This window comes from Mustela putorius, unplaced genomic scaffold (genome assembly GCF_011764305.1).
Source record: "Mustela putorius furo isolate JIRA1106 unplaced genomic scaffold, ASM1176430v1.1 tig00000695_pilon_pilon_pilon, whole genome shotgun sequence".
Lineage (NCBI taxonomy): Eukaryota > Metazoa > Chordata > Mammalia > Carnivora > Mustelidae > Mustela > Mustela putorius.
The window spans coordinates 6129111-6258852 of NW_025421447.1; the positions used below are offsets into that span (position 1 = coordinate 6129111).

Here is a 129742-nt window from a genome sequence, read left to right on the forward strand (position 1 = left end):
GCCTCCCCAGCCTCTGGTACCCCCAGGCCCGGCTCCGGGATCCACACCTCCCTCAATGACCCTAATCTGAATGAGCAGCTTCCCATCTGGACCCTCACAGCAGAGAGTGAGAGGACAAAGGGAAGCCTGCCAACAAGAGAAGGGATGGTGAGTGACCAAGTCACCAGGCCAGGATGGACAGAATACACAGGGCCGCCTGGAAAGTGCCTATGGGGACAGTCTGGCGGTCACAGGGGCCTGTGGGAGCAGACGCACTGGAGAAGTCGAGCCCAGTAGCAGCAGACGGATGGACCGGTCTTTTGCTTCTTCCAAGACTCTGGATGAAAGGACCAAGGACCTCCCGACGGGAGCGCCTTGCACATGCCCCACACATGCCCCACACATGTTGGTACAGAAGGCATGGCGCCACCCAGCCCGGGACACCCGGAAGGAACCGGACCTCTTCGTGGGGTCACCGAGTCCTGGAATCTCTGGGCTCCCCCAAGAGGACCCTCAATCTTCAGCTCTGCCCGCATCACGGGCTCTGCCCTTCCCACGGAGCAAGGGCAGCCCCCAAAAGCTGGACTTCTCCTTTTTGTTGAAATTTTTGCAAACTGTGGTTGAGTAAGGGTCCACGGCGCTGGGACTCAACTGCGCGCTCGTTCGTGACGCACGTGGGCTGGGAAGCACAGCCTTAGAGAGACGTCTGACACGCAGCTGTGGTCCAGTCCTACAAGCTGCTACTTTTTGGTCCCCGTCGACGCCCCACCCCTCCCCTGTCCCCTTCCCACCCATGTCTCTCCTACAGTCCACCGTCCGGCGCCTCGCAAGGTCGGAATTCTCAGAACCGCACAGAAAAGCACTTGTCCACGGTACAACCAACAGTACAAGCGCTCTATCTGCCCCCAATTGCAAGATCTGGTTCAAAAGTCAAATCCAGAACATCTCCCCCAACGGAACGTGACCCCCTGACCTTTCCTCCCCTCCGCCTTCTGCCAGCGACACGGTACTAGCGTCCCTGGCAGGTCGCACTGCTGTATGCCTTTCTGGCAGCTCCTCACGTGTGCGTCAGAGCCGAGAGGGCATGCGGCAGGCCTCACGCTCACGCAGAAACACTCCCCTCCTCACAGCCTAGATTCAAACTTCTAGCTGGAATTTCCTAACTTTGTCTCTCACGTCCTCACTCTCCTAACCCTGAAACTGGCTGCTTCTGGAGAGAGAGGATGGCGGTGTCGCCTGAGCAGGAGGGGGACGGCTCCTGGTCCTCGGTCTGGGGGGACATGCAGACCTCTCCTAGCTCACCACAGCTCAGAACAGGGTCTACAGCTCTGCAAACCCAGATTTGTTGTTTTTCACTGCACCCCAGAAAAGCACCCGCAGAAAGCCTCACCCACAGAGTCCCGATACACCCATCAGATACCCATGTAGCCACTAACGAGACCTTTGACTCTGAAAGGACCATGCTGCCACCGAAACCCTGAGAACTGCATCACAGCTTGCAATTAGAGCAGGAAGACTGTTTGTTTGATTCTTAAACGACAATCCTCAGCCTGGAAAGAGGCAGGATGCGCTACAGTCCTCTGGGAAATGTGCAGAAACTAGGAAATTCGAAACGACGAATTCCAGGTCCCACCTCAGGCCTCCGAGAATCCCCGGGGCGGGCCCAGGGCGCTGGGGGTCTAACAACTGCCCTGGGGGATCCTGATGCCCCAGCAGGGGTGGGAGCTGCTCCAAACTCAAGTCTGGGACGCTGGGCTCTACCCAAGGCCTGGCCCACGGCGCCCACCACAGGCGCCCACCACGTGCGTGAAGCCGCAGGATTACATTACGTGGACACTTCTTTTCTCCTTTCTGACCCTCCCGCTGGGCTGGGCTGGGCTACCCTCCCCTCCCCTCCCCTCCCCTCCCCTCCACTTTGCAGACCAGACAGGGCAGATCCAGTCCCGCACACTGGAGGCTCTTCATGGAGGGAAACCCACACTTGTGCACCCATCAGACTTTAGCTGCTGGGACAGGAGTGGAGTTTGCCCCTGGCTGCCTAAATCCAAGTTCACACCAATCTCCAGGGATAGCAACATCACTCAATCCTTTGAACTCATCTGCCCAAAATCATGATGTGATTTGTCATAAACACTGACTAATCTGGCCACTGACACTGTGCTTAGGTCTTTTTAAAACATCCGTTGAAAGCAAAGATTTCTGAAAGAGCTACAAAAAGCCCAAGAATCACTCCCATTGCCAACAGACTCCGCAGGGTTGCACGCAGAAGCTGTTCCAGCCCAGAGGGACACACAGCGGGAACTGTAGGGAAGGCATGGTGGGAGACAGGTCTCCCTTTGGTAACAGGACGAGAGCAAGCTCAAAGAGCAGGAAGGGAAAGCTGCAGGCCAGGGGTCCAAGGCGTCCGCTGCCGGGCAGACACAGACGGGGCAGGGCAGGCATGCAAACGGGCTTCCAGACAGCGTTCCCCGGGCTCAGAGAGGTCACAGATGGTGTCTGCGCACCCCCATCCCCACAGAACTACAACAGCACCCAGGCAGAGCGTGAGGCGAGCACCAGAGTAAAGAGAAAAGGAACAGAGGGAGCATTGTGGCCTCGGCGTAGCATGTGGACTGACAAGGAGGCCGAGAGTCAGTGAGAGCGCTGGCATTCTGATGCAGAGAGGGACCGGGAGCGCTTACTATGTGCTGGGCACAAAGTGACGCACAGACGTTACCCTGGGAAACCCTCACAGCCTCCCCAGGAGACAAGCATGCCCGTGTGAGGAGGAAGAGCCGATTGACATCATTTTCCCACCCTCTCCAGCCCTAAAGCAGCTGGGAATCTGGGGACATGGCGGTGGAAGAATGAGGGACTTGAGGATGTCAGCCAGGACACAGTGGAGACAGGAGAGCAGGGGATGGAGAGGGGGAAGGAGGGAGGTGTGGCGCGTCCCCAGATGGAAGTTTCAGAGAGGCGGGGAATGTGATAAGCACACAGCACACGGAATCACAGGGCAAGGATCCTGGCACGTGGCCCAAGGTTTAATTTTGAAATGCCAAAATTCATGATACACTCAGAATATCCTTTGCAACTATTCAAATTTATGATGAAATGTTTTAGAAGTTGACTTCTGCGTAGGTATGGGGACTCAACGCTTCTCCAATCCTTTTACGGAGCATTTGAGCAAAGAAGTGCACAGTGGTCTTGCAGGCTCTGCAGGAGATCTGAGCTCTGGGAGTGAGCCCCCACCGAGCAAACCCAGACAGCAAGACCACCTCCCTTGCAAGGGACTGTTCAGAACATCAGGGACGGATCCGGGGACGGACATATGCCTTCATCTGAGTCAATGATGTTTTGAGCAGGCTCGATGGGAGCCTCTGGGAATAGTTCCTACCATCCTGCTCAGCTTGTGGATGACGTCGGGGAGAGCTCATAAAAATTGAGGGACCGTGGAACCACTAGGCTCAGTCCATCCCGGAAGCACTTTCCTGCATGGCTCCAACTGTGTGAGCTTATACACCTGCACAGGCCGAAGCCAGCGTGAGCTGCATTATGTTACTTACAGACAAAAAGCATCTTAAGGGATATCCTTTCCCCTAACTTCTGAAACGCCCAATCCTACCAAGTGTCCAGCATCCCGTACAAGGATCTCCTTCCTGGGGTGTTCGCTCAGGCGCAGGACCGGAAAGCTGCTGGCAGGGTCCTGTGGGCCAAACACCGGCTCCTCTTTCCAGTGTCGTGGCCTTTGGGAACAGGTGTTCCCACTTCCTGGAATACCACCGCCCACTGTGCGCTTCACCAACACGCACCGGCCCGGGCTGGGCCACACGCAGTCCCACTCTCCTCCCTGACCCGGACGCCCCTCCGTCTGCTGGCAGACACGCCGCTGTACCGTCTGGCACCCCCCACCCGGCGCCTGGAGCGTCCCGAGCAGCGGACGGAGCCGGCTCGCGAGCATCTAAGCGCGCTACCTACACCCTGGGGATGCGGCGCTCTCGAGGACTAAGCGGATATTTCATTCCCTCTCGGACCCCAGGGGCCCAGACCGGTGCCAGGCAGGCCGCGGAGGCGCGTCGCCCAGGTGGGCGGCGGACCGGTCTATGGAACGCCGTCTCTCGGCTCTCCCGCGTCCCCCCGCGGTGCCCCCCGCCAGGACGGCTTCCGGACCCCCGCGCTCAGAGCCGCTCCCGTCCGGCCCCCGCCCCGCCCCGCCCCGGCAGCCAGTGTCTGGCGGTGTGGCCGTCCCGGCCGCGCTCGGGGCCGCGGGGTCGGGAGGCCGGGGACAGGGCGCGCGCGGGGACGACCCTCGCGGAGCAGGTGGGGAAATGGAGGCGGGTTGAGGGGGGGCGCGCGGCCGGCCCAAGGTCACAGGCCGGCTCGGCGCGTCCACCCGGCCCGCGGGCCAAAGCAGCCTCGGGGCCCAGCCCCCGCCCAGCCGCGCCACGCCACGCCGGGGGGAGGTCTCACCGCGGCCACTCGCTCCGCGTTCGCCCCGCGCCGCGCTCCCCGCCGCGGAGCTCTCCGCGTCCCGGGCGGCTGCGGCCGGCGCTTCCACTTCCGGCGCGCTCAGCCAATCAGCGCGCGCCGCCGGCAGCCGAGGAGCAGGTGGGCGGCCCGACCCGCCTCCGCGCCCTCCCCGGGGCCCCCCCGCCGGACCGCCCCGGAACCCCCAGCGCCGCCTCGCCGCCCCTCGCATGGTCTGCTCACCGGAGAGGCAACCCCCGGCGCCCGCGTACCCCGCACCCCGCGGGACCACCGACGAGCAGGGTCCTCCGGCCGTCCTAGAACGGCCCCGGGGACGCACTTCCGCCGCGGGGCCAGCCGCTCTGCGCGCCCCAGTCGCTGCCCCCGTGTCCACCTGCGCCCGAGCGGGCGGCGGCCGCTTCGCCCTGGGCGCCCCATCCCCGCGGCCCTCAGCCCGTCAGGCCCCTTCCGGGAGCGCCGAGGGCCTGGCGGGCGCGGACCCCTGCATCCCTGAGCGCGGCGAGCCGGGAGCCCGCTCGGAGGTCGGAGGGCCTGCTCGCGGGAGCGCCCTGGGGGCAGCGTGCGGGGCACCGCCGGCCGCGCTTATCCTCCGCCGGGCACCGTGCGCTCCGCATCCTCCGCCGGCCCGGCTTGTCCCCGCCCCGGGCCTCGGCCTCTGAGCTCGCGTGCGGTCCTCGGGCCTTCTGTGCGCGGGCCTCGGCTCCCAGGGCGCGGCGCGTAGGGCCCGGCCGGCGGCGCTGCTCGCGAACGCCGCTCCTCGGGGGAGCGCCGTGACGGGCCCCTTTCGCGTCCGGGGCTCCGCATCCGTGCATCGGCGGCGCTGGGAAGGTCAGCCCGGCCGCGGCGGCTTCCGCGCTGGCCTCAACGCTGTCCTGCGGGGTCGGAGGAGCGGCTGCCCTCGGGGGAGGCCGCGGTGTTTGCAGCCGGTGCGCGGCAGACGGGGGAGCTTTCCCTTGAGCCGCTCGTTGGAATTCGGCCCGAAACCCCGGGGTCCGCGCTCCTGCCCCGACCCCAGCACCGTCAGCCCCTCTGCCCTCCCACAGGCGGCGGCCGAGAAGCGTGGACCGTGGGCCGGCCGAGATGCCCGTCTTCCTCGCCTAGACTGCGCGCAGCCCGTGGGAAAGACATTTCCAGAAGAGCCCCAAGACCCTGTGTCGTTTTTCCCTCCCGCAGGCCTTTCCCTGCTCCCAGACGTCGCGTCCGCTTCCCCAGCGGCTCGCCCGCATTTCGCACGACCCCCGCTGCAACCTGCGCGCTGCCCAGGCCTGCACCCAGCCCGTGGGCCGCGGCGGTAGCCACTGCGCGCACCAGGCATCCCAAGGAAGGATGCCCGCCCGGCCACGCAGGTACCCTGCCCCAGGACCAAAGGCTGGGCGACGTTTGGCCCCGCTGACTGACTTTATCCAGGTCACCTGCATTAGCGGGCATCCGTCTCAAGAACCCAGATGAGGGGCACCTGGGTGGCTCCGTTGGTGAAGAGTCTGCTTTCGGCTGCAGTCACAATCCCAGAGTACCCGGATCGAGCCCGTATCCGGCTCCCTGCTCTGCCGGGGCCCTGCTTCTCCGTCTCCCTCTCCCCTGGCTCATGCTCGCTCTCTGTCAAATAAATAAGTAAAGTCTTGAAAGAAAGGAAGGGAGAGAGAGGAAGGAAAGAAAGAAAATAACCCAGAGGAGGGACTCAGCCATGGCTGCCCGCGGATGGATTTTACAACTACTGATGTCTGGTGCTAACCCCACAGGTTCCGAGCGGTGTGTGTGTGTGTGCACGTGTGTGTGTGCACGCACACATGCATACACACACTCACGTGCTTTGTGATTTTCAGCTTTCTGAGTGATTTGAACGTGCAGCTAACAAAGTTGAAAACCAGCAGCCCCAGTCAGTGACTCTGAGTGTCCAAATTGACGGCGTTTGCATCTCCTGGAAACTTGATGGAAATGCATATCTTTGGGCCCCATTCGCACATCTTCTGCATCAGAAACTCTGGTGTTAGGGTTTGGCCGTCTGTTTTCGGGCCCTTCAGGGGGTCTGATGCCCACTAACGTGGGCCCAGACATCAGCTGCACTGACTTTAATCAGCCCTTGCACGTGGGTCAGAGAGAAAAAAAAAGATAAGCTGCATCTTCCCAGCTCCTCCCCGGCCCACCCTCTGCTTTATTAAACTAGCAAATTCAGGGGCATCTGGAGACCCTGAATTTGGAAATTTGGAAATTCATAAGGGAAGGAGACCGAGGCAAATGGTCCGCAAATACCATCCCCATTTCTGGTGGGCATGAGGATGTATACAGCTGGTGTTTCATGGTCTCCCTACAGGCTTAGGACTTGCACAGTATCTTTTTTACAGATGAGGGGAAGCAGTTTCTCTACTGGGTAGGAATCTCGGTCACCCTCTTGAATTCATGCAGGGACAGACATGTGGAAAATGAAAGACACCCCAGTCATGTTCTCCAATGTCCCCTTCTCTCCCGTCCATGGAGCGAGGAGAGCTCCCAGCACCGCCCACATCCCTTTGTTAGACTTTAAGATCGATCACATGATCTCAGATGAATCTTAGACTCTGTTTCAGACCTAGGGCTCATCATGATTATGTTTTAATTGTCTGCAGACCACATCCCAAACTATCACCACACCATTAGGAACAGCACTGGATGTCCGCCCACACTTCGGCAGCACCGTGAGCCATAGAGAGGCTCCTAGAGATACAGGACTGCGGGCACCACCTTGTGTACCTTCGGGTCCCTCCAAACCGCCCCCCCCCCACATGTAAGCCAGCCAGGACATGCTCCAACACAAGACGCTGGCTTGCATGGCCTTCTCTCCCTGGGAACCTCCCCATTTCTCACCTCCCTACATCCAGGTCCTGTGTGACCTGTCCCCTCCCTCCTCAAACCTGCCTTTCTGCCCTTCTTTCAACCAGGCCAACCTCACAGTATATCGGGGATGCAGAGTCTCACGCAGCACGGCACAGATGTAACTGGGCACAAATGATTCCACTGTTTCCCAGGAACGTGCCTTTCCCCGGTATAGATGGTGTTCCTTGAGAGCCTGGACTGCATTACACGTCCCCAGAAGACACTGGCCGTGCCCAGCCCATGTTCGGTAGAAACCGGCCGAGCTAAAACACTCATGTCTCACCTCCACATACTGAAGCGACAGCAAAAGTTGAGTCAAGACTCAATTAAGTCTTCCGTGTTGCCCTCCGTCCTCCAGCCTCCTGCCGCAGACCTCGCTGTTATCCCCGAGGAGCCCGGAAGTCATCTAATTCTATTCCTGTGCTCAGGCGGCAGCCCATCAAGGAGTCTTGGTTGGGGTGCGCAGCTGGCTCAGTGGGTGCAGCGTGCGACTCTTGATCTTGGGGTCATGAGTTTGAGCCCCATGTGGGGTGTACGGGTTACTTCAAATGTTTAAAAAAAAAATCTTGGACAAACTATTCCTTCCTTCAAAAAACATCCCTTCTCTGTGATATCAACTTTCTCCTCAGGCTGACACGATCCATTTACCAACTCCCACACCATTAACTCGCTCTCCAAAACGTGTTCTCCCAGATGCCACACGCCTGCCCACAACACCGTCCTCGTCCCCACCACCGCCGAAATCCTCACGGCCCCTCTCGAGGAAAAGAGTCCCTTTGTTTCCGAGGCTTCGTTTTGCTGCCAACACCCACGACTCTCTCCAGACTCATCCTGGGCTCCTGGCTGTCCCCTCCCTGCAGTGAGTCACTGGCTACAGTGTTAATGCCGCAGAAGAAATCACAACGCATACATCTTACCCAGTCGGCAAACTATGGGTCTGGAGGTGACAGAACAACAAATCCGATCCGTACAAGTATCTCACACAGTTTGCAAAGCCCCCTCGCCTAGACTGGCCACGGGAAGAGTGTCCCAAAGCTTAGACTGTCTGCCGCAGGTGTAGGGGAGGCTCTCCTGGATGAGGGGGCCCAGAGGAGTCAGGAATTCGTCCAAGGGTCATCAGGTCAGACACCACGAGGCCGGGATGAGCACCCACACCTTCAGACCCCTCCGCAGACTCTTGTCACTCCAATCTGACCGCCTGCCCAGAGTCCTGCGCAACCTGCCTCCACCCCTTACAGGGGCCCCAAAGCGTGCCCTGTTTTGTCCCTCTTTTCCACGAGTCAGCTCCAGGGAGGACATATCAAATCCGGCTTTCACAAGATCTCACTTCCCTGACATGTGCAGAGCTTCTCCCATGGACCAAAATAAAGCCGTGCACAACGCTGGCGTCTGGGTCACCTCTCTGGCTCCCCTCCTCCTGGCATCTGACTCAGAGAACGTCATACATTCCCCCAGCCACCTCTGATTCCTCCCCTCCGGTTGCGACACGCAGCGCTGCCCCCCCTCACCATGGGCGTCGGAGCTTGTGCTCTCCCGTAAGAACATTTTCCATCTCCCCACCCGGTGACAAGAGCCCCGCCTGCCCCCTGTGAGGGTACCTGTCACTCAGCACTGACCACAGCGTGTGCGTGGCTGACTGGCTGACGGAGACGGGCTCCCGCGGAAGTCAGCCACGATTGACTGGGAAGTTCACAGTGGCTTCGAGAACTAGAACTTAAAAACCAAAAGATGGCACGAATTGTGCTGGGTATCGGGGAGTGTAGAGATTTGCCAAATCAGAGCTCTGCACCTAAAGCTAATGTAACATCGAATGTTAATTATATTTCAGTTTAAAAAAAGAATAAGGGGGACACCTGGGTGGCTCAGTCAGTGAAGCGTCTGCCTTCGGCTCAGGTCATGTTCCCAGGGTCCTGGTATGGAGCCCCACATCAGGAATCCCTGCTCGGCAGGGAGTCTGCTTCTCCCTCTCTCTCTGTTGCTCCCCCTGCTGTGCTCTCCCTCTCTCCCTCTCTCAAATAAATAAATAAAATCTTTTTCAAAAAAAAAAAAAAGGGGCGCCTGGGTGGCTCAGTGGGTTAAGCCGCTGCCTTCGGCTCAGGTCATGATCTCAGAGTCCTGGGATCGAGTCCCGCATCGGGCTCTCTGCTCAGCGGAGAGCCTGCTTCCCTCTCTCTCTCTGCCTGCTCTCCATCTACTTGTGATTTCTCTCTGTCAAATAAATAAATAAAATCTTTAAAAAAAAAAAAAAAAAAAAGAACACATTATAAGAACATTTGAAATGATAATAGTACATTTTTGCAATCTTTGTAATTATTTAAGATTTTATTTCATTTCATTTCAAGTAATCTCTACACCCAACATGGGGTTCAAATTTACGACCCCAAAATCAAGAGCCCCATGCTCTTCTGACCGAACCAGCTGGGCACTCCCAAGTAAGCTTTTAATTTTAGAACGGTTTTGAATTTATAGAAAAGTTACAAAGGCAATACAGAGAGTGCCACATCCCGGCCCCTGATTTCCCCCATCAGCATCCAACATAAGTCTGATACCTGCGCTACGATTAGTGGCTCATACACTGTTATTATAACACACTCTGACCAGCTGAAGCCCACAACTCACTCAGCTCTCGCTGGTCTTCACGGACGTCCTCTTCTGACCCAGGATCCCATTCGGGCATCACATTTCATTTGGTAGGCATGTCCCTTTGGCTCTCTTTGGCTGTGACATAACCGTACATTTAAAAATAACAGCACGACCCAGCACGTCACCGCAGGACATGCAGAAGCAAATCAAAACAACAAAACAACTCCCGAGTTCCCACGACACTCACACGAGATGCCAGCTAACCAGGCATTAGCATGAACAACACAGCGTCCTTCTCCAGCTTTCAAACGGCGAACCCCCAGATCATTCTGATGCATCACGGCACCATTAAATGCACACGTCACCTCCACCCTGGGGAAAAGCCTGTCAGTTCAAAGTCAGTACCCACAGAGCACACGGGAGAGGATACCAAAATTCACACGCAAGAGAAGTAATGATGACTGTTTCAGTGAACGTGTGCCATGACACAGTAGAGGGGCATCCCTAAACCTCCATGCACAGGTTTTTAAATTAATTACTGAGGGGTGCCTGGGTGGCTCAGTCGGGGAAGCCTCTGCTTTCGACTCAGGTCATGATCCTGGGGTTCTGGGATTAAGCCCTGCATCAGGCTCCCTGCTCCTTGGGAAGCCTGCTTCTCCCTCTCCCACCACCCCCCCACCTTGTGTTCCCTCTCTCACTGGGTCTCTCTCTCTCCGTCAAATACACACACAAAATCTTTTTTAAAACATTTTTTAAAGATTTTATGTATTTATTTGACAGAGAGAGATCAAAAGTAGGCAGAGAGGGAGGCAGAGGGAGAGGGGGAAGCAGACTCCCTGCTGAGCAAAGAGCCCAATGTGGGCTCCATCCCAGGACCCTGAGATCATGACCTGAGCCAAAGGCAGAGGCTTAACCCACTGAGCCACTCAGGTGCCCTGTAAAATCTTTTTTTTTTAAAGGAAATTTTAAAAAATATTAAAAAAAAATAAGTGAGTTACTGAAACCTAAAGTACACTTATTTATCCTTGGAATATTGTTGTGAATATTTTTTTTAAGATTTTATTTATTTATTTGACAGACAGAGATCACAAGTAGGCAGAGAGGCAGGCAGAGGTGGGGGGGAAGCAGGCTCCCCACTGAGCAGAGAGCCCGATGCGGGGCTCGATCCCAGGACCCTGGGACCATGACCTGAGTCGAAGGCAGAGGCTTTAACCCACTGAGCCACCCAGGCGCCCCTATTGTTGTGAATATTGATATGTTCTAATAACACACAAAAATGTACTTATCCAGTAACACAAGTTAAGATAACTTCCCCTTGAGACAAGGAATATAAAATGATGCTGTGGCCAAGCAGTCATAAAACAAAACAAAGGAACGGGAGAAGATATTTGCAAATGACAGACTCAATAAGGGGTTACTATAGAAAATATACAAAGAACTGATAAAACCCAATGCCAAAAGTAAACAATACAGTTAAAAAGAGCAGAAGACAGGAAGAGAGATCTGCAAACACATAAGTTGGCAAGCAGCACTTCACCATCGGAGAAACGCCAATCAAAACCACCACGAGATACGGCCTCCCATCTGTCAGAATGGCTAAAATCAAAACCAGAAGAAACACCAGGTGCTGGCAAGGATGTGGAGAAAAAAGGAACCCTCCTGTACACTTGTAGGAGTGCAAACTGGCGCAGCCGCTCTGGAAAACAGTACACGTTTCCCCCTCCAAAAAAATTAACAATAGAATTACCCTATGATCCAATAATCCCACTAATGGGTATTTATCCAAAGAATACAAAACAGTAATTTGGAAAAGGATATGCACCCATGTTTATAGCTGCAGTAATTAAAACAGCCCAACTATGCAAGCAGAATTGTCCGTCCAGCGATGAATGGATAACAGGGAAACGGTAAAACTACAACAGAATATTACTCGGCCATGAAAAAGAATGACCACTTGCCGTTTTCAACAACATTCACGGAGCTAGAGAGTTTAACGCTAAGTGAAATAAGTCAGTCAGAGACAGACAAACAGCCATGTGATTTCACTCACATGTGGAATTTAAGAAACAAAACAGGCAAAGAAAAAAGATTTTTTAAAAAGGGGGGGGCTCTTAAATACAGAGAACACACTGATCGCATCCAGAAAGGAGCCGGGTTGGCAACGGAGTCCACATTCCCCGGCGAATCACTCCACTGTACACCTGAAACTCAGACAACGCTGTATGTTAATTATACCGGAATTCATAAATAAATAAGGAAATGAGTAAACTGAGCAAAGAGGAAATAAGAAATATTTACTTGGAGTGCTGACGTTGTGTGAGTAAAATGAAAAGAAGACAGAATGAGGGGCAGGCAGAATTACTGACAGGACCACCGGAAGTCTATTACGTGTCCGTCCTAAGGCTTGGCTAGCCTGCTCTCACCCCAGCATCCAAGGTGTCCTTATCTCTCCGGATTGGGTCCCAGACTTACCACCAGAGGTGGTGGCACCATTTTACTGTGCCCGGATGCTCCCCCAGGCACTTCTTAGAATTACCTGCGGAGCTAACAACAACCTGATGTCTGTGTACGGGAGTCGGCCAGGGCTTCCAGAAGACGACCCGGTGGCTTACACATCAGACATGTGTCTTCTCATGGTTCTGGAGGCTAGAAATCCTCAACAGGTTAGACTGAAAGGGAGGCTGGAAGAGCACAGCAAGGCCTCTGAGCCCTGAGGACAGAGTGGATTAAGGGCCACGCCTGAGCCGAAGGCAGAGGCTTAACCCACTGAGCCAGGCGCCCCACAAGATTTATTTTCTCGAAATATTTTTATTTTAAATTATTTCAAAATATTTGTGGTCTTTTGGGGCACCTGGTGGCTCAGTGGGTTAAGCCTCTGCCTTCGGCTCAGGTCATGATCTCAGGGTCCTGGGATCGAGCCGCACATCGGGCTCTCTGCTCAGCAGGAAGCCTTCTTTTCCCTCTCCCACTCCCCCTGCTTGTGTTCCCTCTCTCGCTGTGTCTTCTGTCAAATACATAAATAAAGTCCTTTTTTAAAAATTGTGATCTTTTAATTTTGTCAGATAAAGACTTTGGGGTGGGAACCTGTCAACATTTTACAGGAAAGAAGGAAGGAGCGGGGGCGGGGGAGGGAGGGAATCATGGCAGCATATGAAGGAAAATCCTTCCCAACAAAGGCGACCTCGCATGTGCGCACACTCCTCTCGTGGGCCGTGCAGGCAACAGTTTCCCTCGGCACAGGGACAAAGTGTGTGAGCAGTGTTCGACGGCTCCTGCAAGGAGACAGAGAAGAAACAGGGCCTACACGTTCAGAAATGGTGTACTTTTCCCAGGAGCTGGAGCACACATGTGTGGGGAGGGCCGCAATCTTCTGGGTGGTTAGGTCTGATTGGGGACTGACTTTTCCCTTCCGGGGGCAAGGAGACAGCCTCCTCGCCCCACTACAAGCTGTTATTTTCACTAAGGCTGAGGCTTCCCTTTGGTCACTGAAAACCACCCTCTGATTGGTCCAGGCAGGGGTGGGGTGTTTTTGTGATATTTAAAAACAGACCTTGATATTCCCTTTAAGGGGCAACCGTCTGGCTCAGTCAGTAGAGCGAGACTCTTGATCTCGGGGTCATGGATTCGAGTCCCATGTGGGGTGTGGAGATCATTTAAAAGTAAAATCTTTAAAACAAAAAAGAGGGGTGTCTGGGGGCTCAGTTAAGCAATCAGTCTCAATTGTGGCTCAGGTCATGATCTCAGGGTCATGAGATCCAGCCCTGCATGGGGCCCCATGCTAGGTGTGGAATCTGCTTAAGATTCTCTCTCTCTCCCTCTGCCCTCCCCACCCCCACCCCACTGCTTACACACTCTTTCTCTCTCTCTCTTTTTTTGCTCTTTCTCTTTCTAAATAAATAAATTCCCTTTAAAATAAAATAATTGGGGGGAAAAGCAAAGCAAGAGTGTTTCATATATATGTGTGCATACACATGTGTGTATATAAAAAATATATTTTGTATGTAAATGGGTATATGTGTGTGTGTGCGTACATATGGGTATATGGGGTGTGTGTGTGTGTACAGGCATGTGTGCAAAGAAACCAGATGAGTGTGTATATGAGCACACACAGGTACACACGCATAGATTCTGCCTGTATGAAAGCTGTTGGTCTTGACGGTGACGGTCTCCGGGGGACAAGACTTGGGCGCCACCGCAGCAGGGAGCCCCATTTTCACCACGTGCGCACGCCCCTCACACAGGGCGATGTTTTACCGTGCGGTTCTCAGAACACTTGTTTTGGTCTCTTTATTTCCCTTCATTTAATCTCTTCACTGACTGGACAGAGTTCATTCTCACCTCGCCACACTCACACCCATCTGAACAATCCAACAACAAAATAAGACCTGAACAAAGAATGGGAAAGTCGGCGTGGAAACCGAGGGCCCGCTGTGGCCAGTCCAGACTCCTCTGGGGGGCGGGCCAGGTTCCAGTCCCTTGTCACCCTCTGCAACACGTGCGATAACCCAGCTTCTCCCACCACGCCTTTCTGTTTTTTCACGTCCCACAGCGTTTTCAGGTGGTTTGGGTGTTTTCAAAATTCATTTAACATACTATTATTTGAATTTTCAAACACACACTGAAGTCGAGAGGCCAATACAAGGGACCCCCCCATATTCATCACCCCCATCCAGAGACCATCAGCTCATGCCTGACCTTGTTTCACTGATAACCCAAACCCACTGGGGAGCGTTTCCCCCCAGAAGACCACAGCACTGATACCTGCTTTTCTTGGGGGCATGGGGGAACTTTTCTTTAATAACTTTATTGAGCTATAATCCACATACCATAAATTTCACCCCTTAAAATGTACAATTCAGGGGCGCCTGAGTCAAGCGTCTGGCTTCGGCTCAGGTCATGCGTGATCTTGGGGTCCTGGGACCAAGCCCTGTGTCAGGCTCCCTGCTGAGCAGGGAGCCTGCTTCTCCCTCTCCCTCTGCCTGCCCCTCCCCCTGCTCATGCACTCTCTCTCCCTCCCTCTCTCAAACAAATAAAATCTTTAGGAAAAAAAAGTACAATTCAATGGTTTTACCACGGTGACCTAATTTCAGAACATCTGTACCCATTAGCAGTCACTCGCCCTCCATCACCAGCTGCTGCAGCCCCAGGCCATCCCTTATCTGCTCCATGTCTAGGAATTTGCGGTTGCAAACATTCCATATAAATGGGACCACACCTGATGCTGAGAACGCTTCCTTGGGACTTTCCTAAACCCAACACCTCCGTGATTTAGTCAAAGGTCAGACGCTCAAAGGAAGTCAGCCGTCTGCCCCTCTTCCCGCTGTGTTCACACAAGGACGAGGGGTACCCCTCCCTGAGCCCCGAGGGTCCCTGTTCTGCACTCCTCAAGCTGTAGGTGGCCCTCCTGCCCACGTAGGTAACCGGCCACCTTCATGAAAGGGAAATACGGGCCCGGCTCGGGGATGCACCAACCAGTGTCCCCAGTCACCCTTTTCCTTCTCCTCCCCGTCCCCCTTACAAGGCTGCACAGAAACCGGGAGCAGGTCTCCTGCCTCCCAGCTCCCGGGACGCTCAGGCCTCTGCACGGAAAACCTTAGTTGTTTTTCAGAACAGAAACAAAAGCAATGCCCTTAAAAGGAGAGGAACCACTGCACGGGGAGGGTCGGGAGGACGGCACTGCAGGGCCAGCCTCCTCCCACCCCGCTCTGGTCTCCGATCTCCCGCTTGCAAGATAGGAGGGAAACTCGGGTCCTCGCCTGGGAAGACTCCTAGGACCGGGGTCTGGGGTCTGTCCCCTCCTTGAAAGAAAGCAGGGCTGGGGGAGCTTCCCCGTGCCTGCACACTCCCTCCAGCGCCCATGCAACTCCGACCCAGGACCCACAGTAAGGAAAGCTTCTAGGAGAGCCATTCTCCGCGCGCGGGGTGGGACCAGGCGTGCGAGACCGGCCACTCGGCTCGGCCACAGTTCAGGGCAGGACTCAGAATCCAGCCAGCGTGTCTGTCCTCTGCCACTGGCCTCCTCTGTTTGGCACCTTAATACGGTTCTCGAAAATCCACGTCGGCCTGTGGGAGGGGCTCCTCTAGACAGAGTCCCTGGGACACAGGAGGCGATGCTTGCAGAGCGAGAGCTCTCCCCAGTAGCCTGGGCTTTGGCGAAGGATCAGAAATAAAGCAAAGAAACACTCACATACTCATGGCCATAAAACGTAAGGGAAATCTGTATGATGGATCTCGTGCTGTGAAAATGGGGTTTCTACTTGTTTCTGCTTTGTAGAAGTACTGAAGACCTTCTCATTAACATTGGAAGGGCTGTTTTCCTAATTATAAGACCTGGGATTTTTAAAAGATTTTTGTTTCTATTTTGGGGGCACCTGGGTGGCTCAGTGGGTTAAAGCCTCTGCCTTCAGCTCAGGTCATGATCCCGGGGTGCTGGGATCGTGTCCTGCATCGGGCTCTCTGTTCAGCAGGAAGCCTGCTTCTCCCTCTCCCAGTCCCCCTGCTTGTGTTCCCTCTCTCACTGTGTCTTCTATCAAGTAAATAAATAAAATCCTTTAGACAAAAAAGAAAATTCACATTTGTGACCTGGGCTCCTCCCGATCATTGTATAACCTTCTGGACACTCGAGGGCTTTGGCACTGAGAATGAAGGCTGGATGGCTCTCAGTCTCCTGGCCAGCTACCTCCGTTAGCTGGAGATGCCTCTCGCTCTGGCCTGCTGCCTGAAAGAGTGATCTGCTTGAGGAACAGCCTCAGTGTCCCATTTGTACTACCCTCACCGTTTTGATCACACCCGCCTTGTTGGAGGCCTCAGGATGGCTTCTCTCTCCTGCTGCCCACAGGAGAATCTGGGTCTGATTCTTAGGATGAAGTAAGTTCAACCTGGAATTTTAAAGAGCCCAGAGTCGGCGGCCGCAGTGGGGATTGGGGGAGGATGACCAGCCCCGAAATTCATAATTACATGGTCACATGGTAACCGTAGTCACAGACGTGTATCCTGGGAAACCTCTGGGAGAGGAGTGCTCCTGACCCAGAGTTGGGGGGCCAAGGTTTCCCAACACACAGCAGCTGGGCTGAGATTCACAGGGGCAAGCCGGAGGCAGCCCGTCAAAGGCGCAGTGAGGCTGGAGGAGGAAAGGCACGGGGCGGGAAACAGGGTGATGTCTGCAAAGAACCGTGAGCGATTTGGTGGTAGGCCCAGGAGGCCAGAAGGAACACGGGAGACCAAGGACAGGGAGAGGCGCTGGAGGATTTTACGTGGATATTTAAGGTCTTGGTATTGTCTGAAGCGCACAGCAGAACGCCTCCCATACAGGAGGGCCCCCCTAAGTATATTTCTAAAGAAATACAGTGGGCGGATGGGTTAGGAGCTCTCTGAAGTTCCTCTGTCCTTGCAAACCAGTGGCTCTCAAGGCCTCTATTTGGCCCGAGTTCTAAATACCGTGAGTTTCTCTTATTATTATTATTTTGTTTTAGAGAGAGAGAGAGAGAGCATGCAGGGGGAGGGGCAGAGGGAGAACAAGCAGACTCCGTGCTGAGCGGGGAGACCCCCCTCAGGGCTCGATCCCATGATTCCAAGTTCACGACCTGAGCCGAAACCAAGAGTCGGATGCTCAACAACCGAGTGGCCCAGGTGCCCTTACACAGTGTGAGTTTCTAATGGAGTAGCAAGGGTCAAACCTCATCCGTGGGCTATCTTCTAGAAAGTATTCTAGAAGTATCCCTCTGGGGGAGAGGGCGTGATCTCGCCCTCACCTTGAAGGTACGATGTCCGGTTTGGCTGGCCTTTCCTGCTCCTCGGTGAGCTGTCAGTGGCCGGGATCCCAGACCGGGGGCGGAGAGGATGCGGCCCCTACAAACGCCTGTGGGGTGGGACTCCGGACCCGACCTGACGGGCCGGGCTGGAGTAGAGGCTTAAGACGAGCGAGGAAAAGATTCAGGCTGACTGGGCTCGCCCGCCTCTTCCATAGGAGGCCGGAGCTCCGCAGGCGCAGGGCAGGCGGGGCTGCTGAGGGCGAAGAAGGCCGGTGGGGAAGAGAGAAGGCGGATCCGTGGTGACCGCGGGCTGCAGCAGCTCCGAACCAGGGCGGGCCTCCCCTGGGCGCGGCGGGAGGAGCCGAGGGCGTTCGCAGGCCGGCCGGGTCCCCGCGGCCAGCCCCTGCTCACAGCCTAGGGACACTCGGGCGGCCTCGCGGGACCTCCAGGCAGGGCTGCTGGCAGCCGTCGAGGCTCCGGGCACCGACCAGGTGAAGGACGTGAGAAGTCCGGGCCTGCACACGCGGACACCGCCCACCGCCCGCAGCCCGCCCCCGGGACCCGCAGGAGGAGGGGCGCGGGCGTCCCTCCGGCCTCGCCGGCCGCAGCGGGAGAGCAGCCGCGGGCCCCCCGCTCCCGCCCCGCCCGGAGGCCGCTCCCCAGGACGCGGGCTCCCGGGGGGGCGCTCGCTGCTGGGGGGCCGGGGCGCCGAGCAGCAGCGCAGGTTCCGACGGGAAGGAAACTCGGACCCGGGTCTGCCCGCGCCTTCCGCAAGCCCCCGCGCAGGGTTGGCCCCGGATGAAGCGATCCCTGCACGTTCGGCTTCGGAGCCGCAGGGCCCCGGCCTCACGCCGACTGGGTCCGGCCACGCGGGAGGCGCAGCCTTCTGCGCGTGCGCGCCCCGCCCCCGGCCTGTCTCGCGGGCGCGCACGGCCGCGGGGTCCCGCACGGCCGGGCGCGCTCGAGGCTCTGTGAACGCGCAAGCGAAAGCCGCCCCCGGGGGAGGGGGAGCCTGCGCCGTGTCTCCCCCTGGCGGACAGCGGGGGAACAATAGGAGGGCTGCAGGGAGCGGTTCCGGCGGGCGCAGGTGCCAGCGGTGCGGACCGCGGAGCTGAAGAAACGCTTTGCGGTCGGGCCCCCCGGAGCCGACCTCGCTGTGCGGCGCCCCCTCCTCTCCCTGCTCAGAACAAGGGAACGGGAAGGCGCCCGCCTCGGGCCCCCCGCAGGTGCTCGCCCTCCGTGCTTTATCTCATGGATCTTCCCGGCGGCGTCACGGGGGTCGGGCCCAGGCCCGGCAGGGAAGCAGCAGCTGATGCGCGCCCCAGGGCTGTGCGCCCTCCCTGCTGCGGACCCAGAGCCTGGCCTAAGGCGAGCTGCTTCTCCTCCAGCGGCGAGAGCGCAAGGTCCCACGAGAACCTGGTTACGAGGAGAACCTTCCAGGCTCGGGACGCCCCGAGGACACCGTCGGCCCTCCGCTCGGGCGTGACCCCAGTGTCGTGGGATGACCCCCAGATTCCCTGCTCAGCCTCTCCCTCCGCCTGTCACTCCCCCTGCTTGTGCTGTCTCTCTGACACATACATAAAACCGTAAGAAAGAAAGAAAAGGAGGGAAGGAAGGGAGGGAGGGAGAACATTTTTTAGGCTAGTCCATGGGCGTGGGGCACCAGCTTGGAGCCGCAGGAGCTCAGGGCAAGACCTTCCCAGGTATCTGGAAACATGTTTCTTCTCCGGGGATTCTGGGTGTGCTGGGGGGCGCCGAGGGGACGTGCCCACTGATGAGCCCACCAGGGACACTGCAGGTTAACCGCAGCTCCTAAGCTGTGGGCTTGTTTCAGGATGAGAGAAGCAGCTGTTACAACCCCCGTTTGGTGACGAGACCTTTAGAGGAGACATCCTACCCAGATGCCAGTCCCCTCTTGCCTTCCAAGAGAGACAGACGTGGGAACATGTGCGGTGAGGCAGACGCTGCTGACCTTGGGCCTGGAGGGAGGCAAACACTGAGTCACCTTTAAGGGGTGGCTGGATATGTTGACGAAGGGCCACGGAGTATCCGGGCCATAGGGAGAACCTGCAAGCCAAGTTAGGTTAGGTGGAAAGCTTAAAGCCAGCCTCCCTTGGGTAGCATCCCCTAAAACACTATTGGTACAGGAAGCAGGACCCCGGGGCACCCCCAGGGTCTCAGACGCCACACGAAGGGCACAATGGTGCAAACCCAGATGGTGATTCGGCGGGGGGGTCTCTCAGGAGATAGCGAGTAGGAGCTGCCCAACGTCCACCCGAACCCACACGCCATCAGGCAGCTGCTCACATTAAATCTTTAAAAGGGAAAAGAATGATTTCAAGCGAAATCAAAGTAGAAGCCAGAAAGTACAGAAAAGCTGTGGAAAAGACTGTTTTTCAAAGAAAGTTTTGGGATCCCCAAGTGTATTCAAGATCCCCAGACTCCAGGTGGGAAAAAAAAAAGTCCTGACGAACAACTAAGGGAAGGAAGGAGGCCCCTCCAAGGAGGAACACAGAGACAAGTAAATGGCATTTCCAAGGAAACCAAGGGTGAAAGTGAAGAAATGTCCACACTGAGCAGGCAAGAAAACTGGCAGACTGGGCGGCCTCTGCCCATGATCCCCGGGCAGGCCCACAGATAGCAGCTCTTTGGCGGAGGCCAGAAGCGGGAGGCAGACTCAGGAAATACGTGAGACCCCTGAAGTGGGAGGTCATGGTGGCTTCTGGAAGGAAAGGTGACATGTGACGTCCAGGAGGCGTGGAGTCAAGTCATCAGGGCTGAAGCGCTAACTTTGTTCCTTAAGAACTGTAGGGCCTCAGGAAACCCATTTATCTATTTAGACCTCAGTCTTCCCATCTGAAAAATGGACACGAAATGGATCAAGTTTATAGGGTCTTAAGGACGGCATGCACATGGAGTGCAGGCACGTGCAGCAGGGAGGACCATGGGCACTTCTCTAAGCCTAAAGCTCATCACATTTTAAAACACTGATCTGGAAGGACGAAGCGGATAAAACACATTTACATAGGGCAGTCTTCCCGGGAAAACAACCCAACTGTATTTTTAAAATAGTGAGCTCAGGGTGCCTGGGTGGCTCATTGGGTTAAGCACCTGCCTTTGGCTCAGGTCCTGGGTTTGAGACCCCAGTCAGCGGCCTCCGCTCAGCGGGGAGCCTGCTTGTCCCTCCTCCCCTCCCCAGCTCATACTTGCACTGTCTATGGGGAAACGTGAATAACATATGTTAAGAGCATGGGTATGCCCTTGCTCTTTTTAAACAATAATAAATAATAAATAAAATAAAATAATGAGCTGTCAGGGTGCTTGGGTGGTTCTGTCGGTTTTGTGGCCGACTCTTGATTCCGGCTCAGGTCATGATCTCGGGCCACAAGACTGAGCCCCACCCTCATCTCTGTGCTCAGCGTGGAGTCAGCTTAAGATTCTCTCTCTCCCTCTGCCTGTGCTCTCCCTCCCCCTAAAACAAATAAGTAAATTTTAAAAAGAGTAGTGAGCCCTCCCATGCCAGGCATGGCTGTATGTGTCCGTAACACCCGGCGGCACGCCCCAACCTGCCCGCAGCCTGTATTCCATCATTTTCCTGCTCACATTCTGTCTCCTGGACCGGATGATAAACTGCTCAAGTAAACAGTGTCGCCAACCTATCCATTACATTCCAGGTCGTGGGTCACTGCCAATGGGTCCCTGAAGACCTGGCAGTCACAGCTGCCAGAAGAAAGGTAGCCAGCGTCGGGGTGTGGAAACCAAGAGTATGCCCTCGCCCAGAGCGGTGGTTCGTCTGCAGTTGGGATAATTCTGTGGTTTTGGCTGCTGTGGGCAAACAGCTCTTTTTCACAGGGTGGAAGTGTTTCCCAGAGAACAGGAAGGATGCATGAGGATTCCAGAGTTCGCAGGCCAGGGATACAATGTAACCTCCAAAGCCTTTCCCATGCTGTGTGCTCCTTTCCCCCCAAGTCAGATCCTTAAAGCAATCCCTAAGCATCCCTCCTGGACAGTATTAAGACAATATACTATCTGGAAGGCTGAACACACCCAGCCGAAAAGCAGGGACACAAAAAAGATGCAAATAATCAGGTGCAGGAAACCTGACTAACTCGTTCACATTCAAGAGCCATCAGAATCTGAGCTGCTGGGAGACGGTCCCAGCAGTGAGCTGACTGTGTGGACTTGGACCCCGCGTGGCCCTCAGATCCTCCACGCACAGCTGGAACAGCTGGTGGGGCATGGATGCATGGATCTCCCACCGCCTCCCCTCATCCCTCCCTCTCTCCTCTGTCCAGGACCGAGGGCGGTGCTCGGGGTAGAGGTGGAGCATTGGGTAAGCTGAAACCAAGGGAAATAACGGGCAACATTCAAGACCAAGACACAGCAGTCCTGAATCTTGATCTGGGTGGTGACGGTGAGGGTGCACGCCTCTGTAAAAACTCACTGGACCACACGCTTAGGACCTGTGCATTTCACTTAGACCCTCTACACCTCCATGAAAACCCAACCCGAACCACCACCAGCAACGAGCTCCCTGCGTTTGCTACCTTTATTGAATGCCCCACATCCTCCCAGGACCCCAGCCAAACCAGAACCCAGACAGGTCCCCCAAATATAGCAGGAGGCCTGGAAGGGGAGGGTAATGACTTGCCATCCATGCCCCACCTCCCTGGAAACAGAAGCCCACCACAGACAAGACAGACAGACAGACAGGGGCCCGGAAGAAGACATGCCTCACCCTAGGTCCTCTTCCCTTTGCCCCACTTGAAAAGAAAGTCAAAACCCTGGCTACGCAGCACCCAGGCCCCCACCCCACCCCTAGCAGCATTTGTGGGACCACCCCCCCACTCACACACACGCGAGGGGCGCCCCGAGGCAGCGCCCATCCTCTTCCTTCACTTTGGTTTGCTCCTGGCAACTCCGTGCAAGCTTCCTCTCTCCAGCCTCCCGCCCAGCCTCTGCCACACCGTCCAGCACCTACTCGGACCTTCTCGCCCACCTGTCGCCTCCCTGCGCTGGGCTCCTGGGGCGGCCGCGGCTCCTCCCCGCCCCCCCCCTCGGCTCCCCCCTACTCCCTCAGCCCTGCCGGGCGGGGCTCACACGGCTGCGCTGCTCTCTTTGAGGTCAGGGGCTGAGCGCTGGCGCCTCATGCGCGGGGGGGTGGTGTAGGGAGGGTAGCGGGGCCCCGGGGGCCGCTGCGCCGGGTACGGTTGGGGCTGCTGGGGGTAATAGTTGTGCTTTTTGGGCTGGAAGTGCTGCGGTTCGGGCTGCGCAGACCCGCCTCCCCGGGACCGGCCGCCTCCGTCCAGGGAGTTCCTGCGGGGCCGGTGGGACCTCCGGGGACTCGGAGGCCGGCGCGCAGGGGCAGCCAGAGGGGCTGCAACCTCCTCAGGGGGTTGGGGCGGCGCGGGGGCCTCCCCAGCCGCCGCCCCCGGCCACGACTCCCGGTGCTGGGGGTTGCTCTTGAAGGGGAAGCGCAGCTTGCAGTCGTGAGGGGGCACAAAGCGGGCGGGGGGCCGGCGCAGCCCCCCGCCCCGGCCCCCCGCGCCCTGCAGTCCCTGCAGCCGCAACTGCTCCTGCTTGAGCCAGCGCAGGCGACCCCGGCGGAACGCTGGGTCCTCCTCCATGAGCCGTGACACCCTCTCCCAGCTGGACAGGGGCGGCGACGGGGGCCGCGCTGGGGCCAGGGGTGCGTGCTCGCCGGGGGCTTCCTCCTCTGCTGCCTCTGTCCTCGGGTGCGCGGCCCAGGCAGCTTCCTGGGCCTCTTCGTTCTCATCGTCGTTATCCTGCGGTGGGGAGAGGGCAACAGAGAAGGGCCGTGAAGAGAGCTGAGCGCTGAGCCGCGAAGGGCAGGGGGTCCCAGAGGGGCTTGGAGACAAGGGCGCTGGGACAGTGGTCTCAGCTGATCCTGGCAGCCACTTCCTGTCGCTGTGGTCTGCGCTCTGGCCAGTAACCTTCCGTGCCCCCCTCCTCAATCCTCGTGTGCCAGGGCACAAGACCTGCTGCACAGGGCTGGTGGAAGGATTAACTGCTAACCCCATAAAGCACGTAGCTCGGGGTCCCCTGCAGACCTAAGGGGAGAGACGCAATGGACCAGTGAATGAGAAAGCTCCATAGTGTGATCATATTCCCCACTTCCGAGAAAAGATCAACAGAAGGGCATACCCATGCTCTTAACATATGTTATTCACGTTTCCGAAGAGCATCTGTAACATAGGACCCCACGTGCTTTGTAGAAACGTGTACATTTGGGGGCACCTGGGTTAAGCATCTGCGTTCAGCTCAGATCATCTCAAGATCCTGGGATTGAGCCAGCATCAGGCTCCCTGATCAGTGAGGGTGTAGAGAGGGGATTCTGCTTCTCCCTCTCCCTCTGCTCCTCTTGGCACTCATGCTCTCTCTCAAATAAATAATCTCAGGGGCGCCTGGGTGGCCCAGTCCTTAAGTGTCTGCCTTCGGCTCTGGTCATGATCCTGGGGTCCTGAAACCGAGCCCCCATCAAGCTCCCTCTTTAGCGAGAAGCCTGCTTCTCCCTCTCCCACTCCTCCTGCTTGTGTTCCCTCTCTCGTTCTGTCAAATAAATAAATAACATCTTTAAATAATCTTAAAGAGAAAAAAAGAGTACAAGTGTACATTCAGGTGAAGGGCAGAGCAGGGAAGGGGACAGGAGCCAGGGTGAAGGGGACTGCCACCGGGGGCCAGTGGGAGGCTGTCATGGCAGCAAACACCTGGGGGGTGTGGGGGGAAGGCACTCTAGACTTTCGAAGGCCTGCGGGCGGCAGGTGCCCAGAGAGATCCGGGTCCAGCAAGGAAGAAATGGCAGGAGCAAGTAAGCCTCAGTGACCCGGGGCCGGCTAGTGGCTGCTGGTCATGCGTCCCGTAGGGCACGCGGGAACACTGCACCAAGCAACCCCCCGCGGCTGGCCCCGCACTCCCCCAACACTTGTTCAGTGACTCTGCGCACGCCAGGGCTGGGTGACCAGGCGCCCCTCGAGGGCTGTTGTCCAGGGTTAGAGGAGGAGTGCGGGAGGACTGCCCAGCCAGACAGCTATCGCAGCCACCTGCCACAGGGCCCCGCGAGACAGGGGCGGGTCCCTGGGGCGCATGCGCGTGCCCAGTGGCAACTTAAGGACTGTGCGCTTCCTACGGGGCTTCTCAAGCTCGGGTACCTCCGAGCCCCCGGGAAACCCGTTACAGATGCAGAGTTGTCCCCCAAGGCACGGAGGGTGGGTGCAGCTCGGAGATCCGCATCTCGGATGCGCGCCCCGGGGCCGGATGCAAAGCCCTCCCGGGAAGCAGGGGAGGCGCGGAAGGAGGAAGGGGAGGCGCGCGCGGCCAGGCCTCGCACCTGGGTCAGCGGGATGACGCGCTCCATGCGCAGCATGCGGTCCCGCAGCGCCTGCAGCTCGCGGTCCTTGCTGCTGTTCTGCAGCTTCACCTCCTGGAGGATGCCCGTGAGCTTGTCGATGTGCGCGCGCAGGTCCTCCACCTCCGCCCCGCGTGCGCCCTCCTCGCCGCCACCGCCGCCACCGGCCTCCTCCTCGCCCACCGTGTCCCAGACGTCGCGGGCCACGGCCCTCCAGGCCTCCCCGGGGCCCTCGGGCTTGCCGTAGGTGCGGCACAGCTCCCGCATCTTGAGCGCGGCCAGGGCCTCGATCTCAGCGCGCCCATGGCGGAAGTCGGCCAGGGCCACCTCGTAGCAGATCTCCTTCACCGCCTGCATCTTCAGGTCGGCCATGGTGGCCCAGCGCGGGTCCTTGCCCTGCAGCCGCCGGCGCTGCGGGATCTGGTAGACCCGGCGCGGGGCCCGGCGCTTGCCGCTGCTGGGCAGGCCGCAGCGCTTGACGATGGTCTGCACGGTGGTCGGGGGCAGCTGCTCCCGCAGTGAGGAGATGAGCCGCCAGCTCTCCTCGCACGAGCGCTTGTCTGAGTCGTCGCCACTGTCGGAGTCAGCATACTGCGCGGGAGGGACGGGACAGTGAGGGCAGGCAGGGAGGGCGGCCCGGGGCGCCAGAGCCATGCCGACTGCACCCCACGCTTCTCCCCTGCTCCGCCGCACCGCATGCTTCACCCCTGCTCAGCTTCGCCCCCCCCTTCACTGCTTGTCCGCTGCACCGCCTGCTTCAGCCCCCACCTGACCCCAGCTCCACTGCACCGCGCTTCTCCCCTGCTCCGCTGCACCTCCTGCTTCACCCCCCGCTTCACCCCTGTTCCGCTGCACTGCCTGCTTTAGCCCCCACGTCACCCCTGCTCCACTGCACCCCGCTTCTCCCCTGCTCCACTGCACCTCCTGCTTCACCCCCTCCCCTGCTTCACCCCTGCCCGGCTGTACCCTACGGTTCACCCCTGCTTGGCTGATGCTCAGGTGCACCACGCTTGGCCCCTGCTCTGCTGCACCACGTGCTTCCTCCCTGCTTGGCTACATGAGGGAAGGAACAAGCCTCCCTCGAAGACACTCGCTGAGGCTTTAAGGATGCCAGACGCATGGACAGCAGCTGGCACAGCGCCATTCGCAAGCGGGAGCGGGGATTACACCGAGTCTACGAGGCCGGCGGCAATCAGCGCTCAGGACCAGATCACACACTCAAGGGTGAGCCTGCTGAAACCACTATCTTGTCAATGACAGCACAGGCGGTACTTGGATTCAGTAAAGATCAGACAGATCTAGTCCAAGAAGCTCTACTCCAGTTGGGGGACTCCCTGCACCCAGTCACCGCCCTGTCCTGTCTTCTCCTAAATACCTCGGCCACCCCTCCACGCCATGCCCGCTCCCTACTCCGGCTCAGCATGAATGAGAAGCAGAGTCGGGCTGAAGCACCGCTGGCCCATCTCCCGCCTCTACAGGCCCTGCGCTCTGTGTGCGCCCCCTGTGCCCCACTGTCGGCACCACACCACTGCATGCCCCCCACCCTCGGTGTCTTCCCATGCCCCGCCCCCCAAGCCCGTCCCTCTGCGCGTGTGCCCCGCCCCTTTTGCCCCCCACTCCTGTCCCTCTGCACACGCACCCCCTGCGCCCCCTTACGGTCCCGCTGCGCATGTGCCCCCTGCCCCTCCTCCTCTGTGCATGCACCCCTACCCGCACCCACATGCCCTGCCCAGCCCTCACCAGTCGCTGCTGCTCCAGCAGAAGATCCGCCTCCTCCTTCTCCTTCCGGTACTGGTTCTCCAGGTCCTGCAGCCTGCAGTTGGGCAGAGGAGGAGGAGGAACTGCTTGGGGCTCTGGCGCCACCACAGTGGGGAGGCCGGTGACGCAGGCTCAGGGGACAGACGGCTCAGAGTGCACGCTCTCCCCATACCTCTTCTCCATCTCCAGCTTGATGTCAATGCCCTGCTGCTCCAACAGTTCTTTCTGGGCGAAGTTCCAGTCCACGGGCTCGGAGGGCGGCCCGGGGGGCGGGGGCACCCCTCGCTCCCGCTCCAACCGTGCCTGCTCCGGGTGATTGAAGCGGAAAACGTGGTTCTTGCCCATCACAATCCTATTCCCTGCACAGGGGAGCACAGAAAGATGGTGTTGCTCCCCTACAGCAGCAAACCCATCCCGATGCCCACAGGGCCCAGGGCCCTGCCCACAAGCCCAGGATCCCTGACGCCATCTCTCCCACCACCCCAAGTCAGAGGGCAGTCAGTCCCCTGCTGATTCTCGTCCCTGATGGCCAAAGGGAATCAAGGGACCCTTGTCCTGCTTCTCCAGAGCCACAAGAGATAACGAGAGCGGGGTCCCTCCCCGCTACTTCTTGGCACTTTCCTCCTTCCCATCCCCCTGCTGTCTTCTGCTTGTTTCTGGGTCCGGCACCCCTTCCTCTACCTGACTTCAACACCAGGGGCTCGGTCACCAGTCTCCCATTGACATAGGTCTCGGCTCCTTCACAAGGCTCCAGGGTGACCACCACTGCCAGAGGGAGAGAGGAAAGGGGGCCATTAGACCCTGGAGAAGAGGGGTGATGGTTACAGATGCCCATCTTGCAGGACCCTCAAAACACAGGCATGCACCCCCAGGCCCACCCCCAGTACCTGGCAGGGGTGCCACGGCCCCTCTGGTGGCAGGCAGCACAGGAAAGGAAGAGCAGAAGGAGGGTTAGAGCCCCAGCTACAATTCAGAAGCCTGTGCAGGGGATCCCTGGTGCCCCCCACCCTTCCTCCCCAGCAGGGGCTCCGCAAAGCAGTCACTCTCCGAGGGCTGGGTCTCCGGTGTCCAGCAGCTAGAAGTCTGTGACTTCTGTCCCCCAAGATGCACACTCCTTCCTTTCCCACAAACGCTCTCCCTGGCCCAGCCTGGGCTCCTGCCGCAGCCCCCAGCACACTGCTGTCTGCCGCACCTTCCGGACAGCCCCCTGCCTGCCCTCCCCAAGCGGCAGCCAGCAGAGCACTGTGTCCGCAGACGAGACAGAACCAAGCCAGCTCAGATGTCTATGGAGGTGTGCCTCGGGCTGCACCCGCCCTGGAGGCTGCCACTCGCTGGGACGCGGAGACCAGGCGCTCGCCATCCTCCAGGCGCAGCGCCCTACCTCAGAGCCTCTGCAGCCTGAGCAGAGGCCTGCAGGCAAGGTGACCGACCTGTGAGGTGTCTATCAGCCTGGACGAGCAAGTCCTTCCTTACAGGGTCCTTGAAAGGCGCAAAGCAAGCGCCACGTGAGTCTGAGTTCCTAGGTGGACCGTGGGCAGTAGAGCAAGCGGGATAACTGGGCCTCGAGGCCAGGGGAGAAGAAGCCAAGCAGAGCGGGCAGCTCCGGGCAGAGGAGGGCTCCTGTCGGAACGGGGCAACCTCGGGGCACAAGCTTGGAGCCAGACCCACATCTGTCACCTCGTCACCTCGAGGAGGAAGGTGGTGGCAGAGGACAGGGCAGGAGGGGCCGTGGGGGTACCGTTCTGTCCCCTCACGCCCCCAATTCATTCACTCACTCTACAAGCGCTTTGCCCCCCATGTGCCAAGTGCTAGTTTAGGTCCTAGAAATACCCTGGAGGTACCCAGCGCTCACAGGGTTCCCACGGCTGGTCAGACAGACAACAAGTCCACCAGCAGACAGTCTGGCGGCACAGGGAGGCAGCAGGAGACAGCTTTGCTCCTGCTGGGCCAGGGAGGCCCCATCTGCATCCATGAGCCCACAGCTGCCTGTGCACCCGAGCTGGCTTCGGCGCATGTGATCCGGTTCTGGTAGCACTCTGGCAAGTGCCCCACCCCCCACAAGCCTGAGTTCCCCCAGCCAGGGGCAGCAGCACGAGCTGGATGGTCACTATTCTTCCCTGGCCACCGTCCCACTGGGCCGCCCAGTCCACTCTGTCTGGCTCCCGTCTCTCGTCCACTGCATGCAACCAAACCTTGATACCCCCCTGCACCCCCTGGGTCCCAAAATCAGCAGCTGTTCTCGCAGCTGAGCCTCCAGGCCAGGCCCGCCTCCCATCTCCCCAGACACACTCTGCACTCCCTCTGCATACCCTGTGTGGTCTGGGCTATCACCTAGCACGTGGCTTGAGGTGACCCCAGAACAGGAACTCGGCAGAAGCCCTCAGGGCCATCCTGATGTGAGCTTGCAGCCCACTGCGTTCAGGTGCCGCCCCCGAGCCCTGCCGAGGCCTGATGGGCATGGGTCCCCCTCAGCTACCAGCCCTATACGGAGCCCTTCCTGATCTCACGAGTGCGCCGACCACAGGCGCCCCATCTCCCTGTCCCTTCCTTCAGCCTCAGGGGCCCCCACCAAGGCTCAGTCAAGGGAGTGCTCCCCTGTTGGGTGTCCTGCCTCCCTGCCCTGCGTACTTCCCGGGGCTTGAGTCCATGGGGTCCAGAGTAAACCCAAATCATTCCGTTTCTTAAAACAGTCACTGAACCAGGACAAGACGGTGACCTCAGCACACAGCCTGGGCTGCCAGGTAGAGCAGCTGGCTGAGCGCAGGACTCTCTATTTCTGCTCAGGTCAGGATCTCAGGGTCACGGGCTCGAGCTGCACGTCGGCCCCCACGCTCGGCGTGGAGCCTGCTTGAGGCCCTCGCCCTCTGCCGCCCCCACTCGTGCACATGTGCAGATGCGCGCTCTCTCAAAACTAAACCGTTAAACAGAAAAACCAAAAACCACTCCAAACTGCATGAGTATCGTTACTGCCTTCACCCGTAGGTCTCGTGATTCCTAAACGCCTTCGCTGCTATGACCAGGTTAGGGCTAGAAATCTCTGCATCTTAGGGCCAGAGGCTCTGTGGCCGGGACAGAAGTGGCTTTTGCACAGATCAACTCAGACTCCCACTGAAACAAATACAACTTTCCCTGGGAGGTAACCAGGGCACTATTTGAGGCTAAAAAAACTAGAAGAGGCCAGGAGGTCCTCCTCACCAAAGCTCACCCCCACACATGGCACAGAGCTCTGGGTCGGCCTCGGCGACGCCGCCACCGCACAAACCGCCTTCCTGGGGCCGGTGCCCACAACCAGAGCTTCACCTGAGCTCGAAGCCCTGCTGAGAACAGGCACACGGCCCCTGTCACACGGCCACACTCCCAGGCTGCAGACCCTCCCTGGAGTCTGTATCCAGTGTGGGACAGGACCGCGTGCAGCAGCTGCGCCACTCTCCCCGCACCAACATTACCTTCTCCGTCCGGCTGAGGGCCGCTCTGGAACACACAGTGCTGCTCCCGGATGAACTGTCCGGTCAGCTTGATGTCCACGTCCACCTGGCCGACCCTGGGGAAGCAACGGCTGACGTTTTCTGACCGCGGGCCAGACGTTCGCCATGCCCCTTTGGAACGCGAGTTCACCCAACTCCGTCGGCCACTCTGGCATTCCCGCTTCACAGGTCGGGAAGCAGAGGCCCAAGGTCACATAGCCCTGCAGCAGTGACGCTGGGGTCTGATCCCCAACCTGCCCGACTCAGGAGTCTGTGTCCGACTCACCATCTTACATGAGGGGAGAGGGAGCCCGGAGTGCACGGAGTCCCTCCCATCCCAAGGGCTGACCATCCTGAGGGCTCACTCCCTGTCCAGGGTCATCACTCAGGACAGCTGTCATGCTTCTGGTGGGAGAAGGGGTACCCCACCCCTTTGGCTCTGGGACATGACCTACCTCGGAGGCCCCAGGCCCCAGGGGATCGTTGGCCTTTGCCACCAAAGCCCCCTGCCCTGCCGGCACTGGCTCCCCAACTATGAAGCTGGAGCTTCATAGCACCAAGAGAGGCTAAGGGCCAAGAATGTGGTGGTCTGAGTTTCCCCATAAATCAGGGAGCGCGCCCTCCAAGCCAGGCCCTGGGAGTGGCTCGGCCATCCCAAAGTGACAACGGAGGGGATGGCCACTGTGCAGCCGGGCTCACAACTTCTCAGAAAGCCTGGAAGGCGAGCTCAGCCTGGTGGACGGCCGTCCTGGAGCTCTGGAGTAACTCCGGCAAGGTCACCGGAAAAGAGAGTCACTGACGTGGGCGTGACAAGGGGACGCGCTACCTGGTGATGCCGTCTTTGATGTGGTAGAGCAGACACTCGGACATGAGAGGGTCCTCATTCAGGTTCACCAGGTGGGGGGTCTGAAGGTGGAGGAAAAGGATCAGGCCCTGCTTACCTGCTGTGCCCCACCCCGGGGGCTCTCCCACCCTGACCCCCACCAAACACCACCCTCCACACACACACACACACACACACACACACACACACACAGATGGTCCACAGACCTGCCCCACCCCTCCGGCCCCCCAACAGCCCCCAGTCCTCTGCACAGGCCGACCCACCTGTGCCCCCATCAGAGACCTCAAGACCCCCCCAGCCCTTGCCTCTGCTCTTCCCATCCCCTCCCGCCCCACCTTGGACCCCTTCAGCCTCTCGCCTCTCATGAAGATTGCAAGTGGGCTCTGGGTGAGGGAACCACACTTCCCCAGTCAAGTTTCTTATGAACACAGACAACTCTTACGACCAAAGAGCACTAAGCATCAGTTTGATGCAAGAATGAGTGAGACCAACAGGCCGGCAGCCCACAGCAGAGTCCCCGCTCCCCCGGCCACTGCCAGCCCAGGCTGCCTCACCCGGGGCCTCCCCGCCTGACCCATCCCACACTCCCGGCTGCCCAAGCAGGACGCTGTTCCGCACCAACACCCAGCCCGTGCCCCCTCCCCAGAAGCACCTTTCCCAACCACGGTCTCTCTGCCGACACCCCCATCCTCCCCAGGCACGCACTCCGGGCAGCCCGGACAACCAGCCTCGCCCCTCCATAACCCCCACGGCCCTGACCACCCAGCCCCAGGAAGTCTCCCTCCCTCCCCTCCCGCCCACAGCCTCCTTCAGCCCTCCCCGCCCGGGGCCAGCCCCTTGCCTGCACACTCCACAACCGAGTGGGGCCCTTGTCCACCCCTCCGCCGGCTCCAGGGGCACCCCTGGCCACCTGACTCGAGCCTGCTTTAGATGCGGTACCCCTGGCTTCCAGGCCAGAGCCCCCAGGTCAGGGCCCCAGCCCATGCATTGCAGCCCCGTCCCAGGGCGCCCCTAGCCTTCTGTGTTCCTGCCTTGTGGATTGTGGCATATCCGCTCCAGAAGCAGGCTCCCGCATCCCTGAGCACCCCCGGAATTGCTCCCGGGTTCCCTGACAGGGAGCAGCCTCTGTCCCGGCCCCACCCAACCCCACCTGTCAGAATCATCACTTCCTGTCTCTCCAGGTCTGTCTCAAGCTGACACGTCACTTTCTCCACGGAGCTTCCAGAGCCTTCCACCGCCAACACAAGACACCCTGCCCGTGCTCTGTGAGGACTTGCTGCGGCCTCTCTACCTGCCTGACCCCAGGAGGTGCCAGGGACCCACACATGAGCCCCAGCCCGATGCTGCTGACCCCTCGGCCGGGGAAACAGTCAGTGTGGGGTGGGACCCACACACGTGAGAAATGGACGCCCCGTGGAAGTTTCTGACATTTTCAGGCCCTCCCTCAGCTCCCTCACTCATTGTCCCTGTCCCCAGGGCACTAAGGCAGTGCTCATGGCAGAGAGCAGTAAAGATCAGAGTTCAGGGCATCAGAGGACAGTGTGGCAGCTCGTCCTTGAGGACCAGGGGGACGAGGACAGTGGAAGACAGGCTCAGGACGACAGCCCCAAGGCAGGAGAGCACAGCGTGCTGGGATGGCAGGGAAACAGCCAGGCTCCAGGCCCACGGCTCTCCAGGAGCGCCGCAAACAGCAAGCCCCTGGCGTCGTCCACGGTGGTCCACGGCGGATACGATGCGTGTCAATGCGTCTGCTCTAACCGGGCACCCCGCCGTTACCACCACCCTCCCCCCGGCTCGAGGACGCTCAGGCCCTTGCGGCAGCCTCTGGCCTGCTCTGGAACAGCAGATATGGATGGGCCCTGGAAGCAGAAAGTGATCTATCCCTTGGGAGAGGAGACACGATTTAGGGCAGAGCTTTTCCATCTTTGCTCGGCCCTGGAACCCTTTGTTCAGATGAAACCGTACCTGGGAGCCTAATACGTCAAGCAGATAAGCAGGGAGATGCCAGGGCCGTGGCTGGGGACAGGGGACCCAGAGTCTGGCCCTGTCCATCCCCCACGGCCCCCGGGAAGGAGGCCCTGAGCCAGGTTGGAAAATCAGATCCTCAGGGCCAGCGTGGGAGTCCCGGGAAGACCTTCTGCTCTCTCGGAGACAAACTAGCTTTTCCCGCAAGACCCGATCCCCGGCAGAGCCTTCCAGGCTGGAGCTGGCCCCCCAAGGCAGAGCCTAGCAGCTCCCCTCCTGCTGTATGCACGCCGCTTCACGGGCAAACGCGTGCCGCCTCGCCACTTGAGCGGCGCGACAGTGAGCTGCCCTGACGCACCTCCTGCACCAGCGCGGCCTGCAAACCCCAGAACCCCAAACGCGGTGAGGGAGCATGGGCTCCCCTGTGGTGCTCCAGGCATCGGAAAGGAATACGGTTGTGATCTCTGGAGGGCACTTTAACAAAATACACCAAAATTTACACGGCGACTGCTTGACCCCAAACCCCCACTTCGGAGACTTTGCTCTCAATTATGAACCTACCCATGAGGCCACGCAGTGGCACGTGGTTTTCAGAGTTCAAGACCGTGAGACAACGCAACCGCCTGTGGGGAGGAGGCTGGGTGAACGTGGCCCCCGTCTACTCGAGTGTTCAGATGCAGAGAGAAAGTACAGACAGGACGCCGACATCCTGTCCTTGGAGAAGCGTGGGGCGGGGACCCAGTGCCGGTCCAGAGAGAGGCGGCATGCGTGGACGTGGGGACAAGTGTGCGTGGCTCACGCCTGTCTGCGCGCAGACCACCCCTGGATGAACACGTCAGGAATGGGTAATGGCCTGATCCCAAGAGCCTTGGGCTGTGGACCAGACGGGCGAGGCCGGCTCCCTGGAAGGACTGGGCATCCCTGCTCTGCTCCAGCGGGCCTCCACGCCGGGCTCCGTGGCACCCTCTGCTGCGCCAAGGGGTCTACAGACCGTCCCTGTGCCAAGCTGGCCAGTGAAGACCAAGGGCCCCTCCTGCCTCCAGCGAGGCTGACTGCGCCCACCCTGCCTCCTTCCTTTCCCTCGGCACCTACCCCACGGCAGGCCAGAGACAGAGGTGCCCTGCTTGGCTGACACGGCCGTGATGTTCACCCCGGCAGTTGCCTATCACCCATGTCCTGTGCGGCCCGCAGGGCCCACGTGCCAAACTGTGTCCCCAGGATGCCAGTTTCCACACGTCTCCAGCGGCACGGACCCTCGCATCCTGGAGCTCAGCGCCTGCGTCCCTGCCTGTCCCCTTACAGCATCGTCTTCCCATCACCCTCTCACGAGCACACGTCTGACTGCACGTCTGAGCACATGACATACGCACAGAGCACAAAATGTGACACAGTAGAGCGGCAGCACACACACGGCCATCCCAGCCCACACCCCAGCCTCCCACATCCTCCCCTTGCCCCTGGGGTAACCCCTACAGCCTGTTTCTTATGAATCAGAGATGAATTCCACGGGAGCTCACATCAATCCGTGAACACAAATTCTGGATCCCCTGCCTCCTATAAGGCAGGGACGGGCAGGGATCCCAGCATCCATCCACGATCCCTAGAGCTCCGGCCACAGGTGCCTGACGAGACCAGCAGCAGGCTGCTGGCAGGGAGGCCAGACCATGCGCAGGAGGTAGCAGGTGTGGGACAAACACCGAGATCAGCGCTAGGGCTCGCCCCGTGCCCCCCGAGCCTCTGTACCAACCCTTCCAGAGTCTCCTGGGCCTCAGCAGACCCTCACTCACCTTCTTTGGAGAGAAGACGCCCACAGTTCCCCCGTCCTCCCGGACAGCCACCCCCATCTCGGCCAGTAACGCTTCTCTGGAGGCAGAGAGACAAATGGTCTTACGAGGGCCCATGAACTCCTTCCCCGCAGGGCCCAGCCTCCCCTCCCCGGTGCCCCCCTCCAGAGCCCCAGTTGCCCGCCCCCTGCACCTCTCCATCCTCAGGGCCTCAGTCTTGCGTAGCTTCTCCTCCCAGGTCTCATTGAGCTCCGCGATGATCTTTTCCGTCTCCTGGGGGCACACAACGTGTGGGGCTTGAGGCAGTTGGGGACAGGGACCCGCCACAGGGGCCATCCTGCCACCGGGATTCCTCCTTCCTCCTCGACTCTAGCCTCGGGGAACTAGACCCCCAGCAGACCCCGGCTCCCCACCTCTCGGCTCCGCCCGCCTACCTGCAGCCTCTCCATGGCCTCCTCGGGCCCAATCTGGGGCTCAGCACTGGGGGAGAACGATGGCTCCAGCTCGCCGTTGTGTGCAGGGGGATGTGAGGGGGAAGCCGGGGCAGGAGGGGACGATACAGCTGGCAGGGCACCTCCGGAACCCCCCTCGTCCGCCTTCAGGCCTGAGGGGAGAAAGAAGTCAGAGGAGGCAGAAAAGATAGGGAGCTCATCGGAGATGCACAGAAGCTGTGCGTGGGGCCCCATGCCTACGGACTCCGAAAGACATCTGGTCAACCTTAGCCCAGAGGGGCCCTCCACTACTGTGGCCTTGACACATGAGCACCCGGTGTCTGCTTTTTCTCCTCCAGGCACGAAGAGCTCATTACTTAACATGGCTGCGAGGTGACTCCCACCATCAGAATGTTCTCAGCTGCAGGGAGCCACGATCTGCCCGCATCACGGGTGCCTTCTGGGTAAGAAAGACTCTACTGCCCTCCCTTCTGCAAGCATCCCCTCCAAATGCAGGAGGGGAACGTCACGTCTACCCTACCCTGCTCCTCCCAAGAGCAGACCGCCCCCTGCCCCACCGTGCCCCTCAGGTGTTGACTGTCCACGGTGGGAAGGCCCCCGGGACTGGATGCAGAGTCCACGCGGGACGTGGCTAGCATGGGTCAGGCACCCTCTCACCAGAGCACCACCCGGCATCAGTGACATGGACTGTCATCGCGCTTACAGCCAGTTGGAACCTCTAACGATCCACGATCCACGAGACCCTCTGTACAGGCAGGGCCCCCGAAACCTCCCTCACCTGATTTACTGCTTAAGCCACAGATGCAAGACTTGCCATCTATCCCCACTCGTCACTGCGGCAGTCCTCGAGGCCCCCGGAGAGTCTGGCCCCCCGGCTCTGGAATGGCTGAAGGCCTGTGACGGCCCCTCTGCGTATCTGCACCCACACCGCTGGGTGTACGAAGAGTCCCGTGCTCGGCGGACCCTCTCCGGTCTAAGCCCCCCACGAGGGCGTCCCTGAGCGGCCCTCCCCGGACCCCTACCTCCCAGAGCCGAGGCCGACAGCCCCTGGGCCAGCAGCAGCTCCCGCAGTCGGGCCACCTCCTCCTGCAGCTCTCGGATCAGCCGTGCATTGGGGTCCTCGTTGATGACCGCGTTACAGCGGATCTGCTTGGTGCGGTCGGCGTACCTGGGGAAAGAGGCGGGCGGGCTGGGTGAGGCCCAGACGCCCCTGGGTCAGCGGCCCATCTTCCTCCCTCTCCCAAACTGGTAAACACTGGGTCCGGCGGAGGCCTGGCCTATCTCCTGGCCCAGGCTCTGAGCTGCCGCCTCCGAGCTCCGGGCCAGGTCCCGGCCGCCCCGCTCCCGCCCAAGCCCCACCTGAGGGTGCTGAGTGTCTCCTCATAGTTGATGTCTGCGGGACTGAGCGCCGCGATCATGGCCGTGCGTGAGTTCCCACCTGCAAGACGGACACGCAAAACTCAGGCTGGTCCGGCCTAAGGACAGGCGGGCTGGGTCTCGGGGTCAGGGGTCTGATGGGGTCACCATCCGAGATGGGGTGAAGCTAGGAGTCATGGAACTTTCCCACGGAAGCAGGCAGTCAAATGGGGGGAGGGGTGAGATCAAGGACACCTCTGACATCTTCGGGACACATCAGCGGGAGGAGGATGAAGCCAGCGGTGGGCACGGGGTCAGAGAGGGCTGTGGCTTTCCTCAGCATTGGGACATCTGTCAATGATGTCCCCCGCAGGGGACGACTGTGGGATTTGAGACTCTAGGGGTGGCGTAGGGTCTGTCAGACATATTGAAGCTGGGATAGGGGCGGGGGCGTAAAGAGCGAGAAGAGGGGCTCCTCACCCAGATTCTCCTTGAGCAGCCAGGTGAGCACAGAGTCCCTGTAGGGAATAAAATCCGACTTCCGCTTCTTCGATTGCTTGGGAGGGGAGGGAAGTGCATCAGCATGAGCCGCCCACCTGCAACCCCTGCCCCCCGGCCTGTCCCAGAGCCGCTCCCTGCCCAGCCGCCTTCTCACCAGATCCGCCAGGGCCGAGATCACCTTCCCAAGGGTCGTCAAGGACTTATTGATGTTTGCACCTTCCTAGAGAGGGATGAGGAATGTGTGCAACGGAGGCCCCTCCCCAGTTCCGCTCTGCCTCCCCCCAGCCAGAAGCACCACCCGCAGCGCCCAGCACCGACATCAGCCCCCTCCTAAGCCCCCTCACCTTCAGGCGCATGCCCCGGGCCCCGGAGGAATCGGCCCGCTCGCTGCCAGCGAGGTCCACCAAGCTGATCTTGCTGACCTGGGGGTGGAGGGTAGGGCAGGAGATGACAGGGTGTGGGCGGTGGGCAGGGCGGGCAGATCAGGGGGATGCCCGGCAAGGGAAGGGGGCAGGCAGCCCATGCTGGAGGAACCCCACCTTCTCCGAGTCCAGCCCAGTGAGCTGGTCGTGGCAGCGCTGCGTGAAGACGATAGTGAAGACAGCGTGAGAGCGGCTGCTGGTCTCGTTCATGTTGGTGGCGGCCACCGTCCTTGGGGAAAGGGAGTGGTCACTGCACCCGGCCTCTCACCTGCCTGGCCTGACTCCCTCTCCCCATGCTCCAGCCGCTGGCCTCACCGAGCCTTGTTTCCACAGTCCATGAGGTCAGCAATGTCCGCGTAGGAGGTCACGGCCAGCTTGGACAGGTCCTGCACGTAGGGGCCCAGGATGGGGTGCTCCCGGACCCGCAGAGAGCCCCGACTCTTGGGGTTCAGGAGGTCTCGCACCCGCTCACAATAGATCTCCATGTAGCTCACCTGAGCAGAGTGAGGCGAGTGAGTGGCAGGGCTGGTAAGCGAACCAGGAAGGACACCCGCGCCGGGCTCCCGGGACCGGACACGGCTCAGTGTCTAGCAGACACCAGCACTCCAGACACCCGGGCGCGGTACTGAGCACTCAGCACACACAGGCTCGCCGACCCAACAGCCTGAGGTTGGGGGGGGTTGTCACTGTCATTGCGGAGGGGGGTCACTGTCATTGCAGGGGTGAACACACTCAAGAGAAGGGAGACGAAATCACCTGCCCAAGCCTCTGTGAGTGACAGGAAGGGCCGGGGGAGCCCCAAGGCTGCCTGAGTCCTCAGACTGTGGGGAGCCTTGTCCCTGCTGTCCCTCCCCTGCCCGGGGCCCCTCCGAGACCGCAGCTCACCTCCACAGAATAGGAGAGTTGAGGGCTCTCGTTCTTATTAACGCGAGAGAAGAGGTCCTCGCAGAGCTGGAAGGGGACACAGAGAAACTGCTGTTAAACCCCACCACGGCCCTGAGGGGGCAGGTGTTCCCACCATACAGATGGGAAAGCCATCTCAGAGGAGTTCACGCCTGCCCAGAGTCACCAACTACTACGCAGTGAGGCAGGAAGCACACCCCAACATCAGACGCACAAGGCTGCTGTGCTGCAGGGGTGGGGGGCATGACAGTCAGCCCCCAGTTATCCACATCTGCCTTTTCTACACCGTACACCTGTCTGCGGGGGAACTGTACTTGTAGAGAAGTCTGACGCGAGATAAAATGACTGCAAGGGGCAGAACCGGGCTCCAAACCCAGGATTCTCCGGCAACAAGGCCTGGGCTCTTCTCAGGAAGCTTTGCTGCTTCCAATGGGGGTAAAGACCCCTCCCCATGGGGCCAGGAAGTCCATATAGCTGCCCACCCCTCACCCCCAGCACATCCCCTATCGGAACAGCCTCCGAGGCCCAGGTCTCGGCTCCATGGTCCAGAGAGGGCAGGGGAAGCTGTCCGACCCCCGCCGCCCCGCCAGGCCGCAGGCGTGTACCTGGGGCACAATCCCTTGCTGCCCCGGCTCCTGCCGCCCCATCATGGTGTACGACTTCCCGGCGCCAGTCTGCCCATATGCAAAAATGCACACGTTGTAGCCTTCGAAGGCGTGAAGCAACATCTCTTCTCCAATGTCTCGGTACACCTGCTGCTGAGATGCAAACTGGGGGTCCTCGGCCTAGGGAGGTGGGGGCAGAGACTCAGCAGGAGCCCTACACGACTCGGTCCTCGGGGTCTGGCTCCCGAGAGTCTCGGCCCCACTGCCGCTGACCACCCAAAGGTTCTACATGCCCGAGCAAACCCCACGCATGGTTCCAATCACCCACAACGGGAGCCTGTGCAGCCTCCTGCCAGACCTGATCATCCCGAGGAATCCTCCTGCCCCATCCTGGTCCCAGTCACATCCTAAGGGTCCTTCTCACCGCCACCCTAGGGTTCCAGTCCTCCCATCCCACCGCCAACGCACCCCACGTAAGGCCCCCTCCCCAGGACCTAACCCCCCATTCCTCGCCACAGAGCTCTCCTCTCACCCCAGCAACCTCACCGAGGTGTGTGACCAGTATGAGTAGTCGAAGGTGAAGCTTTTCGGGGCATCCTTACTCTGTTTGGGATTGGTGATGGCTGACAGGGCAGCAGAAGGAAAAGCAGGAAGGCCAAGGTCAGGTACTCCGAACCTCTCCGCCCATTCCCCCCGCGACCCGGTGTGGGAGTCCAGGCATCCCGCCCCTCACCTCTGTGCTAGTTCATCTCTCCCCTTTAGCCCCCCCCCCCCCCCCCCCCCCCCCCCCCCCCCCCCCCCCCCCCCCCCCCCCGCCACTCTAGCCACCAGGGCTAATTTTGGCTCCCAGGACCCGCCCCTCACCGCGGCTGCCTCCCCGATTGGGCAATGGAAGGCTCCAGGCCAACACCCCCCCCAACCGGGACTGGCAGCGTGGAAAGGCCAGCCTGCCCCGGCCCTGCCCCCGCCCTCTCCATTGGCACCTGCTCCACACCCAGTGCAGTCCTCCTCCCGGTCCGGCCCAGCCGACCAGCGAGGTGGGCCCGCCCGCCCCACCCGTGCCCAGCCGACCCCGGGGACTCACTCACAGGTGGTGCTGCCCTGCATGCTGACCACACACTTGGCATCCTGGCTGGTCTCCCTGGCGTTGAAGGGCCGAACCCTCACTGCCACTTTTACTGAGGCCCCAGCCATGCTTCCCAAGACTCTCACCCTCCTCAGCTGAAGGACAGAGACAGGAGAAGTGGTCAGAGCCTGCCGGGGGCACCCAGACATCGCCTCTTGTCTTCTCCCAGGATCCGGCATCTCCACCCCCTTCCCCGGCTCCCCGGCCCCACCAGGACCTAGCTCCTGGCCCTCTGGCCTTCCTCCCAAACGTCACTCTCCTCAGGGACTCCCAACAGTGTTCCTGCCTCTCTCCCCAGCCATACCCCAGCTCTCCGGGACCTGGGCCATCATGCCCCAGTTACCTGGAGTCCTGGCCCCAGACCAGGGGGGCTGTATCAGCTCTGGCTGCCACCGGCCCTCGTAGGGGAAGCCCCATCCTACCTTTGGGGCCTGGCCACACCAGCTGGGGCTGTGGGGGAAACCCTGGTTGTGGGGGAAAAGTGGTTAGGAGGCACCTGTGGCTCCAGAGATGGGTCGGAGTTCCAGGGCTGGAGGGCAAGGTCAGGGGCAGGGGCAGGGGGCAAGGTTAGGAAAGGGGAGGACGGCGGTCCCTCCCGAGTGGCTGAAGGCAATGTGAACCCAAGGGCAGGGACGGCGATATTTTTATTCCTCGTCACTCACAAGTGCACTGGACACCCAGAGAGAGGGGAGAGAGAGAGGCTGGACAGAGGGCAGTCCAGAGAGAAGGAAGCCGAGGCAGAAATACTGGCAGTGGCTGGAGGAGGGGCAGAGGGGGCAGAGTGACAGAAAGTCACAGAGAGCAAGAAAGGGAGACAAACAAGACAAGAAGAAACAAGATCCAGGTCATGCTATCGACGAAATGAGGAAAGGACAAAAGAAAGAAGCCACAGAAGATGGCAAAGACAGAAATCTTAGACAGGGAGAGCAGCTCTAGGGCGACACCACAAAGTGGGAACCCAGGAGAGACATAAAAGAAAACTCCAGACATAAAATCTGCCCTGAAATTCCCCCACAGTGCCAGCCAAGAAGTAGAAACCAGCTCCCACCTGGAGCCCACAGCCTCCACACTGGGAGGAACTGCCAGTGGGCAAAGTTCAAGGGCTGCAGGTACAGCCCAGCCCACCCTGGCTGTGGGCCCCAAGCCCCTCACCCAGCCCCAAGCACTTCCTCCTCAGGATCCTGGACAATGGGTAGGGGAGGGTGGGGACATCCTGCATCCTCACCAACCCCCAGGGTTCCTCTGTTGGGGGATCCCTGCAAAACACCTGTGCCTTTACTGGGGCACAAGGAAGCACTGTGGTGTCCTCAAAAGCAGGCAGGCAGGTCCCAGCCCCAGCCTGGGGCCAGCCCTATGGCTTCCACTGCCCTGGGGAAGGTGCCAGGCAGGAGCCCAGGAATGTGGGTGCTCCAGTGCTCACACCCTGGGAGGAGAGGCTGAGCAGCCCACGCCCACGGGCAGGAGGGTGGAGGCCAGCAAGACAGACGGGGATGCTGGGGCCCCTTCTGTGGCCCCAAGAACTAAACGCCCGACCGCTGGGCCTCACCTCCATAGCCTTCCCGGGCAGGGCACGGGAAAAGGGACAGGGCTGGTGTGTCCCAGGACAGGAAGGGAGGAGCTCAGATCCCAGAGGCCGTGCCGGGAAGCGCAGCCCTGACCCCCGAGACCCTGCCCAGGGCAGGGACGACGACGGGGACGCGGCGTGGTCAGGCCGTCGCGGCTCATGGGGCAGGGAAGAGGGTGGCGCCGCCGAGGGTCGGCCGGGGGTACCTGCCCCCAGCCCGCCGGTGATCCCCGCGCCGACCCCGGTCTCGGCCTGCGCGGGCGGCCATGCCGACGCGGTGCTCCCTCCCGGCCGGCCGCCCGACGGCCGCCCCGGGCCTGGCACCTCTCTGCGCCTCCGCGGGACAAACAGCACATGACCCGGCTCCAGCGGCCGGCCGGGACCCCGGCTCCCCGCCCCCCAGCCCGGCACATTCCTCGGCGGGCGTCCCCTCCCTCCCCCGCCCAGCGCTCACCTCGTCGCGGCGGGGCTCCCCGGGCAGCTCCGCGGAGGGCACGGGGGCGACCTTCCCGGGGGGGGGGGTCGTGAGACGGCGGCCGGCGATCGGGAGCGGGCTCGGGGCTGCCCCCGCCCCTCGCCGGGTCCCGGGCGGCGGGCGGCAGACTTGCGCCCCGGGGGCGGCAGCAGCAGCGGCGCCAGCGGCCGGCGCCCGCCCGGGCAGCGCGAGCTGGGGCGGGAGCGAGGGGGGGTAGGGGCGGGCGCGCGCACGCGGGGGGCGGGCGCGCGCCGTCCCGACTGGGGCCCGGGAGCGCCCCGGGAACGGCTGTTAAAGGGGCAATGCCCTCACACTGTGGGGCCCCTCGGGTGCGGGCGCAGAAAGGCGCGCTGGACGCTGGCTGGCGGGAGGGTTACGCCGCGCGAGGAACCGGGCCGGGGTGGGGGGAGGTTGGGGGCATGGGGGGGGCAGGGGGCGGGCCCTGGAGGGGACCCAGGCCCCGGACCCGCGCACGTCGCCGCCGTCGGAGGCGCGCCCAGGGGCGGAGCCGCCCGTCGCGCCCCGCCCAGGGGAGCCCCCATCCAGGCCCCGCCCCCGCGTGCGCTGCGCGCCGGCTCCGCCCCCGGGCTCCAGGCCGCGGGTCTCTCCTCAGCGCCCGCCGGCGTTCTAGAACTCGACGCGCCGCCGCCTCAGGTGCCGGGACCGAGAGCGGGCGGCGGCGCCGGCCGGTCCGCTGCCCGGTCCCCTGCCCGGTAGGCCGGCCGCCGCCTCAGCCTGGGTGCCGTCTCGGGCCCGGGACCCCTCACCACAGGCCGGGCCTCCGCTCACCGCTGCGCATCCCTTCCCCACCCCGCCTCCCGGCCCGCCCTGGTCGCTCAGGCCCTCAGCGGGTGTTGTCCCCCTCCCTGCGGCTGCACGCGCCCCGGAGAGGGGCGGCGCCCACTGAGACCCCTAAGCTCAGCTTCCCGCTGAGGCGCGGACGCCCACTCGGAGCCCTCCGCGGCGCAGTGCTTTGCTCTTCCTGCGCGCCGCCCCCCTGCCCGCCCTTCCGGGTGCGCGGGGCCCCTGCCCCGCTCGCGCCCGCTGTGCCGGGTCCCCGGCGGCGCGAGCCTCGCACCTGACGGGCCGGCCGCCCTTGGTCTCCTGGCGGCCGCACGGCCGGTTCCACGCCGACTCCCGGCTCCTTCCGTCCGTCCGTCCGCCGTCCCCGGACCTCGCTCGCTCCGGAGCACCCGTGTCCCGGCCATCTCTGGGCGTCTGACCCCTTCCGCGCTCTCCGCGCCACGTGCACGCTCTGCCCCCGATCGCGCGGCGCCCCAGACGCCGCGAGGACCCTCCCCCTCTCCTCCTGCCGCAGACCCTCCTCCCGCCCTCGAAGGCTTCACGGCCTCCTCCAGCCCGCCGGGCCGTGCGCGACGACTCGTTTCCCGCGATGCTGCCCGCACCGGCAAGGAGACCCGACCCGGCCACGCGTCCGGCCGTGCGGGACGATGGACACAAGCTCATCCCCTTTGCCAAGTGAGTCGTCCCCACCGCGTGGAGAGGGGACGAAGGGAAGGTAGGCGCCCAGTGTCCCCCCGACGGCAGTGCCCGACGAGGGACTCGGGGCTCAAAGCCTGGTCTCCGCAGGCGCACGACGCGCTCGGCTGTCCCGCCGACGGGTCCCCTCCAGAACGGCGGTGTCCCGGCCGCGACGTCAAGCGCGGCCCCAGGGTTAGAAGGACGAGGGACGGACGGACGGAGCTGGCCTTCGAGGGGAGAAGACGGCACGTCTCAACACGAGTGTGACCTCCCTTAGAGTGTCAGGAGAGACGAAGTAGTGATCTGTGCTGGCAGCCGGGGCGCTCTGCAGACACTTGTACCAGGCGGCTGTGGAAGGCGGCTCTGGGGACCTGAGTCTGAGCTTGGATCTGAAGAGGAGAATCAGCCGGTCCGACAAGAGCCCAGGCGGGGGGTGAGGGGAGAAGAAGGAAGAGTGGGGGGACCCCCAGGAAAGAGAGAGGCGCGGGATCTTGTAGGACCAGGAAGCCCGCCAGCGAGACTGAAACTGGGTGACCCAGGGAAGAGTAGAGAGCAGCGTCGGCATTGGGGGCCAGCGTCTGCAGGACCTCCCAGGCCACCGGGAAAGGTTCGGGTTTCATCCTAAGGACAGTGGAAGTCAGTGGAAGGTTCTCAGCACGGAGATGACACGAGCAGAGCTTTCTCCTTCCTCCCCGATTTCTTTGTTGTGAAAAATGTCAAAAAGCAAAGTAGAGAAACACTCGTCCTGGAGCTAGCGTCTGCGTTCTGGGAGCTATCTACCTCAAGGTTCCAGGCACGATCCACTTATCTGTGCCACCATCTAGCCGCCTCCCGCTCAGCTTCTTTTGAAGTAAATCTCCACCAGTCCGTCATTTCAAACGACCATGGTTAAAGGGTTACTCACACTGCTCGGGCAGCAGACATGATTGGGGTGAGGACAGCAGCAGGGGGAGCCCCTTGCCTTAATAGTCCGGGCTGGGGCAGATGAGCCGGAACAGCGGTGGAGGAAGCAGAATGGGCGAGGAGCGCTCAAATCGGATGTATTTTATTTTACTTTATTGTATATTTCATCTTTTTTTAAACTTAAGTGAAACTTTTTAAAAATTTTATTTATTCATTTATTTTTTACTTTGAGTAAGCTCCACGCCCAAAACGGGGCTTGAACTCACAACCCTGCAATCACACATCACATGCTGTACCTACTGAGCCAGCCGACCTCCCCCTCCTTTTTTCTATTTAAATGAAACTTTACTTTTTAATTATTTTATTATTTTTTAATTTATTTGTTTGACAGATAGAGATCACAAGCAGGCAGAGGGGGGGTGGGAAGCAGTCTCTCCACTGAGCAGAGAGCCTGACGGGCTCGATCCCAAGACCCTGGGATCAGGACCTGAGCCAAAGGCAGAGGCTTTAACCCGCTGAGCCACCCAGGCGCCCCTTAATTATTTTATTTTATTGAAGATTTTATTTATTTATTTGACAGCAGGGGGAGTGGCAGGTGGAGGGAGAAGGAGAAAAGCAGGCTGCCCGCTGAACAAGGAGCCCAGTGTGGGACTTGATCCTGGGACCCTGAGATCATGACCCAGGCTGAAGGCAGAGGCTTCACTTACCAAGCCACCTAGGCGCCCTAATTTTTTTTTTATTTTTAATTAAAATCTGGGTGTATTTTAGATGTAACTGACACAACTTGCTGATGAACTGAATATGGGAGCTGAGGGAAAGTGAGACAAACCTGGTTTGTGGGCTCCAGCATCTGGCCATCTGGGGTGCCTTCCCAGGAGGTGGGGCAGGCTGGGGGGAGATGTGCGTGCAAGCCTGGAGTCCAGGGGAGGACACGGATTTGGGGTTTTGTTAGCACATTGGTAGTACGTAAAGTCATGGGCCTGGGTGAGGTCCCATAAGGAGAGCTGCAGATGAGAAGACAGAGGGTCCAGGCCAAGCCCTAGGACACTCCCCTGGGGAGCAGGAGACCAGCTGGCATCCAGTCTGGGGACTTTGGAAGTGCTGAGCCCTGTTCTCACACCCCTTGCTACCCAGAAGGATAGCAGTTTCTGTGAGTTAGGGGACACAAAGCAAAGTGAACAAGGGTTCTACTGGAAGGAATCTGCCCCGTCACGTCAGCTGAGTGGATGGGGCCTTCCTCTTAAGCGAAACGTGGGGTTCTCTGGTTGGGGTGCTTAGATGTTTGAGATCGGGCGAGATCCAGGCTCCAAGACTGCTAGTCTCGTCTCGCAAATCAGATCTTACCACCTCCTCTGCTGCAGTGGCTAGGAGAGCATGTGGCCAGCGGGGCCCATGGAAAGGCGGGACCCCTGAATGCCCGGAGTGAGTGGACGCTGTGAGGGGTGAGCTGAGCCAGCCCCGAGCCTCCCTTGTCCTCCTTTCAGGTGTTCCAGGGTTGTCTGCCGATCGGCACCCCCCGGCTTGCCTGCCCAGAGCCCCGGACTGATGCCCCAGCGATACGGAGACCTCTTCTGGGAGAACCTTAGCCAAAAGCCCAGGTGGGCAGACACAGAAAAGGAGGAAGTAAGGCTGTAGAGTTTTGCATTAAGCCTTACAACGATAAGCCCTTGTCTGGGGAAGGTGGCCGATGGCCACCGTAGCTCCTACTGCCGGGTGGACACGTGGTTGGGAGAGTGGTCAGAGAAACAATACAGATGGGGGTGTCCTCTGCACATAGCTCCCCTTTTGTGGTTTTCAGCCCCACCTGGATGGAAGAACAGTACACCCCACCCCTGCAGGTATGACAAACGTTGTGCCCTTAAACAATCCTTGATTAAAATTGTACCCACTGCCATTCTATCCTCAGCTGACCTTACCACCTCTTCTCTCTGCTGTCCCCCAACCAGTGCACGGACCACGCCCTCCTTTCTTTGCATAGTCCCCGTTTCCACAGTCTGGGCTTCAAGACCCCGACTCCCTGTTTCAGTCCAAGCCCTCCCTTGAGAGGCCCAGTTCTGCCCTCTAGCCCCTTTCTCCCCATTCTTGGGCACAGAGAGCCACTGGATGCTCCCAGCCTAGCCTGTACCCCCCTGAGGGGCTCCCACCACCGGAGCTGCTTTGCAGAAGAAAGAGAAGGAGGCCCCCTTTGGCAGGAATGCAGCAGGGACCTGGGGGCATCCCAGCCCGGGTGAGGGCAGTCGCTTATCACCTGGAGGATCTAAGGAGGCGACAGAGACTCATCAATGAGTAAGGAGAGAGACATCTGGGGCTCTGGGAGCCCAGTAGGGCTTGGGGGCAGGAGGGTTTGAATTAAGGAAGGAGCTGAGAGCCTTAAGGAATTGGAAGCTGTATGGAGACAGGGAGGGACCTGGGGGAGGAGGATAAGCCACAGGAGCCCCAAGGAGTGGAAATGGGTCACCAAAGACAGGAAAGCCATCCACGTAACTGGAGGGTACTGGGTAGCCGCAGGTCACCTGTGAGTCCCTGGACGCAGGATGCTCCCATCTGAGGGGAGCAGGAAGCTGGGGGTGGAGGGGGGGGAAGTCCAGTGGTAACATCCCTGGGTCCCAGCAGGAATTATTCTAGGGCAGAGGGCTGAAGAGTAGAGATACAAGAAGCCTGGCCTCCAGGCACCTCATTCCTAAGCCTCACGTCCCCACAGACGGAAAAATGCCCAGTGGGGCACCTCTGGGGCTGCATCTGAGCCCCTGGCTCTTGCCCATGACCTCGGTGGAGTCCCCAGTGCCACCCAATACCGGGGTCTGGAAGAGGAGAGGGCTGCCTATCCACAGGAAGACGGCCACCTTCTCACCAGTGGCGGGACCCAGGTCTGGCGAAGGGACCTGGTGGGGTGGAGGAGGGTGTGGGGGGCTGTCTGGTCTTGCGTGGAGGGACAGCGGGAGCCAGGATCCCCAGGCTAGGTGGCTGGCCTGGAGAGGAACAAAGCGCAGAGGGGCGGGGGTGCCTGGGCTTGGGGGCTAGGAAGCCCAGAGAGACAGCCTTTCTCGTTCTCAACCCTACAGCTGCTCTGGTCTCCCTGGAGCCCCCTGGACCAAGGCGGGTCTTGCCTCCCCAGGCGGCTGGGCTCCCTGGCCTCCTACAGCGCTGTCGGGGCTAGCAGGACGCTCCTCTGCAAGCCCTGGGGGATGGAGGTGCGGTCTGAGGAGTGAGGATGGACGCCGTGCCCCCGCTGCCCCCCGCTGCCGCCGCCCCGCGGGCCCCAGGCTGGCTGGCGGCCCTGGACCTCCCGACTTGTGACAGCCAGGCTCTTCCCCTTCCTTAACGTCTCCCAGCTGCCCCCACCCCTAGCCCCTTCGTCCTCCCTGGTCAACCCGCTCCTCGCGGGGCTTCCCCGGGCCGGCTGCCCGCCCCTAGTCCCCAGGCTGGATCCCGGGCCCTGTGCCCCCTCCTCTGTTCTGGCATTAAAAAGCAAGCGAGTCGAGCCCGGAGTGTCTCTCTGCCGGGGGAGCAGTGATGGAGAGGCTCGCGGGGAGGGAGGCCGCCGTCCGCTCCTCCAGGACGCAGCTAAAGTGAAGTCGGACTGGATCCCGCCGAGCCCCGGGGTCCCCGACACCCCGGAAGCCTGCCCCCGGCGCGCCGCCCCGCCCCCCAACGCGGCCACCGCCCCGGGCTGCCTGGCTGCACCCGCCCCCCCGCAATCCCCTTAACGGGGAGGCCCCGCCCCGTGCGCAGTGACGTGGGACGCTGCTGTCAGCAGGCGCGGGGGGGGGTCGGTGTGGGGTAGAATGGCCGCTGCCGCCGTCACCCGCGGGACCCCGGGAGGTAAGAGCCGGGGCCTCTCCCCGCCTCTCCGCCCCCGCGCCAGGGGGCGCCGCTCCGGGCCCGGCTGCGGGCGCGCGGCGCGGCGACCCCCGCCCCTCCTCCGGACTCGCCCCCACGCCGGCTCCCGTCCTCCTCCCCCGCGGCAGGGGGCGCCGCAACGCGCAGGGCCCCGCGGCGGACCTGCGGCGCCCGCACCGCCCGGGGACCCCGCGCCCCGGGCCCCGGCCCGGCCCTCGCCGCCGCGCGCCCGCGGGCTCTGTCCCGCGGCGTCTCTGGAGCGCCGCTGCGTGCGGGCGGGCGGCGGACCCTCGCACGTCGGGGCTTCTCCGAGGACCCCCGCCCGGGCCGCTCCGCAGCCTGGCAGCCTGCCGGGCCGGGACTGCGCACCTGCGCCCTGGGGCGGAGTCCTGACCCCGACCCGGCTGCCCTGCACGCAGCTCGCGCGGACGGGCCGCCTCCCCCCCACCCCGGACACCTGGCGGAGCCGGGCTCCCGGAGCCCGCGCGGAGAGCATCCTTCAGCTCCCATCTGCTCCCGCGGGAGGGTGGGGGCTTGGGCTGGAGCCGGAGTGTGGATGGGGTACGCTGGGCCCGGAGGCCGGTGAAGCGGAGGCGTTTGGGCAGAGCGCTGGTGGGGGAGGGGTGCGGAGGGCCGTGAGCCTCCAGTGGAGCATGGGTTGTCCTGTGGGTGGGAAGCCGGGACCTGGGTACCCGGCCCGGCTTCGGCCAGGCCGTAACCAACCTGGACGACAGGGAGGAGGTTGCGCCCAGTCGTCAGATCTGCCCGCCCTTCGGCAAATATCAAATTGGGGAGGAACCCAGGGTGTGTCTTGTAAGGCCCGGCCCTCCAGCAGACTTAGATCTCCTGCCCTTCCCTCAGCATCCAGGCTCTCCTTTGCTGATCCAATCTCCAAGGATCAGGTGCCCGAGTGCCAGCCCCCCCCCCCCGGCCCGAACCCCACCGTAGCCCCAGGGTCTCCGAGAGTCCCTGGTGTAGGGCCTGGGAAGCGCCAGCTCTGCCAGCCTCCCCCCTCCCCCACCCCACCGGTCTCTTCCTGATGACTGTGGGTGGTGTCCCTGGTGTCTCCCCACTCCTGCTGGCTCCTGGCACCCGGGTCTCCATTCTCCCTCTCGTCCATGCCCAGCTCTACTCACATCTCAGACTGACCCCTTCCCCCTGCCTCCTCATCTTTCTCGGACATCACAACCCAGTTTTTCCCCACTTTTCCAGTTCAATCTTCTTATCCTGGGTTGGGGGGGGGGCTTCTGCCATGATCTTGTTCTCTCCCTTCCCAGCACAGACTCCCCCTCCCCCCGGCCCCTCAGGCCGGGGGTGACCTTGCCCCCTGGAACCCTCACCATGAATACCAAGGACACCACCGAGGTTGCCGGTGAGTTCACAGCCCAGGTTCTCAGCCCTTCTTTCTTCTGGCTATGGTGACCGTCAAATTCTTGGGTCCCTGCTCTCCTTGTCCTGGTTCCAGGTCCTTCCCCCCCCCACCCCCGCCCCACCCTGTGCTTTGGATTCAGCCCTTTGCCCTGGGCTGCCAAGGGTGTCAGAGGCAACACAATGCGCCCTCCCTTCTGGTTGTTTCTAGAGAACAGCCACCGCCTGAAGATCTTTCTCCCCAAGAAGCTGCTGGAGTGTCTTCCTCGCTGTCCACTGCTGCCTCCAGAGCGGCTTCGCTGGAATACAAATGAGGTTTTCCAGGGAGCCTTGGGGCATAGGGCCTGGCAACATGGGCTGGAGGAGGGTGAATGGGGGTCTTCCTAAATGCAGAGCGCTGCCCTAAGCTCCTTGGGAGTCATGGAAGGGGTGTAGGGACCTCATCTTGGAGGCACTCACCAGCACATTTGCCTGGGTCAAAGTGATAGCAAGCAGCAACAGAATACTTCTCCCAAGCTGAGTGCTGTGCTAAGTCCCCGACCTAAGTCCTTCAGCAACCCTGTGGAGCAGACGTTGTTGCTCCCCCTGTGCTGGCAGGAGGAAACGTTCTCCCTCGTGGGGTTCAGTGAAGTCTGCAGCCTCTGCTTTTGACCACCGCTGATGCTGGCTCCTTCTGGAGGCACGGTCTTTGTGCTACACACCTTCTGTGCGCTCCCGACACACACACACACACACACACACACACACACGATGCTTCGTGTGTCCTAGGCGCTCATCATCGGCTGGAGTATTTTGTTAGATGAAAACCGTCAGCAAGAGGGCACATGTGGGTGTGATTGTTGCAGATGCAGGAAGGGCCAGGGCAGGGAGCAGGGCTTGGTGGAGATCCGGGAAGGGATGTGGTCCGTGGGATCACTAGGGTGTCCAGGCTCAGAGAAATGAGTGCAGTGCAATCAGGTCTGGGGGACACGAACACTCAGGAGCTCGCGGCTCAGGGCATGATCAGAGAAGAATCTGCAGAATAAGGGTAAATAGTGGGAGCGGGTGCTGGCTTTGTCCCTGGTCTGGGAGAAGCTTGGACTCAGGCTGAGGAATTCAGAATTCCTAGCAGTGTCAAGCCACTGAGGTTTTCTGAACCAAGAAGTGGGACAAAATGGGATTTGGAAAGCAAAATCAAATGCGTGGAGGATGGAGGGTTTGGACGGCTGTGGTTGAGAGGGAGGGAAGGAGAGATTAGACTCGTGTTTGAAATGGAGCCTGGGACCCAGGAGGGCGGCAGTCCTCGCTGGGAGCCTCCACAGGCCCCTGGAGCTCAGAGGAGTTGGGGGGGGGGGCCTGCCCCAGCCTCTACACGGGGACCCCCAGCTGAGCGCCCCTCGTCCTACAGGAGATCGCATCCTACTTGATCACCTTTGAGAAGCATGACGAGTGGCTGTCCTGTGCCCCAAAGACAAGGTGAGCGGGTCTGTGAAGGCAGGCAGTGGCCGGCCCGGGATTCCCACCACGGAACTCAGGCCAGCCCTCCCCTCGCCAGGCCTCGGAACGGCTCCATCATCCTGTACAATCGCAAGAAGGTGAAGTACCGGAAGGATGGCTACCTGTGGAAGAAGCGGAGGGACGGGAAGACCACGCGCGAGGACCACATGAAGCTGAAGGTCCAGGGCATGGAGGTGAGGCGGGCGTGCAGCGGTGGCTGGGCTGCTCTCCTCCGTCCTCAGCCGGGCTCTGGCCCACCTCCTCCCACCCTCCGGGCCACTCCTCCCTTCTCACTCCCATGGTTCAGCCCCGGGGGTGCCTCAGCCATGTGCCACCTCCTCGGACCAGCCAGCTTTCCGGGACTTGGGCACCCCCGGGGGCCGTCCAGGCCTGTTTCCCTCAGGGGTTCAAGTGCTGAACCTCGGAGCACAGGGGTTTCCCCCACCAGATCACTGCTCCAGTGTGTCCTCGCCCTGCTCTCTGACCTCGCAACAGTCCCTCCCACCTGTCCTGTCGGCCCGCCTTGTAAGGCCCTGGCCCCACTCTTCCTTCCTCTCAACCCCAGCTGAGTGCTGGGATGGGGAGGGTGTGTGTGGCGTGCAGGTGGGGGTGGCAAGGGTGGAAAAGGCGCTGGTGGAAAGATGGGGCTTCCTGCAAAGGGACGGAACAGAGGAAGAGTCGGGGAGCAGACGGGCCCTCCCCCCACCCCAGCCTGTCTCCTGGCAGTGTCTCTATGGCTGCTACGTTCACTCTTCCATCGTCCCCACATTCCATCGGCGCTGCTACTGGCTGCTGCAGGTGAGGGGGGCTGGGGGCTGGGAGATGGACTGAGGGCCACTGGGTTCTGAGTGGGAGGAGGAGCTTGGGAAATGGAGGGGAGTACTGGAGGATGGAGGGCCTGAGGGTGGGGGGAACTGCCTGGGAAGAGAGCGGGGACCCCACCGTGCCCTGTGTGTGCCCCTGTTCTCCAGAACCCTGACATCGTGCTTGTGCACTACCTGAACGTCCCGGCCCTGGAGGACTGTGGGAAGGGCTGCAGCCCCATCTTCTGTTCCATCAGCAGCGACCGGCGCGAGTGGCTGAAGTGGTCCCGGGAAGAGCTGCTGGGGCAGCTGAAGCCCATGTGTAAGGGGCTCCCAGGGGGGCGTGGGCTGGCCCTTGGGAGCAGAAGGGCTCTGTACCCAGCAGCGTGGGGTGAGCGGCTCCCTCGAGCTGGGGGTGCTACCCGGAGGGAGTGAGGATTTCTGGCGTGTCCTGAGGTCTTGCAGTCACGGAGAAGGGCTGGAGGATGTTGGTGAGCTGTGAGGCTGCTGGCCGGAAGTCCCTGGTGCTCAGGTCCCCCAGCACGCCCCCCGCCCCCCACAATGGTCTTCCAGTTCATGGCATCAAGTGGAGCTGTGGGAACGGGACAGAGGAGTTCTCTGTGGAGCAGCTGGTGCAGCAGATCCTGGACACGCACCCCACCAAGCCTGCGCCGCGAACCCACGCCTGCCTGTGCAGCGGGGGCCTCGGTGAGTGAGCCCTGACCCTGGGACTGTGCTCCTGCCTGGCTGCATGGCACTTCCGGCACCTCAGTCCTGCCAGGATTTGCATGCCGGTTTGCGTGTCTTTTACATATCGGAGACGGAGGGGCGGGTGCACAGAGGCCTTCCAGTCTGGGCACACAGGCCTAACCCGGACGCCATCTGCCTGCTGTCCTTCGCAGCTCCTCGCTACAACAGTTTGAGTGTTGACGCCCAGATTTAGCTTAATCTCTCGCTGGTACTTCTTTTGCCGTGTGCTTGTGTCCCTCAGGCCTTTACCTGCTTCTCTAACTTCTCCCCCCAGAGCCCCTGCCTCCTGTTTAACTGGGTGGGGGCAGGGGGCACACGACACAACCGCTCCTGCCTCCCAGTGGCCACAGGAGGTAGTACACCTCCCATGCAGGACCCAGTGCCTGGAGGCTGAATGGAGGTTGCTGGGAAGGGGTGGTCCAGGCGGTGGAGAACCATGGTCCTCCTGCCCCTTTCACTGCAGGTTCCGGAAGCCTGACCCACAAATGCAGCAGCACGAAACACCGCATCATTTCTCCGAAAGTGGAGCCCCGAGCGTTAACCCTGACCTCAGTCCCCCATCCCCCTGAGCCCCCTCCGCTGATAGCCCCTCTTCCTCCGGAGCTCCCCAAGGCACATACTTCCCCTTCCTCTTCTTCCTCCTCCTCCTCCTCCTCTTCCTCTGGCTTTGCAGAACCCCTAGAGATCAGACCTAGCCCTCCCACCTCTCGAGGGGGTTCATCAAGAGGAGGCACAGCCATCCTCCTCCTGACGGGACTGGAGCAGCGGACCGGGGGCTTGACGCCCGCCAGGCACTTGGCTCCCCAGGCGGATCCTAGGCCTCCCATGAGCTTGGCTGTGGTTGTAGGCTCAGAGGCCTCTGCCCCACCGGCTCCTCCCAGCCCTGCCTTTGACCCGGATCGTTTTCTCAACAGCCCCCAGAGGGGCCAAACATACGGAGGGGGGCAGGGGGTAAACCCAGACTTCCCAGAGGCAGAGGCCGCCCACACCCCCTGCCCTGCCCTAGAGCCCGCTGCTGCCCTGGAGCCCCAGGCAGCTGCTCGGGGTCCCCCTCCTCCGCCAGGAGCAGGTGGGAGAAGAGGAAACCGCTTTTTCATTCAAGATGATGGCAGTGGGGAGGAGCTCAAGGCCCAGGGGGCCACCCCACCCGCACCTTCACCCCCTCCTTCACCCCCTCCTTCACCCGCCCCCCTGGAGCCAGCAGGCAGGGGAGGTAGAGGGGAGGCCTTGTTTGGAGGAGCTGCTGGGGCCAGCGAACTGGAGCCCTTCAGTCTTGCATCATTCCCAGACCTCATGGGGGAGCTCATCAGTGACGAGGCTTCAGGCGCCCCTGCCCCAGCCGCCCAGCTCTCTCCTGCTCTTAGCACCATCACGGACTTCTCCCCAGAGTGGTCCTACCCGGAGGTGAGCCTTGGGCCCCAGCCCATCCTCCATCCCGCTCACCAGCGCTGCCACCTGCGTTTCCCTATCTGCATGGCGGCTTTGCTCTCAGCCCACCTGTCTCTATAGACAGAGCAGAGCGTAGTTGCTTTCCTTGTCTCTCCAGGGAGCCTCTCCCCGACTCCCCGTGCCCACCCCCCACATGCTGGGTATGGCTGTGAGTCCCCCAAGAGCCCTTGATATGGACTTGGGGAAGCCGAAGGTCTGTCCCCTGCAGTGAAGTTCTGCTCTCTGCTGCCCCAGAGAGCAAGAGGAGGCGCCTCGGTGGGAGGACAGTGGGAGCCCAAGGCAAGGGCTTTGGCCCATGACCACTGCCTGCCAATCAGCTGGTAGCTTTGGGGGAAGCAGTGAGTTCCCTATTCCTAGCAGGAGTGCTGGGAGGAGGGGCCAGGCTAGCTGACCTAACCCTTCGGGGTCCTGCCCCATTCCTGTACCCCAGAATCTAGCACAGGGCCTGCCGCACCGCAGGTGCTCCCTGGGGGTCTGAAGTCAGGATAAATGAACGAGTGAATGAACGCCCAGCGGGGCTCCAGTCACAGGACTTGGCTTTGTCTCTGCAGGGTGGTGTCAAGGTGCTCATCACAGGCCCCTGGACAGAGGCCGCCGAGCACTACTCCTGTGTCTTCGATCACATCGCTGTGCCGGCCTCGCTTGTTCAGCCCGGGGTCTTACGCTGCTACTGTCCTGGTACGGGGGTGGGAGTGCCCCGGGTAGGGGCTGACTTGTGGGCCCGGGAGCCTCATGCCCCCACACAGGCACAGGAATCGGCTGTGTGTCAGAAGTCTAGGCTCTGGCGTAAGCAGTCTAGTCCTGAGCAGACTGGCAGTCTTGGAGAAATCTCCTTTCTCCGGTCTGTGGCCTCCCTCCTGGGAGGTCAGGCATTTGAGCGGGTGGGCCTCCACTGTCGCTCCAGGCCCTCTGGTTGCTTGGAGTCGGTTTCTAGTTCCAGTGCAGGGAGGTCTCGGAGCATGAGAAGGGAGACACATTGGTCTCCCTTGATCAGTCTTGGACTAAAGGACATTGTCTCCTAGACCTGGACTGTCCAGTATGGTAGAGTTAGCCACATGGGCCCATGGAAATTCAGTAGAAAAAATGAAAACGTGAGATTCAGCTTCTCCAACACAGCAAACTCATATTGTTTTGTAAGATTTTTTTATTTTTTTTTATTTATTTTATTTTTTTTTTTAAAGACTTTATTTATTTATTTGACAGAGAGAAATCACAAGTAGGTAGAGAGGCAGGCAGAGAGAGAGAGAGGAGGAAGCAGGCTCCCTGCTGAGCAGAGAGCCCGATGCGGGACTCGATCCCAGGACCCTGAGATCATGACCTGAGCCGAAGGCAGCGGCTTAACCACTGAGCCACCCAGGCACCCTGTAAGATTTTTTTAAAAGATTTTATTTATTTGACAGAGAGAGATCACAAGCAGGCAGAGAGAGAGGAGGAAGCAGGCTCCCCGCTGAGCAGAGAGCTCGATGCGGGGCTTGATCCCAGGACCCTGGGATCATGACCTAAGCCAAAGGCAGAGGCTTCAACCCACTGAGCCCCCTAGGCGCCCCCAGCAAACACATACTGAAGGTTCAGTAGCCACACGTGGCTTCATGCTGCTTTGCTGGACAGTACCAATCCAGAACGTTCCCGTCGTGGAGGCAAGCTCTGTTGGACAGCATGTCTAGAGATCATTGCCAAGGCTCGCCTCTGCCCTTCTGCCCCCAGTTTTGCTCCTTACCTGCACCCAGCAGTCACTGCTGCTCTGGGACCACAGGGACCACCAGAGTGACGGGACAGATTGGCGGTCTATGAGTATGTCCTATTGTGACAGCCTGGTCCAGCGGTGCATGAAAGGCAAAGGGAGACCAGGGAGGCTGGGTGCTGGGACTTCTCTCAGCCCACAGTCTGGGGACTAGTGCTTTCGTCAAGGCCATAGACATGAAGAGCCCAGACACAGCTCTCACTGGACCCTGCTGGAGAGTGGCTGCTTCTCTCTCCCCGATCTTGGTAACAGGCTCATGACCCTGCCCCAGACCTTGGGGGATCCGGCTGCTTCCTAAGCAGGGGCATCTGTGGACCCTCAGCCTCCCAGGCACCCCGGGCCCAGCCCGCAGCAGGTGTTAAGTTCTTGAGTGATGGGAATCCGGCCCCAGGTGGCACCAAGGACACGTCAGCCAGGGGTGTCTCTGCCTCCAGCAAGGGTGCAGCACAGCCGACTGAAACAGTCGTGTGCGGCTCTCTTGCGGGGCCAGAGAAGGAGCCAGGGAGAGAGACTGTGTCCCTGACCCTGTCCCCGCCAGCCCATGAGGTGGGGCTGGTGTCTCTGCAGGTGGCAGGCCGGGAGGGGCCCCTTTCCGCCTCTGTGCTCTTTGAGTATCGAGCCCGCCGGTTCCTGTCACTGCCTAGTACTCAGCTTGACTGGTTGTCATTGGATGGTAAGTACCCCGTGTGGGGCCCAGCATTGGAGTGGGGTGCACTCCTAAACACCCCAGGACTCCAGTGGCCTTTTCCCAGCTCCTGCTTCATGCTTCTAAAGGGGCAGCCACTGTCCCTCCCATCCCCTCCCCTGGGAATCCTGGAGCCATCTCTGTCCCAGCTCTTGGCCTGTCCTCTCTGCCCCAAAAATGGGACAGAGCCAGGCCAGGCCAGGAGGTGGGAGGGGGGACGGGGTCTGGAACAGTGTGCGTGGGGGTCCGAGTGCACAAGCTTGCACGTGTACTGAGGCACATGATTTCAACTTCCTTTCTGTTTCTGCCTCTGCCTTTGAGGTAGGTGTTTGCAATAAGAAATCTGGGGTAACAGGCACAAAGTAGAAGACTGATCACGTCAGTGCTCTGTGACGTTCACCTTTAATATGCTTTAACACGCTTTCCTGTAGAAACACGCATGTGTGCACACACGTACTTACACGGAGACCCACGTGTTCCTGTCCTGGTTCTCCCTCCCGTGGCCAGCTGGGGGTCCCCCTTCTCTGGGTTTCTCTCAGTTGCGCTGCCGCCCCCCTCCATCGCAGGACTGCTTTGCCTCAGGAGCCCTTGCCCCCTGCTGTCTCAGCCTTGGGGGGCCCCTGCCAAAGCCCTGCCCCACCACCCTATCTCCCCCTGGGGGGTCTTCTCTCTCCCTGGGCTTCCCTATGCCCCGCACCTGTGCCCTCACCTGCCCCACTCCTTCCCAGTGCTCCTTTGCCACATCTCCCTCCTCTTCTGTCCCTTCTGCCCTTCACCTCACCGTCCACACTCCTCCTGGCCATCAGCTCCAGGCCCTGAGCCTTTTCTGTCCTGCCTCTTAAGCAGGACATCTCCAACCTCCAACCCGTTGGGTGCCTGTTGTCCTGTGGCTCCCATTCCCTCCCGCCTCCCCTCCTTGTCCTCACGTGATCTCAGGAAGGAACAGATATGGCTTGGGGTGTGCGTGTGTGTGTGTGCGCGCGCGCCCACGTTCTCTTGTGCCCAGGGTGGGGGAGGAAGAGGAGGAATGGACATGGCGATCCATCTTTGTCACCTCCAAGCCCCGCCATGCTCTCTATGGACAGCTGCGGGGGGCCGGGAGGAGGGGGTGGTGCTTCTTAAATCACAAGCCCCAAGCTCACTTGGGCAGTAGACGACAGACAGGAGGGGCCCCAGAGTCCTTCAGCGCAGCGTGGGGGACAGAGATCACACTGGGGCAGGGAGAGCTGACGGAGGGCTCACCTGGAGGGCTGGGTGTGTGAGCGTGTGCACGCGTGAGCGACCTGGGGCAGCTCGGGGCCGCACGTTGGGACCCCTGCCCCGTCTGTGTTTGGAGGAACGGGGTTTTGGTTCCAGATTCTGGTGCCCGGTCGGCGGGTAGCGCTGTAGGTCCTCGTTTCAGGCCTGCATCCTGGCTGGGCTGTATGCAGGGCGAGGGGCCCAGGGGCTGTTGTTCTGGGGAAGAGTAAAGACCGTGGTGCCTCGTCTTCACCTCTCGGGTCTAGCCGTGGTGGCACAGGTGTCCCCTGCGCCTGCCCGCCGCTCAGCCTCCCGTACTGCTTCCCCTCAGACAACCAGTTCCGAATGTCCATTCTGGAGCGGCTGGAGCAGATGGAGAAGCGGATGGCGGACATGGCAGCAGCCGGACAGGCTCCCTGCCGCGGTCCTGACACGCCTCCAATCCAGGTACCTCCGTGGGGAGGGAGGTCTGGGTGGGAAGCCGAGGAGGGTCTCCCTGGAGCAAATGGCTCTGCTGTGGGACTCGCTTGTCCCTCCTGTCCCCAGCCTCCTCCTCCCTGACGTCACCCCGTGGCAGGAGCGGCTATTCTGGGCGCCCTCTTGGCATGACAGGCCACAGACGACAGACTATTTCTGATCCGAAGCGGGTGGGGGTGAAGGTGGGGGTGGGGGAGGGGACAGAGAGCCTGTGGGCCCGGGTCTCTGAAGACGTGGCCGGGCCGTCTGCAGGCACAGCACTGACCACAGCCAGCGTGAAGGGCACACACGGGCATGGCTGTGTGAGGTCCGGCTGCCACAGCTGCTGAAGGAAGTGAGCTGTGGCATGGGGAACGTCAGGAGCTGGAGTGGGAGGCCTGGGTGGCGGAAGCCTGGACAGGGAGGGGAGAGGACAGGTGGGGGCGGCCCAGGCCATGCCGAGCCAGAGGCCGGATGCTCAGGTCTCTGCCTAAGGGGCTCTTCTCCACAGGATGAAGGCCAGGGACCAGGCTTCGAGGCTCGAGTGGTGGTCCTGGTAGAGAGCATGATCCCTCGCTCCACCCAGAGGGGCCCTGAGCGCCTGGCCCACGGGAGCCCCTTCCGTGGCATGAGTCTCCTGCACCTGGCCGCTGCCCAGGGCTACGCACGCCTCATTGAGACACTGAGCCAGTGGCGGTGAGCAGGGCCACAGGGAGGCAACCAGGGCCGGGGACCGGGGAGGGCCCAGACCACCTGGAGCCCTGCCAGGAGGGAGCTGCGGTCGCTGTGGTTAGAAGGGCCAGGAGAGGGCTCACACTCCGGGAATTTCAACACTGTGGCCCCATCCCCCTACTTGGGACTCTGAATGTTGGGGCTCCTCCTGCCCTGTGTCTCTGCAAGCACCCCCTACCCATCTTGGTGCTTCTGGACAGCATGCTCCCGTGGCACCTGCCCTTACCCTGACAGGGCTCTGGTGTCCCTGTCCCAAATTCTCCAGGAGCGTGGGGACGGGGAGTTTGGACTTGGAGCAAGAGGCTGACCCGCTCAATGTGGACCACTTCTCCTGCACCCCGCTGGTGAGCACGTGTGGGCCGCTGCCTGGGGACAGGTCTCACAGGGGAGACCCAGCCAGGGAGGCCCCAGGCCTCACTTCCTGCTCCCCACCCCCTTGTAGATGTGGGCCTGTGCCCTGGGCCACCTGGAAGCCGCGGTGCTCCTCTTCCGCTGGAACCGGCAGGCGCTGAGCATTCCCGACTCCCTGGGCCGGCTGCCCCTGTCCGTGGCGCACTCCCGGGGTCACGTGCGCCTTGCCCGCTGCCTGGAGGAACTGCAGAGACAGGAAGCTTCAGCTGAGCCCCCGCTCGCCCTGTCGCCACCCTCCTCCAGTCCTGATACTGGTGAGGCTCGTTGCTGGTCTCTCTGAGAGGAGGCTGCAGGTGGGAGGGCAGTCGGGCGCCCCCTACCCTGGCTTCCCCCTCCCCTCACAGGGCTGAGCAGCATCTCCTCGCCCTCGGAGCTGTCAGAGGGCACCTTCTCCGTCACGTCTGCCTACTCCAGCGCCCCAGATGGTAGTCCTCTGCCAGCCTCCGAGACTGTCCCTGGCCAGCTTTCCGCCGGTGGCCCCGAGGTCCCCCTGTTCCTCATGGACTGTGAAACCACCAATGCCCACGGGCCAGCCCCCTCCCCACCTCCTCTTTCAGCAGCCCCAGAAGGTGGGGCTGCCCCTGAGGAAGCAGATGGCCCGCCGGCTGTGGACGTGATCCCGGTACGCCGCCGTCCGCGGATGGACGGAGCTGTGAGGGGTGCGGGGTGGGGGGGTGCGGCGCAGACACTGAGCATCCCGCAGAGCAGAAGCAGTGTCTGGCTTCAGCTGGGAAGAAGGGGTCGGCTGCCTTTGTTTTGGGGACAGGCACAGGAACCCTTTGCTTAGCACCGCTCAGAGCTTGTGACTCCGAAGTCATGAGGCATCAGTTTTAAAAATCCTGGGGAGCAGCCCCTGCCGATCCGCGAAGATACGGGGTCCTTGGGGATGCTGGGCAGCATGACGGAAAGAGGAGCAGGGAGGGCAGCACGGGTTGACGGCAAGGATCCTGGGGGCTGGCAGCACCTGGGCTGCTCAAAGCTGGGATGTGCCTTCCCCAGAGAGGCTGCCAAAGTCCCCAACAGCTTCAGGAATGGCAGAGAACCGTGCTGCACGTGGCCAGAGCAGTGCACGGAGCCATGGAGGGGGCCTCCGGGGCCTGCGGTTGTGGGCCTGGCCAAGCCCATGGGGAGGGCGTGATGGGGGGCTGCCCAGGAGTGGGGGGCAGTGGGTAGTCAGCCTGGAAGGCCAGGGGCTCTGTCTGCTCAGTTCCTGCATCCCCGTCTGGAGCAGGGCCTTCCTGTCCTGTTTGCTACAACGTCTCCACACAGAGGGCCGCCATGCACCCACACAGGAGCCCAGGGAGTATAAATGCAAAAATCTGCGAAGTGGGGAGCCAGGACATCCACCTGCGAGGCCTCAGGCTCTGGTGGTGACAGGAGTGACAGGAGGTGGACGTTGGCTACAGCTGTGGCTGGGCGGGAGCACCTGGCAGTGGGGGCGGCTGGGGACTCAGCAGCTTCTCCCTCATGCAGGTAGACATGATCTCGCTGGCCAAGCAGATCATCGAAGCCACGCCAGAGCGGATTAAGCGAGAGGACTTCATGGGGCTGCCCGAGGCCGGAGCATCCACGAGGGAGCGGACAGGGGCCCTGGGGCTCAGCGAGACTATGTCCTGGCTGGCCAGCTACCTGGAGAACGTGGACCATTTCCCCAGCTCAGGCCCCCCCAGGTGAGCAGCTCAGGAGAGCAGCATCTAGACATGTCCTGGGCGGATGGGAGCAGGGAAGGAGCCTTTCCCGAGCCACAGCTCCACTGCAGCTCAGGCACCAGGGCCTTTGAGAAGAGATGGAACAGGTCCCTCTCCATGCCGTCGCCCAAGCTCTGCCTTCACAATGGTTCCCTCCTCGTAACCTCCCTCTCCCTGTTCCCCTACAGCGAATTGCCCTTTGAGCGTGGGCGCCCGGCTGTCCCTCCAGCCCCTTCCTGGGCAGAGTTCCTGTCTGCCTCAGCCAGCGGCAAGATGGAGAGTGATTTCGCTCTGCTGACGCTGTCGGATCACGAGCAGCGGGAACTGTACGAGGCCGCACGCGTCATCCAGACGGCCTTCCGAAAGTACAAGGTCAGTGGGCCGGGGGGTCCCAGGATGTGCATGACAGCAGTCCAAGTCCGGGGGAGACTGGGCTCCTGGCCAGTGGCAGGACAGGTCAGGTGAGCACTGGGGGCCCGGGTGCTGACTCCCTTGTCTCCCCCCAGGGCCGGAGGCTGAAGGAGCAGCAGGAGGTGGCGGCGGCTGTGATCCAGCGCTGCTACCGGAAGTACAAGCAGGTGAGAGCTGGGTCTCCAGACGGCGGCCCGCAGGCACCCGGTGCACATGCACCCCCATCCCTCACCCCCACCACGCGGCCCTGCCAAAGCCCTAACTCCCCTTCTCTCTCCACAAGCTGACCTGGATTGCGCTTAAGGTATTAGGCCGGAGGTCTGGGTGTGAGGTTGTCCGTGATGATTCAGCTTCCCACGAGCGTGTGGACTAGAGGCTTACACCAGCTGAACCTGGGGGTGACCCACAGGGGTTCGGGCCTCTGTTCCTGCAGTTCAGTCCCTGCCCCTCCGTGTCTGCAGTTTGCGCTCTATAAGAAGATGACCCAGGCGGCCATCCTGATCCAGAGCAAGTTTCGAAGCTACTACGAACAGAAGCGCTTCCAGCAGAGCCGCAGGGCGGCTGTGCTCATCCAGCAGCACTACCGCTCCTACCGCAGGCGGCCCGGGCCTCCCCACCGGCCCACAGGCAGCCTGCCCGCCCGTAGCAAGTACGGCTGCCCGCAGCCCTGCATGCCCAGGTCCACCACCCTGTGCCCACTCCCAGCCCAGCATCCGGCCCCTGCGTCTCCCTCGAGGGTCAGGGGGCTGAGGGCGAGGGTGCTGGTGTGCCACGGCGCCTCATCCTTTCTTCTGCCACCAGAGGCTCCTTCCTCACCAAGAAGCAGGACCAGGCAGCCCGGAAGATCATGAGATTCCTGCGGCGCTGCCGACACAGGTGCTCCCTTCTCTGGAGCGGTCCCCGGGGTATATGCACGCGCTGGCGCCAGCCTCCCCGCGGGCCTCCCCCCCCACCGCTGGTCTCTTGACTCCTTCCCCTTGTCTCTGCAGGATGAGGGAACTGAAGCAGAACCAGGAGCTGGAAGGGATCCCCCAGCCCGGACTGGCAACCTGACTGCGCCCCGCCTTCCCCAGCGCTCTGGGGGCCGCTTCTGGCAGTCTCAACAGGGAGAGGCCTCTCCGGGGGAGGGGAGCCCCTGTCGGCAGCTGTCCCCGTCCCTAGGTCTCCCCCATGGGTCGCGACCCCGCTTCCGCGTCCCCCGCCCCGCAGACCCGCGCCCCCGCCTCCCTGCATCTCCCGCCGTGACGTCCGGAGCCCCGCCTGCCCCTTCTCCGCGCTCCCCAGCCGCCTGCGCCCGCCTCGGCCCTTCCCGACTTGCCTTATTTATTCGTTGGACGCGTCTCTGAATGTGCCCGCCTCGGCCCCTCCCCCGCCGCGCGCCCCCCCACCCCGACCCCGCGCGTCGGCGCGTCCCCTCCCTCGGCGGCCGCGGGGCCCGGGCCGCGGGGGGCGTGCGGCGGGGTCGTTCGGTGCCCCGCGCGCCCGGGGAAGGGGCCTGTACATACTGTAACATACAGAGGAGAGTGAAGAGTCTATTTAAGGCGCCGCGCGAGCGAGCACGGCGCGGCGGGGCCCGGCCGGCTCCACGAGCACGTCTACGTGTGCATGGGCTCGGTGTCCACGCGCTGCCATTAAACTCCGCTGCACCAGCCAGCCTCCCGCCTCTGTCTGCACTCGCCGGGGGGCGGGGCCGGCGGCGGGCGGGGAGGGGCGCGGGCGCGGAGCGTGCCGCCTCCGACGTGTTTCCGGCCTTAAAGGCGCCTCGCCCTTCCCTTTAAGACGCACCGCCCCTCCGCAGTCACTCCCAAGATGGCGGACCTGCTGGGCTCCATCCTGAGCTCCATGGAGAAGCCGCCCAGCGTCGGGGACCAGGAGTCTCGGCGCAAGGCCCGAGGTGAGGACCCCAAATCCACAGCCGCCTCTCCTCGCCCAGTTCTCAGGGCCACACTCTCGCCCCTTCGGACGCTGCCGCCTCCTCAACCTTGAAAGACCCCTCACAGGCCCCTACGGAGACCCCCGGAGTCCCTAAAAGGGCTGCCGGCCCGCCCGCTGCCCTCAGCGGCCGGTGATTGGCTGCCCGGACCCCAGCGCCAGCCTCCCGCCTTCTTTCCTACTGGCCTTCCGCGGTCCTTGTCTTTAATTCGCCGTCGGGCCCGCCCGTCCGCCGCTGTCCGGGTCTGATTGGCTGGCTGCCTCCAGCCCCCTCCCACCCGCTCCTGGGCCCGCCTGCGGGCTGGGGGGCCGTGTCGGCGGGCCACACCCCAGCCGCCTTGCGATAGGCTCCGCAGCACGGTCTACCGCAGCCTCTTCGCCCCTATTGGCCCCCTCCCTTTCGGGGTCCGCCTACGATGTCTGGCCCGACCTTCCTCGGGCACACCCCGCCCTCGGCGCCTCCGATTGGTGGCCGGGCCTGCCGGGCTGCGCCCCTCCTACCGCTCTCCCCGGCCCCTCCCGCGGCCTCGCCGCCCTTCCCTCGTGGGCGGTCGCCGGGGCCCCGGTGCTGCAGGGCCCCTCTGCCCGCTGGAGACACGAGGGCGCCATGGCCGTCCGAGTGGCCGCCGCCTCCCCGCCAGGTTACCCGAGCGGCCCGGAGCGGGCCGGGGCGCACCGGGGCGGCCGCGCTAGGGGCCCTGGCGGGCTGGGACCCGCGTCCTGCGTCCGGGAGCGCGCAGTCCGGACCGCGCACGGAGCGGTCACACCCGAGTTTGACATCCCCCAAAAGGCGTAGTCCGGGGGCCGACGGGACCTTCAGCGGGGCGGGAGCCGCCCGCCCCTTTGGGCAGAGAAACGTGTTTGAGGCCTCCAGGCGGGCAGCACGTGGGCGCTTTGGGCCGCAGCCGGACCCGGAAGCCGAGGTGCAGAGTCCAGTCGCTTGCCTGAGGTCCCAGGGTTCCGAAGCGGTGGGGTCGTCAACCGGCCAGGACTGGCGAACTGCGGTGTTTCTGGCTCACGTTCTTAACCTTAGTCGGAGGCCACCTTCCCAGACGCATGGGGAGACCTGCAGGCCAGTTAGAGCAGTCAGTGGTCTAACTGGTCAACATAGGGGCCCTGGGGATACGGCTCTGAGATGAGACAGAGGGGAGCCCCCAGGCCGCCTGGCCACATCAACCCAGAGGGACTGGTGGGGCCTGAACAGGGTCCCTGCCTGCAGCGGCTCCCAGTCCATCAGGCAGGCAGATGAGGCGTTGCACTGTCGCTTCTGGGCATACGCTAGAGCGCGTCTGTGACCCCAGCGTGCTCGGGCCCTGGGGGAGGCAGTGACAGCTCAGACTCTTGGTGGGTCTTGGTCTGCATGAGGAGGAACCACAGGTGCATAGGCACAGAGTGGTTAGGCAAACGGGAAGTGGTCCGGGGCAGCGGGTGGGCCGGGTGGGCCGGAAGCTCAGGGGATTCCAAGTGGCAGGACAGAGGGGAGGGGGGCGCCAAGACCCAAGCTGGTGGAGCACCCTCGCAGCTCGCCTTGGACATCTGCAGCCCCAAAGAAGCCGGGTGTCAGACCAACCATTGCGGTGCCCTCCTGTCAGTGCAAGTGAGAATCGGGGGTGTTACAGAATATAGGAAGTTCAATAATTTCTCCTTTCCTGGGGAGACAGTGTCATGGGAAGCTCCTGGAAGGCAGTGCTGCTTCTGTTCTCAGCGCCCCAGTGGTCTCAGGTCTCCATGCGTCGTGGGCATGAAATAAATGCTTGTGAACCGGGTTTCCCACTGGGGCTGGGAAATGGGGTCAAGCATGGTTCTCCTCCTTGTCACTCCCACTAAAGCGTGCGCTTTTGAAGGGCAGGCTTCGTCCCAGTGTCTGTGCCAGGCAGAGTGAGTGCACGGACGTCTGGGGAAGAAACACTTGCCCGGCTCTCCCAGGGCATGCCAGACCTCTTGTGAGGCCTCGCAGACGCCGCCGCCCCTCGCTGCAGCCCCGGGCTCATGCTGCTGTTTCTCTCCCCCAGAGCAGGCTGCCCGGCTGAAGAAACTGCAGGAGCAAGATAGACAGCAGAAAGCGGAGTTCCGTAAAAGGGTGAGCCGCTGGGCCAGCAGAGGCAGCCTCGGGGAGGACTTCTAGAAGTTAGGGTTGGAAGGTTGAGGTCTCAGGTTTTCCCAGGTGTGTGCAGTGAGAAGCCTGGAGGCCAGTGGCATGGAGGCTGGGGAAGGCGTAGGGGGCGAGGCCCGCTGGCGCAGGTCAGGAAAGGGGTCCTGGGGTGGAGCCATGGATCACGTCCTCTTCTTCTGTCTCCCAAGATGGAAAAAGAGGTGTCAGATTTCATCCAAGACAGCGGCCAGGTCAAGAAAAAGTTCCAGCCGATGAACAAGATAGAGAGGAGCATCCTGTGAGTGTCTCTGGGCTACGGGAGGCGTGAACAGGCCCACAGGGCCCCTGAGAAGTGGGTGCTGGGCCCCGGCAGCCCTCCAGACTCTCCCTTCTGGCCTCCCTTCCCAGACACGATGTGGTGGAAGTGGCTGGCCTGACGTCCTTCTCCTTCGGGGAAGATGATGAGTGTCGCTATGTCATGATCTTCAAAAAGGTGAAAGGCCCGAGCGCCCGCCCTTCTCTTTCCTTTCCAGCCTGTGCCCCCCCGAGGGAGAGGCCGGATGCAGCGTGGGTGTGGAGCCTGACCCCGTGGTTCCTTTATCCACAGGAGTTTGCGCCCTCCGACGAAGAGCTAGACTCCTACCGTCGTGGCGAGGAGTGGGACCCCCAGAAGGCCGAGGAGAAACGCAAGTTGAAGGTGAGCTCCGCCCGGCAGCCTGGCCCCGGGAGGGGTTGGGGATAGGCCCCCGAGCGCTGGTGCCTCGTCTTTGCACCCCTAGGAGCTGGCCCAGCGGCAGGAGGAGGAGGCAGCCCAGCAGGGCCCTGTGGTAGTGAGCCCCGCCAGCGACTACAAGGACAAGTACAGCCACCTCATCGGCAAGGGGGCTGCCAAGGACGCGGCCCACATGCTGCAGGCCAACAAGACCTACGGCTGTGGTGAGGCCCGTGGGGGCGGGCGGCCGGGACAGGGCTGCGGGAGGTCAGGGGAGGCTGTGAAGCAGGGCTCCTGGGCCCTCCCCACACTCCTCTCCCACCGCGCAGTGCCTGTAGCCAACAAGAGGGACACGCGCTCCATCGAAGAGGCCATGAATGAGATCCGGGCCAAGAAGCGGCTGCGCCAGAGCGGGGAGGAGTTGCCGCCCACCTCCTAGGCGCCTCGGCTCCCCGGGGCAGGGCAGGGCAGGGGGCAGGGGGATAGGCTGCTGCTACTAGAACCCATCCTGGAGCCCCCCCCGCCCCCCGCACCACCTCTGACGGCGTCACTCGGGCTGGGGGGCCTGTGTTTGACACGTCACTGTTGGAGCTTGGATGTGTGCGTGTGCTCGTGTGTGTGCGTGCGTGTGTGCGAACGCGCAGGTGGGTATTTAACGTGTATTATTCCCCCTTTTTCCTTGAAATTTTCTTCCTCGTGGGGCTGGGATGACTTTACGTTCAATAAACACAGTTTGACCCAATGTCCCGGTTTGTTTGGCCAGAGAAAGGTGGGTCCCAAGGAGGAAGAGGACTCTCGGTGGAACAGTATAAATGCGGGTGCCGGCTGGGCACGGCCGGACGCCGCCACTTTCCTGGGGGAGGTTTACAGGCGATCACACTGAAAGTGTGCGCTCGCTGAGCACAGAGGGCCCACGGCTTTGGCTCCTGGTCTCTCCGGTCAGGGAGGCTCTCTGTGCCTCGGTTTCCTCACACGTAGGATGGGGAGGGAAACCTAACCCTTTGACAGCACTGGTTTACAGATGTCAAGTGTCTACAAGGATGCCCGATGCTGAAAGCTTCGGGAGCACGAGCCCTCGGACTCCGACCCACAGTGCACCCCGCGGGTAGAAAGACAGATCCGAGGGAGCCTCCCCTCACAGGGCGCTCAGACCCCAGGCCCCCGCCCTGCTTCCACCCGCCTCCTTCAGAAGTGTGAGCTCGTCCCTCCCCTTCCTCTGGGTCCCAGCAGGTCATCCGCGTGTTCCTCCCTTCCTGCCCCACCTCTCCACCTCCAGGCGTGGCCAAGCCAGAGACCAGCATCCCCTCAGTCCCACCAAGGAGCAGGCCACTGTCTTGCTTGCCACCAGCATTTATTTCCGTGGGGAAAGGCTTGAAGGCCTGGATGGGTCCCCGGGGGGGCTCGGGGCCTACAGCTTCTCACTTGGCCTTCGGGTTGCGGAACTTGCGTCCAGCAAAGACAGCCTTGTCCCCGAGAGCCTCCTCGATCCTAGAAGGCAGGCCAAGTTAAAGCTGCGCCTCCCAACCCCACCGCCCCAGGCCCCCCACATCCAGGCCCGCTGTGCACCACACCCATACCTCATGAGCTGGTTGTACTTGGCCAGGCGCTCTGAGCGGCAGGGGGCACCCGTCTTGATCTGGGGAGGAAAGGGGGTTGCGTGTGGCTGGTAGTGGGAGCGGCCTGCAGGGGCATCCAACCCAGGCAGGAAACCGGGGACCCCAAGAAGGCCCGTCAGACACTTGGGAGCTGTACCTGCCCCGTGCAGAGCCCCACAACGAGGTCGGCGATGAACGTGTCCTCGGTCTCCCCAGAGCGGTGGCTCACCATCACTCCCCAGCCATTAGACTGAGCCAGCTTGCAGCTGGGTGGGGAGGAAACTCAGTAAGATCGACCGGGGCCTCAGAGGGAAAGCCCAGGGCACAGTGGGGCTCTCCCCTTTGGTTTGGGGCAGTGGGCTCTTGGCTGGGAGGGGAATGACTAAGTTCCTTGGGAAGCAGGAGAGAAGGGGAGAATCTCGATTTCAAGCGGGAGCTCCTGAGATACTGGTGGGAAGGAAAGGCAGAATCTGGGGGAGGAACCCAGCAGGCTGAAGGTGGGGCACAGCAGGGTCGCTGGGGCAAAAGCTCTGGGGCCGGGAGGGTGGGACGGGGCAGGAGCTGGGGGACCTCAGATGTGGCTGGACAGGCAGAGTCGGGGCCGGGGAGGCTGCGGCTGCCCGGGGGCCGGGAGGCACTCACGCCTGGATGGACTCGGTCACAGAGCCGATCTGGTTGACCTTCAGCAGCAAGCAGTTGCAGGCCTTCTTCTCGATGGCCTGGGCGATCCTCTTAGGGTTGGTGACTGTGAGGTCGTCCCCCACAATCTGGATGTTAACTCCCGAGAGGAATGAGGTCCAGGTGGCCCAGTCATCCTGGTCAAAGGGATCCTCGATGGAGACCACTGGTGAGTGGGGGGGGAGAACCGGTTAAAGACCGGAGGGGCCTCGCAGGGCACAGGCCGGGAGAGCCCAGAGGGGATTTCGGCAGGCTTTAGGAGCCGCAGAGGCGCCCCAGTCCCCGTGCTGGGCCTGTGCCGGGGTCCCAGGCAGGAGCGACAGCACGGCTGGAGGGGGGTCTCACCAGGATAGTTCTTAATGAAGTTCTTATACAGCTCTCCCAGCTTCTCCCCAGTGATGTGCCGCGCGGGGTCGTCGGGGGACTTGAAGTCGAGGTCGTACTTCCCGTTGCGATAGAACTCGGACGCTGCCACGTCCATGCCGATGACCACCTTGTCTGGGTAGCCAGCCGCCTGGATGGCCGTCTTCAGCAGCTCCAGGGCTGGGGAAGGGGCAACAGGGGACCTGAGGGTCCGGGTTCATGGTCCCTGCAGCCCCTCCTCCGCGGGGACGCGGGGGCGCTGCCCCTCAGAGCGCTCACACTGACCCTCATTGTTCTCCAGGATGTTGGGTGCGAAGCCGCCCTCATCACCCACGTTGGTGGCATCCTTTCCGTACTTGGCCTTGATGACCCCCTTGAGGTGGTGGTACACCTCCGCGCCAATGCGCATGGCTTCCTTGAAGGAGCTGGCCCCCACGGGCAGGATCATGAACTCCTGCATGGCCAGCTTGTTGCCGGCGTGCGAGCCCCCATTGATGACATTGAAGGCCTGGCAGGGGGAGGGAGGGGAGGGCAGCTCAGACCCGGGCCAGCTGGGAGGGTCCAGCTGGAAGCCCGGCGTCCCGAATCCCCAGCTGCAGGGTCTAGAGTGAGCAATCTGACTTCTCAGGGTCTCTCTCCTTGTTTCTATAAGACGGGAGTACCACCCGCTTTCCCGCAGGGTCTTAAGCTCAAAATCAAACAGACTGGAAACGAGGCCTCCGGGGGTGCCTGGTCTGTGACAGCCAGTGGCGCCGCTGCGGAACCTTCCGTGGGGTCCGTGAGCTCGCTCCCTGCATTAGCGAGGTCCTGTCATCACTCCCACTTTACAGACGAGGAAAACGAGGCAGAGAGTGCAGTTAGGCAACCTCCTCTAAGATCCGTGAGCAAACAGGCAGAGCCGGCTGCCTCCAGGACAGCCTGCGCAGGGAAAGCACCGTCGGGGCTTAAACCAGGGGCCTGTGTTTGATAAAGATTAAAGGAGATGGAGACGCCAGACCCTTGGCCTGAAGCAGCTGTCCATCTGACCCGCGGACTGGGGTACAGGGCACAGTGAGCCGTCCCAGTTAGCACCAAGCCCAGCACTGGAATGCGAAGGAACATGGGGCAGCGGGGAGGGTGAACGGGGGGGGGGGGGGGGGGTTTAGGTCCAGAGAAAGCATCAGAAAGGCTTAATGGGAGGCTGGGATTGTGGGAAAGAGGGAGGGGCCAGGCCGCAGCTCAAGAGGTTCCCTTTCAGGAAACTGTTCCCTCGGAGCTGGGTCTCGAAGCTAGACTTTCCAGGGGCTGCTGCTGCGCAGCTCCCTTGGTGGGGTGGCCCCGTCACTGTGGCGTGGGGCGAGGGCAGCTGTACTCACAGGAACCGGGAGGACCAAGTCTGGGTTCCCGGCCAGGTCTGCAATGTGCCGGTAGAGAGGGACCCCCTTCTCCGCCGCGCCAGCCTTGCACACGGCCAGGGAGACGCCCAGGATGGCATTGGCCCCAAACTTGGCTAGAGGAAGCAAACACAAAAAAAGGGTGAGGGCTTCTCCCCCATGGCTTGGGGTCACCCCAGGGAGCATTGGAAGGCCAAAACACTGGGCACGAAGGGTGTGCTAAGAGCGGTCTCCCCCAGGAGCCCCCGCCCCAGGGGAATGTGTCAGCTTCAGGCCTGGCGGTGGGCAGGCACCAGGAAATGCCTATGGAGTGAGTACAAATCCAGCCAGCCACGGTGTGCCCTAAATCATGGGATGCAGAAGTAATCCTAACCAGGCCTCCAGCCCGGGGTCCCTCCCACCCCTGCCACATCCCATCCCTTCCCCGGGCCTTCCACTCACACTTATTCTCCGTCCCATCCAGCTCGATCATAAATTTGTCAACTTTTTCTTGATCCACAACGCTTAGTTTCTGGAAGGAGAGGTTGGGGGGCAGGGGATGGGGGGCAGAGGTCATGTTTGTCAGGAGTCAGAGCATACGCTGTGGGAAGAAGTACAGGTATTTGGGGGAGACGATGGACGGGTGGTCTGATGAAGCAAGGCCTCTCTCAGGCTTGAGCTTTGGGGGTGGGGGCACAGGGGCATGGTAGGGGCAGCAAGCTCCCTCTTGCCTTTTCCAGCAGAGCGGGACCTAGGGTCTTGTTGATGTGTTCCACGGCCTTCAGGACCCCTAGAGAAGCCAGGGGGCGGGGCGTTCAGAACTCTGATTCATTCAGGCCTCTTCCCATAGATCCCAGCTTCTCAAGCGCGCTGGGTTCCAGTCCTCCACATCCCACGAAGCTGCTGAGTGCCCAGGTCCTGACCCCACCCGCACACGGAGGCTCGTCCCCCATCACTTTCCCTCACCTTTCCCCAGGTAGCGGGATTTGTCTCCGTCTCTCAGTTCCAGGGCCTCATAGATGCCCGTGGAAGCTCCGCTGGGCACAGCTGCTCGGAATCGGCCTGGGTGGGTTGAAGGGGAAGGTTACACACAGTCCCCTGCACCCTCAAAGGGCCAGAGTATGCTCTCGGAGCTCAGGGCCAGGGGCTGGTGCAGAGGGAGACTCCTGCTTCTCCACCCTGGGGAGCCAGGCTGGACGAACTCTAGGGAAGGGGATCCCAGAGAAAGGAGAGGATATTGGGCAGAACTGGGGGGTGGGGAAAGAACCCCCCAGGCCAGGGTCTTGAGGCAAAGCCACGCCAGGGGCCTGTGTTACCCTTGGCTGTGTGCAGGTCCACTTCTACTGTGGGGTTGCCCCTGGAGTCCAGGATTTCCCGGGCAAAGATCTTCTGCATGGCCATGGCTGCAAGACAGGAGGTGTGACTGCGTGTGGACAGCTGATCCCTGAAGGAACCCGAAATCCCTTGCCCTTTAAGAGTCTTCCCCACCCCAAGAAGGCAGGTGCGGGAGCTAAAAATATCCCACAAAAAGGTCACAGACCAAAGAGGCTGGCACAGCCCCCTCCCCCAGAACAGCTCCTGTTCCACCCCTATGCTAGGGATCCAGGGGCCTCTCCTTTAACTGCGCCCTCTGCACGGCTCCCCAGGCCCTCATGGACCCCTATGGCCCGCAGAGGTGCCCTGAGGCCCTCTCCCTCACCTGTCTGCTGGGGCAATCGGTCCTCAGACCGAGCTTGCTAGCGCTTGGACCCTCTCCTGCTATGCTGGTTTTCTTCTTCCTGCTCCTTGGTCTCCTCTAAATCCGTGGCGACCCCAAATTCCCCATCTGGCTCCAACCCTCACTACCCTTCATATACCTCTCTCCGTGGTCTGGCTCCCTGCCCTGGGCACCCCCCATCCTGCTTGCTCCAACCCTTCCATGTCTTTCTCAAGCACCCCCAGTCCTGAGAGGAAGAGAAGCTGACAGCTTCCCCACTTTGTCCAAATCAGCACCACCCTTCCCCACCCCCATCCTCTGAAACTGGAGGATTCACCAGACCTGGGATGTCTTCGAGAGGGGATCAGGGTGAGCTCCGAGTCTAGGTGGCAGCTGGGACAGTGTCAGCTCACCCCCTCTCAGGCTGGGCATTTATCCCCTAAGCACCCTGTGCCCCAGCCAGCCCCGCCTCTCCCCCTCTCCATCCTCCCCCTCCACCCTGGGCTGGCAGCCAAGTGCCCACTACAGCCGAAAGCAGCAGCCTTCGGTCTGGGGCCCGGGGCACCTGCCCCCTTCCCAAAGGTCAATGACTACTCCTCCTTCCTCTCTGTCCCCCAATAAAAGCCCCAACTTTTAATTCCAGCGCTGGGGAGGTGCAGGGAAGGGCCTTCAGATCGGGGATCTCTGCTCTCACCAGGATTATATTCCCCTTTTGCAAAGGTTAAAGAGGGACTAGTGCCCTTTAGTAAAGGCCAGGGGTAACCTGAACCCTGCTGGGCTGGGGAGGGGGCATGGAAGAGGGGCTGCAGAACTGACATCCACACATGCTCAGCTCACTGGGCAGGCGCCCGGCCGCCTCTGCCCTCCCTTGGAGGAGGGGCCGGGGTCCCGGGCAAGCGCTGTGATCTCAAATGGAATCTCCCACTCGGAAAGCGAGAGGGTCTCACCTCTCAGGGTCCTCATGGCGGCCTCTCTGGGCCCCACCCCGGCTCGCGCCTGCTAGGGGGTGGGGGAGGGGGCAGGGAGCCGAATTTAGACGGGCTCTCAGACTTGGCGCGGCTCCCTACTGATAGCGCTGGGCCAGCACTTGTCGCCCCGGGTGCGGAGCGGCAGCCAGGAGCCCCTTTCCCCGCCGACCGCGGGCGCCTCGGAGCGCGGCCCCAGCCCAGCCGTGAAAGAGGTTCCTCAGCGGGGCGCAAAATGAATGGCGGGAGGAGGGGTGGCCCCTGCGCGCCTCTGAGCCTGGCGCGAATCTGGGGGGCCGCAACTCGGGTACAAGCCCGCGGGCCCCTGGGGGCTCGTCACCTCCCCCGCCCTGTCCACGGCCCCGGCCCCGGCCCGGGCCGCGCCCTCCCGGAGCGCTCCAGCCGGGGTTCCGGGCGCGGCGTGCCAGAGTTCAGGAGCCGGCGGGCGAGGAGCGCCGCCACGTGCCCGAGCGCTGCCCCACCCGGCAGCCCGGTGACTCAGCCGCGCGGCTGTCGAGGAATGGGCCCGGGGGGCGTCGGGGGCCGGGGGCGACCGGCGGGACGCCCCTCCCCCAGGGCCGGAAGCGGCCCAGCCCCGCGGCTGCGCGGGCGACTTCACCTGGTCGGTGGTGGGGACCCCGGGCGCCCCTCCCCGCCGGGACGTGGGCGCGCACGACTTCTCAGCACAAGTTTCACAGAAAAGAAGAAAGAACCTGAGGGGCCCGAGCGGGAGGGGACTTTCCCCTTCTCGGAAAAGTTGCAAATCCTGCAAACCCCCGGTGTTCTTCCGCCCGGAAAAGTAGTCCCGCCCCCATCTCCCGCGCCCAGTGACCTCTGCCGCACCGGGCCAAGGGGCACAGCCGGTGACCCGAGTGTGTGTGTGTGTTGGGGGAGAGGCCGGGCGGGGCCGGAATGCGGGGCCAAGGCCTGCCTGGGGGCTGGAGCTGCCCCGGCTTGTGCCCCTCGGGCAGATCCTGGGGACACGAGTGGCCCCCGGTGGGCGCCTTCAAGTCCGGCCCCGGCCACCTCCCCCCGGGCTCCCGCACTTCTGGACTGAATAAAACCGACGGGCAGCAGCGGGCCCGCGCGCGCTGCGCCCCCGCCCTTTCCGCCCGGCGGGAGACACGTCCCCGGCCCGCCCGCCCGCCTCTGCGGGGGGTTCCGTGGCGCGCGCGCGCCCGCCCCGCGAGCCGCCGGCCCCAACCGCTCCGCGCCCTCCCGCCCGGCTCGGCTCCGCGCAGGCGCAGGCGCAGGCGCCGCCGCCGCCGCTCCTGCCCTCCGGCGGAGGTGGGGGAAGGGGGAGCCGGTCCGTTTAACCCTGCGCGCCCCGCACCCGCCTCCACCGCGCGGCTCGCGGCTCGCCGATTAGCCTTCCCTCCACTTCCATGCCCGCCTCGGGTTCGCCGCCTTCCCCGACACAGGCGTCTCACGGATTTTCGGGGCGAAGCGGGGCTAGCCCTGACCCTAAGTGCCCCCGCCGCCGCCGCCCCCCATCCTTTCACAGGGTTTTCCACCCAACTCTGCAAATTTTGCAATAGTGGGAGGGATTTTTAAAATCGCCTTTGCAAAGTTCGGTCTCTGGGCAGGCGGGGGGGAGGGAGGGAACGGGGAGCAGGCCCCGCCCCCCGCCCTTTGCAAATAAAAATCCGGGGGGGGGGAGGAGCAGGAAGTGGCGGTGCGAGGGCTGCTGCACAGCCGAGCGGAGCCGCGGTCCGGACGGCAGCGCGCGCCCCGAGCTCTCCGCCTCCCCCTGCCCGCCAGTCCGAGGCCCCCGAGCCCAGCCCGCCGCCCCAGCAGCAGCGCCGAGAGCAGTCCCCGCAGCAGCGCCATGGCCGGGTGGAACGCCTACATCGACAACCTCATGGCGGACGGGACCTGTCAGGACGCGGCCATCGTGGGCTATAAGGACTCGCCCTCCGTCTGGGCCGCCGTCCCCGGGAAGACCTTCGTCAACATCACGGTAGTGCGAGGCCCTCGTGCCCCGGAGCACCGGCCGGCGCGGACGCGGAGAGGGAGGGACCCGGGTGGGGGCGGGCGCGGACCGCGACCGGGTCCTCGCCCTGGAGGCGGTGCCGATGGCGGCCGCACGTGAGCGGGCCCCCCGCGGCCCCGAGACCCGCGCCCCGGGGCGGCGGCGCCCATCCCTCCCGCTCCCCGCGACGGGGCGTTACATCCGGGGCACAGGGCGGGGAGGGGCGCGCCGCCCGGTGCGGAGGCCCACTTCCGCCTCGGCCAGGGCGGGGCGGGCGCGGGCACCGGCCGGCGCTGGGGGGACCCCCGGCCCCGCTTCCGGCGGCCGGCTCGCACCCCGCCACCATTGTTCCCGCTGCGGGCCGCGGGAGGTCGCCGCGCTCGCTCGGGGCTCCCCGCGCCCCCGGCTTTCTGAGAGAGGGCGAGGCCGCCCCACGCCCCCCGGGGTTGGCTGTGCGCCCCGCGCCCCGGGCAGGCCCGTCCCGGAAGTCCCCGCGCCCGCCCTTCCCGCCATGCGGCGGGGTAACTTTGTGAGAAGTTGGAAGCCGCGCGAGTGAAGGAATGAGGGATGAGGGCTGCCGGCCCCATCACCACCTCCCTGTCCGCGCTGCCCGGAAGTGGGGAGGGGGAGCGGAAGTTCGGGAGGGGGGGAAGGGGATTTCCGGGCGGGAGGGGACCGGATGTGGGGGTTTGGGGTGTTAGGGGGAGGGGGGAGAGGCTCCCTGGGGTGTCTGGACCTGGTTGCGGGGTGGCCGCCTCTGGCCCCGCGCCCCCTTCCCAAGTTTTCCAGCTGCCCCGGAAAGCCCCCCGGGATCTGCTTCCTCCTATCGGGGCACCGCTACCTGGACCCAGACCCTAAGTCACCAGGAGACCCAGGCGTCCGGGCCCCTAGCAACTCCTGCAGAACCTTTGACCAAATAAGGGCAAAGTTGCTTCTCCTGCTTCGCCCGCCCCCTCCCTTCCCCTCTTCGCTTCTGCTTTTCCTGAAGGAGAGTGGTGTGCATCCAAAGGCTCCCCATTCCATGCCTGGCCACTCTGCTCCCTGGCTTTTAGCTCCCTTTATTTCTTGGGTTTGCTTTTCCTATTAAGTGAGATCGAGGCGTCCAGAGGAACGTGTCGTTTCTCTGTAAGCATTTCCTAGGTTTGCCCCGACGCTCAGCAGGTCCTCTTTAGAGGTTCTCAAATCCCGGAGATGTGCACAGAGCAGGGGACATAGAGCCCCTCTGGGGGGAGGTGTGGAGGGCGGGTGGGTCCTTGAAGCCTGTGGGAACCTCGTTGTACTAACCTGATGGCTGCCCCTTTCCCTTTCCAGCCAGCTGAGGTTGGTGTCCTGGTTGGCAAAGACCGGTCAAGTTTTTTCGTGAACGGGCTGACACTTGGGGGCCAGAAATGTTCTGTTATCCGGGACTCACTGCTGCAGGATGGGGAGTTTACCATGGACCTTCGTACCAAGAGCACCGGTGGAGCCCCCACTTTCAACATCACTGTCACCATGACTGCCAAGAGTGAGTTTCTGGCTCTTAACCTTTTCCCAGCTCTGGGATCCCTCCTGTACCTCCTGTTAGTCTTTTGGGTTCTTCCTGTGCGGCTCCCCAGGAGGAGGGGATCACACCAGCCTGCTGGATGCTGGGACTCTGGATTGTTCCTTCAGTTCTCAGTTCCTCCTCTCGAAATGTAAAGAAGTTGAACTGTATTACCTCTTAAGTTCTTCCTGCCCCTGAACCTTTTCAAAGGGGAAACCCTGTTTTCTTGGGAGAGGTAGAGGGGGTGGCCAGAAGTTGGCATTTAGCTGTCTTTTGAACTCTTTTGTTAAGATGTGGCGTGGCAGGCTCCACCGGGTTATTTCTAGCCTGAGTCCCAGGCACCAACCTGCCAGCCTCGGCCCCTGAATTTTAGTGGAGCCCTCTCCAGCTCCAAGCTTGATTTCCCCCTCTTGAAAAGCCCTATTGTTCCAGAGTGACTGACAGCCTGCCTGTGGTTGGGGGGGGGGGTGCTGGGAGAGAGGCGGTTGGGTTACAGCCCCAGGGCTGGACAGCTGCTCAACAGCTGGCAGGGGGTGGAATTGTGACACCTGGGTCCCAGCCTCCTTTCTCTTTTCTCCAGCGCTAGTCCTGCTGATGGGCAAAGAAGGTGTCCACGGTGGTATGATCAACAAGAAATGTTATGAAATGGCCTCCCACCTGCGGCGTTCCCAGTACTGACCTCGTCCGTCCCTGCCCCCCACCACTCCCCACGGCTTTTGCACCCCTGTCCTTCCCAGACACACACATACACCATTTTTATTTTTTGGGCCATTACCCCACACCCCTTATTGCTGCCAAAACCACATGGGCTGGGGGCTGGGGCTGGATGGACAGACACCTCCCCCTACCCAAACTCCTCCTGTGTGTGGTTGGAAAACTTTTTTTGTTTTTTGGTTTTTTTTTTTTTTTCTGAATAAAAAAGATTCTACTAACAAGGTGCTGTGTGGTTTGGCCTGGGGGTCAGGATAGACCATCCCGTGACCCTTTGGCTTAAAAGAGGGTTGAGGGCATAAGAGGGTCTAGGAACTTGGGCTTCCTCGAGTCCTGCCCTGGGGTAAGCACCTGCCCGGGTGGGCCAGCCCTTATGCGGTGGCATTTCCGAAGTCCTCAGGTGCTCTAGCTGAATTGGTAGTTGATGGGAGTCTTCCAGACCAGAGAATGGGTTCAGGCCTGCGGGCAAGGCAGGGCCGGCTGAATCATCCCCATGTGGGTGGGGCTCCCCCTCTCTGAGTCACAGTAAATGCCTGCCGGGGCTGTCCCCATGGCTACAGGTTCTTCTCTTTCAGCACACCCCTGCCCCTTTATGGCAAAAAAAAGAGGGGGGGGTCGATTCCCCAAAAAGGAGTGCATGTGTGTGAGAATGATCTCACCTTTCCTTAGTTCACAAAAACTTTATTGACCCAGTAAGTGAAGACCCAGTCCCTCTCCAGACCCAACCCCCTCAAAAGGATGGAGTTGAGGGAGGGAGAAACCTGGGGTGGAAATGCCCCCTATCCCTCAACACAGAAAACTGAGCGAGGATGAGAGGCTGTGCAAATAGGTCATGGGAGGGGTGCATGGCGGGGGTGGGGGTCAGGGAACTATTAGACCAAGATGGCAGCTGAAGAGGAAGGGGGTGCGGGTGGGGGATCTGTTGAAGACCCGGGCAGAACAGGAGAGGTTGGAGCTAGGGAGCCAAAGGAGGCAGGTGGTGTGGGGCTGGGGCCCAGAAGCGGGGTCCGCTCTGAGGCAGGGTGGTCCCTTGGCTCCCCTTCCTCATCACCCTCTTGCCCCTGAGTCTCGTCCTCGTCTTCATCCCCTGGCCCGCGGTGCACAGGCTGCTTGCAGATGGGACATGTCTTCCGGGTCTGGGTGAGCCAGGGGTCCACGCAGCGGCTGTGGTAGGCTGAGAGATGGGGCGGGGGTGAGGGGGGTGAGGCACCTGCTGGGGAGGCTCGGGGCGGGGCCAGGAAGGGAGGGTCTCACCATGAGCACAGGGAAGCACTCTCAGTTTGTCCCCGTCCTCATACTCATCCAGGCAGATGGCACACACATCATACTGGTCTCCTGGGACAGGAAGAAAGTCCTGTCACTGAGCCCTCCTGGACCAAGGCCCCCGAGAACTCTCGGAGTGGTGCCGCTGAACCCGCCAGATACCCTCCCTGGCCAGAGTAGGACCCGAAGAATCTGGGGTTAGGGAAGTGGGTTTCTGTGGGGGGAGTTGTACGGGTGGGGAGGTAGGGAGTGGAGGGGCGGAAGTGGTGGGGCAGGGCTTCTGCTTAGCCTTATATGGGCACTGGAGGCTCCAGGGCCTGGAGACCCAACCCCTCCTTACCTGTTTCTTCCTTCTCACACCAACTCCTCCCCACTGCTTCCGTCTTTCTGCTCTCAGCTCCCTTCCCGGCAAGGGCTGTCCTCCATCTCTCCCCCCAACTCTTGCATTTAACCACCTGTGCCTTCCACCTCCTGCTCTACTGTCCCAACCTCACTGCGCATGCAGGTGAAGAAAGAGAAAGCCGGCATCCCAGGCTGACACCTGCCATCCCTGCCTCTTGTCTCCCGAGCTCCAGCTCCTTTGGCACCAGGTGAGCCGTGGGAAAGGCCCCCAACTCTGCCCGAGCCTCTCACCTTTCCGATAGTCATGGGTAGGGATCTGCCTGAGCTGCTCTTTGGTCAGTCGATTCCGCTGGAGCCGCTTCCGGTGCTGGATACAACGGACTACCTGGGGAAGGGGGCGCGGGCGTGGGTTGATGTAGGGAACAAAACAGGGCAAATCCAGTACAACCCCCCCACACACAACCTCCCACGCAGACCCAGTCTGGCTTTTAAACCCGCAGCTCTTGCCATCCGTCCCCCACCTCGAGCTACTCACCATCACTGCTCCCATGGCCAGAACCAGTAGGCCCACGATGCCTGTGAAGGGGATGAGGTAATAGCCCAGAGGAAAGCTGTTGTCTGGGACCAGAAGCACCCGAGCCCTGGGGAAAGGAAGGCCAGGATCAGAGGAGCAGGAAAGGCAAAGGGACAAAGTTAACATGCTGGATGGGGCCCACAGACGAGGATGGAGATGGGAGGAAAATCTCGAGGCACCGTGACAAGGATTGGAGGCTGAATGGCTAGGGCACAGAGGCGTGGGCTCCAGGTGGTCACAGAAGGGCTGGAGAGAGGGGAAAGGAGGGACGCGTCCTACCCCTTCTCGTAGACAAAGAGGGCACGCAGGTACTCGGAGCTCCTCTCCCCAATAAACACGGACGGGATCCAGATCTGCTGCTGGATTTCCTCTGCGGGGATCAGTGCGCGACGCTGCGAACCCAGCCCTCCACTCTGCTCCATTGCTAACCCTGGCGCTCGGCTCTCCTGCTCTATCCTGCCCCAAGGACGGACTGTTCTCCCAAGCCGGCGGCCACACACCACCCATATCTCAGCCTGAGCTCTAGCGAAAACCCAGCTCGCCCAGGTGCCGCAGCCTCACCGCTATTCCACACCATGTTCAGAAGCTCGTTGGAGCCCACGTTGTGCACCACCGCTGCGCCATACCCCGCCTTCTGAGCATTCAGGACCTGGGGGACGAGGCAGGGGGTAAGGGGCCATCGTGGCCCTTGCCTCTTCGTGCCGGGTACCTCTGTCACCCTCAGCTCCCAGCTCCCACTGTGCATTCAGCAACCTTGAGGTCAAAGTTGCAGTCGAATCTTCGAAGCAGTGCGATAAAGACTGACCCGTTGACCGGGGCTGGGGGCGGAGGGGCAATGAGGCTGCAGGCATTGGCCGGCTGAGCCTCCACAAGGAAGCCCTGGGGAAGGAAGAGAAGCAAACAACAGTTGGATTCACCGCCCCACGGGGCCCCACCAAGCAGACTGGCTGCCCCGTGCTGTGCGCGTGCCGTCCCTCACTTTCTCACCCCTGAGCGTCCTACCTGAGTCAGAAGTCCACCTCCTGAAGAGGCAAGGACATCACAGGACACCCCTCGGCCAGGCCTCCCACCATCCCTCTCCCGTCCAGGAGAAGCTTCTACCCCACACTTGAAGCTAATTCAGATTCTGCCTTTCAGATTCTCAAATTATAAACTAAGTCTGCACTCGCCCAGGTCACTCCCTCTCCAGCTCCGTGTCCCATCCTCGTCTCCAGCACACACTTCCACAAAACACAGTCCCCTCTGTTAAGAAAACGGCCAAAGGCACCAAAGGGAGCCACTTGTGCTAAGCCCGGGACCCAGACGGACTCCCTGAGTTAGTTCCAGCCTCCCCAGGAACGGAACTGAATGCAGCCCATCTGGAACCAGCGGGTCAGAACTCGCAGGGCCATCTGCCCAACAAGCCCCTGGCCATCCGCTGGAGCAAGAGAGTCTTGCCACGCTCAGCTCTAACTAGCATATAACTTACTTGTCCTGCCCCCTCGTGACCACCAAAGCCTCTCCCTTCTGCGCAACTCCAAGAAGCTCCATCCTGCCTCCCACAAGGGATGCTACCCAGCTCATGAACTGTTGGCCAGAGCCCACACGACCCTGAAGGTTCCCACACCTACAAGTGTCCTCTCTTTCCCGTGCTTGGTGATCCACCAACACCTAACGAACCAGCTCACGGACGCCGGGCCGGGGAGTGCTCGCCGGCCGGCAGTCCTCATGGTGAAGCACGTCAGCACTGCTTACCGGACCGGACTCTCCCTGAAACCCTGAGAAAACGCCTCTCACCCCATTTCCCAGGAAAACAAATCAAGCCGCGGGGAGGTCACGGAGTTCCCCGATGTTGTAAGACCCCGCTGGGAGCGGTGCTCTGCCCCCGCCGTCGCCCTCGTCCCCTTCCACGCCCCTCCAGGGCGCCCGCGGGGGACTCTGTCTTCCGCCTCCTCCAGGCTCTGAACCCACGCGGGACGGGCTCCAAGCTCCAGCCCCGCAGGCGCGAGGCTCGGCTCCGCAAGCCCCTCCCCGGGAGAGAGAAGGTCTGGCGGGGGGCCCTCACCTGCAGGCCCTCCTGGCTCAGGCTGGCCCCGAAGAGAGCGGGTAGGTCCGCGAAGTCCATGCTGGCGTTGTGGTCCGAGGTCTGCGGGCGAGAGAGCCGTGTTCCCCGGCGCCGCGGCCCTGCACCCCGCCCCCGCCCCTCACCGGGCCTTCCACTCACCGCTCGGATGAGCCCCCGCGCGGGGGCCGCCCCCCACAGCACGGCGGCCACCACCACAGGAAGCGGGAAGGCCGCGGGGCGCATGGCAGCGGCGCGAGAGGCCGGGCAGGCCGCACCCCGTAGCAGGAGCAGAAGGGGGGCTTTGCGCCCTCCGCCCCTCCCTCAGGATCCCGGGGGTCCGACCACCCCCAGGCCCCGCTTCTCAGCTACATGGGGGCGCGGGGGAGGGGCCCCGAGTGCGGGCGTGCGGTGCCCAGCCCGGTCTGCGCGGCGGGGCGGGAGGCACTCAATGCGCCGCTCGTGGGTACAGGGACAGGACCGGGAACGGGGACCGCGGCAGGCACAGGTGACAGGAAAACTTCGGGCGGGGCGGGGGCGCTCCGGAGGCGGGACTTCCGGGCAGGTGCGCCGGCGTCCTCGCGGCCGGGGAAGGGCTTCCGGGAAGGAGTCCGGCGGCCTCCAGCCCTGGGCGCTCGAGAGGAAGGACTTCCGGTCCTAAAAGGGCCTTTCAGAGGAAGGTCAGGGCGGAGGGAATGCCTTTGCAGATGCAGCGAGCGCCGCACCCCAGAGAACGATCCAGTCCTTCCCCCCCATGCCCGCGACCTGGGAGCTGCCCGATTTAACAAACCTCTCGCCCTCTCCGGCCGCCGCCGCGGCTGCAGCACCTTCGGGTCTCGCGAGAGTCCTCCCCACGCTGTCACTCCCGCCGAGGAACGCCTGCTGCTCCTATCGCGAGAGAGCCCGCCCCCCTCCCGCCGGCTTCCCTAGCTCATTCTGTCTCGCGAGATCGCCTCACACTGTTTCTCCGCGAGTCCAATTCAGCGAAAAGTGTGGGTTTTGGCTTCCTAAACCAGCCACACCCCTTCCCGCAACACCTCCTCGAAGCCCCGCCTCCGGCACCTCCTTGCTCCCGGCGGCCTTTGCGCCGCGCGCCTGCGCCGGCTTCCAGCTGGGGCCGGCCCCGAGAGCCGGAGGGGCGTGCGCGCGCCCTCGGCCCTGTTGCGCGCGCGGTGTCACCTTGGGCGCGAGTGGGGCCGCTCGCGCACAGGACCCGGAGCCGAGGGCCCCTGAGCGGCGATGGCGGCCACGGCGAGTCCCGGGGCCGGCGGGGTAGACGGGAAGCCCCGCACGTCCCCTAAGTCCGTCAAGTTCCTGTTTGGGGGCCTGGCCGGGTAAGCTCAGGCCCCGGCGTCGGGAGGGAGGAGGAAGGGACGGCTGCGGGTCGGTGGCGGGGACCCGGGTCGGCACGGGGCCAGCGCGGTCCCAGGCATACGCCGAGGTCCTTGGTGGGCTGCCAGGACCTTTTCCCCCGTTGCGGGGCCCCTGCTGGGCTGCGTGCAGGCTCCTTGCACGGCCCGTCGGGCCACTTGAAATCCTCGCCCGGTACTCGGCTCTCCCGGGTCTTGTGGGGCTCCAGGTCCTTGCCCGGTTCCTGTTGGGCTGCGTGAATTTCCAGGTCAGGAGCGCCCGCCTCCTCTCTGGGGTGGGCTGCAGACCGCTCCAGATCGTGCCTGACCCCCTGGAGCGAAGTGGAGCGCTGGCCGTTGCATGCCCCCCCCCACTGGACCTTTTCAGACCAGTGGCTCCTGGCACAGGCGGACACATACATAACCACCAGAGTTCTGGACACTTACTTAATCACGGGGCGGGCCTGGTGCTTGGTGGCCCCTCGTTCCCAGGTTCCAGTGGGCCCTGGACTCCGCTTCTGTCTTCCTCCAGGATGGGAGCAACGGTGTTTGTGCAGCCACTGGACCTGGTGAAGAACCGGATGCAGCTGAGCGGGGAGGGAGCCAAGACTCGGGAGTACAAGACCAGCTTCCACGCCCTCACCAGCATTCTGAGGGCAGAGGGGCTGAGGGGCATTTACACTGGGTACGGGGGAGTGCTGGTGGGAGAGGGAGGCTTGGCAGCTCCAGGCCCTGGCCTGACGCCCTGACCTCTTCACTCCCCAGGCTGTCGGCTGGCCTGCTGCGCCAGGCTACCTACACCACCACTCGCCTCGGCATTTACACAGTGCTGTTTGAGCGCCTGACTGGGGCAGACGGCACGCCACCTGGCTTTCTGCTGAAGGCCCTGATCGGCATGACGGCAGGTGCGACGGGTGCCTTCGTGGGCACGCCTGCCGAGGTGGCTCTTATCCGCATGACCGCCGATGGCCGGTGAGTTCCAGGTCTGAGTCTGCGCCAGCTTCGTTCTCTGGGATCTGGCGTCAGTGGACTGACTCCTTATCCCTGGTCTGGAGCAGAGCAGGGACGCCTGTGGTCTGACCCCCCTTTCTTTGTTCCTGTGGGGCAGGGTGGTCTATCCTGAGCTTGGCCTCTTCCTACCTTCCCACCAGGCTTCCTCCTGACCAGCGCCGTGGCTACAAAAATGTGTTTAATGCTCTGATTCGAATCGCCCGAGAGGAGGGGGTCCCCACGCTATGGAGGGTGAGTGAAGGGGCTGGAGACTTTGGGGGGGCAGGGGGCAGCTCTTGGCGGTCTCTGACACCACACCCCCCCATCCCACCCCCCACAGGGCTGCATCCCTACCATGGCTCGTGCTGTTGTGGTCAACGCGGCCCAGCTCGCCTCCTACTCCCAGTCCAAGCAGTTCTTACTGGACTCAGGTGAGCCCCAGAGCGGGGGCATCCCAGCCTGGCCCGGGCCAGCTCCGCGCTGACTGCCACCCCTGCTTCACCTCCCCTAGGCTACTTCTCTGACAACATCCTCTGCCACTTCTGCGCCAGCATGATCAGCGGCTTAGTCACCACGGCTGCCTCCATGCCCGTGGACATCGTCAAGACCCGGTGAGTGTGCGGGCCGGCTCCTGGAGACAGACAGGAGGCCCCGCTCTGTGTGTCTCTCACGCCCCTGCCTCTCCTGCAGGATTCAGAACATGAGGATGATTGACGGGAAACCAGAATACAAGAACGGGCTGGTGAGGCAGTGGGGCTGGGGGCTCTGGGAGGGCATAGAGGGTGCTGGGGGAAACCGGCCATGGCCTTGGAAGCCAGGTCCTAGCCCCGATGCCCTGCCTACCTGTGCAGGACGTGCTGGTGAAGGTTGTCCGCTACGAGGGCTTCTTCAGCCTCTGGAAGGGCTTCACACCGTACTACGCCCGCCTGGGCCCGCACACCGTCCTCACCTTCATCTTCTTGGAGCAGATGAACAAGGCCTACAAGCGTGTCTTTCTCAGTGGCTGAGGCAGGCCAGGGGCCAGGGGCCCGGAGTGCCAGGGCTCCTGATCTGCCGCTGCTCCCACAGTCAGTGCACCCCTGTGGGCCTGGACTCTACTGCCCTGGGCCCCTCTATTTATTTGCCCTCCACGGTGTGGTTCTCTCCTCTGTGGCAAAGGACTCTGGTCTGTCCTACTCCTGCGTTCCCCTGCCTTGCTTGTCCAGATTCTCATGACCTCTCTGTCCCTGGCTGTGCGTCGATGGCTGGGGGAGCTGGGAAGCTGCCTCGAGCTTTCCGGCCTCCTCTTGGGCGTTAGTTTTGGGGCATGTAGGACAGCAGAAGATTCCCCCTTTTCGGTGGGTAAACCAAGGCAGGGCTGAAGGGACAGGAAGCGGCAGAAGCTGTCAGGATAGCCAGAAGGTCCGCAGCAGGAGGATGTGACTCTCCACCTCACTGAGGACGTGATCAATAAATTGGATTGATGACATCACCCCCAGATCTGGATAGTTGTGGTGGCGGGAGGGGAGGCAGCTGGACAAAGAGGCGGAGGCCCCAGGAACACAGCAGCTGGAGCTTTAAAGACAAGGTATTAAAGAGGAGGCACTTGCCCATTTTATGCAATCGCCAGGTCTGTCGGTCGGTCTTGGTGTGGCGGCACCCGACAGGTAAGGACAGCTGACACTCAGGTCCTGCCTGTTGATTCCTGGCCACCTGCTTAGAGGCAAGGCTCATCTTACAGAATCCCCAGGAAAGCCTCTGCGGCCTGGCGACTCAGAGGAGGGAGCAGGCTGAGCTGTGGGGGCAGATGCCCAGGGCCAGGAGGCTTATAGGAACTTGGGGCGCCGGGGGCGTTGGCCAGAGACTTGATCTGAGCTCCACCCCACGGAGATTGATGTGTGCTTCCCAGGCTCTGCCTCGAGGAGCCCAAAACTCTCCTGGGGCATCAGAGGGCACAGCAAGGTCAACTGGAAGGAGGGCTGGGCAGCGTGAGGCCCAAAGTGGTCTGAGCCAGGCCAGGGGACAGGCAGGCAGCAGGTGGGAGCTGTCCCCTTGGCAGAGCCACCTCAGGAGGAGGAGAGGAGGAGCCCGGCAGCCCAGCGCGCCGGCTGGGACCTCCCGTGTCTGCCACTCCTCTTACCTATTCTGGACATTTGTCGGCCTGGGCCACAGTGGCCACTCTAAAACACCGGGAGCCTGGGTCTTGTCCTTAAGGGGTTCTAAGTCCAGAGGGGAAGATGACCCAGGGGCAGTAGGGGAGAGAGTGGAGAGTGGACCGTGGCAGGGTAACTTGGGGGCCCCGGCCCGGCTGGAGGAGAGAGCGCCGCTGGTGGCGGTCGTCAGATGGATGGGGCGGCACACATGCCGGACTAGAGAGTGAAGTCTTGGAGGGGACTCCTGGGGGGTGGGGGGCAGTGCAGGGAACAGGTGATCTCGAAGCTTGCAGCCCCGGGAGCACAGGGGGAAAAGCCCCTACTGTAAGAAGTCAGCTGGGTGAGCTCATCGAAGCCCTTGCTGGCTGAGCTCTGGGTTTGTGCTGTGCCCACGGGAGGCTTCCAAGCAGGACAGGTGTGGGCGGGTTTTCAGGTTCGTGCCATCCAGAGAAGTGGGGGGGTCTCGAGCTAGGAAGGCTCAGCTCTCATTCCTGTTCTCTGGGCCCCAGAGATGGGGCCAGCCTTGGTTTGGGCTGGAGACCCCGCAGGAAAGACCGCCCACTCTGTGTGGTGAGGGAAAATGGCGGATGGTGGGCAGCGGGAGAGGAGTGGGTTCCAGCGTGCAAGCAGGACGCCTGGCTGGGGCAGGTCGGTGGTCAGTAGGACCCAGTGTGGTGGCGCAGGCCGCCGGGCACACGCACTGGGCGCTGAGTTGGGCAGGTGCAGGCAGGTGTGGGGCGGGTGCCCGCCTGGCTCCTGGGTGCTGGGGGGCTGGTACGCCTCAGGAGTGGCCGCTCCAGGAAGACTTAGGGTTTAGAGCTAGAACTAGTATTCGCGGTGGCCTGGTCGTCAGCCCCCCCAGGCAGCGGGTGCACTTTTGTGGGTGAGGGAGCCAACTTGGGCGGGGGCAGGTGGGGCTTCGGTTGTGCGAGTGATAGGCCCTCTGGGCACTCTGGTCTCTGGAGGAAACACAGGGGTTTTTTTGTTGTTGTTTTGTTTTGTTTTTATTCTGCAAATACCATACAAGGCTGGAAAACTAGGAAATGCCCAGCAGGGGGAAAGAAAAGGAAACCACCATGTTTGTGCTCCCCAGCGACTATCAGGGCCCCGTCTCCATACGGCACTTTCCCAGTTCCCTCCCTTGTATGCGTGTGAGAATCCTGCTCTGTTCCCTTTGCTTTTCCCTCAAGCTTTCCCCAAGGTGACGGTAATGACCTAGTGGTCCCGGAACCAGGAGCTTTGTTCTGTGACCTGCCCGTTCCTCTCCACCCCTGCTGCCTGGCCGTGGTTGTGCGTTTGAGGTTGTGTGTGTGCTGTGAAGAGGAGGTTTCTGGTAAAGGAAAGGTGATGAAGGCCTCCCCCCGACCCCATACTCCTTGCTCACTCACCCCCACCTAGATCCAAGGAGGAAAGCCATCCCAGCCTCTGCAGGTCCCCAAACTGCCCGCCCTCAGAGGCTGTGGCCTGCGTACCTAGTGCCCACTGTGCCCAGCAGGTCCTGACCCCGACCCAGACTCAGGGCCGAGGGCCGTCGTCCTGCCCACAGAGGCCCTATGCGGCCGTTAGCCCGTACCCACAGGAAGAGGCTGGAGCGGAAAGTAGGGAAGGACCCTTGAAAGAAAAGCAGCCAGGCCCGGGGCACAGTCACTTGCTTTCCCCTCTGAAGCTCCAGATGTGTCGTGTGCGTGGCTGTGGCCAGGGCCCGTGACTCCGCATCCCAGGCCCAGGCCAGCAGCGCGATGAGGACCACAGAGGCAAACAGAAGCCAGAGGAGACCCAGCACATAGAAGGCCAGGGGGAGGAGACAGCAGAAGTCAGGGTTGAACAAAGGGTCATTTCTGGAGCTCTCCGGATGCCCCCGAACCACCTCATGGGCCCCTGGGAGGTGGACAGATGAGGGGCTTATCGGGTATCCCAAAATGGTAGGGAGTGAGGTTAATTTTGGGATCTCAAAGAATGTGGTCAGTTCAGAGAGAAATAGAGTTGTTGTGGGCTCTGGGGTGATCGGGGGCATGGTGGAGGTCGTAGTGGGCTCTGGGGTGGTTGGGGGCTTGGTAGAAGTTGTGTTGAGCTCTGGGGTGGTTGGAATTGTGATGGGGGGCTGAGGGGTGGTGGGGGCCATGGTGGAGGTCGTTGTAGGCTCTGGAGCGGTTGGGGGCATGGTAGAAGTTGTGTTGAGCTCTGGGGTGGTTGGAATTGTGATGGGGGGCTGAGGGGTGGTGGGGGCCATGGTGGAGGTCATTGTAGGCTCTGGGGTGGTCTGGGGCGTGGTAAAAGTGATGAGCCCTGAGGTGGTTGAGGTCATGGGCCGGGGCATGGTGGGCTTCAGGATGGTAGGGGGCGTGGTGGAGGGTATGGGGTGGGACATGGTGAGCTTTAGGGGGGTGGGGGGTGTGGAGCGGGGCGCGGTGGCCATGCTGGGCTCTGGCGCGGTTGGGAGCAGGCTCTGGTTCTTCACAGACGCGAGGGTAGAAGGCAGGTGGGGCACGTGGCGGTGTGGGGAAGCCTCGGATACTGAGTGCGTCGGGGCCCACTGGGTTGTGTGGGCTCTGGTGTTGGTGGAGAACTTGACCACAGCCCGTGTGGCAGAGACCTGTCCCACCTCTTCCTCGTTCTCATAGTCATCGTAGCTTAGGTCATCCTCATCACCAAGACTGGGGCAGCCCTTCCCTGGGTAGGTGTAGACAGGCGTGTTGGCCAGGTTGACGCATCGCACGCTCTCCACGTTGGGCGTCATGGCCTTGGCATCTACACCCTCCTTGAACAAGTAGACCTTGTCGGAGTTTCTGTCCAGCCAGCGAGCAAAATAGAGGATCTCACAGTCGCAGGACCAGGGGTTGTTGTGGAGAAAAGTGAAAGGCAGGAAGATGTTCCCAAAGAAGCCCTTGGGTACGGAGCGCAGCCAGTTCCCTTGGAGGTAGAGGGTGTCCAGCTTCTCCAACCCATCCAGGAGTCCCAGGGGCAGCTCATTCAGCTTGTTGTCAGCCAGGCTGAGCTTCTCCAGCTGGGGCACGGGCTGCAGGAGCCCCGGGGGCACAGTCTTGAGCTTGTTGCCACGCAGGTAGAGCTCACGGAGCTCGCCCAGGCCGCTCAGAACGCTGGGAGACAGTGATGTTAGCTCGTTGAAGGAGACGTCCAGGATGGTGAGGGCCGGCAGTGCCTGTCCCAGCAAGGGCAGGCTCTTCAGCTTATTGTGGGACACAACCAGCTTCTCCAGCCGAGGCAGCGTACCCTCCAGCTGCAGGTGGGTTAGCTGGCTCTGACGCAGGTACAGTCGTGCCAGCCGGGTTAGAGACTGCACGGACGCTGTGGAGAAGGCGCCCAGGGGGTTCACGCTCAGGTGGAGGATGGCCGTGTCTCCTGGCAGATCCGTGGGCAGCACCTTCAGGCCCCTGTTGTCACAGTTCACTTCCATCAGGGTGGTCACCTGGGAGACCTCACAGACCTCCTGGGGGTACGACGGGTGTGGCAGCAGGAGCAGCAGCAAGAGGAGAGGCATGGGGACCTGGGGGCAGGGGGACACGTGTGGGCACCTTGTGGGCGCTGGGCATCATTCCCCCAGGTTCGAGTCCCTGCTGCAGCGCACCCACCAGAAACCCAACCCCGGCTCCTGTCCTCCCCCACTGCTCTCTCCCACCCTTGCCCCCGAAAGCCTAAACTGCTAGCCCCACGGCCCCACGTTCTGGATTCTTATCCGTGCCTCAGCGGCCTTGACCCCCAGCCCCAACTCAAGCTTACAGGCATGCAGAAGGACCTCCGAGGGCACAGAGCTGCTCACAGGGTGTGACTCTGCCCTGCTGTCTTCCAGCTCCAAGGAGAGCCTGGGCATGGGCAGGAAGGGGGTGGGCATGGGGAGGAAGTGCTGGTCCGATAGGGACTCCCTCCTGTGACCCGGGAACGGTGACCCTCCCGGACACAGGCCCTTATCACCTCCTTCCACAACCGTCCCCAGCCCTCCTTGTGGCTCTCTTTCTCCCACTTCCCATCTCCACGTGGTGGGTTGGGAGCGGAGTCCTCCAACCACCCCTGAGTCCAGCCTCCAGCTGCCACTTGCTTCCCCTTCGCCGTTGCCAATTTTAACCCTGACCGCCCTCTGCCTTCCCGCTCTCCAGCACGGGTGCCCCCACCCACTGGCTCCACTGTGGTCGAGGTCACCAGTGCCCCCCACCCCTCTAGCTGTCGGACACTTCCCATTATGATCTTACTCACTTAATGCACTGCGTACCCACGGCCCCTCCAACCTTGGCACTCATGCCACTCGTTTCCTGCTGACTTCTCTGGCCTTTCTCGATCTCCGTAGATTCCCTTCCTCTGTTCTTCGTGGAAAGCCAGCCTCCCCGCTGAGCCCGGTCGTTGGCTCTCTCCTTTTCTTGTGCTTCACGAACACTCAACATTGCTCTCGTTCATTCCCTGGCTGTCCAACCCCGCACACCCGCCCCAGCAGCTCACCTCTGCTCTGACCCAGACCCCTCTCCAGAGACCCGACATCCAGGTCCCACTGCATGTTGGATTCCGTGGATGTCCCACGACCATTAAAACAACATGTTCAAAGCTAAGCTCATCATCTCTCCAAATAGGTGACCCGCCCGTATTGTCCGACCCGTGAACAGCACGGTCACCCCCCACCGCACTCAGCTATTCAGTCAGTACAAATAGAATCCCTGATGGTCATCCTTGCCCCTTCCCTTCTTCACCCCCCACACAACCTGTCACCAAGTCCTGCTGGCTTTACCTCCTGATCTCTCCCAAATTGGCTTCTTTCCGTCCCCGCTGCCGCCATGCCAAGTCTGGGACACCAGCTCTTCTCTCCGGCTTCACATCAACATCCTCCCAGCTGGTCTCCTGACACCCTGACCTCCCTTGTCCCCATCCTCCACCAGAGTGGTCTTCCAGAACTGCCTACAGGGCCTCCCTGACATGGCCTCCGGGGTCCTATGTGATCTGACCCTTGCCCACGTGTCCAGCCCCGTCTCTTAATGCTCCACTCCACCTTTCACTCCGATAGACCCTTTTCTTTCTTTCTTTCCTGTGCCTGGACTGTCTTCTCACCCCTTCCGCACCTTGTGCCCAACCCATATTAAAGCCTTTTAAGACCGCCCAGCACCACGGCACCTGGCCCGCCGGCTCAGTCGGTAGAGCGTGTGACTCTTGATCTTGGGGTCATGAGTTCGAGCCCCACGTCGGGTGTAGAGATAACTTGAAAACAGAACCAAACTTCCTGAGACCAAGTGAGGTGCCCTGTTTCAGCAAATCAGCCACCGTGTCTGTTGGTTCATCACCCCTTCCAATGATTAAAATATCCCCCCTCCTGTTTCCCTGGAAAGGATGTCATACAACCACGTGAGTCTGCCACTGTCTACTCACTTCCCCACTGGGGACACTTGAACCAAATGTAAGTTACTCCAAACACTTGATGTTTATACACTTTGCTGACCGCAAGAAGTCCTTGAGAATGTGGGCGACAGAGGATTCGAGCATCGGGAAGTGTAGGGAGAGGCTGTGGAGAGAGAGAGGCTGTGAGGGGGCGTGGGGCCCTAGGGGTGCTAATTGTTGATATACTGGTATTAGGGTTTCTCCTTGTAAGCAACAGAGAATGTCCTGGCGAGTTTAGGATGAAAAGGAATGTATTTGTTCAGCATTCACAGACTTCCCAGTAAGGGCCAGAGAACCAGACTGGGAACTGCGGGCCCAGAGCAGAAGTGGCAGAACCAGTCCGGTGAGCAGAGCCCTGCTCCTGCTCCGAGACCAGGTTCCCAAAGCCCATGCTGCTCGAGCCATGGAGACTCCGTGTCACCATGACCTCCCAGACCCCCCTCCTCCTTTGTGGAGCCAGCTCCCCTTCAAAGTCTGGGTGTCGCTCAGATTAGTCATACACCTGTGACCCGGTTGCAAGGAAGTCTGGGAAACCAAGTCTGGTGACTTTAGCTTCTGTAATAGGAGCCCGATTTGGCTGCTCCAAACATTGCTAAATTGAAGGCTTTTGCAGACACGGAAAAGGGATTCCTCTGGTTTGGAACCTACTGACGTGATCTGCGTGATCTGTGTTTCACATCCCTCACATGGCAACGTTCTGAATTTTTTTTTTTTTCTAATTTCGCCTTTTTTAAAAAAATATTTTATTTATCTATTTGACAGATGGAGATCACAAGTAGGCAGAGAGGCAGGCAGAGAGAGAGGGAAGCAGGCTCCCCACTGAGCAGAGGCTGATGCGGGGCTCGATCCCAGGACCCTGAGATTATGACCTGAGCCAAAGGCAGAGGCTTTACCCACTGAGCCACCCAGGCGCCCCTAATTTTGCGTCTTTGCTTGGAATGAAAACTACTTGGCCAATAGGAATTTTTTTTAAAAGATTTTATTTATTTATTTGATAAAGAATGAGAGAGATAGCCAAAGAGAGAGCACCAGCAGAGGGAGAGGGAGAAGCAGGCTTCCTACCAAGCAGGGAGCCCAATGTAGGGCTCGATCCCAGGGGATCATGACCTGAGCTAAAGGCAGATGCTTAATGACTGAGTGCCCCAGGAATTATTCTTTCAATACTAGGTTGGTTTGCTCACATTTTACTTAGAGGTTTCCCATCTAAGTTAGAAAATAGAAGTGGCTCATAGATTTCTTTTGAGGAGCTTTGTCTTTTTCTGTTTGTTTGTTTTGCTTTGTTACTAGAGTTATGCTGGCTTTAATAATTAAGTTGGAAAATTTTATATTGTCTGGAAAAGTTAGAGATCACAGGGATTTCCCATTCAATGCAGGGTTGGTGGAATTCACCTATAAAACCATCTGGACTGGATGCCATTCGGGGGATAGCTTCTGGACTACCTTTCCAATTTCTATGATTTTTGGTCTTTTGAGGGTTTTTTTTTTTCCTATACTATAATTTTTTTTTTTTCTTTTGAGGTTTCTTGAGTCAGTTTTGGTAGTGGGTAGTTTCTCATAGAATATCTTGCATGTGACTATTCAAATTTATTTGGCAGGTTTGAACATGTTTTGCTCTTATCATTTGTTAAAATCTCCATTTTGTGCTTATGAGCCCTTGTCTTTTCTTTCTCTCCCCACCTCCTCTTTTTCACTCACTGGACTTGCCAAAGATTAGTCTCTTTTATTGGACTAGTCAAAGAACCAGATGGATTAGTTTTACTAGAGAATTGCTGGCTTTTTTCCTGTTTGATGATGAATGTCTGCTTCCACTTTTAATAATTCTTCAAATTTTGAGCTTATTTTCATGTTCTCATCCTACCTTCTTGAGTTGAAATCTTAGTTCCCTTATTATAAATCTTTCTTGCTTTTCAGGTAAATCACTTAATTCATACTTTTCTTTTCTTTTTTTTTTTAAAGATTTTATTTATTTACTTGAAAGAGAGAATGAGAGAGAAAGAGAGCATGAGAGGGAAGAGGTCAGAGGGAGAAGCAGGCTCCCCACCAAGCAGGGAGCCGGATGTGGGCCTTGATCCCAGAACTCCAGGTTCATGATCTGAGCCAAAGGCAGTCGCTTAACCAACTGAGCCACCCAGGCGCCCCAATACTTTTCATCTGAATACTTCTTTGATCCATTTAACGTGTTTTATCATGTAATACCTAAGGGAAATATGTGTAATTCTTTAAATTCAGCATACATTCCTCTTGGATAAGAGGACCCCAGTTTCATTTTGGGAGGTCGCCCTCTCCCTAGAGGAGCACAGACTTGAGAGGAGTAGAGAAGCAGGCACTTTGCCCTCCCACTTTGGAAACCCAAATGTCTTTTGGAAGCTCCTTCCACTGCCTACTTCCTGTCACCACCCAAGTTTAGCTCCTGGCTGTAACCTAATCATGGACGACTGTTCTGGTCCTAGGATTTCAAATGTTGAGTGTGGCGACAAGGCAAGAGAAAATAGAACTGGGCAGCATTCATTACACAAAGTGCTCAGAAAAAACATAGAGTAGTTCCTCCTATTGAGGCCCCATTGTCGCCTGATCCCCGAGCAGTCCTGGACTGTCCGCGCTCACCTGTGCCCAGTGAGTCCCGTCTCTTCCCACCTAGTCTCTGTCACTAAGTTAGGCAGAGGTGATCTCAGCCAAAGAATCCAATTCAATGTTCTGGCTGTAGTTCATTTTTAAAGAGCTTGTGCAGGAGATGTTAGCTGGAGGCCTACCTACTCAAGGTCCACTAAGATTTCTTTTTTATCTCTTGAAAAATCACTCCACCTCCATCCTTAGGGTTCTTGGTGGGAATGATTCTATTCCTGATGCAGAAGCGGACCTCAGCCAGGCCCCGGGGCCCAAGCCAGGAGCCTGACAGAAGCAGGTCAGAGCATCCCGTGGTCAGGCGAGACTGGTCCAGGCACAGAAACAGAAGGCAAGCAGGTCCCTTTCATAAGGGTGCCCGTGACTTCTGTGGGAGAAGGCACACTTTCTCTAGATGTGGACAGGAGATATGGAACCCGGGATGGGCTTGTGATCCCAAGGGGGTGTGGCCTTAGGATGAAGCTAATGTCAGGAAAGGCATTAAAAAAAAAAAAAAAGTGGAAAAAAAAACATTGGTATTGCAAAGATGTTGTACCGAACTAATTGTGACATTCTGTGAGCCAAAAACCTCTTTATTTCTTAAAAAAAAAAAAAAAAAAAAAAGTTGGTATTGGGATATTTACTTGCAACATAATGAGCTTTAAGAGGTAAAAATTAGGGGCACCTGGGTGGGTTAAAGGGGTGCCAGTGGGTTAAAGCCTCTGCCTTTGGCTCAGATTGTGGTCCCGAGGTCCTGGGCTCTCTTCTCAGCAGGGACCCTGTTTCCCCCTTCTCGCTCTCTGCCTGCCTTTCTGCATACTTGTGATCTCTTTCTCTGTCCAATAAATACATAAAATCTTAAAAAAAAAAGAGGTAAAAATTATATTTTCCATTTTTTTAAAGTAGAGTTGTGTACAAAGGAATTTTTAAAATTTCAGGTAGCTTTTCAAGCACTTAGCATTTCTCTGAGGCCATTGTAGGTTCATGTGCAGTTGTAGGAAATGAGGCAGGGAGGGCTCCCGCGTACCCCTCCATCCAGTTTCCCCCATTGCAATGTCTTGCAAACCCACGGGACCATATCACAACCTGGATACGGACATTGTTTTCACCATAAGGGTCTCTCCTGTGTCCCCTTTACACCACACCCAGCTCCCTTCCTTCCCCCGACACCCGCTGCTCTGTTCCTTGGTTCTGCAGTCTTACCACGTCGGGATCGTGCAGTGTATGACCTTGGGGACTTGGCTTTTCTCCACCCAGCACATTTCTGTGGTTCAGAGCACCCAGCGTTAGCGCATTTCTTCTTGTGGCTGGGTGGTAGTCCACTGCGTGAACAGAGCATGGCATAACCATTCACCCCCGGAAGGTTCCAGTTGTTGGCTGTTACAAATAAATCTGCCTTAAACATCAGTGTATAGATTTTTGTGTGAGCATCTGTCTTCGTTTCCCTGGGGAAATGCCCAGGAGCGCAATTGCTGGTCGTAGGGTCATTCTGCGTTTATTTTGGGGAGTCTACCTTTGGATTATCCCCCCCCTTTTTTTTATAAAAGATTTATTATATTTATTTATTAGAGTGAGTGAGCACAAGGAGGGGGAAGGGTAGAGAGAGTGAAAATCTCCAGCAGACTCGGCACCGAGCGAGGAGCCTGACGCGGGGCTCGATCTCATGACCCTGAGATCACGACCTGAGCTGAAATCCAGAGCTGGAAGTGTAACCGTCGGAGTCGCCCAGGGGCCCCCAAGCCCCACGTTTCTGAAGTCTGTTTTCTCTCTGTTGTTCGGAATGGGTGATTTCCGTAGCTGTATCTTCTGGCTCCCTGATTCATTTCTCTGTTCCCTCCGTTGTATTGCGGGGCCCCGCCCTGAACTTTAAGGCCAACTGTCCTGCCTTTCGGCTGCACAGTCTCCCTCCCGTTTGTCTGCGGACCTTCCGTGCCTTTGCTGAAGTCAGGTCTGCATCTGCTTCCATAACATGTCGTTCGAGCATTTTGATCGTGGCTGCTGTAAGATCTTCTCCAGAATCCTCACACCTCCGCCCTGCTCCTGTTGGCAGCGGCTGGTTGTCTCTGCCATTCCTGTTGAGGTCTTTGCAGTTCTTGGTATGAGGAATGATATGTACGTATTTTTAATGGAAACATGGCCATTTTCGTATTATTTTATGGGGGTCTTGGTCTAAAACCTTTCTGCTCCAGCTGACTTTTCCTGACACTGCTCTGGCGAGGAGAGCCACTGCCAGGCAGAGTTAGAAGTTCAAGTTCCCCGTCAGCTTCTGTTGGCACCTGCTGGGGTGGGGGGGGGGGGTCCCAGCTCCCCAGGCGCTCCCTGCAGCCTTCTAAGTGCAGAGATGAGTACCAGTCCCGAAGCGCCTTGCCTCTGCTGAGGCCCCGCAGCAGGGAGGAGAAGGGGTGCCTCGCGATGGCCTGGGATGGAAACCCAGGCTCCCTGTGGTCACCGGCTGCTTCACCCCGAGCCCCCCACCCCAGCAGGGATGTTGGGACGCCTCATAACGAGCCCGGGGAGGGTGGAAATATAGGCTCACTCTTTGGTCTGTGATATTTGTCTGGCATAGAGGGGTGATTTTCCAAGTTCTTTTTTTTCTTAAAAGAGTTTATTTATTTGTCAGAGAGAGAGCACAAGCAGACAGAGCAGCAGGCAGAGGAAGAAGCAGGCTGTCCGCTGAGCAGAGAGCCTGACGTGGTGCTCGATCCCAGGACCCTGGGACCATGACCTGAGCCGAAGGCAGAGACTTAACCCACTGAGCCCCCAGGTGCCCCCTATTGTCCAAGGTCTGCCTTGTTAGGCTAACCCTCCCCTGGTCCTTTGGCTAGAGCCAGCAGGCTTTTGTTGGGATATTATTACTAATATTAATATTATTTTGTCTGTGCCTGCTTCTAATTGCCAACTCCTTCACCTACATGTTTATAGAGAATGTTCTGGAGTTTAACCGGACTCAGTGGGCCGCACAGGGGAAAAGCACATCCACTCCCACCTCCCAGAAGCGGAAATCTCCCTGGTGGCTTTGGCTACCTTCTCACGGCCAACGTTTCAGTTTCTCACTGTCGGCAACAAACACGCCGTGTGAGGGTTAATTTTCTGTATCAGCTTGGCCCAGACTCCCCATTTGTTCACATTTTGTCTCATTGGCTTTATCACTCTCTCTCAAGTGTGTTTTCCTGAACCATCTGAGACGAATGCGGAGACATTGTGTCCCCCTGCCTCTCACATTTCCATGTGTGTTTCCTAAGAACAGGGACATTTTCTGACATGACTGCAGTACGCCTGCTAATTCAGGAAGTTCGATCTAGGGAGCACGTTCCCATTTTGCCAACGGCCCCAAAGACGCCCTTCAGAGCTCCCCGCCTCCACCCAAGCCCAGGATCCCGCTGGAGACCGCGGCTCTCGGGTTTCCTGTAACTCTTTATTCTTTGGACTTTGACATTTTTGAAAGCCACAGTCAAGTAGTTACGTGGAAATTCCCTCGACTGTGCAGAATCTCCCTCCGTCTGCCCCACGCCTCTCATGGCTGGACTTGGGGTCCGCGTATCTGTTGGGTACTGTGGCTTTCTTCGGCCAATCATGTCAGCAAACACTTTATGTCAATTTGACCTATTTCTGGCGAGGTTCGCTCTGCCAGGGGTTAAGGTAGACCCCGTGCGCTTTCCCATGGTCAAGATCCTGTTTTTCCTTTTGTCGCTAAGAAGTGCTTTTGTGGGGAGATGTTTGGATCCAGCGCAAATACCCTGTTCCCGATTAGACTTTGGCCTGCAAACCGCGGCACCCCTCAGTGACCCTCGTGGGGTTCCATCATTGCCGGGAAGCATGAAAAAATCTTTGTAGGTGCTTTATTTTTTAAATTTTTATTTATTTTAAAAGATTTTATTTATTTGACAGAGATCACAAGTAGGCAGAGAGGCAGGCAGAGAGAGAGAGGAGGAAGCAGGCTCCCCGCGGAGCAGAGAGCCCGATGCAGGGCTTGATCCCAGGACCCCGGGACCACGACCCAAGCCAAAGGCAGAGGCTTTAACCCACTGAGCCACCTAGGTGCCCCAAAATCTTTCTAGGTGCTTTAACTGTATTCCTTTTCCTTGGTAACCAGCAGAACCGGACTAAAAACCAAACCTGTGAGGGGGAAGCAGGTTTCATGGAACTGTCCCAACTGTCGTCAGGTGTGGAACGTTCCCACGCAGTGTTTGCCGGCAAAGCCACTAACCAGGCCCTCTGCGGGGGTCTCCTGGGCTCTAAGGATGTGCCTCTCAGGGGGACCGTGGTGGAGTCGATGGCTCCGGATCTGGGAATTCGAGGAGGGAAACTGGTCCTGTCGAGCTCTGCAAACAGCCCAGTCTGGGCGTGTGTGTGTGTGAGTGTGTGCGTGCGTGCGCATGTGTGTGATGTCCTTCGTTGAGCAGAAACTCCTAATTGTGAGGTGTTCAGGCCATCAGTGTTTCCTTTCATGGTTCTTGGTCTTGGTGTCTTGTTTAAGAAACTCCCACTCCAAGGTCGCAAAACTCTCCCACGTTCTCCTCTCTTAGCCTCGCAGCTTTCCCGCTGATTTAAAGTCCTTCCTCCACCTGCCCTTTCCTTGTGTCATGGCATGTCTTAGGGAGGCGGCTTTCTCGGCTTTCTTCCTGCATTGCTCCCCCGCGGGGGAGGCAGCGGCTCACCCCGTCTGTGATCCCACCTGCCCTTGCAGATGTCACCCCACTGTTCACCGCCACCGCGCGCTGTGTGCGCCCGGGCGGCTTCTCCGCTCTGACCCGCTTCCCACAGCTCGCTTGTCAGCCACGAAGCAAGGCCCCCTGCGTCCTTGTGTGTTTTGTGTTTTATGTTTTTGTTTGTCGTTGCTTGTTTGCCAGAACTTCGTGGGGTGTTTTAAGATCTGCCGGGGTGATCCTGGCCCCTTTTATTTTTCAGAACTGATGTAGCCATTCATGGACCATTAGACTGTCAAAAACATTTCACCTTTTTTTTTTTTTAAAGATTTTTTTTAAAAGATTTTATTTATTTATTTGTCAGAGAGAGAGAGAGAGAGAGAGAGAGAGCGAGCACTGGCAGATGGAGGTGGAGGGAGAAGCAGGCTCCCTGCCGAGCAAGGAGCCTGACGTGGGACTCAATCCCAGGACGCTGGGATCATGACCTGAGCCGAAGGCAGATGCTTAACCAACTGAGCCACCCAGGCGTCCCTAAAGATTTTATTTATTTATTTGACAGACAGATCACAAGTAGGCAGAGCAGCAGGCAGAGAAAGGGGGAAAGCAGGCTCCCTGCTGAGCAGAGAACGCGATGTGGGGCTCGATCCCAGGATCCTGAGACCATGACCCGAGCCGAAGGCAGAGGCTTAGCCCATTGAGCCACTCAGGTGCCCCCTATTTCAAAATCTTGTCCAACAAGCCTCTCTCCATGTTGACAACAGGATGGCTGACAAAATTAACAAATACAGGAATCTGTGTTCTTTGGTTTTACACCGCAAGGAGAACATTGTTTAACTGTGGTCATAGTTTCCCTTTAAAAAATCAGTTTTATTAAAAAAAAAAATCAGTTTTACATGCTATGAAATAGAAAAGATCAAACGAGGGGGTGCCCGGCGGGCTCAGTCGGTGGAGTGTGGCACCCTTGATCTCAGGGTCATGAGTTTGAGCCCATGTTGGGGGTAGAGATTCCTTAAAAATAAAATCTCTCTCTCTCTCTTTTTTTTAAAGATTTTATTTATTATTTGACAGAGAGAGAGAGAGCAGGAGCAGAGGAAGAAACAGATTCCCACTGAGCAGAGAGCCCGATGCAGGGCTCCATCCCAGGACCCTGGGATCATGACCTGAGCTGAAGGCAGAGGTTCACCCACTGAGCCACCCAGGCACCACCCCCGCCGCCCCCCGCCCCCTCGAGCAGAACTGAATCGTCCACCGTCACTGTATACCCACTTTCGCCACCGCTGACGTTGGCAGGAGAAACGTTTGTGATGATTAGTTCTCAGGAAGGGTCTTTTTCATGATCTCATCATGGGACTGAGGGGACTTTTGGAAGGAAAATACGGATGGGCAGGGAGATGAGACAAAAACCTTTCCCAAAACACATCCTGCGTGTCGCAGGTGTGCACCCATCACTGTGAGGAGGGACGATAGGAATTGTGCCTGTTTCGTGTCTTTCACAACCGTCATCCTCCACAGACATAGAAAAGACCCTCAAAACCCGCCCCCCGATGTCGGTGAGCAGACAGTCCCTGTTTGTATTTGATTGTTTAAAGGGTCTCTTCGGGGCGCCTGGGTGGCTCAGTGGGTTAAAGCCTCTGGCTTGGGTCGTGGTCCCGGGGTCCTGGGATCAAGCCCCGCATCGGGCTCTCTGCTCAGCAGGGAGCCTGCTTCCCTCTCTCTCTCTGCCTGCCTCTCTGCCTACTTGTGATCTCTGTCAAATAAATAAATTAAAAATCTTAAAAAAAAAAAATCCATTGAAGGGTCTCTTCACTGTTAGGACGCCCAAGTCTGCTCCTGGAGCTAGTCCTCTGTGGAGCCCTGCAACAGTCTGTCTTATTTTTATTTATTTATTTATTTTAGACTTTTAGTCATAATTTACACAGAGAAACGCACCCACGGCCTTTTTAAAAGGCCGAGTCCCGCTGCTTCTCGTCCGAGCAGAGCAGGCACTGTGTGCAAGGAGCAGGGTCCCCGGTGGGGAGAGCCCGGGAGTCGGAGCTCCTCTGGGCTTCTCGCGTCCTGCCTGTGTGAGGACGGCCCGGCTCGGGACTTGGGGGGAACCGGGAGTTCCTGGCAGTGGCGCTTCTCGGACTCGGAACCATCTTCTCCTGGGCTTTCGGAACCGTCAGCAGGATCCGTGTGGCAGTGTGCCTTCTCCCTCCGGAGCCCAGCCCACGATGTTCTAGAATGTTCCCTGGAATGCACCGTCCGTGTTTGGCTGATACTGAGACCTGCCCTCCCGCCTTCTCCCTCTGTTCTAGAGGAGAAGTGGGTTCCAGATGGCCTATAACCAGGCGGCCAGAGTGGACCCCTTCTCTCCTGCACTGGTGAGCCCCAACGACTCTTGTTTTCTCCCGTAGCCACGTGAGGGAAGAGGCAGGTCCTAGGGAGGGTGAGGGCGTCCTTCTGAGCTGGGGGGACCCCTGGCTGCGTCGGCCACCCCAGGTGCCCCTTTCTCTGCCTTCCCTCTCCCTGCTTCCTCTCCCATCTCTGACTCTCTCTCATTTTGGCCACTCCCTGCTAAAGATTTTTATTGTGAGTCTTCGTTCTCATCTCTTTCCTGAGGGACCAGCGGCCGTCCTGCTCTGGCCCGCGTTCCCCCCGACCCTGGACCACCGCCCTCTCTGCACAGGCGTCTCTCCCTGGTCCCCATCGGTGCCCTCGAGGGGTGGCACCCGGCAGCGCAGGCACCGCATGAGCCTTGGGCGGTATTCAGCGATGGAGGACATGACCCGTCCGTCTCAGTCTGTCGTTTGCTTGCCTTTGGGTTTAGGGTTTTGACCCTATAGGAACATTCTGTAGTTTTTCTTTCTCTTATGGCCGAACTTGGGGCTGCAGGGGAGGGAAGAAAGGCCTTCTGGCTTTCCGGTAGGGTTTTCTGGGTTTCGTATCCTATGCCCATTATCTGTCCCAGAGAGTGGCATTCGGGAGTCGAGGGTCTGCTGGTTATTTTGATGATGGGTTTTCTAGTTGTTACAACGGGATTTATCTGATTAAGGCTTCTGTTCCATATTAATGTACTATTTTGTCTTCGGACTCTCATATACTGAACAGAAGAAACAGCTTGACCCTTTTCCTCAGCACGGGTCCATCCAAGTCAGGAGCCGTGGCTTTCATCTGCGGGTTTGGCAAAAATTTTTCAAGCTCGATGCTCTTCTGTCCTGGGGAGGACGTGAGGACAAGCGTTCTTGTCCTTGGTCCTGCGTGAACGGGGTCCATGCTTTTCTTGGAGAACAGTTTGACAAAAGGCAGCAACTTTGGGTTTTGTTTTCAAACACATGAACTTTTTTTTTTTTTTAAGATTTTATTTATTTATTTGACAGAGATCACAAGTAGGCAGAGAGGCAGGCAGAGAGAGAGAGAGGAGGAAGCAGGCTCCTGCTGAGCAGAGAGCCCGATGCGGGGCTCCATCCCAGGACCCTGAGATCATGACCTGCGCGGAGGCAGCGGCTCACTGACTGAGCCACGCGCCGCCTGGCGCCCTGTCCAACTGTTCTCTACGCACACCTGTGCGGAGACGCACTAACGGTGAGGGAAAGCACCTGTCTCGGGCAGCACCACACTCAGGTTTCAGGTCGGCTTGACCTGGCCTTGAGCTCACTCACTCACTCTCTCATTTCAGACCTTCCTTCCCACTCCTCAGGTCCTTGCTTTAGGCCTTTTTAGTGTTCCGTGTCCCACCATGTCCCTGACGCCCTCCTACTCTGCTCTCAAGGGCACCCACCCGTGCACCTCCCCCAGTGAGGTCCCTGCCCCATCCTGCAGGGCCGGGAAGTGCTCTATTCTGGGAGTGAGGGGCTTGCACCCACGCGAGAGCAAGTGGGATTGTGAATTCCCGTTTTCTCCGCTCGCTGTGACCGGACCTGCTGTGCCCCTGGGTTCTGGGGGTGGTGGGAGCGCTGCTGGGCGGCCAGAGGGCGCTGCTGGCCAGGGGCCTGGGGAGGGGTCCGCGGGAGAGCCTGTGCCCTCCCTGCATCTAAGGACAGCATGCGTTGCTTGCTTATGGTCAGAAGGATCTTTCCAGGTGCTGGGTTATGGGGCATTTTTGTTTTATGCTAGTTTACTGTTCTTCATGCTACTGTTGTTAAGCCAGAGGGGGACTGACTGGGGAGGTGCCTCATTCAAAGAAGTGCCAGCCAACCAGCCTGTGGGGGACAGCCAGGGCAGCCGGCCAGGGCTGGGGAGGCCAGAGGCCCTCTGTTGTCTGTGTCCCGGTGTGTCATGTCTCTCCCCGTGCAAGTGTGCGGTCCTGTGCCCCCACTCCCAGCAGAGCGCACCCCCTTCCTGAACCGTGGCTGGACATCGTCAGGGATGGACTTCCTCGGGCCGGGCTTGGGTCAGCGTCCCCACCCCGGACCCGTCAACCCTGGCCAGAGGCTGGGAGTCTCTGAATGCCTGGTCAGTCTTCTGGGGTCCCCTGGCTGGAAAAGAAGGGACAGTGCTGGGCAGATGTTCCTTCATGTGCACGACTTACCTGTTCAGTGTTTGTCAAGTGCCTCTGATGTGTGCGGTTCTGGGCTTTGTGCCCCGAACACAGTAAACCAGCAAGCTCTCAGCGACCAGAGAATGTGGGTGCTAGCGAGGGGGATGGTGTAGGAAACGGGGCTATCTAGACACGGCTCTGGCTGACCCCTCTCTCCCTGTTGACAGAAGGAAGGGGGCTCTTCCTGCTGCATGCGGGGAAGTCTCATCAGACCGGCCTGGGGTGTCTTGACTGTGAGGGGACCCATGGCTGAGAATCCGGGCCCAGCTGTGACAGGAGTGGGGGGCGGCCACTGCTCTGAGTTGGCGAAGGGAGTAGCTGCCTATTAGGCTGAGATCTCTGGGTCCAGGCTGGAGGTCAAGGCATCCCCAGGAAGACTGTTTTGTGGGGTGCTCACGAGAGAAACACAAAGCCAGGACACCTGGGTGGCTCAGTCGGTGAGGTGTCTGCCTTCGGCACAGATCGTGGTCTCAGGGTCCTGGGATTGAGCCCCGCATCAGGCTCCCTGCTCAGCGGGGAGCCTGCTTCTCCCTCTCACTCCCCCTCCGTGCTCTCTTTCAAATAAAATCTTAAAAAAATCCAAACACCACAAAAACACAAAGCCCAGATTCAAGTCAGGTGCCTGACCCCACACTGTGCAGGAAGCTTGCTGCCTCTGGCCGTCATCGTCCTGAGCAAACCAGCTCCGCTCTGTGCCCACCCCGGGACAGTCTCAGGCCAACCCCATGCTCCCTCATGTTCCCTGTTGCACCTGTGGCCCCAGGGCGTCAGGCGCGGGTGGGGTGGGTCAGTGGGATCAAGACCAAACTTCACCCCTGAAGAGAGCGGCTGCCGCCACCAGAAAGCTGAGCCCTTGCCCCAGAGGGTCTTACACAGGAGAGAGAAAAGTCAGGCTGGTCAGGAGCCCAAGCAGCACGGAGCAGAGCTGGGGTGGGAAAGGCGGGAGCGGTGCGTGGGTCCCCAGAGCTGCTTTGGCCTCCGACCTGGGTCCCGTCTGTCCAGCCCTCACGGAAGCCCCCCGCACACCTGGCCTGCAGAGCCGCTTCTGGTAACACACGGAGGCCAAGTGACCCGGCGTCTCAGCGACCCTCTGACGGCACTGCTGTCCCCAAAGGCTGCTCCCTCCCGCTTTATCAGCTCTAGAACCTGAGCAGCCCGGCCAGCTCAGGGACCTTGGAGGGCGCATTCACGTCCGGTAAATCTCTGCATCTGTCACAGCCCTTGCGCAGCCATTGTTGCAAGGCCTTGCCCAGGCCCTGACGCAGGGCCCACAAAACAGGCACCAGCCCCGACCGGAGCCAGGAGACCTGCCAGCATGCACGGAGGTAAGCGGGGCCTAACTGGTCCACTCTGCGGGGCCGGAGGGGAGTGTGTGGAAGGACCGGCTTCAAGGACGCGTGGGAAATGGACAAGCCGCACGGACCCTCTGGCCTTTGGGATCTTGCTTGTGGCCCAGGTGCGAGGATGAGGGACCTCACAGGCCAAGAAAGAACACTCCAAAAGGACAGGTGTTTGGTGCAGTGTAACGGGAACACAGGTGCGCACGGTCGGTGAAACAAATCGCTCTGTCTCCCGCTTCCCCGCCCGCCTGCTTGGGCAGCTGCGGACCTGACCGGGGCCCTGTTTGGCACCTTTGGGACGGCGATGCCGGGCTTCCCGGATTCGTGTGAGGATGCGGCCGGCGCCGGACAGAAGGTGCAGAGCTCAGCACCTCCCACGGCATCAGGGAGTCCGGAGAGCTTCTTAAGGACACAAGATTCCTGGCATCCCCCTAACTCAGGGCTCTTTGGGGATGGAGCTTAGGAATTAGGATTTTAAGCAAGCACCTCAGATGATCAATTAGAGTCCTCTAAGGAGAAGAAATTAGAATTAGAGTCATCTAAGGAGATGAAAACGTCAGTTCAAGGGCGTTGGGGCAGGAAGCCGGCGTTCTCACGCGCGGCCACAAGGCGGCAGCAGGGAGGCCAGAAGCGGGTGTGGGCGCGAGGGGCGGGGAGTGGGCGCACCTAGGATACAGGCTGCAGGAGGCGGCGGGCCCTGGTGCCGCAGGGTCCCCCTGCCAGTTGGCCCGCTCCTGCCGAGTGCTCCCCTGAGGGCGCCTGTCTTATTACCAGGTCTTTGTGGGGACTTTGCCAGCACTGCTGTGACCCTGGCTGGGTGGGGGGTGGGGTGAAAACGTGTGCCACGGGAGTGAGAGGCAGCACGGGAGGTCACCTGCACTGGGCAGCTTCTCCAGGTACACCGGCGTTTGTTCAGAGCAGGGCTACCCATCTCCCACTGCCAAGCTTGTGGTTCCAGGTGCTCTGCAAGAACCTGCACCTGCCTCCCCCTTGCTCTCCAGCTTAAAAGGGTCGGGTCTGCGGCCAAACAGCAGGCAAAGGATGCTGGGACCAGGCAGCTGCTGGTGGGAGCGGCCAAGAGGTCTCTGGACGGGGGAAGAGGATTAGGTGACAGTCCCCTAACCCAGCCCGGAACTAACACCCCCGCCCGCCATCCCTCCCACACCCCAGCCTGCCCCCTGAAGCCTGTCGGAGCTCAGAATAACCCAAGGACCAGACGGGATGGCAGGGGCTCTGCTGGGCGCGCTGCTCCTCCTGCGGCTCCTGGGTACGGCTGGGGCTTGGTCCCACGCATGGGGGTAGGGACGCCCAGGGACGGGCCAAGATGAGAGACTGAGAAGCGGGCTCGGTGGCAGGCCAAGCACACAGCCTCAGGGGCACACTCGCAGTAGAGCCCCGTGCACACCCTGGGACAGCAGAGAGCCCCCCAGCCCCTGGTCCGCAGCGAGCCCACGGCTGGACCCCTCCCCAGGTGCCAGTGAGGGGGAGAACGAGGAGCTGCGTCTTTACCACCATCTCTTCGACAACTATGACCCCGAGTGCCGGCCTGTGAAGGAGCCTGAAGAGACAGTCACCATCACCCTCAAGGTCACCCTGACCAACCTCATCTCCCTTGTAAGACACCCCACCCCGGAGCCTGGAATTCCACTCTTGGCTCTGGACTCCCACTTCAACCGTCCTGACCCGCTCGTTTCTGCAGAACGAGAAAGAGGAGACCCTGACCACCAGCGTCTGGATCGGAATCGTGAGTCAGCTCTGGGGGGCAGCAGGAGGTCTCGACCCCCTCCCCCAAACTCCTGGCCGGCACAAGGTGGGAAATGCAGGGGACTTGTGCGACCGTCCTCACTCCTTAGGACTGGCAGGATTACCGACTCAACTACAGCAAGGACGATTTTGGGGGCGTGGAGACCCTGCGGGTGCCTTCAGAACTCGTCTGGCTCCCAGAGATTGTGCTGGAAAACAAGTGAGCATCGTTGGGTTGGGTTTGGTGGAAGGCGGTGGGGCCTGGAGCCTGGGGCTGCACCTGGCGGGGGCTGGGCTTGCTGGGAGGGCAGGGGGTGGCAGCCCGGCCGACGCCGGCTCTCTCGGGGTCCCTAGCATTGACGGCCAGTTCGGCGTGGCCTACGACGCCAACGTGCTGATCTACGAGGGCGGCTACGTGAGCTGGCTGCCCCCTGCCATCTACCGCAGCACCTGCGCCGTGGAGGTCACCTACTTCCCTTTCGACTGGCAGAACTGCTCGCTCGTCTTCCGGTGGGGCGAGCCGCTCAGAGGCGGAGGCGGGGGGTGTGATGACGGGACGGGGCGGGGGCGGGGAGCGGCACGGACACGCTGGCCCTGGCTCCGCAGCTCGCAGACCTACAATGCGGAAGAGGTGGACTTCGTCTTCGCGGCGGACGACGAGGGCGAAACCATCAGCAAGATCGACATCGACACCGAGGCCTACACAGGTGAGGCCTCCTCCTGCTCCGAAAACCCGCCCCTAGACCGTCTGCGTAGGGGACTCGCTGAGGGCGGTGGCCCCAGGCCATGGAGGCCGGGCAGCTGACCTTAACCTTGCCCCTCCACCGAAAGCACTGTCCACGGTGGCGCGGGACCGCCCCTTCCCGCCGGAACCACCTTCGCGCCGATGGCCCAGACCCCCCCCCCCCCGAGGCCCCACCAGTCGGGGCGGGCCGGCCACACCTCCCCACCGCCCGCAGCCCCAGGTGTCACGGCCAGGTGTGCAGCCCGCGCCGGCTGACCGCGCCCCCGCCCCCTCCGCAGAGAACGGCGAGTGGGCCATCGACTTCTGCCCCGGGCTGATCCGCCGCCTGGACGGCGCCTCCCCAGGCGGCCCGGGGGTGGTCGATGTCATCTACACGCTCATCATCCGCCGGAAGCCGCTCTTCTACGTCATCAACATCATCGTGCCTTGCGTGCTCATCTCGGGCCTGGTGCTGCTCGCCTACTTCCTGCCGGCGCAGGGTAAGGGGCGGCGGGGGCCCGACCCCGGGTGCACGGCTAGCGGCGGGGCCTGCCTCACCGGGCGCTCCCTCCAGCCGGCGGCCAGAAGTGCACGGTGTCCATCAACGTCCTGCTGGCCCAGACAGTCTTCCTGTTCCTGATCGCGCAGAAGATCCCAGAAACGTCGCTGAGCGTCCCGATGCTGGGCAGGTGGCGGCGCGGCGCGGGACCCACGTGTGCGGGTGGGGCCGCGGGAGGGGTGGGGCCGCGGAGCCGCGGGGCGGGGCCAGGCGAGGCTGGGGCGGGGCTACGGCCGCGAGACACCGGGAGCCGCTCGGCCGTCTGGGCCCGCCTGGGCTTTATTCGAGCGTGGGGCGGAGCTGGGGCGGCGGCGGGTTCTCGGGTCCCCTGTCCTCCGCACTGCTGCTGGATGCCACCTTGAGGTCCCCTGAGTATCTCTGCCGGGGGCAGGCCGGCTCAGTGCCCCCCACCAGCCCCGCCGCCCCCGGCCCCCAGCTCCTCCCCGCCTCCTTCCCCGTCCTGAACTCACCGGTCCCCCGGCCGCCCCGAGACCCAGCGGGCGCCCCCACGGCGGCAGGAGGGAGGTGGAGCCCTGCAGGCCCCGCCCACACAGGCACAGCCACGCCCCCTGCAGCGCCAGGCGGGCCCCTGCGCCCGCCGCAGCCCCGGCTCTCCGAGCCCCCTTCCCTGCCGCCTGGGCTACCCGGGCCAGCGCTCCGCCCGGGTCCCCGGCGCCTGGGGCCGGGCCCGGGCTTCCGGCGTCGCCGTCCAGTCGCCGCACTTCCTGCTGGAGCCACAGGGCTGAGATCTGCGGTGGGGGTGCGGGAGTTGGCTGGGGCGCAGGGTCCTCTGCCGCCCCTTCCCCGCCGCCTCCCGCCCCTTCCACGCCGCCTCCCCGCCCCTCGGCAGCCCCCGCGCCCCACCTCGAACAAGGTGGCGCCGAAGCTCACGACGCTGGCCGCCGCCTCTTTCAGCACCAGCCCCAGAGTGGGCCTCGGGGCGGGTGGTCCCTGCGGCTCCCGCGGCTGGCGGGACTCGAGCTCCCGGAAACTCTGCTCCAGATACTCGTGGGCTGCGGCCACGGCGAGTTCCAGGGAGGACAGGAGCGGGGGCTGCAGGGCCACCTGGGCAAGGAGCGGGGGCGGCGGCGCCGGCGGGTCACCGGGCGGAGCTCCCAGGGGTGCCCGCCCCGGGCGGGGCCGCCGGCGGAGCCTCACCTCCGTGGAGCTGTGGAAGTGGTAGACCCACAGCAGGGTTTCCAGCGAGCTGGGGGTCCCCTCCATGGCCGCCGGCGGAAAGGGGGGCATGGGGGCCGCGCGCGCGCCGTCTGGCCCCGCTGGGGAAGAGCAGCCTCGCGGGCCGGGAGGGTCGTTTGTGAGGTCAAGCGCGGCGGGCTCCGCAGGTACCTCATCTTCGTCATGGTGGTTGCCACGGTCATCGTCATGAACTGCGTCATCGTGCTCAACGTGTCCCTGCGGACGCCCACCACGCACACCATGTCCCCTCGGCTGCGCCACGTAAACGCCGGGTGGGCAGGGGAGAGGCCCTGGTGGGCGGGGCAGGCGGCCAGGTGGGCGGGACCTAGAGCTCGCCCCGCCCCTCCGCCAGGTCCTGCTGGAGCTGCTGCCCCGCCTCCTGGGTTCGGGCGCGCCCCCCGAGGCTCCCCGGGCCACCTCACCGCCCAGGCGCGCTTCGTCTGTGGGCCTGCTGCTCCGGGCCGAGGAGCTGATACTGAAAAAGCCGCGGAGCGAGCTCGTGTTTGAGGGGCAGAGGCACCGGCACGGGGTCTGGACCGGTGAGCGGAGGGGAGCGCGCTGGCGGGCGCGTGTGGCGGGGCGGGCTCCCCAATGACCCTCCCCTCCCCTCCCCTCCCTCCCGGACGCCCCACCAGCTGCCCTCTGCCAGAGCCTGGGCGCCGCCGCCCCCGAGGTCCGCTGCTGCGTGGACGCCGTGAACTTCGTGGCCGAGAGCACGCGGGACCAGGAGGCCTCCGGCGAGGTGGGACAGGCCCCTGGGTGGGAGAGGGCGTGTGGTGGCCTGGAGGACCCAAGTCCCTGGCGCCATGGGAGACGCAGCTCGTGTCCGCCCCTCCCCAGGAGGTGTCCGACTGGGTGCGCATGGGGAAGGCCCTGGACAACGTCTGCTTCTGGGCCGCCCTGGTGCTCTTCGGCGTGGGGTCCAGCCTCATCTTCCTCCGGGGCTACTTGAACCGAGTGCCCGAGCTGCCCTACCCGCCGTGCATGTAGACGGCCCCCCCCCCCCCCCCCCCCCCCCCCCCGCACCCGTTTCTGGAGGAAACCGATTTTGAAAGCCTCGCTGCGGGCCCCTGCTGCGGTGCGGTCCTGTGCTCGCTGCGGCAATAAATCTGTGCCAACTTCCCCGGCTGTGCGCGGGCTCGTGTGGCTGAGTGCGCGCACCTGTAGAGGTCTGCCCCGCCAGGGTCGGGGGCAGAGCACCGTCCTCCGGAAACCACTCGCCACTCTTGCATCCAGCCTTGCCGACCCCCCAGTGTTTCTGAGAGCGTAGGCCCTCGTGACCCTCTCTCCAGCCCTGGGAGCTGCTGTCTTTATCGGCAGAAAACGGCAGGACGGCCCTGGAAGCAGCTGGAACCTGGAAGCCGTGTGCCTCCCCTGGGGAGGGCGCAGGGCTCAGATGCCCCGAAGGCCCTAGGGCTAAGGGCCCCTGGGCCGCCCGCTCATCCCAGGCCTGCTGGCTTAACCGGGCTGGTTTCCGGGACTGGGAGAGAAGACAGGGGCCCTGGATGGTAGGAGCTGGTTGAATTGTCTTTATTAACAAACGGGATATCCAAGGCCACTACATTGAGGGGGGGCGGGGCAGGGCTACTTGCTGCTCACACTATATACAGAGGCAAGCAAGGGGGTGCAGGGGGGAGCGAGAGCTCCCCACTCCCTCCCTCCACCAGGGAAGGACAGAGGCTAGAAAGAAAAGTGGTTGGAAAGGGGGAAATGTTTTGGCTGGCGGGGGTCCCCCCTCCATTCCCTGGGGTTTGGGGGGAGGGGAATCATTAAAGTGCTTTCAGAAAATGAGGAAATGGTCCCTGCCCCTGGAGTGGCGGGCGACCCCCCTGAAACCTAGGGCCCAGTGACCCCCCCCAGGGTCTGGTACATTCAAGGGGGGGAGCCGGCTCCCCTGACGTGCAAATGAAGGGGCCCAGGGCCCTGCCCGGTCAGCAGCAGTGGGGTATGGGTGCCCGCCCCGAGCACTCTCCTCGGAAGTGGAGAAAAGGGGGGTGGGGCTCGGCCCTCTGGATTCCTGATAAGGGGAAGCCGTGCCTCTCCCTGGAATTGGGACAGGCACAGTTTTGGGGAGAGAACAAACGGGGGGGGGGGGGAGAAACAGGATGGTCACGTGATCACAAAAGCATCAGGGGTCAGAGGTCACGTTCCCAGCAGGCTCCAGTGAATCAAACCAGTCAAAAGCAAAAGCCCAGGGAGGGGAAAGGAGGGCGGCCTGGGGGGGTCCGGCTGCGGAGGTGGCTGTCCCGTCACCAGTTCATGATGCAGTTCCGGTTCAGTGTCATGAAGTAAACCTGGCTGCTGCCCCCAGAGCGGACTGAGGCGAAGAACACCTGTGGGGTAGGAGAGGTCAGGAAGGATGGGGACGCCTGCGGGCTAGGAGAGGTCAGGACGGATGGGGGCCGGGGGGTGGTGGGGACTAACTGCGAGCCGCAGGAGAGGGGGACAGCTGGAAACTGCAGAATTTAGTCTTAGCGTGCCCCCCCACCCCCAGAGGCAGAGCTGCTTGGGAAGAGGGTAGCCCCAGTGATGGTTGGGGGAGGGAAGGAGACTGTGATGCAGGCCCCCAGAAGACCCCACGGCGACACCCCCTGCACCGAGTCCGACGGCAGGGGCAGGACCAGGGGCTCCCACCTTGTCATTCCGCTCGCACAGGAACTTGAGCCTCTGGGCCCGTTTGTGCATGAAGACGCCGTCCAGGTGGCCCGTCTCCACCGAGCGGATCTCAATGGCTTTCTCGCCCCAGCCCATGATCTGGTTGGAGCAGATGTAGGCTGGGGGAGAAGGGCAGGAGGGCCAGTGAGTGGGCTGCAGCAGTGGCTGAGGGCCCGGGGGGCGGCCCAGGGGCAGGCGCCTCGCTCACCCACGGAGGTGGGCATCTCTCCCCACTGCAGCACCACGTCCTTAATGATCCGCCCATAGGTGTTCACGTAGACGCCCTCGTCCTCGTAGCAGAGCAGCATCTCCATGCCGTCGGTGTCGGGGAGGAAGATAATGGCGTGGGGCGTGATCTGGCTCTGGATCTGGGGGCGAGAGGGCTTGCTGCAGGCCACGCCCCGCACCCCCGGGGCCCACTGCTCCCCGCACTAAGCCCCGCCCAGCTTACGTGCACGGGGATGTAGATGTCGTAGCTGTTCCCCGAGTCCACGTCCACCGCATGGAAGCCGGCGCTGGAGCCATAGATGACCTTGAGCCGCTGACCCTCTTCGACGGTCAGGTCGACCAGCAGAGGGCGGTGAGGGAGGTCGGCGAAGGACTGTGGACGGGAGAGGGGCTCAGGGGCTGCGGCTGGGCCGCTGTGGCCCCACTGGGCGGATGGGGGCCGGTGGCGGGGCTACCTTGAAGGCCATGAACTTGTGGTAGGGCTTGGGAGCCCAGGCGTACACCTCCACGGAGCTCTTCAGGGCGATGACCAGGAACTTAATGCGCTCGTATTTCACTGCGGGCAGGGCAGAGGAGGGTTGGGTCCCGCAGGCCTGTCACTGAGTGCCTGGCCCCATCGCCGGGCCATGCCGCCCAGGCCCCCAGGGCCGCCCCGCGGTGACCTCCTCACCCACGCGGTAGTGCCCGCAGCCCTCCATGTCCCCCACGGTGGTCCAGCCCTGCTTCTTCTCCACATCCGGGTCGTTGTGCAGAATCTTGTTCCGGAGCCAAGACAGGTAATAAACCCGCAGTTTGTTCCTTTTCCCTGAGGGCGGACACACAGGCCCTCACCAGCAGTCCAGCGCCGTCAGCCACACCCCACGGCAGCGTCAGGGGAGGCCCCACCTCCTCCCAGGCTGCAGGTGGGACAGCACAGGGGTCCCTGCGCCTGGCCCCAAGAGCGCCGCGCCCCGCGCACCTGAGATGGTGATGAGCAGGTTGAGACCTTCTAGCACGTCCATTTGCTGGAAGCGCCGCCGCCCGATGAGCCCGTACACCTTGCCCTGGCCACTGCGGTCCAGCAGCATCAGGCCGTTCTCCGTGCCCACCAGCAGGTTGACACCTGTGACGGGAGCTGGTGAGCGGGTCACCAGCAGCCCGTCCTCCCAGGCCGAGAGCACAGGGGCACGCCGCCCCCCCGTCTCCCCTGTCCCCGGCTCACCCCAAAGGGCCGCACAGAGGATCTCTGAATTGAACCGCTTCTTGTACTTCCGAATCTCAGGGGTCTCGCTGTGGGCACGGGTGTTGGTGGGGTTCACGTTGACCACGGACCCTTTCCGGACGTCGTACTGGAGCTGATCCAGCCGGCCACCCTCTCCCCCTACCAGGGCTGCCGGAAAGAGAAGAGAAAGGGGAGGAGGGCTGCAGCCTCCTCCCCCCAACCCTCCCCACCCACCCCTGCATGTGGTGGTGGGGGGCTCCTCTGCATACTCAGCAGGACAGGGGAAGGGTGGAGAAAGAGGGTGCAGGGAGGAGTCGAAAGTGGGCAGAAGGCCCAGCAAAAGCCCCATCCTGTCCCTCAGGCTCCCCAGCTGCCTCTGTCCCCGGCAGGCGCTCAGGCCCAAGTGCAGGCCCAGCAGCTCAGGAAAGCCACACCACCAGTGCCCAGCCTGTGCCCTCCCCCTGGCCTCGAGCCACACCTCCTCCCATCCTCACCTGTGATGGGGATGGTGTCCCCACTGCCTCCGGGCTGGTAGACCCCTAGGTCCACAAACATGGTGAATGAGCTCTTGCCAGGGGCCTTTACCAGCCCACGAGACTGGTACTGTGGGGGTGGGGCAGCGGTCAGGCAAACGCTCAAGACCCGGACCCCACACCCCTGCCCACAGCCCCACGCCCCGGGGCTACATCTGCCCACTTACATCGCTGCCTCCGTCCTTCGAGGGGGGGCTTTGGCCTTTGCCACTCTCCGTGGGCGAGTGGCTGGGCTGGACAACGTCGGGAAGGTTGGTGTAGCCATTGCTGTCCGCGTGTAGCAGGCCGCGCTCCTCCTCGGGGGTCTAAGGAACAGAGGGAAGGGAGCCAGTGCCGGGCCGGAGGCAGGGGGCACTGCAGGAGCAGGGAAGAAGGGGGGCCACTCACGCGCTGGACCACCATGGTGCCGCCCCCATAGGGGGTCTGGGTCCCGGCCATCTCCTCCACGTCGTGGACCACCATGGTGCTGACACTGTCGGTGTCTCCGTCGCTGCCGTGGGAGACAGGATGGCCGTCAGCCCCCCAGCTCCAGCCTGCCGCGAGGAGCCCGCCAGGGATGGAGGGCCAGCGCCCTCCCCTCCAGTGGACACTGCCCCGTGGGGGTTGGGGGTGCTGGCACCTGGGGGAGGCCCGCCCTCCACTGACAGAGCAGTGGGAGACAAGTGGGTACACCAGCCCAGATCCCCTTCTCCAGAGACCGGAAAACCCAGGATCCCCCAATCTAGGAGATGGGGAGCCTGCCTTCCCCCAGGGTGCCCCCATACCGGGCCCCGGGGGTATCTCTGCTCCCCTCGGAGGGCTCGCCGTTGCTTTCCTCCTCATCTTCACTGCTTTCGACCTCCTCACTGGAGGATGAGTAGTCCATGGCCTTCTTGGGAGGCCGCGGGGCCTCGTCCAGGGCTCGCTCTTTCAACAGCACGAAATCCTGCAGGGGTGGGGGGAGGAGGGACCCATAAGGAAGGGGGGTGGGGAGGGTGGGGGCGGGTAAGAAGAAAGCCAGAGAAGGGGCAGGCACAGGGGCTCCCAAGCAGGCCTCATCACTGACCTCACCGATGGCACGCTTATAGCTCTGGGTGGGGCAGCGGGGGCCGCAGGGCAGCGGGAGGAGCAGAGAGAGGTGGAGAGAGATCAGTAGCCGAGAAGCGCGGCCCACAGTCCCTTGGCACCAGGTGGCAGAGGGGCCCAGCCCGGGGCTCCTGGGGGCCCTGAGGCCCCAAGCCCCACCCCACCCCCCACACAAGCAGGCGGGTCTGTGGCCGCTGCCCAGGACTTACTGCTGGCCGGCCTGGCCGGGAGCGGTGGTCCTCGGGCTTGGCTTTGTTCCCGGGGGAGAGCACGGGGGAGCTGTCCAGTTTGGAGGAGGCTGCACAGGGCAGGGCAGGAGAAGGGAGGTCACAGACCCCTGCTCACCCTCAGTGACTCACAGCCAACTGGGCCCGAGGTAGGGTCCCCCCACAGTGTCCGGGTGGGCCCCAGAGCTGGGCCAGGCCATACCTCCCACGCGGTTCCGCTCCAGCGAGCCGGCCTGTGGGAGGTGCCCGTGAGACGGAAGGGCACCTTCCGGTCGCTCCCAGCCAGGGTCGCTCCTCCTGAGGTCGGGGTTGCTGTGGGAGGGCAGAGGCCGGTCAGGGAGCCCTGCCCAGGACTCCAGCGTAGCGCCGCAGTGCAGAGAGCCACCACCAGGGGGCAGCCCGTGGCCGCAGTGAGGGTGAGACTTGGGGGGGGCAACTCCCATTACCTACAGGCGTTGGGCGGGCCAGGGGGCTGAGCAGGGGGCCCTGGAGGCTTGGGGGTGCCCCGCTCTGCCCGCCTTTGCAGATAGATTTGCCAGGCGGAGTTGCTGCGAGGTCTGTGGAGGGAGCACAGGGGTGCCCGGGGGGCGGGGCAGGGGGTGCTGAGGTGACTGGGGTGGGGCTGGCCCACCCCTGAGCGGGTGACCTGGCAACCTCCCCTGTGCCCCCCCAGCCCCTCGCCCCAGGGCCACCATGCATCCTCCCCCGGGAGCTACCTGGCGCGGACAGCCTGAGCGGGCCGGGTCCCTCCGGCCCCACTGGTGTTGAGGGCAGCAGCGATGGAGGAGGTCCTCTGAGGCACCTGCAGGGGACCGGGGTGGGGGGTGGTGAGTGCAGTGCATCCTCCACTTGGCCGGTGTTCTCCCTGGCTTTCAGGGACCCGCCAGCCGAGGTCAGGGACGCTCACGGATCTTCCACAGTCGTGAAGCTGGGACTCCAGCCCCGCAAGTCTGCCCCTGCAGCTCCCCGAATGCCACGGGCGTGCTTCGGGTCCCTCACTCAGCCCTAGGAGCAGGGACGTGGTCCCAGAGCAGGCAGGTTGCCTGCTCCGGCCTGGAGGCTCGCAGGACAGGGTCCAGGGCGGGCGCGTGGCCTTTCTCTTCCCTTCCAGCCCTGAACCCCGTTTCCACCGGGCCTGCTCCCCAGAGTTCCTCCTTTTCCTTCCCATTTCTCCTCTTTCCTGTCCAGTGGCACGGCCCTTACCTTGGGTGGGGCCTCAGAATCCGGCCGGACCCAGGCTGGGGGGCTCGGGCTGGGGCCAGGCCCTTCGGAGGTGGGATCTGAGTTCTGGCGGATGACGGCTCCTCGGGCGCTGGGCGTGGCACTGGGCGTGGGGATGGCAGGGTCGGGCTCATGGGCGGCTGGGAAGGCAGCCAGGTTTCGGGTGGGTTGGTCCTGCAGGGACTGGGATCGGGGTACAGGCGCTGCATATGGCTTCAGTGGGACCCGGTGCGCCACCAGGCTCTGCAGGGAAAGACCAGGGAGGGTGGGCTGCCCGCTCTGTGGCGCATCCCCACCCGGGAGCAGGGCCTGGGCTGGGAGGAAGCTGTGAGGAGAGCCTCTGGCTTCCAAGTGTCCACTGGAGGAGAGGGGCTGTGGAAGCCCAAGAACAGGGGACAGGGCCAGACTCATGCAGAGGCAGGCAGGTGGCTGTCTTTGCCCCTGTACCCCGAGATCTGTGACCCCTGGCTGAGAGTGTGCATGTGTGCGCACACATGTTTGTGTGCGTGCACACATGTGCTTGTATGTGCACGTGTGCCTGTTTGTACGTGCACGTGTGTGTGTGCATGTGTGGGTGCCACAGCTGTGCAGAGGGAGGCACCCATATGTGCGCATGAACACAGACTGGGGCAAGGCTCACCTTGTGCGGTCCCTCCTGGGGCTCCACCGGCCTCTGCATAGGAGGGGTTTGGGAAAGGGGGCCTGGGGGCCCAGGGGCGGCCTGGGGGAGGGGGGTCTCGGGCCCCGTGCTGCCTGGCTTGGTCTTGGCCAAGGGGGAGTTCTGCTGCTTGTTCATCCTCGTTCTCTCCTCCACCTGTGGCGCGAAAGGAGGCCCTGGGGATGCCGGCTTCGCTTCCCAGTCCTTGGAGCACAGGCCCTCTGCCCCCGTCCCACACCCGGTGCCGAGCGCCCTGTTCCCCAAGCCTGCCAGGGCGCCGTGGCCCGTACCTCCCGGGCCCAAGCCGGCTTGTCGGCGGCAGCGACGCCGCGGCCGTAGTGATAGAGCGGCTTCCTGTCCGCGGGCAGGCCCTGCTGCTGCTGCTGCTGGAGGGACTTGAGGTAGGCGTGCTCCTGCTGCAGCTGCCGCTGGAGCCGCTCCGACTGCCGCTGCTCCTCCAGCTGCTTCCGCTTGTACTCCTGGGCCCGAGGGGAGGGAGAGCGGCTCAGCAGCGCGGCCTGGGCCGAGGCAGGCAGGCCCTCTCTCTGGCCAACCGAGACGCGGGGTCTTCCCCCGGCGCCGGGCCGGACCCCCTGCCCTGCGGTGTCCCCATCCCACTCCAGCACAGAGGCTCCGCAGCCGCTGCTTCCCAGAGGAAGCCGGGGACCCCGTTACCAGCAGCAGGGCCTGTTCCTGGAGCAGCTGTTGCTGGAGGATCTCGAGCTGTCGCTGCTCCTCCTCTAGCCTGTGACGGATATACTCCTGGGGGGGCGGGGGGGAGCAAAGGGCAAGGGGGAGAGGCGGGGGGCGGCGGCATACGAGGACAGGATCGGTGGGGGGAGGATGAGGAGAGCGGGCAGCGTCCGGAGAGAGACAGATGGGGGGGCATGAGCCCCAGGAGGGTGGGCGATGAGGAGGAAGCCGGGGTGGAGGGCCCGTGAGGGGCGGAGGGCAGGCGCAGGGGTGAGGTGTCGAGGACGAGGCAGAGATGGGGAATGAAGGCGCAGAGACAGGAGGGCAGGAGCCAGGGTGGGGGTTGAAGGGTGGGAGAAAACAGAGAGAGAGTGAAGCTGGAAAAGACAGGAATCTAGGGGACGGGAAAGACGGGGCAGGGCATTGTGGTGCAGGGGAGGCAGGCGGCAGGAGCAGAGGGGAGGCGGGCAGGGAAGGGGTGAGTCTGGTGTGCGCTGGGGGCGCTGTACCTGCTCGCGCTCCGCCTGCCGCCGCTCCTCCTCCCGCCGCAGGGCCTGCATGTCCTCCAGCCGCTGCTGCTCCTTCTCCTGCAGCTTCCGCTGCTCCCGCTCCCGCCGCTGTTGCTATGGGCGGGAAGAGGCGCTCTTCAGGCCTGCGCTGGACACCCAGCCTGCTTCTGGCGCCTGCCAGGAAGGGGAACCCTGCCCGACAGTGCAGGGAGGCCTTCTCCCTGGGGCTTGGGCTGCGGCGCTGGGCGACTGACGCCCCTAGGGGCCACCGTGGATGACGCTTTCCCTGTCCACTCGTGCACGAAGCCAGCCACGCAACGGCAGCCAGGTGCCCAGGAGCTAGACGCCCAGACCCTGGCTCCTCACCTGGCTGCCAGCGGCACGTAGTGGGCCGCAGGGACAGCCTCTGACCACAAGAGGGCGGCAGGTACCCACGCAGAAGCACCAGGTCCAGGCCCGGCAGCCGGGGTGGCCCCTTGTGTCCACACTAGAGAGGAGGCCTCCCGAGAGGTCCCTCCAGCCCCGGAGCTCCCTGTGCCCTGCCTGGCCCCAGCCTGTGCGTCGGCTGCCGGGAACGTGCGCCCCCTACCCCGAGGCTGGCTCCTGCCAGTCCTTAGCTAAGGGGCGGTTTTGGGGGGCAGCCGACCGGTATCGCCTGCGACTTAGACGGTTTTCTTAAGTCTGGCTCTCCGCGAACTTGGAGGTCACATCACCATTTCGACAGAAATGCCGACGCTGAGGCCGCGTTCACACCGTCTTCCTCAGCCCGTCCCTCCGCAGAATAAAGGCATCTGAGCACGAGTGCTTACGGATGCCTGCTTTCTAAACCAATCTAAAATACGCCGCCACTTAAATGTGCCTCTCTAGGGGGCGCCTCGGTGGCTCAGTGGGTTAAAGCCTCTGCCTTTGGCTCAGGTCATGATCTCAGGGTCCTGGGATCCAGCCCTGCATCCAGCCCTGCATCGAGCCCTGCATCGGGCTCTCTGCTCGGCGGGGAGCATGCTTCCCCCCATTCTCTGCATACTTGTGATCTCTCTCTCTGCTAAATAAATAAATAAATAAAATCTTTTTAAAAAATCTTAAAAAAAAATTTTTTTTAAATGCGCCCTTCTATTAACTCAGAGGTCTTTCTCCCACCCACCGCAATAAGTGTTTTCTAGCAAATCTAAGCCAAACAACCGAAAACAAAGGAGGATCTCTCGGGAAGGGATTTCCAGATCAGAACTGAAAGCTGCTGCGCCAGAAGCCCAGGGCACTGGAGGGCACGCAGGGACAACGGGGACTGGCCTGTCCATGCAGAAGGCGCCCCCTGTGAGGCCGGGGCCTCCCCCACCCGCTGGCCGGCAGGGCACCCCCACCCACCCACCCGCACCTCCTCCACGCGCCGCCGCTCCTCCTTCTGCTCCTCGATGCGGCGCTGGCGCTGGTGCAGCAGGTGCTGGATGTGTGCCTCAGGGTCGCGCTGCTGCTGGAGCTGCTGCTGCTGCAACTGCTGCTTCACGGCCTCCGAGTTGCTCTTGTTCTCCTGCTGCAGCCGCAGGAATTCCCGGCGCAGCGTGGACTCCCCGGGCACATTCATGATGGAGCTGGGGGGTGGGGGGGGTCAGGGCATGCACGGGGTGGGGGGTTGGGGAGACTCCACCGCCGCCCCCACCCCCACAATCCTTGTCCCCCTCTCTCAGTCCCCCCACTCCTCCAACATCCAGGCCAGGTTCTCTGTCCCCGACCCCAGACCGGGGCCCCCCCACACCCACAAGTACGGCTGCCCCCGCCTCAGCCGGGGCTGGGGCCCACCTGGGCTCGCCTTCCTCTCCGTGGCTGTCGTCCTCCTCCTCGCTGCCGCTGTACTCATACTCGGTCTCCTCTGCAGGGGGAGGCCACTGCTGTTCCTTGGCCTGGCGCCCCAGACCCCACCCCCGGCTAAGGAACCTTCCGCAGGGGTGAGCAGCACAGGCCGTGAGGGGGTGCACAGGGCTCCTGGGCGTGGCAGGACTGGGCTCCAGGGGGAGTTGGGGTGGGGCGGCTTAGGAGGGCCTCCCCACCGGCCGGCCGGCCTACCCTTCTCGCCTCGCTTCTTCCGGGAGCGGTCTATGTGGTCCTTGAGCTGGATGCGGACCTGGCGTTCGGTGGGCTGGTCGCGGATGAAGGGGAACTTGAGCAGCTGCTCTGTAGGCGGGCGGCTCAGGTACGTCTTGATAAGACATGTGTCGATGAAGTCAGTGAACTTCTTAGACCTGGAAGGTAAGGGGGCTCACGCTGGGAGGGGCCCCCCGGAAGCGGGGGGCAGGTCACAGGCCAGAGAGAGAGATCCTCCATCCAAAAGCCATCTCGGTTTCCCTCGGGTCTTCTCCACATCCCAAGCCTGGTCCGGCCCCCAGCCCTCTGTGGTGCAGACCCTCACCGGGCATAGGGGTGAAGGCAGGGGGGCCTGGTCCAGGGACCTACCATTTCTTGGACTTGAGTCTGGGGGGTGGGTTCCGTGGGATGAGGAAGAGGGCTCGCATGGGGTGCATGTCGCACAGAGCTGGCACATGGGGGGGGGGACACACCATGAGTCCCTCTCGCAGCCCTGCTCAGATCCCCAAGCAGTCCCTCCCACCACGACCTCCGTGACCCCCCCACAGCCCTCTAGGGCTCCCTCCACTCCTGGGTCCACACTTACGGGGGGCCCCCTCTGCCATCTCGATGGCTGTGATTCCTAGAGACCAAATGTCACTCTGCAGAGGGAAGGAGGAACAGGAGCATGTTCCTGATGGCCCTCTGTGCCCACCATCCCGGCCTTGTCAGGGCCACTTCCTGGGCTCCAGCTGACCCCATCCCTCACCACAGGCACAGCACCGCACCTTCACCGTGACACCCGGGCTGTCTGAGCCTCTGCCCCCATCTTCAGTCTGCCCGCCACCCCATCCCCATCCCACCATTGGCTGCCTCTGTGCAGCCCGCCCCCTGCTCCATACCCGGTAATCGTAGGTGGCGTCGGGGTTCTCGTCACAGGCGATGACCTCTGGGGCCATCCAGTAGGGGGTCCCGATGAAAGTGTTCCGCCTGCCCACGGTGCGGTCCAGCTGGGCACTCACCCCGAAATCCACTGGGAAGACACAGGGCGGGGGTCGTCCTGGGGGTCTTGGCGCTGGCAGGTGCATGCCCCAGAGGCAGCGGAAGCCCTTGCCCACCCAGACATTCCTGGACACCTCTGCTACCCCGTCCACATCCTGAGGAGCCTGACCTAATGTTCTTGCATCTGGGGGGACAACCATTGTGAAAGGGCCAAGGGCCAGGCAGGAGGGGCCAAAGCATCCCATCTCCCGTGAGGGACCTGCACAGCACCTGGGATGCAGATGTCCGGGTGGGGGCAGGGGACACTTCTGCACCAATTCCCAGCAGGGGGAAGGGCCTCACAGGGGAGGAGACAGGACAGGCCCAGAGCAAGACCTGGAGGTCAGAGTGCCCCACCCGCCGCCCACCGGGAATGAACTGCCGTACCTAGCTTGACCTCGGCATTCTCTGTCAGCAGCACGTTCTGCCCCTTGATGTCCCGATGGATCACCTTGTGAGCGTGGAGATGGGCCAGACCCTGGGGCGGGAGGGAGGGGGAGCTCAACCCCGGCGTCAGAGGGTACGGCCACCGGAGGAGAGGGGCACAGAGGGCTGGGCTGAAGGGGCAGACCCCACGTGACCCGGGAGCGTCCTCAGAGGAGGGGCCCCTGGAGAAGGCCCAGCAGTTGCAAGGTGGCAGGGACAGTGCCAGGAGGCTGTGCCCCCTGCTGCTGGAGGGTTCTGCAGGGTGGGCTGGGTGTCCCTGCCCCGACCGCCGGGGCCCCGGGTGCTCACCCGCAGGATCTCCCGGCAGATGTAGGCGATGCAGTCTTCCTTCAGGGCGTTCCCCTTCGTGTTCTTTACCAGGTCCGTCACGGAGCCTGCGCCGCAGAACTCCATCACCAGCTGCGGCACCAGGCCGGGGAAGAGCATCCATCAGGAAGGGCCTCCATGCCCCCATCCCCGACCCCTGCAGGAGGGCCAGAGGCCTCGGGGCCACAAGTGGGGTGAGCCGGGGAGATGAGAAGGCCATGCATGTGGGGCTGAGGGAGGCGGTCCAGGCCCCAAGCAGGAGCCCGAGGAACCCCAAAAACTAGACAGAAAGAAGTGACTGTGTGTGTTTTCCTCGGGGACTGCCCTAGGCTTTCGTCTGGATCCTGCGGGGACCCCCAGCCCAAAACCACAGGGGCAGCCCCGGAGCGCGGGCTGGCAAACTTTGGCCTGCCAGCCAAGACTGGTTTTCACATTTCTAAACAGTTGGAAAAAATCAAACTAAGAATCCTATAAAATTGGGAGTTGGAATGTCCTAAGTCAAGGCTAATGGGACCCAGTCACACTCCTGTCCCCATTCACATGCACACTGCCCGTGGCTGTTTTGGGGCCCAGAGGCCACTGTGAGCAGCTATCACAGACTGTAGGGTCCACAGAGCCCCAGACACCGGCTGCCTGGCCTTCATGGCCAGCCCAGAGGCATGGCAGGGAATAAGAACGGTTCTCCAGGCCTGCTGGAGAAGTAGCAGCAGGCAGGGCAGGCCAGCAAGCTGCAGGAGGGGTCCTGGGGACACCCCTGCACGGGCCGCGGAGGCCAGGCCGCCTGCACTCTGGGGATCTGGAGGCCGGTCGCCGTGTTCCTCCACACAGCCCATGCAGAAAAAGGCTGCTGGGGACGTGTACACGTGCAAATGCAGCGACAGTAATCTGTGGTCCCGCTTCTGGGCCCCTCCCCCACACAGGCCCAGGATGGGGGGGGGGGGTGCAGTACGTCCAGCAGGGGGCACCCCGGGTAGGGCCTACGGGGACCATGACGCACACCCGTGTGCAGAGTGCACAGGAGGTGCTTGGGAAGCACATGTCTGTGGCTGGCGGTGGGGGGGAGCCCCTGCTGAGCCCTGGGCCCGCAGCCACGGTCTCTGGCGCGCTCCCTGGGTGCTGGGCTGCGGAGCAGGAAGGGCAAGGCCGGGGAATGGCGGGCCTGGCCGGGAGGGCAGTGACTCTCGGGAGAGAATCTGGGGGAGGCCCAAAGGAGCCACAGCAAGCTCTGGATGAAGGAATCATCCAGAAGGGCTTGTGCTCTCCAGGAGGGTCCGACCTCGGCCTCCACGCAGTTTTTGGGGCTGTGGATCCCCATGGAGCTGGGCAAGGAAGCAGGACAGACGGACTCCCCTCCTGCCCCAGCCCCTGTTCAGGGAGGACGCAGGCGAACCCCAGGACCCTGGAGAGGCTGGCAAGAGGCTGCAGCGTGTGTATAGAGAGGCAGGGGGGCAGGGAGGCCATGGGCATGGGAAGAGGGCTGGGGGCCTGCGCTGGTGTGCGGCTGGGCCTGGAGGCAGGGAGGGCTGCAGAGGGCCGGCTCACCCAGAGCTGGTCGTCGTTCCCGGGCGGGCTCTTCTTGATGAAGGCCCCGTAGTAGGTGGCAATGTTGCGGTGGTGCGAGTACTTCTTCAGCATGTTGATCTCCTGTTTGATCTCCTCCTCCTCGTCCTGGGAGGACAGGATGGCTGAACCCAAGGCCACCCCCTTGCCCACCTCGGTGTCCCTGCCTGTCCCCCGCCCCCGTCGCTCCCTACCTCCGTGACGTCCATGACCTTGATGGCAGCCAGCTGCCCAGTCTTGACATGCCGACCCTGTGGGGCAGAGAGCCGAACGCGGAGGCTCTGAGTCTATGTCTGGGGACACGTGATTCTGGGACAGGCTGTGCCTTCTGGCTGTTTTTGGTCTTAGAAAGTGTCCCCGTGGTGACGAGACACTCCATCTATGGGTGCGTCACAGAGGCAGGCAGAAGCCCCTCAGAACAACTACGGGGCCCAGACTCCAAGTGCGAAGTTGGATTGAGACGACGGGTCCGCTCTGCCCCCTAAACAGCTCAGGGAGGCGTGTGGGAGTCACCTCTGTCCCGGGCCACCCAGTTTGAAGAGCAGGGGGTGAGACAGGTCCTCCCCCGCCTTGGGGGGGTGGTTGGGGGAGGGGTTCCGCCTCTCTAGCAGCTTCTATGCCAGTCCCACAGCCTCGTGCTTTCAGGAAGCCTTTCCCAGAATCGCCCCCTTCCAAGGCTTTTTATTATTACCGGCAGGAAAGAATAAAGACAAAGCTGGGATTTGAGGGAACTCGTGGACACCCAGAAAGTGGATCAGCCTGCTGATGCCCCACCGCTAGTGCTAATGGGAAGGAACTTCTAGAATATGTCCCTGCCATTCTCTCTCCTCTCCCCTCATCCCTCTGACATTCCTCCAGGAGCCATCCCAGCCTGGGACAGGGGAGTCCAGGCTTCCTGGGAAAGAGCAGGGAGCTGGGGGAGGGACGGTCAGCCCCTCCCATCATTCTTGTCTTCAGCAGTCATTCAAGACCCCAAGCCCAGAGCAGCAGCAGAACACAGCTACTATTTCCATAGCAACGACCAGGCTGGCAATGGGAAACTGGAGGAGGGGGTGCACCTTTCCCCCAAAGCTCACAAGGTGGTACCGATGACCCAGGAAATGCCCCTGCGATGCAGACTGGTGGAAAGGCCTAGCGTCACATCAGGAGAGGCAGAAGGCGGGCATATGCCCTAGAGGCTCCAGCTCTGTGGACAGCATCCGCCTGGGACATCTGATGTGCCACCTCCTCCTCCCAGTGCGACCTGTGGTCGGGCTGGGTGGGCCAAGCTGAAGCGACAGGCAACGGTCTTGGAACTGCTGCTTTGTGTGGGGGACAGGGACGGCCCCTGAAGCAGAAAGCCAGAGCTCAAGAAAACCACTTCCCCTCTGTGACAGGTCCTGGGGCTCCACCAATGCCAAGGCTGGGCCTCAGTGAGGGAAGAAGCCAGAACTGCCTTGTGGCCTGAACTCTGCTCGGAGTTCCCAGGTGAGCCCCGCCGGACACACACGCATAGCCACACACACACACACGTGCCACTGCCCTCCTGGGCCCCTGCCCACACCCTGCCCAGCTCCAGACCTCCTCCTGCTGAACCCAGGACTCATGGAGACTCCATGCACAGCCCAGCAAAACACCCCACATGCTGGGCTTCTCTCCCCCACCACATTCACGCTCCTTACCTCTCCCAGCCTCCGTCCCCTCCCACAGCCCCAGAACTAGGGCCTGCTCCCCCCGCACCGAGGGCCCCATTAGAGGCTCACCTTGTACACCTGTCCGTATGTTCCATTGCCGACCACCTCCACCAGCTCAAAGATTCCAGCAGGGTCCTGTGGGGAGGGAGACAGAACAAGGTGTGGGGACTTCAGAACAGAGCGGGAGAGACGTATCCGGTCAGGGGAGTGAGCAAAGGGACAGGATGAAGGGGCTTCGGGGAACCCAGGCCCAGCAGTGTTTTTGGTGGGTTCAGGGTCCGTGTTCTACAGGGAAGTTCAGAAGAAGGGGAGAGATGACAGCAGTGGGAACCCCACTAGCCTTCAGACATGTCTGTGATCACACAGACAGCAACAAACTCTGGGAGGCTGCGGCCGCCTCTGCCAGACGGGGGTGCCCGAGCGTGCACCTCCGGAGCTGGGGTCCCCTGCACACACCTGCGACCATGGCGAAGGGCTTGGGACGGAGCCCGGCACAGAGTGTGTGTGCACAGTACAAGATAATCATCGTTACGATTTTTTTAAAAAAGATTTTATTTATTTGACAGACAGCGAGAGAGGGAACACAAGCAGGGGGAGTGGGAGAGGGAGAAGCAGACTCCACACTGAACAGGGAGCCCAATACGGGGCTCGATCCCAGGACCCCAGGACCATGACCAGAGCCGACTGACTGAGGCCACCAGGTGCCCACTGTTGTGATTTTGTAAAAGCAGGGAGGAGGCAAGCCAGCCGGAAGCCACAAACCCAGCAGCCTCCTCTCTTGTCCTTTTTCCGCTTCTTCCCAGTCCTCCTGATACCCAGCATGGGACAGCAGGTGACAGAAAGGGCCACGGGGAGGGCCCGGGGGCTGGAGTACTTCCAGGCCCCGCTCTCTGGAGCCAGGCGGTGCCAGGAGGAGAGGCTGGAAGGGCTCAGACAAAGCTCCCGGCTTGCTGGCCCCAGAGCACGCGGCCAGCCCAGCTGCAGGGACGCCCCCTGCACCCTCTGGCGGGGCCTTCTTTTGGAGACAGGCCAGGAGGTCAGCCTGCCCCTTGGCCCCCTGCAGGTCCAGCAGGGGGGTGACACCCCCGAGAACACTCTCAGGGCAGTGCCCGGACCTCTGGGGTGGATCATTTTAAAAGCCCAGAACCTGAAACTGCTTTCCCCCTGATTCTGAAACCAGGATAGGATTTCTGGAAAACAAAAGAACGCCTGACAGCCCCTCCTCGGCAAGCAGCAGAATCTAACTTGGCAGGGCCGGATAGCAGAGACAGTGGTCCGAGGCTTCCACAGGCATCTGCACCGGACACCGCCTGTGCCCGCTTTCCCAGAGAGGGGACCCGGGGACCCACACACGGTTCCCTCCCCGTCCGTCCCCTCAGAGCGCACACCATTGTGCACCAAAGCCATGTCTTTCCTTTGCATGGAAACTCCTGGAAGAAAGGGGCAGCACCCTCCTTGCTCAGTGGCGTGTCCAGCACCCTGCCCGGGCCCGGCTCGCGGCAGCCAGAGAACACCCGCACCTGCTCCAGGAGACGGTGCGGAGGGGCTGCCTGGCCCAGAGTTCTGCGGTTGCCTGTGCAAGCATTTGGCTCCAGCTGAGGTCACCCCACACAAAAACAGGCCGACAACAGAACCACCCTGAGCAGGTCTGACGGAACAGTAGGCCCCAAGAAAGGGAGAAAGTGTCACTGCGGGGACAGCTGATGGGAGTGGCCCGGAGCCCGGACCCAGTTCTCCTGTCTGCCTGCAGGCCCCTAGCACCCCCTGGAAGGGCTCGGCCTCTCAAGGGCCTCGAGCTTGGCTTGTTGGGCTGTGCTTTCCTACGTCCACTTTACTCTTTCCAAGGTGGACGGAGGCGACCTGGGACTCGCGGTCATGAATTCCGGGGCGCTCCTCACCTAACACAGAAGGAGGACGGGCCTGGGTATCCTAACCACGCACGGCTGGTGCCTCAAGTCAGCACAGACCGGTTCAAGTCTGATCTCAGACCTGAACCCACCTCCTCCTCAGAAGTGTGGGAGGCGCTGGGGAAGACAACAGTCCTTGTGGTCAGATGTAATCTCTGGGTTCAGTTGTGCGGCTCCAAGTTGGTTTCCTGACCTGCTAACCAGGATGGCCGCACTTCCTGGGAAGAGCTTTCCAGACAACGGACCCGAGACCAGTCCTTTGACGGGTGTCGCGATGCCCGGCCTCCCTCCGTACAGAATGTGGGGGCGGGGCCCTCTCTACCAACAGCAGGACCGATTCCACCCCTGTCGTCTGTCCCTTCTTCCCTCCAGACATCCCTGCTGGTCTTCCTCTCAATCCTGGGGCGTCTCCACTCTCGGCTTGTGCCTTACCATGTCTCGGTCCAGGGCCTAAGGTCACCCTCCTGACCTTCCCCTTGTGCCCAGAGCCGACACCTCCGTCGGGTATCCAGCTGTCCCATCGTTAACCAACCGATAAATATTTTCTGAGTGAGTGTCTACACCCACCCTGGGCCAGCCTAGGCCCTAAGCACGGGGAAATTCGTAGGGTAACTTTCTCTTCTTTTACTTACATCAAACATTTACCGAGCACGAGCTCAGGGACAACTCCTCAGTCAGGCACGAAAGAGCTCAGCGATACGTGAGAAACACGGGAGGAAGGTCCAAGACGGACCTCGCAATTTGCAGGCCGAGGACCCCTATGTGCTCTAGGATTTTATGCCGAAAGAGGGAGCGGAGGCCCTCGGGGCATCGAGAAGCTGCCAGGCAGAGTGGGAGCCCCTGGAAAGCGGCCTTCTAGGAGGTCCTGGGCATCAGTTGTGTCCCACGCGAACATTTAAGTGTTTGGGGCTTTGTCCTGCTCACACAGAGGCTGGGCTGGATGGAAGGTCCATTGTGTGGCTTCGGGGACAGGCTGAAGCAGGCCAGGTGCACCGGGCAGGTTCCTGCAGGCTGGGTGCGTGGTTGGTGGGCGCCAGGAAAGTGAGAGCCAGCAGTGTTGGGCCGGGGACGGCGGCTTGGTTTGGATGTTGCGTTTGCGATGTTTGGGGACGTCAGGCAATTAGGAACGAGGGTCTGGAGACAGACTAAAAATGGACACGGGAGACAGACGTCCAGAGAAGGAAGAACCCAAAAGCCGGCCTCTGGGGAACAGCCCTGGCCCCCATGGCGGACAGCAGGATGGGTGGCGCTGAGGAGAGCACCAGTGGCCACAGACTTAGACTAGCAGTCCCTCTTGGGGGGGCTGCAGCCGGGGGCGGGGCTGGAGGAAGTGGTGCCCTCTGGGGAAGTCGGGCTGAGCGGAAGGGGACTCTGATGATGGGGCAGCAGGGTCACAGGCTTTCCAAAACAGGAAGCTCTCCCCTGTCCGTGGGAGGGAAGATGACAAAAAGACAGGAGACCGGGACGCCTGGGTGGCTCAGTGGGTTAAGCGCCTCTGCCTTCAGCTCAGTCATGATCTCGGGGTCCCGAGATCGGGCCCCACATCGGGCTCTCTGCTCAGTGGAAGCCTGCTTCTCTTTCTCTCTCTCTGCCTGCCTCTCTGCCTGCTTGTGATCTCTGTCTGTCAAATAAATAAATAAAATCTTAAAAAAAAAAAAAAAAAAAGACAGGAGACCGAGGAAGCCTGCCAAATTGACTTCTCAGCCTGTAGGTGCGCTGCATCCCCCGAGGGGTTCCAGGAGCGATTCGGGCACGTTGGTTCTTCCCCTACATGCATGCAAGGGTCCAGAAGACCCCATTCAAATGCCCGCATTTATTTTTTTTTTAAAGATTTTATTTATTTATTTGACATAGAGAGATTACAAGTAGGCAGAGAGGCAGGCAGAGAGAGAGAGAAGGAAGCAGGCTCCCTGCTGAGCAGAGAGCCCGATGCAGGACTCGATCCCAGGATCCTGAGATCATGACCCGAGCCGAAGGCAGCAGCTTAACCCACTGAACCACCCAGGCGCCCTAAATGCCCGCATTTATGCTCGACTCCATCAGCGTGCTCGGCGGCTCCGTCTGCTGGGAGTCTGCACGCACCCCTGCAGGCAGTGCCCTGTGCCTGGGAGTGCCAGGCAGCCCAGCTTGCCCTCGGCACGCAGGCCCAGCTCTGGGAGAATGTGCTAGAAACACCCTCCAGCTCTTCCTCTGGCTGCTCAAAATCTCAGCCGCCAGGTTCCTGTCTGGCCAAATGCTGGGAGATGGGAAGGGACGGGGACAAGGCTGTGGGTGAGAACCCAAGGGACTGAGAAGAGACACTGGCTAGTCGGTGGAGGCCCGCATTAAGATGAGGGAGCCTCAGGAGCAGCCGGCGGCCTTGACTTCACCGACCACATGGATGGGAAAATCATCTGCTGTGTGGGAGGCGGGCCCAAGCGAGATGGGAAAGCTGGGGAGGAGATGCCTTCAGGATCTACCAGGATCCCTGGGGAAGATACTGCTGGGATCCGGCTCCCGGGCCTCCCATGTAGCATGTGGATCTGGGGCAAGGGGCCGAATCTATGGGACAGATCGCCCCCCCCCAATTCTACTGTGGGTCAGTGGACCTGCTCTGTGGAACTCTGCACTTCAAGGGGTACTGACAGGTGGGTGGGGTGCAGGCCTCCCCACAGCAGGACCTGTGTGACAAACTGCCATCCTGTAGCAGCCCCGCAGCTCCTCCATACGCGGGGACTCGCTCACGCCCATTTTTCTGTGCGTTCATGTGCTGAGCCAGCCCGAGAATGATCTCTTCCCTCTGCCAAGCCAACTCCTGCCCGTGTCAGGAAGTCTTCCCTGCTACCCCAGCCCATCCCGAGCTGTCCCACCCGTGAGTGTCAACCTCAGTTTCACGTATTAACGGCACAGCAATGGAGTTTCTCAAGAACAGGACCACGTGGAGACGCGCTGTTCCGGGAGTGACCTGAGAGCAGACTAGGCTGTCGACCCGCGCCACTTCCAGTCGATGTCATGCTGGGGTTCCACCCAGTGTGATCAGGAAATAAAAGGCTTCCAGTCTGGGAAAGAAGAAGGGAAACGATCTCCGTGTGCCCATGACATAATCACGCGTACAGAAGATCCTAAGAAATCGGACTAAAAATCTTTGAGAA

General features: G+C 61.3%; 13 protein-coding genes, 1 long non-coding RNA gene and 1 pseudogene across 52 annotated transcripts in view; 6 read left to right on the forward strand and 9 right to left on the reverse strand.

The window, feature by feature from the left end:
- The window catches only part of ZFP3 (ZFP3 zinc finger protein), a 10086-nt gene extending 5429 nt beyond the window's left edge, over positions 1 to 4657 (reverse strand). The window contains exon 1 of the mRNA XM_045083414.1: positions 4429 to 4657. Coding sequence (XP_044939349.1) covers positions 4429 to 4657 — 229 coding nt within the window. The remainder of the gene's footprint in view (positions 1 to 4428) is intronic.
- Positions 4658 to 22165: 17508 nt separating this feature from the next.
- On the reverse strand, positions 22166 to 42415 carry KIF1C (kinesin family member 1C). Of its 2 annotated transcripts, XM_045083200.1 has the most exons (23): positions 42195 to 42415; positions 40520 to 40640; positions 40139 to 40271; positions 39597 to 39673; positions 39051 to 39230; positions 38428 to 38493; positions 37858 to 38036; positions 37660 to 37771; positions 37465 to 37542; positions 37275 to 37340; positions 37100 to 37175; positions 36623 to 36701; positions 36286 to 36431; positions 35246 to 35415; positions 35005 to 35084; positions 34815 to 34890; positions 31045 to 31124; positions 30201 to 30295; positions 27436 to 27519; positions 26927 to 27113; positions 26737 to 26809; positions 24979 to 25587; positions 22166 to 23416 (listed from the first exon to the last, which is right to left on the reverse strand). In XM_045083200.1, exons 3-23 carry the CDS (start codon positions 40242 to 40244, stop codon positions 22727 to 22729), a joined length of 3309 nt encoding a protein of 1102 aa, XP_044939135.1. In that variant the 5' UTR covers positions 40245 to 40271; positions 40520 to 40640; positions 42195 to 42415; the 3' UTR covers positions 22166 to 22726. The 2 variants fall into 2 exon arrangements, with proteins under 2 accessions (XP_044939135.1, XP_044939136.1); XM_045083201.1 differs by lacking the exon at positions 40520 to 40640.
- A 70-nt stretch (positions 42416 to 42485) lies between these two features.
- On the forward strand, positions 42486 to 48081 carry INCA1 (inhibitor of CDK, cyclin A1 interacting protein 1). The gene is made up of 7 exons (XM_045083204.1): positions 42486 to 42928; positions 43534 to 43694; positions 46085 to 46198; positions 46399 to 46438; positions 46693 to 46886; positions 47302 to 47467; positions 47663 to 48081. The coding sequence occupies exons 1-7, from the start codon at positions 42518 to 42520 to the stop codon at positions 47807 to 47809; spliced, it is 1233 nt and encodes a 410-aa protein (XP_044939139.1). The 5' UTR covers positions 42486 to 42517; the 3' UTR covers positions 47810 to 48081.
- An 80-nt stretch (positions 48082 to 48161) lies between these two features.
- LOC123392946 lies at positions 48162 to 48950 on the reverse strand (annotated as a pseudogene).
- Positions 48336 to 62779, forward strand: CAMTA2 (calmodulin binding transcription activator 2). Of its 10 annotated transcripts, none has more exons than XM_045083197.1 (23): positions 48336 to 48422; positions 49718 to 49812; positions 50020 to 50123; positions 51196 to 51263; positions 51343 to 51478; positions 51996 to 52082; positions 52256 to 52409; positions 52661 to 52795; positions 53301 to 54241; positions 54838 to 54964; positions 56566 to 56700; positions 58283 to 58398; positions 58919 to 59103; positions 59405 to 59483; positions 59582 to 59804; positions 59895 to 60172; positions 61024 to 61220; positions 61427 to 61610; positions 61745 to 61816; positions 61933 to 61953; positions 62111 to 62328; positions 62451 to 62525; positions 62639 to 62779. In XM_045083197.1, exons 2-23 carry the CDS (start codon positions 49782 to 49784, stop codon positions 62700 to 62702), a joined length of 3630 nt encoding a protein of 1209 aa, XP_044939132.1. In that variant the 5' UTR covers positions 48336 to 48422; positions 49718 to 49781; the 3' UTR covers positions 62703 to 62779. The 10 variants fall into 10 exon arrangements, with proteins under 10 accessions (XP_044939132.1, XP_012915787.1, XP_004760505.1 ...); XM_013060333.2 differs by lacking the exon at positions 48336 to 48422 and adding an exon at positions 48876 to 49001; XM_004760448.3 differs by lacking the exon at positions 48336 to 48422 and adding an exon at positions 48876 to 49001 and having other exon boundaries at positions 62111 to 62298.
- Positions 57096 to 63239, reverse strand: LOC123392926. 3 transcript variants are annotated; one of them, XR_006607643.1, is made up of 4 exons: positions 63155 to 63239; positions 61938 to 62041; positions 60898 to 61794; positions 57096 to 59734 (listed from the first exon to the last, which is right to left on the reverse strand). It is a non-coding gene; the product is annotated as an uncharacterized LOC123392926 (long non-coding RNA). The 3 variants fall into 3 exon arrangements; XR_006607641.1 differs by lacking the exon at positions 63155 to 63239 and having other exon boundaries at positions 61938 to 62111; XR_006607642.1 differs by lacking the exons at positions 60898 to 61794; positions 63155 to 63239 and having other exon boundaries at positions 61938 to 62111.
- A 171-nt stretch (positions 63240 to 63410) lies between these two features.
- SPAG7 (sperm associated antigen 7) lies at positions 63411 to 67127 on the forward strand. The gene is made up of 7 exons (XM_004828355.3): positions 63411 to 63543; positions 65594 to 65661; positions 65883 to 65971; positions 66082 to 66166; positions 66281 to 66370; positions 66453 to 66609; positions 66715 to 67127. Exons 1-7 carry the CDS (start codon positions 63459 to 63461, stop codon positions 66822 to 66824), a joined length of 684 nt encoding a protein of 227 aa, XP_004828412.2. The 5' UTR covers positions 63411 to 63458; the 3' UTR covers positions 66825 to 67127.
- A 592-nt stretch (positions 67128 to 67719) lies between these two features.
- On the reverse strand, positions 67720 to 74068 carry ENO3 (enolase 3). 3 transcript variants are annotated; one of them, XM_045083203.1, is made up of 12 exons: positions 73654 to 74068; positions 71690 to 71776; positions 71340 to 71435; positions 71105 to 71163; positions 70836 to 70905; positions 70377 to 70510; positions 69307 to 69529; positions 69004 to 69201; positions 68623 to 68824; positions 68138 to 68246; positions 67963 to 68021; positions 67720 to 67873 (listed from the first exon to the last, which is right to left on the reverse strand). In XM_045083203.1, exons 2-12 carry the CDS (start codon positions 71772 to 71774, stop codon positions 67804 to 67806), a joined length of 1305 nt encoding a protein of 434 aa, XP_044939138.1. In that variant the 5' UTR covers positions 71775 to 71776; positions 73654 to 74068; the 3' UTR covers positions 67720 to 67803. The 3 variants fall into 3 exon arrangements, with proteins under 3 accessions (XP_044939138.1, XP_004760508.1, XP_004760509.1); XM_004760451.3 differs by lacking the exon at positions 73654 to 74068 and adding an exon at positions 73017 to 73581; XM_004760452.3 differs by lacking the exon at positions 73654 to 74068 and adding an exon at positions 72412 to 72554.
- Positions 74069 to 74687: 619 nt separating this feature from the next.
- Positions 74688 to 77463, forward strand: PFN1 (profilin 1). Its single transcript, XM_045083208.1, has 3 exons — positions 74688 to 74994; positions 76318 to 76510; positions 77109 to 77463. Exons 1-3 carry the CDS (start codon positions 74863 to 74865, stop codon positions 77204 to 77206), a joined length of 423 nt encoding a protein of 140 aa, XP_044939143.1. The 5' UTR covers positions 74688 to 74862; the 3' UTR covers positions 77207 to 77463.
- A 441-nt stretch (positions 77464 to 77904) lies between these two features.
- RNF167 (ring finger protein 167) lies at positions 77905 to 82414 on the reverse strand. 3 transcript variants are annotated; one of them, XM_045083207.1, is made up of 10 exons: positions 82250 to 82414; positions 81622 to 82116; positions 81463 to 81543; positions 80172 to 80297; positions 79980 to 80067; positions 79698 to 79788; positions 79380 to 79485; positions 79136 to 79229; positions 78494 to 78574; positions 77905 to 78413 (listed from the first exon to the last, which is right to left on the reverse strand). In XM_045083207.1, the coding sequence occupies exons 2-10, from the start codon at positions 81703 to 81705 to the stop codon at positions 78112 to 78114; spliced, it is 1053 nt and encodes a 350-aa protein (XP_044939142.1). In that variant the 5' UTR covers positions 81706 to 82116; positions 82250 to 82414; the 3' UTR covers positions 77905 to 78111. The 3 variants fall into 3 exon arrangements, with proteins under 3 accessions (XP_044939142.1, XP_044939141.1, XP_012915796.1); XM_045083206.1 differs by having other exon boundaries at positions 81622 to 82126; XM_013060342.2 differs by lacking the exon at positions 80172 to 80297 and having other exon boundaries at positions 81622 to 82126.
- On the forward strand, positions 78782 to 85269 carry SLC25A11 (solute carrier family 25 member 11). Of its 2 annotated transcripts, none has more exons than XM_045083205.1 (8): positions 78782 to 79092; positions 83341 to 83493; positions 83574 to 83780; positions 83960 to 84050; positions 84139 to 84229; positions 84310 to 84409; positions 84489 to 84540; positions 84650 to 85269. In XM_045083205.1, exons 1-8 carry the CDS (start codon positions 78797 to 78799, stop codon positions 84803 to 84805), a joined length of 1146 nt encoding a protein of 381 aa, XP_044939140.1. In that variant the 5' UTR covers positions 78782 to 78796; the 3' UTR covers positions 84806 to 85269. The 2 variants fall into 2 exon arrangements, with proteins under 2 accessions (XP_044939140.1, XP_004760493.1); XM_004760436.3 differs by lacking the exon at positions 78782 to 79092 and adding an exon at positions 82556 to 82793.
- A 1249-nt stretch (positions 85270 to 86518) lies between these two features.
- On the reverse strand, positions 86519 to 91226 carry GP1BA (glycoprotein Ib platelet subunit alpha). Its single transcript, XM_004760430.3, has 2 exons — positions 89669 to 91226; positions 86519 to 89435 (listed from the first exon to the last, which is right to left on the reverse strand). Exons 1-2 carry the CDS (start codon positions 89672 to 89674, stop codon positions 87381 to 87383), a joined length of 2061 nt encoding a protein of 686 aa, XP_004760487.1. The 5' UTR covers positions 89675 to 91226; the 3' UTR covers positions 86519 to 87380.
- Positions 91227 to 103590: 12364 nt separating this feature from the next.
- CHRNE (cholinergic receptor nicotinic epsilon subunit) lies at positions 103591 to 109760 on the forward strand. 10 transcript variants are annotated; one of them, XM_013060317.2, is made up of 12 exons: positions 103602 to 105676; positions 105881 to 106023; positions 106109 to 106153; positions 106263 to 106372; positions 106507 to 106662; positions 106759 to 106859; positions 107176 to 107376; positions 107451 to 107565; positions 108779 to 108893; positions 108985 to 109171; positions 109282 to 109374; positions 109452 to 109760. In XM_013060317.2, exons 1-12 carry the CDS (start codon positions 105631 to 105633, stop codon positions 109682 to 109684), a joined length of 1545 nt encoding a protein of 514 aa, XP_012915771.2. In that variant the 5' UTR covers positions 103602 to 105630; the 3' UTR covers positions 109685 to 109760. The 10 variants fall into 10 exon arrangements, 9 of the variants coding, with proteins under 9 accessions (XP_012915767.2, XP_012915765.2, XP_012915769.2 ...); XM_004760429.3 differs by having other exon boundaries at positions 103610 to 105676; positions 109268 to 109374; positions 109473 to 109650; XM_013060316.2 differs by having other exon boundaries at positions 103601 to 105676; positions 106507 to 106859.
- Positions 107648 to 108785, reverse strand: CUNH17orf107 (chromosome unknown C17orf107 homolog). Of its 4 annotated transcripts, XM_045083226.1 has the most exons (4): positions 108594 to 108785; positions 108300 to 108500; positions 107906 to 108184; positions 107677 to 107813 (listed from the first exon to the last, which is right to left on the reverse strand). In XM_045083226.1, the coding sequence occupies exons 1-4, from the start codon at positions 108681 to 108683 to the stop codon at positions 107715 to 107717; spliced, it is 669 nt and encodes a 222-aa protein (XP_044939161.1). In that variant the 5' UTR covers positions 108684 to 108785; the 3' UTR covers positions 107677 to 107714. The 4 variants fall into 4 exon arrangements, with proteins under 4 accessions (XP_044939160.1, XP_044939159.1, XP_004760482.1 ...); XM_045083225.1 differs by having other exon boundaries at positions 107648 to 108184; XM_004760425.3 differs by having other exon boundaries at positions 107674 to 107813; positions 108300 to 108785.
- A 378-nt stretch (positions 109761 to 110138) lies between the features above and the next one.
- The window catches only part of MINK1 (misshapen like kinase 1), a 42660-nt gene continuing 23056 nt past the window's right edge, over positions 110139 to 129742 (reverse strand). For 2 of the 10 annotated variants that reach the window (XM_045083218.1, XM_045083209.1), the window contains exons 2-34: positions 124774 to 124839; positions 123226 to 123282; positions 123014 to 123139; positions 121454 to 121564; positions 121106 to 121196; positions 120580 to 120710; positions 120285 to 120339; positions 120068 to 120146; positions 119681 to 119856; positions 119417 to 119486; positions 118995 to 119208; positions 117623 to 117736; positions 117096 to 117182; positions 116711 to 116899; positions 116403 to 116576; positions 115745 to 116005; positions 115258 to 115343; positions 114988 to 115098; positions 114744 to 114853; positions 114524 to 114612; positions 114295 to 114318; positions 114014 to 114174; positions 113637 to 113739; positions 113417 to 113554; positions 113211 to 113319; positions 112717 to 112884; positions 112474 to 112617; positions 112186 to 112320; positions 111971 to 112071; positions 111739 to 111888; positions 111496 to 111655; positions 111267 to 111406; positions 110139 to 110965 (exon numbers count right to left, since the gene is read on the reverse strand). In XM_045083218.1, the coding sequence (XP_044939153.1) occupies positions 110882 to 110965; positions 111267 to 111406; positions 111496 to 111655; positions 111739 to 111888; positions 111971 to 112071; positions 112186 to 112320; positions 112474 to 112617; positions 112717 to 112884; positions 113211 to 113319; positions 113417 to 113554; positions 113637 to 113739; positions 114014 to 114174; positions 114295 to 114318; positions 114524 to 114612; positions 114744 to 114853; positions 114988 to 115098; positions 115258 to 115343; positions 115745 to 116005; positions 116403 to 116576; positions 116711 to 116899; positions 117096 to 117182; positions 117623 to 117736; positions 118995 to 119208; positions 119417 to 119486; positions 119681 to 119856; positions 120068 to 120146; positions 120285 to 120339; positions 120580 to 120710; positions 121106 to 121196; positions 121454 to 121564; positions 123014 to 123139; positions 123226 to 123240 (3906 nt within the window). In that variant the 5' untranslated portion in view covers positions 123241 to 123282; positions 124774 to 124839 and the 3' untranslated portion in view covers positions 110139 to 110881. The remainder of the gene's footprint in view (positions 110966 to 111266; positions 111407 to 111495; positions 111656 to 111738; positions 111889 to 111970; positions 112072 to 112185; positions 112321 to 112473; positions 112618 to 112716; positions 112885 to 113210; positions 113320 to 113416; positions 113555 to 113636; positions 113740 to 114013; positions 114175 to 114294; positions 114319 to 114523; positions 114613 to 114743; positions 114854 to 114987; positions 115099 to 115257; positions 115344 to 115744; positions 116006 to 116402; positions 116577 to 116710; positions 116900 to 117095; positions 117183 to 117622; positions 117737 to 118994; positions 119209 to 119416; positions 119487 to 119680; positions 119857 to 120067; positions 120147 to 120284; positions 120340 to 120579; positions 120711 to 121105; positions 121197 to 121453; positions 121565 to 123013; positions 123140 to 123225; positions 123283 to 124773; positions 124840 to 129742) is intronic. The other 8 variants (XM_045083211.1, XM_045083212.1, XM_045083214.1 and 5 more) reach the window with 8 other exon arrangements.

Excerpts from the sequence above, each read along its gene's own strand:
- KIF1C (XM_045083201.1), bottom strand. The coding sequence starts at position 40,244 with ATGGCTGGGGCCTCAGTAAAAGTGGCAGTGAGGGTTCGGCCCTTCAAC. Across the intron at positions 37,176-37,274 it reads TCTCGGCCCTGGCGGATCTG|CAATCGAAGAAGCGGAAGTC; the intron begins GTGAGAAGGCGG and ends TCCCCTCCCAAG. Across the intron at positions 25,588-26,736 it reads TGCTGGAGCAGCAGCGACTG|TATGCTGACTCCGACAGTGG; the intron begins GTGAGGGCTGGG and ends CCTCCCGCGCAG.
- INCA1 (XM_045083204.1), top strand. The coding sequence starts at position 42,518 with ATGCCCTCACACTGTGGGGCCCCTCGGGTGCGGGCGCAGAAAGGCGCG. Across the intron at positions 43,695-46,084 it reads AAGCTCATCCCCTTTGCCAA|GTGTTCCAGGGTTGTCTGCC; the intron begins GTGAGTCGTCCC and ends TCCTCCTTTCAG. Across the intron at positions 46,887-47,301 it reads CGACAGAGACTCATCAATGA|ACGGAAAAATGCCCAGTGGG; the intron begins GTAAGGAGAGAG and ends ACGTCCCCACAG.
- CAMTA2 (XM_013060333.2), top strand. Across the intron at positions 54,242-54,837 it reads CAGAGTGGTCCTACCCGGAG|GGTGGTGTCAAGGTGCTCAT; the intron begins GTGAGCCTTGGG and ends TTGTCTCTGCAG. Across the intron at positions 59,805-59,894 it reads CTCCTCCAGTCCTGATACTG|GGCTGAGCAGCATCTCCTCG; the intron begins GTGAGGCTCGTT and ends CTCCCCTCACAG.
- SPAG7 (XM_004828355.3), top strand. The coding sequence starts at position 63,459 with ATGGCGGACCTGCTGGGCTCCATCCTGAGCTCCATGGAGAAGCCGCCC. Across the intron at positions 65,662-65,882 it reads AAGCGGAGTTCCGTAAAAGG|ATGGAAAAAGAGGTGTCAGA; the intron begins GTGAGCCGCTGG and ends CTGTCTCCCAAG. Across the intron at positions 65,972-66,081 it reads AAGATAGAGAGGAGCATCCT|ACACGATGTGGTGGAAGTGG; the intron begins GTGAGTGTCTCT and ends CTCCCTTCCCAG.
- ENO3 (XM_004760451.3), bottom strand. Across the intron at positions 70,906-71,104 it reads GTCCCGCTCTGCTGGAAAAG|AAACTAAGCGTTGTGGATCA; the intron begins GCAAGAGGGAGC and ends CTCTCCTTCCAG. Across the intron at positions 68,022-68,137 it reads TGGGGCTCTGCACGGGGCAG|ATCAAGACGGGTGCCCCCTG; the intron begins GTACAGCTCCCA and ends TTTCCTCCCCAG.
- PFN1 (XM_045083208.1), top strand. The coding sequence starts at position 74,863 with ATGGCCGGGTGGAACGCCTACATCGACAACCTCATGGCGGACGGGACC. Across the intron at positions 74,995-76,317 it reads AGACCTTCGTCAACATCACG|CCAGCTGAGGTTGGTGTCCT; the intron begins GTAGTGCGAGGC and ends TTCCCTTTCCAG. Across the intron at positions 76,511-77,108 it reads TGTCACCATGACTGCCAAGA|CGCTAGTCCTGCTGATGGGC; the intron begins GTGAGTTTCTGG and ends TCTTTTCTCCAG.
- SLC25A11 (XM_045083205.1), top strand. The coding sequence starts at position 78,797 with ATGGGCACTGGAGGCTCCAGGGCCTGGAGACCCAACCCCTCCTTACCT. Across the intron at positions 79,093-83,340 it reads TCCAGCTCCTTTGGCACCAG|GATGGGAGCAACGGTGTTTG; the intron begins GTGAGCCGTGGG and ends GTCTTCCTCCAG. Across the intron at positions 84,051-84,138 it reads GGGTCCCCACGCTATGGAGG|GGCTGCATCCCTACCATGGC; the intron begins GTGAGTGAAGGG and ends CACCCCCCACAG.
- RNF167 (XM_045083207.1), bottom strand. The coding sequence starts at position 81,705 with ATGCGCCCCGCGGCCTTCCCGCTTCCTGTGGTGGTGGCCGCCGTGCTG. Across the intron at positions 79,486-79,697 it reads CTCTTTGTCTACGAGAAGGG|GGCTCGGGTGCTTCTGGTCC; the intron begins GTAGGACGCGTC and ends TCCTTTCCCCAG. Across the intron at positions 78,575-79,135 it reads TACCCATGACTATCGGAAAG|GAGACCAGTATGATGTGTGT; the intron begins GTGAGAGGCTCG and ends TTCCTGTCCCAG.
- CHRNE (XM_013060311.2), top strand. The coding sequence starts at position 105,631 with ATGGCAGGGGCTCTGCTGGGCGCGCTGCTCCTCCTGCGGCTCCTGG. Across the intron at positions 105,677-105,880 it reads GCTCCTCCTGCGGCTCCTGG|GTGCCAGTGAGGGGGAGAAC; the intron begins GTACGGCTGGGG and ends ACCCCTCCCCAG. Across the intron at positions 107,566-108,778 it reads AGCGTCCCGATGCTGGGCAG|GTACCTCATCTTCGTCATGG; the intron begins GTGGCGGCGCGG and ends CGGGCTCCGCAG.
- CUNH17orf107 (XM_045083224.1), bottom strand. The coding sequence starts at position 108,683 with ATGCCCCCCTTTCCGCCGGCGGCCATGGAGGGGACCCCCAGCTCGCTG. Across the intron at positions 108,185-108,299 it reads TCGGCGCCACCTTGTTCGAG|ATCTCAGCCCTGTGGCTCCA; the intron begins GTGGGGCGCGGG and ends CCCCCACCGCAG.